Genomic DNA, 144,179 nt, shown 5'->3' with positions numbered 1-144,179 from the left:
ATTAAGCCAAATACAGAACAAACCTCTACCTCTGGTGATGGTGCCACTCTCCTCCCGGCTCTACTTATCAGCTCAGTTATTTTTGACTCTTTCTGTTCATCCAGAGCTGTTTGCTCACACATTGCCATCTCCTTCTCACTGATGAGTTTTTGTTCTTCCATTTTTTTTCTACTTCTCCCACCACTCATCTCCTCCTTGTCTTCATTGGAACACTTGTAGTGGAATAGCGTGGTGATAGAGAATGTGGGGTTTGAAGTCATGTTGAGCTTTCGAATTCTGTCTGTGGCAACTTATGCAAATAATTTATCCTCTCTGTCCCTCAGCCTCCAATTTTACAAATAGGGATGATGGTACGTACCTACCTCATAGGACTGTTGTGAGGAGTACATGTGTTACTTTCTGTAATGCACTATTAAAATAGTGCCCAGCACACAGTGAGCACTTGACCAATATTGCTATTGTTCTTACTACAGGAGGAGCTCCCTCAACGTTTTCTCTGCTTTCAGGCTCTCAACCCACACACAAGAATAACTATAGTGACCTCTGTTGCCAGCTAAGTGCCTCTTATGTGCCAACTTTGATCTGAGCTCAATACATGTTTTATTTTTATTCCTTACAACATTCTGCCCACTAGATATTATGCTCCATTTTACAGATGGGAAAACAGACTTGAAAAAAATTACAGTCCATCTTTTACAATTTCATTAAAAAACTGCAACATCCATTTTAGTCACATGATTTATTTGTTCAAATGTCCCTAAGATATTCTATTAACTGCACACACCCCTCTCACCCACCTTACTTCAGCTTTCCAATCACAGATATTGGGTTAGTGTCTGTTAACTCATTCTCAGTGCAACACAACGTAGCCATTCCAAGTCTCTCTCTCTGCCTTCTCAGCTCCAGTCCTGAGGTTCCTTTTTATTTCGCTCATGCTCCTTCCTTTCCTTGTTACCATTTTTTATCATAAGAAAAGATTTCAATCTTCACCTTCTTCTAGAAAGGCAGTGAAATACTCTATTCTTGTACTTCTGGGAGTACTTCACTCGCATTGAACGCCCCTAATTTAACTATGGACATCTTTTTAAAAATGAATGCATGCAGTCAAAGATTAAATTATTGGTATATGTTGGTGGAATTTTGGAACAAGACATTGTGATTTTAAGATTTTTCCAGCCACTGACAGAGAAGCATAATTTAGATGGCTGAGGTGGTCAAGCTGGCAGTGATGGTTTAGAGCTTCTGAGACTTCAGTGTGCACTGCAATCACTTAGGGAACTGGTTAAAATCACTTAGGGACTGCTTAAAATCGCTCAGGGAACTGCTCAAAATACAGATTCTGATTCTGCAGGCCTAGAGTGGAGCCTGATGTTCTGCATATCTGATAAAGTCTCAGGTAATGTTGATACTGTTGTTTCTTGAGTAGCAAAGGTTGAGGAGACATTCTCAAGGAAAAAATGGAAAAACTAATTGAGAACCGTAGAAAAATACTAACTAATAAAGAGATAAAAAGCAAAAGTAACCTACAAATGACAAATATTTGCCAAGGAATAGAAAGACCCAAAGTTTTAAGGGATTTCAGGAATAAATTTGACTAGATGTACTTTTCATCTTTTATATTAACTTTAGATCCAAATTCTGCACGCCTCTCGTGCACCTCTCTGTCACATAGGATTTATCATCTGCACCCTCTCCTAGCACTTTCTGGTCACTCCTGCATTCCATGTCCACTAGCACTTTAGAATAATGTTTAAACGCCTCTAGAAGTCAGCACCTTTTACAGGTAAATGTGCAAAGCATTTAGGAAGTTGCAATGGGTTGAAGAGGGAGGAAAAGAACAAGATCAGGAGTTAGAATTAGAGATTCTTGGAAGCAGGGTGATGTTCTAGAGAAACATCTTCAAACAAAATCTGGGACCAATAGATTTGGCTATTCACAGTAGAATAGCCAAAGTGAGCACAGATCATATATTTGAAAATTTGAAGCATGGGACATATAGTCAAAACACATATAGAAAATAGTTGAGGACACTAGAAGTACTTATGCTGAGGAAGAGGGAAAAAAGACAGATTGGCAGGGAAGGAGAGGGGGAGGGCATGGCAGAGAGAATACATGAGAAGCTACCGCAAATATCTGGAGTATCTGTCATCTCATGAAATAACTGTTTATTTCCAGCCCAAGGGGCTGGAAGACCATTTATCAGGAAGTGATTATAGAAAATTATCATATGGAGAAATATATTATGAAGAAAATTCCAGCATCCCAGCTTGGATTGCTGTCTTTCTATGATGGTTTCAAGATCTGGCCACTTATTCAGCTGACACCTGCATTGCCACTGGTAAGTCTAGTCTTTTCAGGGACTTTGCAAGCTTCCTGAGAGGTTCAACCCCACAAGTAAATCTCTTTCTCCTTCTTCTTCTTTTTTTTTTTTTTTTTTTGACAGAGTCTCGCTCTGTCGCCCAGGCTGGAATGCAGTGTTGTGATCTCAGCTCACCGCAACCTCTGCCTCCTGGGTTCAAGCGATTCTCATGTCTCAGTCTTCTGAGTAGCTGGGATTACAGGTGCCTGCCACTGTGCCTAGCTAATTTTCATGTTTTTGTTAGAGACAGGGTTTCGCCATGTTGACCAGGCTTGTCTGGAACTCCTGACTTCAAGTGATCCGCCTGCCTCAGCCTCAAAATGCTGGGATTACAGGTCTGAGCCACCGCATCCCGCCCTCCTTCCTCTTTTTAGTGTGTCCTCTGCCCCACTTCTCCTTTTCTCCACCTAAAAAAGTGAAAGTTTCTTGTGGAACAGAAGTCAAAGAGACTGACTAGATGTCTGGTGATAACATTTTTAAGGCAAATATAAGAAGCCCTGCTTTGACTTATGATTTAGTAACAGAGCCCACTGTTGATGTGGGTTGTGTCTCCCAAACTCAGCATATATAACCCCAGCCCCACCAGAGGAGTTGCAGGTAGAGTCGGAATGGTTTCCCTGCTCCACTTGCGGCAGGCTGTCACCACAATGGGGACAGGTATTGAAGAAAAGCGGAAGGACTGGAGGCAGGGAAGCAATGAAGCAAGCATTGCTCCTTCCTCCTCGAAAAAAGGAAAAGTTCCCCTATGAGGTTTCCTAGTTGAATTTATCAGCAAATACCTTAATCAAAGTTCATACTTTAGCAAGGACTCTTCTGAAATTCACTGGATCCAGGGAATGGACATAGGGGAGGCCCTGGGGTGGCAGTGGAGGGTGGGAGTGGCACAAGGAAGGAAAGAGGCTGATAAGGGAGGTAAGGAGGGCACTGGGATACTCTGTCCAGAGGTGGCTGTGCCACAGGTTGCCCTTTCCTCTTCTGTTATCTTGCCCATAGATTCCGTACAGGAGTTATCTCCCTTTCTCAAATAAAGAGCTGAGGTGGAGAGTATTTTAGTTGGAGAGTAGTGCTTTGATGGTTTCCCTAGAGAAGGAACTGCAGCCAATTGGACTATGTGTAACGTGTGTATGTGTATGTGTGTGTGTATGTGTGTGTGTGTATACATACTAATGTGTGCATGTGTGCCTGACAGCTTGTGTGTTTTGCAACTTCAACTGATCAGAGGAGCACATATCTTTAACGACCCAAGTAGTAATGATAATGATGATGGCTAGGATTCACTTGGCTCTTTCTATGTGGTGCTATTCTAGAGGATTTACGTACATTAATTCACTTAATTTTCACAAGAACATTATGAGCAGGAGCTATTATAATCTGCACTTTACAGGCAAGGAAATTGATCGACAACATGGTAAAGTAACTTGCCCAAGGTCATACAGCCAGCACGGGGCAGAGCCTGGGTTTGAACCCAGACTGCCTGATTCGAATCTGCTTTTTTTATTTAAAAAAATTTTAATTGATACATAAGAATTGTACTTATTATGGGGTACATGTGATATTTGGATACATCCATACAATGTATAATGATCAAATCAGAGTATTCAGGATATACATCATCTCCAACATTTATCATTGCTTTGTGTAGGGAACATAGAAAATCTCTTCTAGCTATTTTGAAATATACAATAAATTGTGAATTATAGGAACCCAACTGTACTATTGAACACCAGAACTTACTCATTCTATCAAACTAATGTTGATTACCCATTAATCAACCTCTCTTCATCCCCCTACCTTGACCCTTCCCAACCTGTGGTAACCATCATTCTACTCTTTACTTCCATGAGATCAACTGTTTTAGCTCCCACATATGAGTGAGAACATCTGTTATTTGTCTTTCTGTGCCTGTGACTTCCAGCTCCATTTATGTCGCAGCAAATGGCAGGATTTCTGTTTTTATGTCTGAATAGTATTCCATTATGTTTATATACCACATTTTCCTTATTTATTAATCTGTTGATGGACACTTAGGTTGATTCCATATCTTAAGTACTGTGAATAGTGCTACAATCAACATAGTGTGCAGGTGTTCTTTTGATATACTGATTTCCTTTCTTTTGAATAAATACCCATTAGTGGGATTGCTGGATCATATGGTAGCTCTATTTTCAGTTTTCTGAGAAACCACCTTACTATTTTCCATAATGGCTGTACTAATTTACATTCCCACCAACAGTGAGTAACTTCTCTTTTCCACATCCTTGCCAGAATTTGTTAATAATTTTTATAATAGCCATTCTAACTGGGGTGGGGTGATACATCATTGTAGTTTAATTTGTATTTCCTTGATGATTAGTTATGTTGTTTTTGTTTTTGTTTTTGTTTTTGAGATGGAGTCTCGGTCTGTTGCCAGGCTAGAGTGCAGTGGTACAATCTCAGCTCACTGCAACCTCCACCCCCCAGGTTCAAGCAATTCTCCTGCCTCAGCCTCCCAAGTAACTGGGATTACAGGTGCACACCACCATACCCAGCTAATTTTTGTATTTTTAGTAGAGATGGAGTTTCACCATGTTGGCCAGGATGGTCTAAATCTCCTGACCTTGTGATCCACCCACCTCGGCCTCCCAAAGTGCTGGGATTACAGGTGTGAGCCACTTGTATGTCTTCTTTTGAGAAATATCTATTTATATCCTTTGCTCATGTTTTGATATTATATTTTTTCACTGTTAAATTGAATTCCTGTATATTCTGGATATTAGTTCCTTGTCAGATAAATACTTTGCAACTATTTTCTCTCATTCTGCAGGTGTCTCTTCACTCTGTTGATTGTTGCCTTTGCTTTGCAGAAGATTTTCAGTTTAATATAGTCCTATTTATCTTGTTTTGTTTTTATTGTCTGTGCTTTTGAGGTCTTAGCCACAAAGTCTTTGCTTATACCAATGTCCTGAAGCATTTCCCTTATATTTTCTTCTAGTAGTGTTATAGTTTTGAGTCATACACTCAAGTCTGTAATTCATTTTGATTTTTTATATGGTGAGAGACAGGAAATTCATTTCTTTTTTTGGTATATCGTTGTCCAGTTTCCCCAACACCTTTTATTGAAGAGGGTGTCCTTTCCCCAATGTACGTTCTTGTCTTTGTCAAAAATCAGTTGGAACCTGGTCAACAAAGGGAGACTCCATCTATGCAAATAATTAAAAAATTTAGCTGGGCGTAGTGGTCCATGCCTGTGATCCCAGCTACTTGGGAGTCTGTGGTAGAAGTACCACCTGAGTTTGGAAAGTCAAGGCTACAGTGAGCTGTGATTGTGCCACTGCACTTCAGCCTGGACAAGAGAGTGAGACCTGGTCTCAAAAATAAATAAATAAATAAGTAAATAAATAAATAAATAAGTTGGCTGTTGATATGGTTTAGCTGTGTCCCCACCCAACTCTCATCTTGAATTGTAGCTCCCTCATTCCCATGTGTTGTGGGAGGGACCCGGTGGGAGGTAACTGAATCATGAGGGCAGATCTTTCCCCACCCTTCGTGATTCAATTTGGAGGGAAAAGTTTGGAGGGCTCAGAAGAAGACAGGAAAATGTGGGAACATTTGGAACTTTCTGGAGACTTGTTGAATGACTTTGCCCAAAATGCTGGTTGTGATATGATAATTAAAGTCCAGGCTGAGGTGGTCTCAGATGGAAATGAGGAACCTTTTGGGAACTGGAGCAAAGGTGACCCTTGTTATGTTTTAGCAAAAAGACTGGTGGCATTTTGCTCCTGCCCTAGAGATTTGTGGAACTTTGATTTTGAGAGAGATGATTTAGGATATCTGGTAGAAAAATCTCTAAGCAGCAAAGCACTCAAGAGGTGACTTGGGTTTTGTTAAAGGCATTCAGTTTAATAAGGGAAGGAGTGCATAAAAATTCAGAAAATTTGCAGCTTGACAATGTGATAGGAAAGAAAATCCCATTTTCTGAGGAGAAATTCAAGCCACTGCAGAAATGTGCATAAGTAATGAGAAGCCAAATGTTAATCCCCAAGACAATGGGGAAAATATCTCCATTGCATGTCAGAGGTCTTCATGGCAGCCCCTTCCATCACAGGCCTGGAGGCCTAGGAGAAAAAAGTGGTTTCATGGGCTGAGAAGGGTCCCCATGCTGTGTACAGTCTAGGGACTTGGTGCCCCATGTTCCAGCTTCTCCAGCCATGACTAAAAGGGGCCAAAGTACACCTCAGGCTGTGACTTCAGAGGATGCAAGCCCCAGGCCTTGGCAGGTTCCATGTGGTGTTGAGCCTGCTAATGCACAGAAGTAAAGAATTGGGGTTTGGGAAACTCTGTCTAGATTTCAGAGAATGTGTGGAAATGTCTGGATGCCCAGGCAAAAGTTTGCTGCAGGGTCTGGGCCCTCATGGAGAACCTCTCCTAGAGCAGTGCAGAAGGGAAATTTTGGAGCCCCTACACAGAGTCCCTACTGGGGCACCACCTAGTGGAGCTGTGAGAAGAGGGCCACTGTCCTCCAGAACCCAGAATGGTAGATCCGCTGACAGTTTGCACTGTTCACCTGGAAAAGCTGCGGACACTCAGTGCTAGCCTGTGAAAGCAGCCTGGAGGGAAGCTCTACTGTGCAAAGCCACAGGGGCAGAGCTGCCCAAGACTATGGGATCCCACCTCTTTCATCAGCGTGACCTGGATGTGAGACATGGAGTCAAAGGAGATCATTCTGGAGCTTTAAGATTTGACTGCCCTGCTGGAATTCAGACTTGCATGGGGCCTATAGCCCCTTTGTTTTAGCCAATTTCTCCCATTTGGAATGGTTGTATTTACCCAATACTTGTACCTCCATTGTTTCTAGAAAATAACCACCTTACTTTTGATTTTATAGGATTATAGGCGGAAGGGACTTGCCTTGTCTCAGATGAGACTTTGGATTGTGGGCTTTTGTGTTAATGCTGAAATGAGTTAAGATTTTGGGGGACTGTTGGGAAGGCATGATTGGTTTTGAAATGTGAGGACATGAGATTTGGGAGGAGCCTGGGGCGGGATCAAATGGTTTGGCTGTGTCCCTATCCAGCTCTCATCTTGAATTGTAGCTCCCACAATTCCTATATGTTGTTGGAGGGACCTGGTGGGAGATAATTGAATCATGGGGGTGGGTCTTTCCCCTGTTGTTCTTGTGATAGTGAATAAGTCTCAGTCACAAGATCTGATGGTTTCATAAGGGGGAGTTTCCCTGCACAAGCTCTCTCTTTGCCTGCTGCCATCCATGTAAGAGTGATGTTCTCCTCTTTGTTTTCTCCCATGATTGTGAGGCCTCCCCAGCCATGTGAAACTGTAAGTTCATTAAACCTATTTTTCTTCCCAGTCTCGGGTATGTCTTTATCAGCAGCATGAAAACAGACTAATAGAGCTGTCAAAAACATGTGTATTTACGTCTGGGTTCTCCATTCTGGGTTCACACATTTATTGATTTGTGTATGTTGAATCATCCTTGCATCCATGAGATGAATCCTACTTGATCACGGTGTATTATCTTTTTGATGTGCTGTTGGAGTTGGTTGGCTAGTATTTGGTCGAAGATGTTTGCATCTATTCTCATTAGGAATGTTAGCCTGTAGTTTTCTTTTTTTATTGTATCCTTGTATGGTTTTGGTATCAGAGTAATGCTGGCCCTTAGAATGAGTTAAGAAGAGCTGCCTCTTTAGTTTTTTGTAACACTTTGAGAAGAATTGGCATTAATTCTTCTTAAAAAGTTATGTAAAATTCATCAGTGGAGTCTTCAGTATTGGGCTTTTATTTATTAGAAGACTTATCATTACTGATTCAATCTCATTACTCATTATTGTTCTGTGCATATTTTCTATTTCTTCCTGATTCACCCTTGTTAAATTATATATATTCAGTAATACATCCATTTCCTCTGAGTTTTCAAGTTTGTTAGCATATAGTTGTTCATAATAGTCTCTGATGATATTTTGTATTTCTCTGGTATCAGTTGTAATGTCTCTTCTTTCATTTCTGATTTTATTTATTGGTGTTCTCTCCTTTCTTGGTTAGTTTAGCTATCAGTTTATCAATTTTGTTTATATTTTCAGAAAACCAACATCAAGTTTTCTTAATCTTTTTATCATTGTTTTTCAGTCTCTATTTCATTAAGTTCTGCTTTGCCATTTATTATTTATTTTCTTCTACTAATTTTAAGCTTGGATATTCTTGCTTTTCTGGTTCCTTGGTGTGGATTGTTAGGTTGCTTATTTGAATCTTTCTATATTTTTGATGTAGGTGCCATAAAATTATAGCAATAAGCTCTTAGCTGTGTTTTCAGTGGTTATTCAGGAACATGTTGTTTAATTTCTATGTATATGCACAGTTTTCAAAGTTCCTCTTGTTCTTGATTTTTAGCTCTATTTCATTGTAGTCTGAGGAGACACTTGACATAATTTTATTTTTAAAAATGTGTTCAGACTTGTTTCATGTTCTAACATATGGTCTATCCTGGAGAATGCTTTATGCACTGATGAGAAGATATGTATTCTGCAACTGTTGGATAAAGTGTTCTATAAATGTTTGTTAGGTCCATTTTTTTTAACTTCAGAGGTACATGTGCAGGATGTGCAGGTTTGTTACATGGGTAAATGTGGTTTGCTGCACAGATCATCCCATCACCTAGTTATTAAGCCCAGTGTCCATTAGCTATTATTCCTGATGCTCTCCCTTCCCCCACCCACCCATCCAACAGGGCCCAGTGTGTGTTGTTTCCCCACAGTATGTCCATGTGCTCTCATCATTCAGTTCTCACTTATAAGTGAGAACCTGTGGTGTCTGGTTTTCTGTTCCTGTGTTAGTTGGCTGAGGATAATGGCTTCCAGCACCATTCATGGGTCCATTTGGTTTAAAGTGCAGTTTAAATCCAAAGTTGCTTTGTTGATTTCCTGTCTAAATGATCTGTCAAATGCTAACAGTGGGATATTCAAGTCCCCAACTATTATTGTATTGGAGCCTATCTCCCTTTTGAACTAATAATATTTGCCTTATATATCTTGGTGCTCTAGTGTTGGGTGCATATATATTTAGAATTTTTGTATCCTTTTGCTAGTTGGTCTATTTAACACCATATTATGAAACTCTTTGTCACTTTTTATTGTTTTTTACTTAAAACCTGTTTTATCTGATGTAAATATATCTACTGCTTGCTTTTGGTTTCCGTTTGTGTGAAGTATTTTTATCCATTCCTTTTACATTCAGTCTATGTATGTCCTTACACCTAAAGCAAGTTTCTTGTAAGCAGCATGTAGTCAAGTTTTTTTTTTAATCCATTCAAACAATTTATCTCTTTTAAGTGGGGAATTCAATTCATTTTCATTTGGTTACTAGTTATAAGTGAGGGCTTATTTCTGTCATTTTATTAATTGTTTTCTGGTTGTTTTGTATATCATTTTTCCCTTTATGTCTCTTGTGTTGTTTATCATTGAAGTTTGGTGATTTTCTGTAGTGGTAACATTTGAATTCTTTCTTTGTCTCATTTGTATCTCTGTGAGTTTTACACTGCTAGTGAGTTCTATATTTGTGTATGTTTTCATGAATGTAGATATTGTCCTTTTGCTTTCAGATGTAGGACTCCCTTAACCATTTCTTGCACGATCATTCTAGTGGTGAATAAATTCCCTCAGTTTTTGCTTATCTGGTATAGATTTTATTTCTCCTTCATTTTGGAAGGATAGCTTTGTTGTCATCACTGGCAGGCTTTTTTTTTTTCCTTTGGGACTTTTATTTATTTATTTATTTATATTATACTTTAAGTTCTAGGGTACATGTGCACAATGTGCAGGTTTGTTACATAGGTATACATGTGCCATGTTGGTTTGCTGCACCCATTAACTCATCATTTACTTTAGGTATTTCTCCTAATGCTGTCCCTCCCACAGTCCCCCACCCTACATCAGGTCGCAGTGTGTGATGTTCCCCATCCTGTGTCCAAGTGCCCCCACCCTACATCAGGTCGCAGTGTGTGATGTTCCCCTCCTGTGTCCAAGTGTTCTCATTGTTCAATTCCCACTTATGAGTGAGAACATGCAGTGTTTGGTTTTCTGTCCTTGTCATAGTTTGCTGAGAATGATGGTTTCCAACTTCATCCATTTCCCTTCAAAGGACATGAACTCATCCTTTTTTATGACTGCATAGTATTCCACAGTGTATATGTGCCACATTTTCTTAATCCAGTCTATCACTGATGGACATTTGGGTTGGTTCCAAGTCTTTGCTATTGTGAATAGTGTTGCAATAAACATACCTGCGCATGTGTCTTTATAGTAGCATGATTTATAATCTTTTGGGTATATACCCAGTAATAGGATCACTGGGTCAAATGGTATTTCTAGTTCTAGATCCTTGAGGAATCGCCATACTGTTTTCCATAATGGTTGAACTAATTTACACTCCCACCAACCGTGTAAAAGTGTTCCTATTTCTCCATATCCTCTCCAGCACCTGTTGTTTCCTGACTTTTTAATGATCGCCATTCTAACTGGTGTGAGATGGTATCTCATTGTGATTTTGATTTGCATTTCTCTGATGGCCAGTGATGATGAGCATTTTTTCATGTGTCTATTGGCTGCATAATGTCTTCTTTTAAGAAGTGTTGGTTCATATGCTTTGCCCACTTTTTGATGGGGTTGTTTGCTTTTTTCTTGTAAATTTGTTTGAGTTATTTGTAGGTTCTGGATATTAGCCCTTTGTCAGATGAGTAGATTGCAAAAATTTTCTCCCATTCTGTAGGTTACCTGTTCACTCTGATGGTAGTTTATTTTGCTGTGCAGAAGCTCTTTAGTTTAATGAGATCCCATTTGTCTATTTTGGCTTTTGTTGCCATTGCTTTTGGTGTTTTAGACATGAAGTCCTTGCCCATGCCTATGTCCTGAATGGTATTACCTAGGTTTTCTTCTAGGGATTTTATGGTTTTAGGTCTAACATTTAAATCTCTAATCCATCTTGAATTAATTTTCATATAAGGAGTAAGGAAAGGATCCAGTTTCAGCTTTCTACTTATGGCTAGCCAATTTTCCCAGCACCACTTATTAAACAGGGAATCCTTTCCCCATTTCTTGTTTCTCTCAGGTTTGTCAAAGATCAGATGGCTGTAGACGTGTGGTGTTATTTCTGAGGGCTCTGTTCTATTCCATTGGTCTATATCTCTGTTTTGGTACCAGTACCATGCTGTTTTGGTTACTGTAGCCTTGTAGTATAGTTTGAAGTCAGGTAGCGTGATGCCTCCCGCTTTGTTCTTTTGGCTTAGGATTATCTTGGCAATGCGGGGTCTTTTTTGGTTCCATATGAACTTTAAAGCAGTTTTTCCCAATTCTGTGAAGAAAGTCATTGGTAGCTTAATGAGGATGGCATTGAATCTATAAATTACCTTGGGCAGTATGGCCATTTTCACAATATTGATTCTTCCTATCCATGATCATGGAATGTTCTTCCATTTGTTTGTGTCCTCTTTCAGTTCATTGAGCAATGGTTTGTAGTTCTCCTTGAAGAGGTCCTTTACATCCCTTGTAAGTTGGATTCCTAGGTATTTTATTCTCTTTGTAGCAATCGTGAGCAGGAGTTCACTCCTGATTTGGCTTTCTGTTTGTCTGTTTTTGGCGTATATGAATGGTTGTGGTTTTTGCACATTGATTTTGTATCCTGAAACTTTGCTGAAGTTGCTTATCAGCTTAAGGAGATTTTGGGCTGAGATGATAGGGGTTTTCTAAGTATACAATCATGTCATATGCAAACAGGGACAATTTGACTTCCTATTTTCCTAATTGAATACCCTTTATTCATTTCTTTTGCCTGATTGCCCTAGCCAGAATTTCCAACACTATGTTGAATAGGAGTGGTGATAGAGGGCATCCCTGTCTTGTACCAGTTTTCAAATGGAATGATTTCAGTTTTTGTCCATTCAATATGCTATTGGCTGTAGGTTTGTCATAAGTAGCTCTTACTGTTTTGAGATAAGTTCCATCAATACCTAGTTTATTCAGAGTTTTTAACATGAAGGGATGTTGAATTTGTTGAAGGTCTTTTCTGCATCTATTGAGATAACCATGTGATTTTTGTCATTGGTTCTGTTTATGTGATGGATTACATTTACTGATTTGCATATGTTGAACCAGGCTTGCATCCCAGAGACATAGTCAACTTGATTGTGGTGAATAAGCTTTGTGATGTGCTGCTGGATTCAGTTTGCCAGTATTTTATTCAGGATTTTTGCATCGATGTTCTTCAGGGATATTGGTCTAAAATTCTCTTTGTTTGTTGTGTCTCTACCATGCTTTGGTATCATGATGATGCTGGCCTCATAAAGTGAATTAGGGAGGATTCCCTCTTTTTCTATTGATTGGAATATTTTCTGAAGGAATGGTACCAGCTCCTGTTTGTACCTCTGGTAGAATTCAGCTGTGAATCCATCTGGTCTTGGACTTTTTTTGGTTGGTAGGCTATTGATTATTGCCTCAATTTCAGAGCCTGTTATTGGTCTATTCAGAGATTTCACTTCTTCCTGGTTTAGTCTTGGGAGGGTGTATGTGTCCAGGAATTTATTAATTTCTTCTAGATTTTCTAGTATATTTATGTAGAGGTGTTTATAGTATTCTCTGATGGTAGTTTGTATTTCTGTGGGATCGGTGGTGATATCCCCTTTATCATTTTTTATTGCATCTGTTTGATTCTTCTCTCTTTTCTTTGTTAGTCTTGCTAGTGGTCTATCAATTTTGATGATCTTTAAAAAAAAAAAAAAAGCAGCTCCTGGATTCATTGATTTTTTTGTAGGGTTTTTTGTTTCTATCTCCCTCAGTTCTGCTCTGATCTTAGTTATTTCTTGCCTTCTGCCAGCTTTTGAATGTGTTTGCTCTTGTTTCTCTAGTTCTTTTCATTGTGATGTTAGGGTGTCGATTTTAGATCTTTCCTGTTCCTCTTGTGGGCATTTAGTGCTATAAATTTCCCTCTACCCACTGCTTTAAATGTGTCTCAGAGATTCTGGTACGTTGTGTCTTTGTTCTCATTGGTTTCAAAGAACGTCTTTATTTCTGCCTTCATTTCATTACCTACCCAGTAGTCATTCAGGAGCACGTTGTTCAGTTTCCATGTAGTTGTGCAGTTTTGAGTGAGTTTCTGAATCCTGAGTTCTAATTTGATTGCACTGTGGTCTGAGAGACAGTTTGTTGTGATTTCTGTTTTTTTACATTTGCTGAGGAGTGCTTTACTTCCAACTATGTGGTCAGTTTTGGAATAAGTACAATGTGGTGCTGAGAATAATATATATTCTGTTGATTTGCTGGGGAGAGTTCTGTAGATGTCTATTAGGTCTGCTTGGTGCAGAGCTGAGTTTAAGTACTGGATATCACTGTCAACCTTATGTCTCATTGATCTGTCTAATATTGACAGCGGGGTGTTAAAGTCTCCCATTATTATTGTATGGGAGTCTAAGTCTCTTTGTAGGTCTCTAAGGACTTGCTTTATGAATTTGGGTGCTCCTGTATATTTAGGATATATATATATATATATTTAGGGTGCATATAAATTTAGGATAATTAGTTCATCTTGATGAATTGATCCCTTTAACATTATGTAATGGTCTTCTTTGTCTCTTTTGATCTTCGTTGGTTTAAAGTCTGTTTTATCAGAGACTAGGATTGCAACCTCTGCATTTTTTTGCTTTCCATTTGATTGGTAGATCTTCCTCCATCCCTTTATTTTGACCTTATGTGTGTCTCTTCATGTGAGAAGGGTCTCCTGAATACAGCACACTGATGGGTCTTGACTCTTTATCCAATTTGCCAGTCTGTGTCTTTTAATTGGGGCATTTAGCCCATTTACATGTAAGGTTAATATTGTTATGTGTGAATTTGATCCTGTCATTATGATGTTAACTGGTTATTTTGACCATTAGTTGATGCAGTTTCTTCACAGCATTGATGGTCTTAAAATTTGGCATGTTTTTGCAGTGGCTGGTACTGGTTTTCCTTTCAACATTTAGTGCTTCTTTCAGGAGCTCTTGTAAGGCAGGCCTGGTGGTAAAAAAAATCTCTCAGCATGTGCTTGTCTGTTAAGGATTTTATTTTTCCTTCACTTACGAAACTTAGTTTGACTGGATATAAAATTCTGGGTTGAAATTCTTTTTTTAAGAATGTTGAATATTGGCCTCCATTCTCTTCTGGTTGTAGATTTTCTGCCAAGAGATCTACTGTTAGTCTGATGGGCTTCCTTTTGTGGGTAACCATGCCTTTCTCTCTGGTTGCCCTTAACATTTTTTCCTTCATTGCAACCTTAGTGAATCTGACAATTATGTGTCTTGGGGTTGCTCTTCTCGAGGACTATCTTTGTGGTGTTCTCTGTATTTCCTGAATTTGAATGTTGGCCTGCCTTGCTATGTTGGGGAAGTTCTCCTGAATAATATCCTGATGAGTGTTTTCCAATTTGGTTCCATTCTCCCCATCACTTTCAGGTACACCAATCAAACGTAGATTTGGTCTTTTCACATAGTCCCATATTTCTTGGAGGCTTTGTTCATTTCCTTTTACTCTTTTTTCTCTAAACATCTCTTCTCATTTTATTTCATTAATTTGATCTTCAATCACTGATACCCTTTCTTCCACTTGATCGAATTAGCTATTGAAAATTGTGCATGTGTCACGCAGTTCTCGTGCCATGGTTTTCAGCTCCATCAGGTCATTTAAGGTCTTCTCTATGCTGTTTATTCTAGTTAGCCATTCGTCTAATTTTTTCAAGGCTTTTAGCTTCCTTGTGATGGATTTGAACATCCTCCTTCAGCTCGGAGTAGTTTGTTATTACTGAACTTCTGAAGCCTACTTCTGCCATCTTGTCAAACTCATTCTCCATCCAGCTTTGTTCCCTTGCTGGCGAGGAGCTGTGATCATTTGGAGGAGAAAAGGCATGCTGGTTTTTTAGAATTTTTAGCTTTTCTGCTCTGGTTTCTCCCCATCTTTGTGGTTTTGTTTACCTTTGGTCTTTGATGTTGGTGACCTATAGATGGGGTTTTTGTATGGATGTCCTTTTTGTTGATGTTGATGCTATTACTTTCTGTTTGTTAGTTCTCTTTCTAACAGTCAGGTCCCTCAGCTTCAGGCCTGTTGGAGTTTGCTGGAGGTTCTCTCCAGACCCTGTTTGACTGGATATCAACAGCGGAGGCTGCAGAAGAGCAAATATTGCAGAACAGCAAATATTGCTGCCTGATCCTTCCTCTGGAAGCTTCGTCCCAGAGGGGCACCCACCTGTATGAGGTGTCAGTCAGCCCCTACTGGGAGGTGTCTCCCAATTAGGCTACACAGGCGTCAGGGACCCACTTGAGGAGGCAGTCTGTCTGTTCTCAAAGCTCAAACACCATGCTGGGAGAATCCGTGCTCTCTTCAGAGCTGTCAGACAGGGACATTTTAGTCTGCAGAAGTTTCGGCTGCCTTTTGTTCAGCTATGCCCTGTCCTCACAGGTGGAGTCAACAGAGGCAGCAGGCCTTGCTGAGTTGCGGTGGGCTCCACCCAGTTCGAGCTTCCTCGGCTGCTTTGTTTACCTACTCAAGCCTCAGCAGTGGTGGATGCCCTTCCCCCTGCCAGGCCGCTGCCTTGCAGGTTGATCTCAGACTGCTGTGTTAGCAGTGAGCAAGTCTCCATGTGTGTGGGACCCGCCGAGCCAGGCGCAGCACATAATCTCCTGGTGTGCAGTTTGCTAAGACCATTGGCAAAACTCAATATTTGATGGGAATATCCCATTTTTCCATGTACAGTCTGTCATGGTTTCCCTTGACTGGGAAAGGGAAATCCCCTGACCCCTTGTGCTTCCTAGGTGAGGTGATGCCCCACCCTGCTTTGGCTCCCTCTCTGTGGGCTGCACCTACTATACAACCAGTCCCAATGAGATGAATCAAGTACCTTGGTTGGAAGTGCAGAAATCACCTGTCTTCTGAATCGATCACACTGGGAACTGCAGACTGGAGCTCTTTCTATTTGACCATCTGGGAATGGCCTTCCCTTGGCACTTTTAATATATCATCCCATACACTCTTGGCCTGTAAAGTTTCTGCTGAGAATTTGCTGTTAGTCTGATGGGTATTCCCTTTTCTGTGATTTGACACTTTTCTCTTGCTGTTTTTAAGAGTTCTGTCTTTGTCTTCGACTTTCAACAGTTTGACTATAGTGTGCATTGGAGAAGACCTTTTTGAGTTCAGTCTGTTTGAGGTTCTTTGACTTTGTTGTGTCTAGATGTTTATATCTCTGCAAGACTTTGGAATTTTTCACCTATGATTTTGTTAAATAGGTTTTCTGTGCCTTTGTCCATCTCTTTTTCTTATGGAACATTACAATTTGATTATTTGGTCACTTTATGGTATCCCACATGTCACAAAGGGTGTCTATGATTTTCCACTCTTTTTCTCTCTTCCTTTCTTCTTTCTTTTGTTTTGTCTGACTGAGTTATTTCAAAAGATTTGTCTTTAAGTTCAGAAAGTCTTTCTTCAGCTTAATCTAGTCTATTGTTGAGGTTATCAATTATATTTTTTATTTTATTTATTGAATTCTTTAGTTCCAGGATTTCTAAATTCTTTAGTTCCAGGTTTTTTGTTTTTCTTTTTTCCATGACATTTATCTCTTTGGTGAACTGCTTATTCACATAATGAATTGTTTTTCTACTTTCTTCATATTATTTATCTGTGTTCTCTGGTATCTCACTGAGCTTCTTTATTATTTTAAATTCTTTTTCAGGCATTGCATAAATTTTTTGTTGGAACCTGCTACTGGAGAATTATTGTGTTTCTCTGAATTTATCATGTTTTGTTGCTTTTCTTTTTCTTTTTTCTTTTTTTTTTTTTGTACTTACATTGATATCTACTCATCTGTTATAACAGTTACCTCTTCTAATTTTTTGGTCTGGCTTTCATAGGTAAGGATTTTTTCCTGCAGATGTATCTGTGGTGTTGGTTGGGTAAGGCACTTTAGCTTTGATTCTGGGTGGATGCAGCAGTGTAATCTCTGTATGATTTCTTTGGCTGTAGACAGCATCATGTGATTTCCTCAGTGGCTTAGGCTACAGTTGTTAGCGGAGGCTGTCATGAGGCTTTGCTGGGGAGGGGGATACCAAATGGACCTGTCCTAAGGCCCCAGTAGTGGTGGAAGTAGGCCAACATGCCTTTCCTTGAGCTCTTGGGTACAGTTTTAGCTGGTTCTGGGGGGACACTTATTGGGCCTCCAGGTTGCTTTTCTGTGTACCAGCAATGACAGTGGTAAGTTGGGTGTATGGGCAGGTTCTTGGGCCCTTGGACAGTATGCATGGCATCAGCAATTTCAGTAGTGGCGGCAAGCCAATCCTTAGGCTCCCAGTCAGCACACATTAGCTTCAATGGTGGCAGCAATGGGTTGAATGGGCCAGTTCTCAGCCTTTGTGGGATGGTGCAGGTGGGTGTTGGTGGTGGTGGTGGCAACATGCTGTGCAGGGCCATCCTCAGACTCCTGGGATGTGTGCATGTGTTTGTGTGTGTGTGTATGTAGTGGTGGTAGGCAGGACGTGACAATCCCCATCCCTCTGGACAACATGCTTGGGCAGTGGGGGTTTGAGTGGTACCCATGGGGTCGGCTTGTCCTAAGGGCCTGATAATGTGCTCAGGCACGGTCTGTGATGGGCAGAGTGGAGTGATTTCTAGGCCCCTCGGATAGCATGCTTGGGTGCTGGCAGCAGGCAGTCTGGGCCTGTTATGAGGCCCCTTGATGGTGTAGGCACATATCAGAAGTGGCGGGTAGGGTAGGTTGATCCCCAGGCCCCCAGATGCCACACTCAGGGAGTGCAGGGAGCTATGTCAGATAAAATCGGCCTGTCCTCAGGTCCCTCAATGGTGCACACAGGGGCAACTGTGGTGGCTGGGTTTGGGCATTCTTCAGGCTCCTGTATGGCATTGCATGCTTGGATGCTGGCAGCAGGCAGTGTGGGCCTGTGTTAGGCCCCCAGATGTTACACGCATGTGTCAGATATGGCAGGCAGGACAGGTTGATCCCTAGGGTCCTGAACACTCAGGCACTGTAGAGGGTAGCACAGGGCAGGGTAAGCCTGTTCTCAGGTACCCCGATGGTGCACATGGGCCAGGCTGTGGTGGGCAGAGCAAGGCAATCCTTAGGCACCTAGTGGTGGTGGCAGTGAGCAGGGTAAGCCTGTCTTCAGGCCCCAGGATGGCATTTGGGCAGGTCAGTCCTCAGGCCCACTGCAGGCATGTGCTGGTGCATGGCAGCCCCACTACTGAAGGTGTGGGAGAGCAGAGTTGCTGTCAGTGGCCATGGCCTCAAACTCTGGGGAGTGCACACTTTTGCTCTTTTTGTCCTGGTGGCATCTTCTCTGGTGTGCTATACTGCCCATTTTTTGGGTGTAGGACACTGTGGGCTAAAGTACTAGGGACCTGGCCACACTGCTGGGTCCAGCCAGCATTGTGCCACTGCAGCCCTCCAGGCAGACTTGGGAGGGGGTCAGTAGGGCTCCATGAATGTGGAAATACAGGGATTATTGGGTTCCAGGGCAGGATGCAGTCTGTTGGGGGCTGGGATCTCAAAATGGCATGGTGCTGCAGCTGCTTGGGGTGTTTTGGTTTTTGTTTTTGAGACAAAGTCTTGCTCTGTTTTAAGGCTGGAGTGCAGTGGTGCAATCATGGCTCACTGCAGCTTCGACCTCCCGGGCTCAAGCAATCCTCCCACCTCAGCTTTCCAAATAGCTGGGATTACAGGTGCACACCACTACATATGGCTAATTTTTGTATTTTTTGCAGAGATGGGGTTTCTCCATGTTGCCCACGCTATTCTCAAACTCCTGGGGTCAACAATCCACCCACCTCAGCCTCTCAAAGTGCTGGAATTACAGGCATGAGCCACTGTGCCTGGCCAGCTGCTTGGGTTTTGAGGGATGTGTGGGACCCAGCACAAACTATCTGTCTGGAACAATGCTGTGGTATGGACCTCAGGCAGTTCCCTACACTAGTCTCAGGGCCTGTGAGGGCTGAGGGGCTTTCCTATGGCTAGCACTGTAGGAGTCCATGGTGGGAATGTGGACCACTAGGAGTCTCTCACTTACCCTTTTGCTGCACCAAGGAGCATCTCCTGGCTCCCAGTTGATGCCAGCTGGACCAGCTGCCTTGCTTCTCTTTCCTTCCATGCCTCAGATGTTCCCTGTCACTTTCCTGATGAATTCCAGTGTTCTTTCGCAGACACTCTGTTTGAGGTGTGATCACTTGCTGTTTAGGTCCTTCCTTTGGGAGGAAGTGAGTACCTGGTACTTCTATCAGCCATCTTGAAGCCACTCCTCCCGTATCAGGTATTTTTAAATGTTGCTCTTTTAACCCTGTAATTCTACTTCCAGAAATTTATCTTATGGACATAATCAGAGATTGGGACAAAGTATTATACGTACTTACACAAAATGAAAATCTGAAATTAATAACTATTATAAAACTATATGGTAGAATATTTTGTAGTTAATAAAATTTAGGTTTTTGAAAAATTTTAATGATATAATAAAATGATCATAATTTAATGTCATATACAAATATGAAATTGGACATGATTCTGAATGTAAAAAATACATGCATACAAACAAAACGAACTAAAAATCAATAATGGTAACCGCAGTATATAAATTTATAGATGGTTTTGATTTTCTTCTTTACATTTTGCTGCATTTTCCAAGTTTTCTACAGTGAGAATAAATTAATTTTGTGAGTTGATATGGGTATTTAAAGAGTGAGTGGGAAATAAAAGTTTTGAAATTTATTAACCATTCTTTCAAAAATCTTGGCTCTTAAATAGAAGAAATATGAGAGCCATAGAAAGAGAAAAATGTAAATTCAAAGGATATTTCTTCTCTTTCTATTCCTGTCTCCCCTTTCCTCTCTTCTCCCCATCTCTTTCTTTCTTTTTTAATGAGAGAGGCTTGACTACTTTACAGTCAATACAAACGAGGATGAAAATATAAAAGCAAAAAATAAATTAAGGAGGAAGTTTCCAGAGGAGACAAGAATCAGATAAAGAGTGCTGCAAAAGGAATTAGCTTGGAATATATTCATTGAATAAATGAATAAATAAACAAGTGAAAACAATGCCAAGCTGTAAGATGGTTTTCTACCATTCTATTCCTTTTCATCACTGAAAAGGAAAGATCAGTGCAGTTCTTTTTTGAGCTAAGTAACAAGATTGAATAAAGAAAAATAATTGTTGACTCCATTATTAAGCTGATTTTGTGAAATGGTTCATATCTGAACCACAATGCTTTTCCAAAATACTAATTGTTATAAAAATAGCAACAAGAAACAACAGAACAAATTAACCTGTAACTCTTCTTTTAAAGTACAAAATTTAATTAGACTTCATTTACAAATGTTCATTTCTTTTTCTTTTTCTTTTTCTTTTTTTTTTTTGAGATGGAATCTCGTTCTGTCACCAGGCTGCAGTGCAGTGGCGCAATCTCGGCTCACTGCAACCTCTGCCTCCCGGGCTCAAGCGATTCTCCTGCCTCAGCCTCCCAAGTAGCTGAGATTACAGGCACACGTCACCATGCCCGGCTAATTTTTGCGTTTTTAGTAGAGAGAGGTTTCACCATGTTGGCCAGGATGGTCTCGATCTCTTGACCTCATGATCCACCTGCCTCGACCTTCTGAAGTGCTGGAATTCAAGACATGAGCCACCGCGCCTGGCCACAAATGTTCATTTCATACCAAGAAAGTGACTTGGAGAATGCTGGCACTTATCCAGATGATTCTGGAAGCAAAAACCACACTTACTCTTAAGGAAGATAATTTTTAGGTGATTGGGGTTCTGAATTCTCCAGATAATTTGCATAAATTAGAAAACTGTTAAATGAAGTATGTTACTTTTTAAATACAGACTGTTTCTTTTTTCCTTTAAAAATGACATTCAATAGGCACTTAGTGTTGATGTTTTAAAATTATAATTTATTCACACAAGATTCCAAAAATAGTTACAGTTCCAAATATTGCTATTCATTCGATTTGTGCATATAGCCTACTAAACTTTAAAAATTTAGCTAAATGTATATTTGATATTTCATATTTTTTCAATTTTTCCTCCTTTAAGGACTTGAAATTTAAAGTAAATATAAAATAATTAAAGGTATTTAACTGTAAAAATATTCTGTTTACTCATTTATCCATTCAACAAATATTTATTGAGCCTCTGTTATGTGCTATGTGCTGGGAAACCATTAAGAACATGGCATCTACCTTTGTGAAACTTGCAGATTAGTGGGGAAGGCAGCTTCTGAATAATTTCAATGTAGGGTAACACATAAACTGGGGGTTTCAGAAATGGCCTTCTGTGAAAGTAATTTCTAATCTGTAGTAGAGACATTAGGTGCCCAGGGGTGGATGGAGGGATTCCAGTTAGGAGACTCTTGTGGAAGGCTAAGAAAGGGTTACAAAGTGGACTGCAGGGTGAAAATATTGGAACTTCTGTTCAGGTTACTAGATTGATGGTGGCCCCGTTAGCCCATGCATCAAATGGCTCCCTGTCACTTACAGTACTCAAGGTATCTCGAAGAAGACACAAAGGAATACAGTGATGCCCTCACTAACTTGTTCTCTTTGGCAGATTTCAATGTATTATAGTTCTGTGCACTTAGTTGAGGGAATTTATAAATTACATTATCTAGTTTAGCTTGTCTTCCCAAATAGACAAGTAGAGTTAGAAGATTCCTCTAAACTTCAGATTTTAAAAATAATAATAACATGAGAATAAAGAAGCAAGAAAAAGTAGAGCTGACACTTCTAGTCCTATTAAGACCTCTTTTGTCAGCCACAATGTCAGGTATAGCAATGGCCCTCTAACCGACTGTGGAAAAGAATCTGTCAAAACAAATTCAGAATTATGAAGTAGGCTTCATGGGTTCACATTCATAATTATTAAGAATGACTCTCATTTTAGTGTCCATTTGCAGGCTAACAATGAAAAATAAGCAAGTCTTTGTAAATTAGTGAACGGGATTGAGAAATGAATGGCTTGATTTGGGAAGTATAGCCAATAGGGCACTGCCCCCACTGGGTCTCTGTGAGGTCCCTTTTCAGCTATGACAGCCATTACATGAAAGAATCAAATTTGAAAGCCAGATTTGAAAGTACACTTGTGAACTGCTGTATCACAGAGTATTAAACTAAGATTTAAAAAATGATATTGTATAGTGAAGCAAATTTCTCTAACATGAAAGTATCTTAATGACAATTAGGAATATATGTTTAGTAATAGAATAAAGTATTGTTATCAAATAAATAAATGTAAAATCTTACCATTTGAATTTTTAATTTTTTGTGAATGCTTTTAATGTACATAATAAATAGGATAGTAATACATATATATTATTGTCCAATACATACATGAACATATTATGTTGGGGAGGTATATGTGGTATAGTTTTAATGAGATGTGTTATCAGTGCCCTATGAGGGAAACTTCCCCCACAGTGAGCTGATGGAGGCCCATACCAGTGAAGGTTGTGAGGATGGAGGAAAGCGAACAGATGTCAGAAATATTTAGGAGGTAAAGTAATAGGACTCATGATATTCCTCTAAAAATGTACACTGGATCATGTCCATCACCTGCTCCTTATTAAAATCCTTAGCATAAACAGAATAGAGTCCAAACAAGGGTCACGTCCTCAGGGAAGTCTTCCTTGATTCCTAGGTCAGAACATGGTCCTCTGTTCCTCTCACAGAGCCATACTCCTTTCTGCAGAGCACTTATCTCCACCTGTAACTTGTACATTCACTGGCAAGATCATTTGAGTAATATTGATCTCTCACTCTAACTCCAAGCTTCAGGAAAGACTAGCAGAAGGCCTGGCATTTAGTAAATGTTACTCAGAAGAGTGAATTAATTAGATGTGAAGAGTGAAGGGGATGAGCCAAAATACCCCCATCCTTCTAGCTTGAGCAACTATGCCCATGGTGGTGCCATTTCCCAATATGGGGTTTATGGGAAGAGAAGAGGGTTCGAGTTGGAAACACACACACACATACACAATGATTTCAATTCTGGACATGTTACTTTTGAATCCAAAACTTTGAACATTTTATTTTAGGAACACATAAATATGTGTATAAATAACTATAAATATATGTCAACAGAAGCCTATCAATTCTAAATCTCATTAAATTAGCCCCTTTGTGATTATGAAATAGCTTCATATGCCTAAAATATAACCAAATAAAGAGCCCTTCAAAATCAAGCACAGTGAATATTATGTGGTGTTTCTTATTTTAAGAACAATCATGGGCCAGGCGTGGTGGCTTATGCCTGTAATCCCAGCACTTTGGGAGGCCACAGCGGTTGGATCACCTGAGGTCAGGAGTTCGACACCAGCCTGACCAATATGGTGAAACCCCGCCTGTACTAAAATTACAAAAATTAGCTGGGTGTGGTGGTGTACTCCTGTATTCCCAGCTACTCAGGAGGCTGAGGCAGGAGAATCACTCAAACACAGGAGGCGGAGGTTGCAGTGAGCTGAGATCACGCCACTGCACTCCAGCCTGGACAACAGAGCAAGTCTCTGTCAAAAACAACAACAACAACAAAAAAAAAACAAAACAAAACAAAAACAAAAAAAGAACACAATCATTTAGAATGGAAGCTTATTTTAGTAAAGCATGTTACTCTACTCAAGTAATAAATAGAATTCGTCCTCTGAAATACTGCCAGCAGAAAAAAAAATTTTTTAAATGCTTCTTCCCAAAGGCACCTTTTCTTTTCTTTTTTTTTCTTTTCTTTTTTTTGAGATGGAGTTTTGTTCTTGTTGCCCAGGCTAGAGTGCAACGGCATGATCTCAGCTCATCACAACTTCCGCCTCCTGAGTTCAAGCGATTCTCCTGCTTCAGCCTCACGAGTAACTGGGATTACAGGCATGTGCCACCACACCCGGCTAATTTTGTATTTTTAGTGGAGAAGGTGTTTCTCCATGTTGGTCAGTCTGGTCTTGAACTCCCTACCTCAGGTGATCCGCCCACCTCGGCCTTCCAAAGTGCTGGGATTACGGGGGTGAGCTACTGCGCCCGGCTCACTTTTACTTCTTAATTAACACATTCTTATAGGTTCAAAACTTATCTTTCTCACCTTAAAGTTAAGATTGAGAGTTGAATTGGAGGCCTAACTCTTCTTTAATACCTTCTTTCTCCTCATTCCCACTGTACGAGAAATGGGAGTGGAGGTGTGGGCTTAACAGCTGTTTCAGCATGAAGTGAACACAATGGAATACTTTGTGCCTATAAACTTGGACTTTGAAACTCCATTGCCCCATTTTTATTTCTGCAAAGTGTGCAAAATAATAACAGGTACCATTTATTGGACACTTATTATATACCCAGCACTGTGCTTAGGTACTCTGTAGACTTTGAGTCATTTGATCACCAGATGGGCATCTGTATTAGTCCATTCTTGCATTGCTATAAAGAAACACCTGAAACTGGATGATTTATAAAGAAAAGAGGTTTAATTGGCTCACAGATCTGCAGACTGTACAGGAAACATGGGAGCATCTGCTTCTGGGGAGGCCTCAGGGAGCTTTTACTCTTAGCAGAAGCCAAAGCAGGAGCAGGCACTTCACATGGTGAAAGCAGGAGCCGGAGAGTGAGAACAACTAGATCTCTGGAGAACTCACTCACTATCATGAGAAAAGCACACAAGGGGATGGTGCTAAACCATGCGTCAGAAATCTGCCCCCACGATCCAATCACCTCCCAACAGGCCCTACCTCCAACATTAGAAATTACATTTTGATATGAGATTTGGGTAGGGACACACATCCAAACTATATCCGTATCATTTTCCCCATTTTGCAACAAGCTAGGGAACTGCACTCACAGTTGATCTGCAGAATGTTGCATATCAGACAAGTTAGATATTAAACTTCCAGGACTGATTATTTGGTCCTGGGTCTTTAGTTAACTTGAATAAATGTCACAGTATTGCCACACAGTTGTAATTCCTAATAAACTCCACTTCCACTTCCCCTAACAGATAAAAAATAAATAAGTGACCTTACAAATATGACTCAGGCCAAAATCAGAGACAGTAGACATTTTTAAAGCGTCTCGAGTCGGGTATGGTGGTTCAGGCCTGTAATCCTAGCATTTTTGGGAGGCCGAGGCAGGAGGGTGGCTTGAGGCCATAAAGTTGAAACCAGACTGGACAACAAAGTGACAATCTGTTTCTACAATAATAATAATAAAGAATAACCAGCCATAGTGGCACACACCTATAGTCCCAGCTACTCAGGAAGCTGAGGCAGGAGGATCCCCTGGTTCCATCTGAGGCTGCGGTGAGCTATTATGATTGAACTACTGCACTCCAACCTGGGCAACAGAATGATACCTTGTCTCTAAAATTAATTAACTAATAAGATAATAAAAGATAGTTTTGTTCTGGGATTTTAATTTAACTTCAGTTTAGAGTAAGTGGGGGTATTTGACCTCTTGCCAGAATTGGTTATCCATCTGGTGAGGTAGAATGTTCATTTCAATGATGGAAGAGGTAACAATAGCCCCTGACGCAGTGCTACCCACCAAGGAATGTTAGGGCACACAGTGCCATGTATCTGCAGAAGGCTGGCCAACACAATTTGGGAGCTCTTTTAATTGCAAATGTGCTTTTTCCTATCGCTGCTTTACTAACTTCTAGTGTCAAAATATTGTCATCTATGGATGAGATCCAAAGAACATCAAGTATGATAAAAAGAGTTAATCAGGCAAAAGAAAGTGAAAGTCAAGGAAAACCAATCACCTTAAAGACCATTTGTTGTTTAGGGTAGACCCTATAAATAGGAATAAAAGACTGCAGAATAAACAATTTATTTTCCAATGAGATTGGATTTGTTCATCTAATGGCTGCAGTGTTTCTGTTACAAGTAGAAGACATGCAGGACACTTGTTCTGAGATAATCTTACCAGCTGAATTTCCTACTTTTTCATCATCATTAAAAATCAGATTTTCCACTGGTAGTCCTTCACAGATTTTTAAAAACACTATATTCAGAAAATAGTTTTGATCTTATTACCCAAAACTTCTTATACAAGAAGACTGCTGGTATCAAACCAGATGTATTTGGAAAGCTTTGAAAACCAGTGCAGGAAAGCACATATTCTCTGTAAGTGCACAGCTGGTGGTGGCCCCTTCTGCAGCTGTCCTACTGGGCAACCCAGGTAGGGAGCAAGTGCAACCTGGGTGAGTACAGGGTGAAGCTGGGATAAGAGCAGATGTGGCTTAAGTTCAGGCTGAATCCTCTTTGGGGTATAATTGATTTTTCTTCACAAAGCTGACCCACCTTCCTGGAGCCATACCAAAAAGAGCTATGGGGGCTACAAGAAAACTCTCAGGCCACCTAAAGTTACCCAATTCTCCTTTCATAGTACAAATTCCTTCCCTAACCTCACTTCCAGAGCAGATACAGAATTTTCTCAGTTCCATAGGGCAGCCTACAATCAAACCTGGTAATGTGTCCTGAATACCTTAATAACATTGGAAATCTGCTCAAATGGGAAAGGTCCACAAATAACATTAGATACTATCCACAAGGCTCTTGAATCTCACAACCCTATTACTGAGATAACTCCCTGAAAACTCCTGTTACTGAAAAAAAATCCCTGGACTCTACTAAAATAGGGCAGTGGTTCCTATTCAGAGGGAGAGTGGCCTGAGACCCTTTCCACCCACTAGCCCTCCAAAGATGGTTATTCCAGAATCAGGGAACATTTTAGATCCAGCCACAGAAAACTGGCTTAGCAGTCAGCTCTGGATGTAAGATTTGGATGTGCCACTTAGGGCTATGTGGACTTGGGATAAATTCCCTAACCTTTGAGTCAGGGATTAGGATAGGCTGCCCTATTAGGAATGTCATGAGAATTAAATGAGAGACCATCTGTGAAGTGTTTAACCTGCTGTTTGTCTCTCAGTAAGCACACAGTGAATAGAGGAATCATCCAGACATCTCTGGCCTCAATTTGAGACCACAGCAGCCTCCATGTTGTTGTTTACTCTGGTTCTAGGTTGTCAACTAAAATCCAGAGGAGGGGTGAAGATCCTTCAAACTCTAGGCCCAAGAATGTCTGATTGCAAATGGTTGTAGTACCACTGTGAAGACTGAGCACGGATTTTGAATTCGGACCTGAATGGGAATCACTTCCCCTTCACTAATTACTGTCTTAGGTGAACATGGCTAATTCAACTTTGTATTTGTTTTCCTGTTTATACAATGAGGATAATATCCAATTGAGGGATTGAAAGCTTTAAATGAGATATTTACATGTAAAGTCCTTAGAACAATAGCTGCCATATCATAGGAGCTCAATTCATAACTATTGAATCCAATTCAAAAAGTGCTAAATAACTGCAGTCATTTTGGTATATAGAAACTAGCCAGTAAGTTAAAATTGGAACCAAAAGATAAGCTTGGTTCAGATAATCTTCAAACACTGATGAATACACATTCTGCCTTTAATAAGGTAAATATTCCAACAGGCCTATTAAGCTATAACTCATAGTTCATCTACTTTACCTATTCAGATTTCTTACCTTATTGATAAGAATTATTTGTGCCAGGAAAGGTGCATACTACTTAAAATCATTAATTTCACACTAAATTAGCTTCCTTTAGTAAGGTAGAAAGAACCAACTTTTTGATGACCTATAGAATATTGCTATGTTGTGTGTACTCTTCTCCCCTTTTTTACAAATTTAGAAAACAGGATTAGTACAAAAGTTAAGCAGATGAGGGAAGCAGTAAGCGTCAGAGGAAGAAATTGAATGCAGGTCTGTCTGAGCTAGCCTGCCCATGTGTTTGCCCTTTCTGTTTGCTCTGAACTTTCCATTTCTCAGTATTTCTCAAGAGCATGCCTTCTAAACAGGATTCTCAGGAAGCCGCTATTGAATTAATAAAGGCCATTTACAGCCATTCGAAGGGAATAAGAAGTTTAGTCGGTGACGAGTTACAAATTTGGTTATCATCTCGCTTTTCCAGAGGTGATGAAAAAGCAAAAATCACTCAAATACAATGACTACTGTCTGCTTGAAACGCTCCAGGTAATTTTTGAATTATGATTCACCTTGCCCTTCCTGTTTTGATGAGCCATGAACAGGAGACTGAACCATCCCTGTCAATAAAAAGCTCGCATTTCCACCCTGCAAATTCGCGCTATAATGACAGTGTAATTGGCTGAGGCGCAGGTGGGATTTCCTGTCGCCATTTTAAGACACAACTCTTCTGCAAGGAAGTGCCCAGCCAGTAAAAGGGGGCTGTGTCTGAAACAAAGAGTAAGCGGAGAAAAAAGGGAACCAGGCCCAGTTGCCCCTGTTCCCCTCCATCGCGCTCCCTTGTCCCTAGGACTTGGAGCGCCCCAGCTCAGTTAACCTGGACGCACCAGGTCCTTCGGTCGGAACCACATGGGGTCTCCAGGCCCTCTAAGAGCTGGCCCCCGCCTCTTGCGCCTAGGCCGGTGCTTTCTTGGCGCTCAGCAAATCCTTCTGGTTGCCTCACACCCAGTCCCCAAAGCAGAGCTCCACAGGGCAGATCTCAGGAAGGGCTTGCCAGGTCTGCGGATGCTGGATCCGGAAGAAGGGAGGTGCCTCCCGCTTCAGGATAGGGACAAAGGGTTTCTAAAGGTGCCCGAGCTCCCCGCTCCCCCTGTCGCTTCGTTCCCCTTCCCGCCAACCCGGGCCATCTGCGGGCTGTACCCAGGGCCAACCCTCCGCTCCAACGCTGCTCGTAGTCCCAGGCGCTCCCCGCTGCTCTCCGGGCTGGGCTCGGACCGGCCACTCCCGCAGCCATCCTCATGCTGCGCCCTTCCCACAATGCAACTCCCTCGCTCCTTCGGCCCCGGCGGGGCTCTGGCGTACCCAAAATGCAGGCCCCAGCGGAACGCACAGCCCTCCTGTCCTCCTCCGGTGCCCCTTTAGCCACCCCACCCCCATCTCTAAGGGCTCTCATTCTCCAGCTGCCGCCGCAGCTGGGTTCCGAACACGCCGCCGGGCCCCGGGAGGGAGAGGGGCAGGTGCCAGGGCGGTGCGCAGCCTCCGCTCCCGGTGCCACCTTCAGTGCGGCGGGCACACGCGCGCCCCGCAACCCCTCCCTCACCCTTTCCCCGTTGCTCAATCTCCGCCAGCCGCGGTCGCTGCATCGTCAGAGAGCTGCAAGAGGGAGGCAGCAAGGCGCGGCCGCCAGCAGTGACACCATGTGACCGGCACGGCTCAGTGACACGCAGCTTTTGGTTAAAGAGCGGGCGCACAGGAGGGGAGGAGACGGCGCGCGGGACAGGGAGGAATGTCCTGTCCCCCTTAAACCATCACAAGCCATGGTTGCGGAAGGGCCACGCGCCTCCCAGTAGGAGAATGACTCCGATTCGTGACCCTCAGCGCGGGTGCATGTGGATGTAAGTGCGAGGCCGGCGAGCAGAGTGTGAGTGGGGGTTGGTGGTGAGGGGAGATTCTGATGCAATCGGCCCGGAAAGGAGGAGGAGAGACAGGCGAGCGCGGACTGGGGCAGCCACGCCACTCCGCCTGAAGGTCGCCAGGAGCCTCCGCCCTTCACCTTCCTCGGAAATCCGCCAGGCCACGCCAAGCTCCCTGCCCAGCCCTGACTGACGGGAGCCACCTTTTCCCGGCCTTCGCAGCCAGACCTTGACACAAAGGACATCAAACTGCCGAGGGTAAAAACCCCGGAAGGGCGGACACATCCACGTCGCCTTTCGCCACCTTTCCCTTTATCTGCGGAGGTAAGGTGATTATCCGTTCCCTGGGAGGGCTGGGCAAGCGGCAAGGGGATGTTTAGATGTGGGAGGAGGCGGTAACGTAGAAATCATCTCTGCTGGCGTGAAAGCAGAGAGAGCTAGGCTGTGCCGGATGCTTTCGGATGTTGCTTTTAGGAGAGGAAAAGTCCAGGTCTCCTGTGCTTCCCGAACGCATGCGGCAGAGCGAGGAAGCGCCAGGGCCCCCGAGTTCACCTTTGCGTGGGCTGTGGCTTACTTTTTGGTTTGTTTTCCTGTGGCTTTGGTGTGTTTTCCTGTGGCTGTGGCGGAGTGTGGTACCAGATCTGGTTCCATTTTTACGAGGGCCGGGAACGACGCAGGTCTGGAGGGAGAGCGCATCTGACCCGAGGGCGCGACCCTGTTATAGGAGTGTTTGAATCCCCGACCTTTGGGGAAAATTTCCTGTGTCCCCAAGGCCCAGGGGAGATCGTGTGATGTCCTGGGGTGCTGCGTGTGGCCGGCTGGGTAGCCGCGGCGGACCACCAGTAAACCGGGGCACGTTTGCCGTCCTTCCTGGTGCTCTGCCCCTCTGTAACGCGGGGAAGTAGGAGGGCGCGAGGAGAAATTACTAAAGGATGTTTGCAAGTGACTCACTGTCCTTTCCTGCCCTGAAGAGGTTTTTCTAAAATGCAGAGGGTGGCGGGGGACAGGGATAGTGTTTTTTCGAGAGTCGGGATGTGCTGGAGCCAGCGAACAAAAGGCCACCTCTTGCGCGGTCTTGGGCGCTGACTGCTCTCGCTTCCAGTCCTACCTCCTTCCCAACCCCCGACAGCAAGCTCGCGTCCCTAAACATTGCCACAGAGGCCTTTAAATGCGTGGATCGGTGCCGGGAGGAGAGCGCACCTTCGCCCTTGTGCGAGCCCTTTGCCCCCTAAATTACCCACCTCCCGGAGCATGGGGCTCCTCAGTACCGTTGGGATCCGGTAGGTTACCCGGTTGCCTGGGCGCCGATTCCCTGCCAAATCGCCCGCCCGAGGTTTTTGCTGAACTGTAGTCAGTGAAGGCACAAGTGCATATGGCAGCAAAAGGAATTTCGCGGTAACCGCGTCACGCCGCTCCCAGTGCCTTTCACAGGCTGCCTTGGACTGGGGAAGGTGGTGCTACAATTCAGAGTCCTTTGTCTTGCTCTGCGGCGCGGACCCGAGGCTTATACAAACCCTCGTTCTCTGTTAGAAACTAACTGCCGCCAGGATTCGTTTACTTTCTCAGACGAATCCACGGTGATGTATGTAGTAACAGTGAAAAAAGACGCCTCTGCTAGAAAACGGTATTCATTTGCGTTTGGAAGGGGTTTTGACCTCTCTGCAGTGGGTTTTTACATTTTTAAATACAAGGGGGAGGAGGAAAATACATTTATGGTTTGCAGAATGCAGGGCCCAGCGAGGGTGTAATTTGTCACCTTGATAAAAGAAACTGTGCAGCAACTCGTGCTTTTTCTGACGTCAGAAGGACAACGGAAATAAAACCTGAGCTCGGTGCATGGCTGGCCTCGTTGTCAGATACCTCATGCTAGTTTGGTCCTCCCGAAATCTTGCAAAACAGCCAATTCCGGGGTACTGACCTGGTGTGGACCCCCTGGATTTTGGTTCGACCCCAGCCTCAAAATGGCTTTTCTCTTGAGAGTCACTTGAGTTCTCAGTATGTTGCCGCAAGCAATTGGAAACTGGCCTAGTTTGGTTTGAGGTCTTAATCTTGAGATTTATTCGCTTTTTTAAAAAATGTGGCCAATAAACATTTTCTACAGAGGGTTTACTGTGCGACTGGTAGCAACTAACAAGATTTGTTTCACCTTCTATGAAGCTTCCGTTCTCAGGGGGAAACAGACTATATAAATGTAGGCATATACATTTCGGGTATTCTTAGTGCAATGAAGAAGTAAAACAGGATCATGTGATGGGGGAGGATGCTTGAAATAGAGTGACTCACCGGGAGGGCCAGTGTGAGGGTATAACATTTGTCCTCAGACCCGAATGATGAAAAGGGACCAGCTATTTCTATAATTGAGGGAAGAAGGCCAGCAGAAGGAACAGGAAGAAGGAACAGCAAGTACTTACTGCACTCTTCTTTGACTGTAATATAATTGAACAGAGAGATGAATAGATTTTAAAGGTGTTTTGGATCTTTAAACCTATATGTATGTTGTTTATGTATTTTTTTTATGATGCTCCATGAATTAAGGCCGTTTAATGAAAGGAGCACCATGTTTAGGAGTCCTGACATCGGACGGTTGCTACTCTTTTCTTTACTCTGGGTGATGCTTGTGGACAAAAACCGATTTTGCTCATTGTTCCTCTAATGTCTAGCACATAGTACCTGCTTAATAAATACTTGTTGGATTGAGACGTTGGTCGAGCCATTTGTTCATCTCTTTGTGATGTTATTGACCATCCCTTCCTTTCTATATCTCATCTGTTCCCCTTCTCCTAAGTTTGAAAATTACAGTCTTTTTCTTCTCTGCTTCTCCTTCTCTTACTGCCCTCCCCACTTTGAGCAGTGACCAGGCCCTTGAAAATACCCCTCACACTTGTCCTCTTGTCTCCATTTCCACTGCCCAAGTTCAGGTCCCTGTCACCTGACCTAGACTTGGAGACATATGAAACAGATATAGAGGTGCCTTGAACAATCTCGGGGAAGTGGGAGTGGGCGGTGGAGAAAAATGCAAGCACAACACATGGTTAAGAGTGAAACAGCCAGTTACTGAGGTGCAACAGCTTTCCTGTTGGTCTCCTCCATACCAAATTATGCTCCCCTAATTAAATCGCCATTCTTTCATGAGATTTATATTTCTAAAATTCAGTTCACATTTTGTTAAAGGACCTTGCTTTTAAAAACTTCCGTGGGTTTCCATTGCACACAAATACAGTCTAAATTCCTTAGTCATGCACTTAGGACCCTTTGCAATCTGCCTCCTCATCTCTTTCCAACTTTTTCTCTTGACATTTTCTTTCTCACAGTTCACCCTATTCCCTCCCTATTACTTTTCTGCTTCAATATCTGTGTGGATTGGATTCCAGTCCAGAATGCCTACTGAAATCCTGCTTGTGATGGCCTATCCCTGATGCCACTTTTCCACCTCTTGGGAGAAGTGTTCACTGATCGCCTCATTGGCGTTTTCATAAAGATTTGTTTATCTTTCACGTTTTGCACTATTGTTACTCCAGATGATAGAAGGTGGTGAATAGGGGTTTAAGCTCTGAGTCAAATGTAAATATCAGGCCTCAATTTACTCACCCAGGAACTTTGGGCAAGGTGTATGGCATCTCTAAGCCTCAGTTTTTTCATTTGCTTAATGGGAATGATGATGGTGGTGGTAGTGTTGGTGGTACTTTATTTGAGTTATGGTAAGAATTTAATTAAGATAATGAATGTGAAATATTTGGTATAGTATTAGCATTCCATATGTATTGAATTAAACCAGACTCTCATCTATCAGAGGAGGGAGAGAAAGTTGATCAGTAAAGTTCACTTTACCTCTGAAATTCTATGACTATGTAATCTTTTAAAAATACTTTTCTGAAAATAATATCTTAGTGGAAACTACCTGGATCTTTTTAGTGTCTGGGAGAATATACATCTATGAAAGGTGGTGAGGAGATGGGAGAAGAACGTGTGCAGAAGTACTTTGAAAACCTGTGATAGACTTAGAAAAAGACATCTTGTATGCACACAGAGTAATATAATGGACTGTGGAGACTCAGAATCCAGAGGTTGGAAGGGAGGATGCAAGATAAAAAGCTACATATTGGGTACAATGTATACTACTTAGATGACAAGTGTGCTAAAGTCTCAGATTTCATCACTTTCATTTGTATAACCACCAAAAATCACTGATACCCCAAAAGCTATTGAAATAAAAACATTTTAAGTAAAATTAAAAGATTAGCTTCAATAACCTACAAAAAGACACTGACCCTAAATTTAAAGTAAAATTTTAAATTTAAAAATATTGTTGTACTTATTTCTGAATATTGATCACATTTGTTTTCTAGTGATAACCTTACTAACAGCAGAGGAGTTCCCCTAACCTTGTTACCTTCCCAATCACTGAATTCCTCTAGTATTAGTAAGTAACTCTGTTTTAAGTGAGGTTACAATGTGTCTTTGCCAATAACTAGCTGGGTACCCTTGAGCAACTCATTTCACGTTTTTATGCCTCATTTTCTCATCTGTCCAATGCTAATAATAGTATCAGAGCTGCCTACCTCAGAGTTGTGAAGATACAATGAGAACAGAGCTGAGAAAGTCCTTGAACAATTCAAGATGATAGTTGTCTGGCATTAAGCACACTGCTGATCTTCCGGGTCAGGTGATGGTTTTAGATTAGTGAGTCTCAGAGCAGACTTCACATTAGACTCATCTAGGGTGTTTTAAAAGCTATCAATATCACGACTTCATCTCCAGAGATTCAGATTTAATTGGCCTGGGATGGAGCCCAAATATGGGAGCTTAAAAAATATCAGGGGTGATTTTGATATGCATTGGTTTAGATTTAAAGCAAGGAAAACAAAACAAAATCAGAAATTAAATGAGGACCTCCATATGTTGCTTAACAAAGTCTTAGTCTTAGTAGTGTGAAATTATGAGCTTGACTGATTTTCCCCCTGATTTTACTAAACCAACCATTTGTTGACATCATGGAGCCACAGCCTCAGGTTACAGTTTATAACCTGAATTTTCCCAGGCATAGAAGCCTGTCCAGTGATACAGCCAGAGCCACATGAAGATTTAATGTGTGGATCTCAGTTTCCATCTCTTAGGAGTGATGAAGTTGGAAAAGAAAAAGACAATGGAAAGGAAAAAGAAAGGGATAGGCTATGGACCAAGGTATAGAAGAAAGAGGCTCTGGGCAGGAGACAGACAGGGCAGAGCACAAAGAAAACATTGTGCTTGATTTATTGAACCAGTTTTGTTTAGGTTGCAAACTGGTGGCTAGAGATCCAAATTAAGCTTGTGAGCATATTTTATGTGACTTACACTTTCTTTTAAAATTAGTTGAAATTAGTTGCCAACTCTTAAATATCAGAATTTCACTTAAAATTTTGATTTCTGGCATTTATTGAAAAAAAAAAAAAAAGACTAGGCTCATTCTTCCCACTGGTTGGAGGGAAATAGATGGGACACGTGTTCTCCAGTTCCTTATGTCCAGTCTGCTTTGCCCATTTATCTTGCCTACCTGAGCACTAGCTGCTTTTGTTTTAACTTTTATTCTAAATCTGGGGATCTTAACACTGGCTGCACATAAGAATGCTCTCCCCTGTACAGCATTTAAAATAACCATGCTTGGATCCTGTCCTATACCAACTAAGTCAGAGACTGTTGCCTGTGTAGTGTCCCCTTATCACTTTTTTTTTTTTTAAAGCTCCCCAGTTTGTTCCAGTGTCCTGTTAGACCTGAGGCCTACTGGCCTACCAAGGCAAATATTCAAGAGATTTGTCTACAAGTCCACCTTCTTATCTTTGAAAGTGATCCATTAAGAAATAGTGTATAGAATCATTAATTCAGAGAACTGGGAGAGGTCTTTGAGAGAGCAGCCATTAATCCAATCTTCTTATTTTAAGGTGAGGAGACAGAGACCCAGAGAGGAGAAAGGAATTTTTCTGAAACTATAACAGTCATCTGGTATTGAATTATATAGTGTCTTTTATTACATTTTCTCTTTTCAAATAAAAGTCTATTTTTAAAGTTTCTTTTTATAAATGATCCTCTTTATATGCACCACTTTGAGAAACTTTAAAGTTCTCATTATTTCTGTTTTTCCTTGAGTATTTTGTTAGGAGTCATAACTTAGCTAGGGCTTAAAAACAAACACACAAAACTGTATCCATCTTTTTTTGTACAATAGCTATCCTTGATCAGAAATATCTTTAGAACAAAAAACATATATGTGCAAAGAAAGGGATTTTTCTCAAGGGCTGAAATATTCCAGGCTGTTTTCAGCTACATGAGTTTTTAGTAATTATTTAAATCCATTAATTTTCAATTGATGAGAAATATTTTTATTTTTGTTGGTATTCACACTACTCATATCTACTCACTGTTCTAATTAATTAAGATTCAATTCTTTTGGTGTTTTTTTAAAAAGGAATATACAGTCTGTCCTCCTATATCCAGTTACAGGTAGACCTCATTAACTTTAGAGTTTATTGATATTTTCTGTCTTAAATAAATTGGAATAGTTTCAAAATTTCTGAAATATAGATAAGTTAGTTACCAACATCATAAGCTGGTCACGTTGATAATGGGCATTTAAAAGGTCATATGGGAACTTGAAGACAAGAGGAATTATGGAGCGATTAAGAGCAGGTGTTGGGATCCTGTTAAGATAGGATGCAGTGGGCAATTTGTCCAAGGAAGTTAGCGGTTCATCTCCATGCCCCACAAAGAGAGGGTCCATACTCACCCCCTGTGAGCTTCCTTTAACACAGGGCTTCTTGTCCTTCACACTACTGACATTTGGTGCCAGACAACTCTTTGTTGTGTATGGCTGTCTTGTGCACTGTATGATGTTTAGCAGCATCCCTGGTCTTTCTCAACTAGATGTCTGCAGCACCCCCTCACTTATTGCAACCCAAAATGTCTCCAGGCATTGCCAAATACCTCCTGGGGGCAGGGAGAGGGACATAATTGTCCCCAGTTGAGAACCATTTCTTTAATACAACTCATTCTCTGGACTTTTAGAAATCATGCCAAGAATTCTTAAACATTCCAGGCATAGTGGCCGGGACAGTAATGATAAATACCTTCCATTTATATGGTACCTTACAATATTAAATGTATTTTTACATAAGTCCCACATGCCCAGATCAAATGTAAAGGAAATTATATGGTAAACTTAATGAAAACTGTGAGTTAGGGTTATCCACATTGCTTCATGTTCCCATTTTTGTTCTGTTTTCCATGGGGAGATGGCATTTGTGATGCTCACTGAATATATTGTCTGCAGGCAGGGGATCATAGCTTTCTTTTTAAATTTAGTCCTCATTTTTATGTTAACACGTGTTTACTGTCACCATGTACTAGACCTTTGAGGTGTATGGTCCTTGTCCCCAAGGAATTGAAATAAAAAGATTACTAAAATATGAGAGCCCTTGCCTTAAGCCAGTGAGTACACAAAACTGCTGTAAGAATTCATCACAGGTAAACAGTCAAGCAGGTTCTCAACTGGGGCAATTATGTCCCTCTCCCTGCCCCCAGGAGGTATTTGGCAATGCCTGGGTTGGTCATTGGAGAAAGGCATCACAGAAGAGTCAGCTTGAATTTTTTAAAAAAGCAAGTAAGTTGGGCTTTGAAGGAAAGTCATACTTAAGTTAGCATAGGCTTCACGGGAAGGTAGAAAGAGTGTGTCCAGGACCAGGGGGATGGTGTGAACAAAGCAGAAAACTGCGTAAGAGTAGACCCATTGCACGAATGGAAAGTCAGAAGGAATGTAGTGGGAGCATAAGTTAAAGAGAAAGCTGTCTGAGATTCTAGATATTAGACCTCATCCTGTAGAGGGAACAGTTATGATTGGCAAGGCAGAAAGAGGAATGTGCAAGACCGTGTTTTCAGGAAGAATCTGCCTCTCTAGGTGGGAGAGGGCAAGAAGCAGGAGGTAGCATGGCGGAGAGTGACTGTGGCAAAGTTCAAGCTGTGAAACTGTAAGGAATAAGGGAAAGGAAAGGGACTTTGTGAAGGAATGTTGGCAGGACTTGGCAACTGATTAGATATGAGGCTGTATGAAAGCCATACCCAAGTTTCAAGTCTGAGTGACAAGGAGAATGCGCATTATATCTTTAACAGAAATAGAATGCTGGCATGTGAGGTCAGGTAATGCGTTCTGCTTTAGGCATGTGGAGTCTGAGGTAATGACAGACATCCTAATGGAGTAGTCCAGAAGGCAGCGGGAGTCTGAAAAGAATTTGTGGAAATGTTTCTGAGAAGGAAAGAACCTGAGAGATGACCTCTCCCTCCTGCCCTCTCATTTTACAGATGAAGAAACATGTGACTTGTTAAGTGGCATGATCATGATCAAGTTGTATTTATGAGGGAGATCCTATTTCATAATGCAAAGGAATTCTAGTTTTATAAAGTGAAAAAGACTGGGAAGAAAGATCTGAAAGATGCTTTTGTAGAATGAAAGTTGACACTACAGCCCTGAAGCCCTAAAAAGGAAAGAATTTGGAATGCGTGGAGCAAGAAGAGTGGAGGCCCAAAGAGCTACTTCTACACAGAAAGTTGAGAGGAGGAGGGATCTGGCAGAGGAGACCAAGAAGCAGCTCTTGGGAGGATGCAATGTGGAGTTATTTGGGAGAAGTCAGAAAACAGGAACAGTGGTTACAGTAACTTACAGGACCCGGGCCAGACACTGTTCTAAGTGCCGCACATGTACCAAGTCATGGAATCTTTATGACTGTATCAGACGGGTATTTCTTTAAGTCCATTTTACAGATGAGGAAACTGAGGCAAAGAGAAGTTAACCTTCTTGCCTGGGGTTACACAGCTCCTAAGTGGTGGAGCCAGAATTTACTAATCAGGCATGATTTCAGAGGAGTGGTGGCAGTAGTAAGTAGTTTAGAGACTGCTAGCAGTAAAGAAAGGGGTGTAGTGATAGTTCAAGGTTCTAGACAGAGTTATATTCCAGATAAAGAGCTCTGAGAATGATGGCTGTCAAGAAGTCAGGGAAGGCAGAGAGGAATTAGAGAAACAAGATCCTAGTGGAGGAGCCGGGATCTTAAGCACAGGTTAAACCGATAGTCTTGGGCAAAAAGAGACTAAAACTACTTATTTTTCTGAGACCATTTACTAGTTTCCCAGGTTTTTCACTACCAAAGGCCATTTTTATTATTCCCCACCTTTCAAGAGGCCCAGATTTTCAAAGATTTTGATGATCAGCTTTAATTTTTTATTTTAATTAAAGTACAAATTATATGCAATGCAGGGTCCAGATATTAAGTATGCTGTTTAATGAGTTTTGAGTGTTGACTTTAATATATTAATTCATTTCCTATTTTTATTACTCAAAGGTATATAAAATTCCCAATCAAAATTTAGGATTATCACATCAAGTTAATGCAGTCTTGCTAACAGTATGGATACCTGACCATTTAGTTAACTTGTTTAGCCTGTTTGAGGCCTTTTGAAATATAGGTACATATTAGTTCTTAGATCCTTATCACTATCATCTATGAACGCTGAGAATCCAAGAACCCCAAGTGGGTAAACAAACACAGTCAGTTATGGGACTAGCTGGCCCGGAATTATAGGACCATTGTTGACCTTAGGCTTAACCCTTTCTTTCTCCGCTTTAAAAATTATGTGTATTTAAGGTGTGCAACATGACGTTTTGGTATACATATGCATGGTAAAATGGTTACTAGAGTCAAGAAAATTAATATATCCATCATCTCACATGGTCACTTCTTTTTTGTGGCAAGTGCACCTAAAATCCACTCTTCTAGCAAAAATCCCAAATATACAATACAGTATTACAGATATATACAGATATAACATTCCTAATCCAAAAATCCAAAACCCTGGCTGGGCACAGTGGCTCACGCCTATAATCCCAGCACTTTGGGAGGCTGAGTTAGGTGGATCATCTGAGGTTAGAAGTTCAAGACCAGCATGGCCAATATGGTGAAACCCCATCTCCACTGAAAATACAAAAATTAGCTGGGCATGATAGCATGTGCCTGTAATTCCAGGTACTCGGGAGGCTGAAGCAGGAGATTCTCTTGAACCTGGGAGGCAGAGGTTGCAGTGAGCGGAGATCTCATCACTGCACTCCAGCCTAGGTGACACAGCAGGATTTCATCTCAATAAATACATACATAAATAAATAGGTAAACACATTCTAAAAAGTCCAAAACCCACAACGTTCCAAAACCTAAAACTCTCTGAGCACTGACATGATGCCCAAGTACAACATGTTACATCTAACCTCCTGTGATAGGTCACTGTCAAAATGCAGTGAAAACTTTGTCTTATGCACAAAATTATTAAAAATATTATATAAAATGCCTTCAAGGTATATTTGTAAAGTGTATACGAAACAAATGAATTTCAAGTTTGGACTTGGGTCTCATCCCAGTGTATCTTATAATATGTATGCAAATATTCCAAAATCCAAAAAATCCAAAATCTGAACTATTTCTGTCAGAGGCATGTGAACCAGAGCAACTCCATCTTAAATAGGAGCTGGGTAAAATGAGGCTGAGACGTACTGGGCTGCATTCCCAGATGGTTAAGGCATTCTAAGTCACAGAATGAGATAGGAGGTCAGCACAAAATACAGGTCATAAAGACCCTGCTGATAAAACAGTCTGCAGTAAAGAAGATGGCTAAAACCCACCAAAATCAAGATGATGATGAGAATGACCTCTGGTCCTCCTCACTGCTACACTCCCACCAGCACCATGACAGCTTACAAATGCCATGGCAATGTCAGGAACCCTATATGGTCTATAAATGGGAATCATGAATAACTCATCCCTTGTTTAGCAAATCATCAAGAAATAACCATAATCAGCAACCAGCAGCCCTTGGAGCTGCTCTGTCTATGGAGTAGCCATTCTTTTATTCTTTTACTTTCTTAATAAACTTGCTTTCACTTTACTCTATGGACTCATCCTGAATTCTTTCTTATGCGAGATCTAAGAACCTCCTCTTTTGGGGTCTGGATTGGCACCCTTTTCCTGTAACATCTTTCTGGCAACGACGAAGGGGCTATAGTGCAGAAACCCCCAGTAAGTGTTGGGGTCTTGTAACATCTTTCTGGAGACCGTGGAAGCGAATATTGTGAGGAAACCTCTGGTCCAAAGGCTAGCTTTGGGTAAGTGGTGCGGTCCTATAACATCTTTCTGGCCACCGCAGAAGCAACTAGTGAGGGAACCACCCAACCCAAAAGCTAACTTTTTTGAGTAGTAAGTGGTGGGGTCTGGTAACATTTTTCTGCCAAACCCTGAAGGTACAATACTGAAGAAGCCTCCCAACTCAAAGGCAATAGACTGATCAGCCGACTTTGGGTAAGTGATGGGGTACCTGGGTAAAGAATGGGATTGGGTTAGAGGCCCAACTTAGGAGAGTTAGAGTTTCTCTTAAGACAGAGATGGTTAAAGGGTCCTCTTGATAAAAAAGCAAGGACACTTGACCATAATGGGTTAGAGGCCCAAATTTGGAGGGTTAGAAATCCTTCCAAGATTTAGGGTGTTAGAAGTCCCTCTCAGTAAAGTCCTTCTCGGCTAAGAATGGGCTTGGTACTATGGCCTGTTAACTGCTATTCTCTTTGGATTAATCTGCTTGGCAGTCTCTGCTGGTGGCTGTGGGTGACAGGACTAGGCATGTACAGAATCTTGGGACATGGAGTGCTTTTTCCTCCCTAAAAGGGGAAACTTGAGAGCTGATGGGACTGCTGGAAAAGATCACTTCTTGACTGACAAGTGACCATCTGAACTTTTCAGTAGTGCTGCAATGGGTGGGTCTTTCTCTGGCCTCCCTGAGCATTTCGCCTTCTCTACCCTGCCACGGGCAACGTTTTTCTCTCTCTCCTTTCCCTTTCTTATCTTTTCTATTACTCAGGGTGACCATCTTACCCCAGACCACATGTTGAAACTCTTGGTTGGAGGTTGGGTTAACAATGATGGGGGCAAGTTTGAGCCTTGCCAGTTTGATATTGGGTGTTAAGCAGAGTGGCTAGTGTCTATGTTTTGTCACACATATTTTGTTCTGGCCAGATGGAAAAAGATGATTTTCCTTTGTGTTGCAGCTTGGCCCCCAGGGCAGTGATGCAGCCAGCCAGGTCTCAGGGAGAGGGAACCCAGAAGCCTGGCATGCTGGCAAAAGGGTAAGAATTTCTTACCAGCCAGACTTCTGGTCTCTCTCTGTGTGTGTGTGTGTGTGTGTGTGTGTGTGTGTGTATTTTGTGTATGTGTGTGTGTGCAAACTGGATGAGGTTTCCTTCTGGTCAGTCCTTGGGAGCTTGACCTTGCAACCACGTGGCAGTACTTTCTCTTGTTCTCTGCCATTACAATGGCAGCCCGGGTTCGGGATTGAATTCCCAGCTTAAGGGATCATCCTTTGTCTTCTATTTGTCTATGTATTTATATGTATTATGTGTGTGTAATATAAAAGAACTTTAATTAATTGGTTTAATAATAATGAGTTTAAATCAAATATTTGTCACATAAGTAAAAAGTGTAATGCCTTTTAGTTCATGTGACTTAAGTAATCTTTGGGAAATAAAAACAGTTTTAAAGATTATTGGTAAAATGAAGACATTTGGTCTAAATTATGAAGGTCAGATATTAAGTTTGCTAAATGCCTTAAGGTTGTAAACTGCCGCTTTGACTCTTTTTTTGAGACGGAGCCTCACTCTGTTGCCCAGACTGGAGTGCAGTGGTGCAATCTCGGCTCACTGCAAGCTCTGCCTCCCAGGTTCACGCCATTCTCCTGCCTCAGCCTCCCGAGTAGCTGGGACTACAGGCGCCTGCCACCACACATGGCTAAGTTTTTGTAATTTTAGTAGAGACGGAGTTTCACCATGTTAGCCAGGATGGTCTCGATCTCCTGACCTCGTGACCCACCCGCCTCGGCCTCCCAAAGTGCTGGGATTACAGACTTGAGCCACCACACCTGGCCCTTTGACTTTTGAAAATTGTTCAATTTACCTACTTTGGCTACTTTGGAGCATTAGATTCTAGATAAGGCAAGGGACATGTGGAGTTAGCCACACACCGTAGCTATGCTGGAAAAAGTCAGTCCTTATCTGCATTTCTGTGTGTTATCCTAGGCTGCACACCTAGTACATAATTAAAATCCCAAACTTACCAAAGTTTTCATCAAAAGTAAAAGAGTTAGCATTGTAACATATAATTAAGACTACTGAAAAAACAGTTCTACATGCAAAGTGTGTAAGAAAAGTGAAATGTGTTTTTGGTGAAAGATTATAAGAACGTATGGGAATGTGGATTTTTCTTGCCCAAATTAAAGGATTAAAGAATTGTTTTAAGTTAGATAGAATAAAGCCAAAGGTTTAAGCAAGTTATGGAAAGTGTGTAAAAAACGAATCTTGTAAAAAAAGATTCTGTATGTGGACATTGGCTAAAACTAAAGGGGTATTATTATTCAGTTTTTCCATAAGTTAAACATTGGAATAAAAGCACAACAGGTTTTTCTTAGAGGAAAAACCTTCTCATGCTCTGCTCTTTAACAAAAATTTGTAAAGGCTTATAAAAGGTTTATGAAAATCTTACCTTATGGTCAAACTGATCAAGATTAAATACTTTATCTATAAGGTTTCATTAGGAATTAGGTTTGACATCAATGATGCACTAATGCAACAGAGACATTTGGCTTTTTTGGTATAAGAGTTATGTAGGAAGCATTATCAAATATAAAATGGTGTTTGGTTTTCTTTGGGCTATATTCATATAAATATGTTACTGGTATGTGTTCCAAAATAATGGGAAACTCCTACAATTCTGATACAACTTAGTGTATGTTATTAATAATTATAATTGTTACATAAAATTATTGCATGCACAGAGGTAACCCAAATTTCCTAGTCAATCGTGGCTTTAATAGTGGCTGTTCTAAAAGATTTTTTCATCCACAGACAATCGTTTTCTTGTTTTAATCCTCTTTAAAAGGTGGTTTTATAATCAACAATAGGACTTTGACAGATGTCCTAAAATGCAAGCTACTGATAACTTTGGAAATTGTGACATTAGAATAGAAGAAAACTTTTTCAGAACTCTCATAGAGAGGTGAAATGTTCATGAATATCAAGCAGAACAGGAATTAACTAAATTAACCAAAACAATAGAAGACTAAAGTAATCTTTTGACTTTGCTTAAAATGTTGCTGACCCTTTGTTTTGTTTTTCAGAGTCAAGGAAACTTTTCTTTTGAGCTATTTACAGCTTGTAGCAATTATGTAAAGTATATTCCTCTGAACAAAATTTGGAGCATGTTTGTTTCTCTCTACCTGATTTCTCCAGAATCTGGAAACTATCTGTGAGTATTCTTAACTTTTAACAATATAGTTATTTGCATAAGTGCAGTAAGAATCTGTTTTCTATTGTAACAGAACGCGATTGGAGAAACTGGTTATTTTACCAAGGCTTTGACTGGAATAGCATGCTTTCCTTTGAGGAATCAAACTTGACTTGTAAAGCCAATAAAATCCCTTTGGGGAACTGGCCTCATATTTGCCTACACAGTCCCTGTACAGGGTTTCTAACCTGTTGTAAGAATGTCACTTTCTAATAGGTCCAGGAGTCCCAAGTTATCTTGGGACCTCAAAAGGAGAGAAATTTACCCAACTCATAGATGTTTCAGGGTTCAAACTCATTGCAAGGCTTGGTTCTAAAAAAGTCTTATCTGAGATTCCTTCTATGGAGCAGAGTTCCATCAAAGTCAAATTACAAAAGGCTTATGTGAAAAATAATTATTCTTGCTGCACTTCATACAAAAAATCAGGCCAAGTATAATAAAGCAAGTCAGTGTTACTATGACTTGTCTTTAGTAAAAAATGGGAAACTGGAGAGAGAAACTGTGTTTCAAGAGCTATGCTACACTTGTTATTAAATTCTAGTCTCATCAGTTGCTTTTAAGTTAGTTCCTGCAATTTAGGCTAACCCTGCTTATTCCTGTGAACCAACCAGTGATCTCTAGCTGTTGCTCAGAAGAAACAAGACGGATGAGTAATGTAAAAATCTAGATCAATATTCTAATTCTGGACATAATGGAATCATCTAGCAATGTCATATCAGCTTGGTTCCATCAGTTGCCCTTATAATTTGGAAAGCCTTATAATTTAGTTTACTTGAGATAATTTTACTTATTTTGCTTTACTCTTGTGGAATACACTGCTATTGCACTCTGTATAGGAATAAGGATAAGCTTACTCAACGTTTTCTTAAATTGAACACTTATTAATCTTCCAAATATCACTTTTTGTCAGAACTTAAGAGTCATGAATGTCCCTCACCATACTGATGCTTTCTGACTGAGCTCCTCTCTACCCTGAACACAAGATATTTCATAGTTAGGCAGGAATACCATCACTCCTATTCAGCCCGAAGAAGTTACTAGAGATGGATCTTCATCCCTTTGCAACCCTTAGGATTAAGGGTTCTGTTATAAAAGGAAGGGGGGAAATGTCAGAGGCGTGTGAACCAGAGCAACTCCATCTTAAATAGGAGCTGAGTAAAATGAGACTGAGAGCCACTGAGCTGCATTTCCAGATGGTTAAAGCATTCTAAGTCACAGAATGTGATAGGACGTTAGCACAAAGTACAGGTCGTAAAGACCTTAATGATAAAACAGGTTGCAGTAAAAAAGCTGGCTAAAACCCACCAAAACCGAGATGGTGATGAGAGTGACCTCTGGTCGTCCTCACTGCTCCACTCCCACCAGTGCCATGACAGTTTATAAATGCCGTGGCAACATCTGGAAGTTGCCCTGTATGGTCTAAAAAGGGGAGGCATGAACAATCCACTCTTTGTTTAGCATATCATCAAGAAATAACCATAAAAATGGGCAACCAGCAGCCCTTGGAGCTGCTCTGTCTATGGAGTAGCCATTCTTTTATTTCTTTACTTTCTTAATAATCTTGCTTTTGCTGCCGGCTGGGCGCGGTGACTCACGCCTGTAATCCCAGCACTTTGGGAGGCGGAGGCCGGCGGATCACAAGGTCAGGAGATTGAGACCACGGTGAAACCCCGCCTCTACTAAAAATACAAAAAATTAGCCGGGCCTCTCTAGTCCCAGCTACTCAGGAGGCTGAGGCAGGAGAATGGCATGATCCCGGGAGACGGAGCTTGCAGTGAGCCGAGATCGCGCCACTGCACTCCAGCCAGGGGGACAAAGCGAGACTCTGTCTCAAAAAAAAAAAAAAAAAACATCTTGCTTTTGCTTTGCACTGTGGGCTTGCCCTGAATTCTTTCTTGCGTGAGATCCAAGAACCCTTTTATGGGGTCCAGATCAGGACCCCTTTCTTGTAACACCTCTGGTCTCAAACATTTTTGATAAGGAATACTCAAACTGTATTAACTACAGTCCTCGTGTTGTTCATTTGCTCCCTAGACTTATTCATCTTACATATCTGCAAATTTATATCCTTTGACCTACATTTCCACATTTCCTCCCCAAACTCTTTGTAACACCTGTTTTATTCTCTATGTCTATGTATTACTTTTTTTTTTTTTTTCAAAAAAAGATACCATGTATACATGAGATCCTGCAGTATTTTTCTTTCTGTTTCTGGCTTACTTTACATACCGTTATGTCCTACAGATTCATCCATGTTGTGGCAAATGAAAGGATCCCCTTCTTTTTTAAGGTTGAATAACATTCTATTTTATATATGCCTGTGTTTCTTATCCATTCACATCCATGGGCACTTAGATTGTTTCCGTATCTTGGCTATTGTGAATAATGCTGCAATGCACATGCAAATAACATTTCTATGTGCATAGAAAAAGCATGGAAGACCATACAACAATATATATACAGTGATCGTCTCTGCTTGCTGAGATAACAGGTGAACTGTTTTCTTTCTGCTTGTATTATTCCATTTGAAAAATTGTATTTTCTAACTTTTCTACCAAATCTATATTAGTTAATTCATTCATGTATTCATTTTTAATAAATAAATTAGCAAGAATGAATATATATATTATACTTTAAGTTCTAGGGTACATGTGCACAACATGCAGGTTTGTTACATAAGTATACATGTGCCATGTTGGTTTGCTGCACCCATTAACTCATCATTTACATTGGGTATTTCTCCTAATGCTATCCCTCCCCCAGGCCCCCACCCCATGATAGGCCCTGGTGTGTGATGTTCCCCTCCCTGTGTCCAAGTGTTCTCATTGTTCAGTTCCCACCTATGAGTGAGAACATGCAGTGTTTGGTTTTCTGTCCTTGTGATAGTTTGCTCAGAATGATGGTTTCCAGCTTCATCCATTTCCCTTCAAAGGACATGAACTTATCCTTTTTTATGGCTGCATACTATTCCATGGTGTATATGTGCCACAGTTTCTTAATCCAGTCTATCATTGATGGACATTTGGGTTGGTTCCAAGTCTTTCCTGTTGTGAATAGTGCCGCAATAAACATACGTGTGCATATGTCTTTATAGTAGCATGATTTATAATCCTTTGGGTATATACCAAGTAACAGGATTGCTAGGTCAAATAGTATTTCTAGTTCTAGATCCTTGAGGAATCGTCACACTGTCTTCCACAATGGTTGAACTAATTTACACTCCCACCAACAGTGTAAAAGCGTTCTTATTTCTCCACATCCTCTCCAGCATCTGTGATTTCCTGACTTTTTAATGATTGCCATTCTAACTGGCGTGAGATGGTATCTCATTGTGGTTTTGATTTGCATTTCTCTGATGACCAATGATAATGAGCATTTTTTTCATGTGTCAGTTGGCTCCATAAATGTCTTCTTTTGAGAAGTGTCTGTTCATATCCTTTGCCTACTTTTTGTTGGGGTTGTTTGTTTTTTTCTTGAAAATTTATTTACATTCTTTGTAGATTCTGGATATGAGCCCTTTGTCAGATGGGTAGATTGCAAAGATTTTCTCTCATTCTGTAGGTTGCCTGTTCATTCTGATGGTAGTTTCTTTGGCTGTACAGAAGCTCTTTAGTTTAATGAGATCCCATTTGTCTATTTTGGCTTTTGTTGCCATTGCTTTTGGTGTTTTAGTCATGAAGTCCTTGCCTGTGCATATGTCCTGAATGGTATTACCTAGGTTTTCTTCTAGGGTTTTTATGGTTTCAGGTCTAACATTTAGGTCTTTAATCCATCTTGAATTAATTTTTGTATAACGTGTAAGGAAGGGATCCAGATTCAGCTTTCTACATATGGCTAGCCAGTTTTCCTAGCACCATTTATTAAATAGGGAATCCTTTTCCCATTGATTGTTTTGTCAGGTTTGTCAAAGATCAGATGGTTATAGATGTGTGGTGTTAATTCTGAGGCCTCTGTTCTGTTCCATTGATCCATATATCTGTTTTGGTACCAGTCTCATGCTGTTTTGTTTACTGTAGCCTTGTAGTATAGTTTGAAGTCAGGTAGCATGATGCCTCCAGCTTTGTTCTTTTTTTCTTAGGATTATCCTGGCAATAAGGGCTCTTTTATGGTTCCATATGAACTTTAAAATAGTTTTTTTTTTTTTTTCCAATTCTGTGAAGAAAGTCATTGGTAGTTTGATGGGGATGCATTGAATTTATACATTACCTTGGGCAGTATGGCCATTTTCACAATATTGATTCTTCCTATCCATGAGCATGGAATGTTCTTCCATTTGTTTGTGTCCTCTTTTATTTCAGTAAGCAGTGGTTTGTAGTTCTCCTTGAAGAGGTCCTTCACATCCCTTGTAAGTTGGATTCCTAGGTATTTTATTCTCTTTATAGCAATTGTGAACGGGAGTTCACTCATGATTTGGCTCTGTTTGCTGTTACTAGTGTATGGGAATGGTTGTGACTTTTGCACATTGATTTTGTATCCTGAGACTTTGCTGAAGTTGCTTATCAGCTTAAGGAGATTTTGGGCTGAGATGATAGGGTTTTCTAAATACACAATCATCTCATCTGCAAACAGGGACAGTTTGACTTCCTCTTTTCTAATTGAGTACCCTTTATTTCTTTCTCTTGCCTGATTGCCCTAGCCAGAACTTCAACACTATGTTGAATAGGAGTGGTGAGAGAGGGCATCCCTGTCTTGTGCCAGTTTTTAAAGGGAATGCTTCCAGTTTTTGCCCATTCAGTATGATATTGGCTGTGGGTTTGTCATAAATAGCTCTTATTATTTTGATAAACGTTCCATCAATGCCCAGTTTATTGAGAGTTTTTAGCCTGAAGCACTTTTGAATTTTGTCAGAATCCTTTTCTGCATCTGTTGAGGTAATCATGTGGTTTTTGTCATTGGTTCTGTTTATGTGATGGATTAGGTTTATTGATTTGCAAATGTTGAACCATCCTTGCATCCCAGAGATGAAGTCAACTTAATCGTGGTGGATAAACTTTTTGATGTGCTGCTGGATTCGGTTTGCCAGTATTTTATATTTGCATCAGTGTTCCTCAGGGATATTGGCCTAAAATTCTCTGTTTTTTGTTGTGTCTCTGCCAGGCTGTGGTATCGTGATGATGCTGGCCTCATCATCATGAGTTAGAGTGGCTTCCCTCTTTTTCCATTAATTGGAATAATTTCAGAAGGAATGGTACCAGCTCCTCCTTGTACTTCTGGTAGAATTCAACTGTGAATCCATCTGGTCCTAGACTTCTTTTACTTGGTAGGCTGTTAATTATCGCCTCAATTTCAGAGCCTGTTATTGGTGCATTCAGAGATTCAACTTCTTCCTGGTTTAGTGTTGGGAGGGTGTGTGTGTCCAGGAATTCATCCATTTTTTCTAGATTTTCTAGTTTATTTGTGTAGAAGTATTTATAGTATTCTCTGATGGTAGTTTGTACTTCTGTGGGATTGGTGGGGATATCCCCTTTATCATTTTTTATTGCATCTATTTGATTCTTCTCTCTTTTCTTCTTTATTAGTCTTGCTAGTGGTCTATCAATTTTGATGATCTTTTCAAAAAGCAGCTCCTGGATTCATTGATTTTTTTGAAGGGTTTTCTGTGTCTGTCTCCTTCAGTTCTGCTCTGATCTTAGTTATTTCTTGCCTTCTGCTAACTTTTGAATTTGTTTGCTCTTGCTTCTCTAGTTCTTTTAATTGTGATGTTAGGGTGTCAATTTTAGATCTTTCCTGCTTTCTCTTGTGGGCATTTAGTGCTATAAATTTAAAGACACTGCTTTAAATGTGTCTCAGAGATTCTGGTACGTTGTGTCTTTGTTCTAATTGGCTTCAAAGAACGTATTTATTTCTGCCTTCATTTTGTTATTTACCTAGTAGTCATTCAGGAGCAGGTTGTTCAGTTTCCATGTAGTTGTCTGGTTTTGAATGAGTTTCATAATTCTGAGTTCTAATTTGATTGCACTGTGGTCTGAGAGACAGTTTGTTGTGATTTCTGTTCTTTTACATTTGCTGAGGAGTGCTTTACTTCCAACTATGTGGTCAATTTTGGAATAAGTGCAATGTGGTGCTGAGAAGAATGTATATTCTGTTGATTTGGAGTGGAGAGTTCTGTAGATGCTGTTAGGTCCACTTGATGCAGAGCTGAGTTCAAGTCCTGGATATCCTTGATAACCTTCGTTCTCATTGATCTGTCTATTGTTGACAGTGGGTGTTAAAGCTTCCCATTATGATTGTGTGAGAGTCTAAGTCTCTTTGTAGGTCTCTAAGGACTTGCTTCATGAATTTTCGTGCTCCTGTATTGGGTGCATATGTATTTAGGATAGTTAGCTCTTCTTGGTGAATTGATCCCTTTACCATTATGTAATGCCCTTCTTTGTCTTTTTTGTTCTTTGTTGGTTTAAAGTCTGTTTTATCAGAGACGAGGATTATAACCCCTGGTTTTTTTTGTTTGTTTGTTTGTTTTTTGCTTTCCAATTGCTTGGTAGATCTTCCTCCATCCCTTTATTTTGAGCTTATGTGTGTCTTTGCATGTGAGATGGGTCTCCTGAATACAGCACACTGATGGGTCTTGACTCTATCCAATTTGCCAGTCTTTGTCTTTTAATTGGGGCATTTAGCACATTTACATGTAACGTTAATATTGTTATGTGTGAATTTGATCCTGTCATTATGATGTTAGTTGGTTATTTTGCTCATTAATTGATGCAGTTTCTTCACAGCATTGATGGTCTTTACAATTTGGCATATTTTTGTGGCAGCTGGTACTTGTTGTTCCTTTCCATGTTTAGTGCTTCCTTCGGGAGCTCTTGTAAGGCAGGCCTGGTGGTGACAAAATCTCTCAGCATTTGCTTGTCTGTAAAGGATTTTATTTCTCCTTCACTTATGAAGCTTAGTTTGGCTGGATATGAAATTTTGGGTTGAAAATTCTTTTCTTTCAGAATGTTGAATATTGGCCCCCACTCTTTTCTGGACTGTAGAGTTTCTGCTGAGAGATCTGCTGTTAGTCAGATGGGCTTCCCTTTGTGGGTAACCTGACCTTTCTCTCTGGTTGCCCTTAACATATTTTCCTTCATTTCAACTTTGGTGAATCTGATAATTATGTGTCTTGGGGTTGCTCTTCTCTAGGAGTATCTTTGTGGTGGTCTCTGTATTTCCTAAATCTGAATGTTGGCCTGCCATGCAAGGTTGGGTAAGTTCTCTTGGATAATATCCTAAAGAGTGTTTTCTGACTTTGTTTCATTTTCCCCATCACTTTCACATATACCAGTCAAATGTGGATTTGATCTCTTCACATAGTTCCATATTTGTTGGAGGATTTGTTCATTGCCTTTTACTCTTTTTTCTCTAAACTTCTCTTCTCACTTTGTTTCATTAATTTGATCTTCAGTCACTGATACCCTTTCTTCCACTTGATCGAATCGGCTATTGAAGCTTGTGCATATGTCACGTAGTTCTTGTGCCATGATTTTCAGCTCCATCAGGTCATTTAAGGTCTTTTCTACACTGTTTATTCTAGTTAGCCATTTGTCTAATGTTTTTTCAAGGTTTTTATCTTCCTTGTGATGGCTTCAAACATCCTCCTTTAGCTCAGAGAAGTTTGTTATTACCAACCTTCTGAAGCCTAGTTCTGCCATCTTGTCAACCTCATTCTCCATCCAGCTTTGTTCCATTGCTGGTGAGGAGCTGCAATCCTTTGGAGGAGAAGAGGAGCTCTGGTTTTTAGAATTTTCAGCTTTTCTGCTCTGGTTTCTCCCCATCTTTGTGGTTTTATCTACCTTTGCTCTTTGATGTTGGTGACCTACAGATGGGATTTTGGTGTGGATGTCCTTTTTGTTGATGTTGATGCTATTCCCCTTTGTTTGTTAGTTTTCCTTCTAACAGTCAGGTCCCTCAGCTGCAGGTTTGTTGGAGTTTGCTGGAGGTCCACTCCAGACCCTGTTTGCCCAGATATCAACAGCGGAGGCTGCAGAACAGCAAATAGTGCAGAACAGGAAATATTACTGCCTGATCCTTCCTCTGGAAGCTTCGTCCCAGAGAGTCACCTGCTTGTATGAGGTGTCAGTCAGCCCCTACTGGGAGGTGTCTCCCAGTTAGGCTACACAGGGGTCAGAGACTCACTTGAGGAGGCAGTCTGTCTGTTATCAGAGCTCTAACATTGTTGGAGATCCACTGCTGTCTTCAGAGCTGTCAGACAGGGATGTTTAAGTCTGCAGAAGTTTCTGCTGCCTTTTCCTCAGCTATGCCCTGTCCCCAGAGGTGGGGTCTATAAAGATAGCAAGCCTTGCTCCACTGTGGTGGGCTCCACCCAGTTTGAGCTTCCTCGGCTGCTTTGTTTACCTACTCAAGCCTCAGAAATGGTGGACGCCCCTCCTGCTGCCAGGCTGCTGCCTGGCTGCTGGCTGGCAGGTCAATCTCAGACTGCTGTGCTAGCAGTGAGCAAGGGTCTGTGGGCGTGGGACCTGTTGATCCAGGTGCAGGATACAATCTTCTGGTGTGCTGTTTGCTGAGACCTTTGGAAAAGCACTGTATTTGAGTGGGGGTGTCCTCCTAGTACAGTCAGTCATGGCTTCCCTTGGCCTGGAAAGGGAAATTGCCAGACCCCTTGCGCTTCCTGTGTGAGGCAACACCCCGCCCTGCTTTGGCTCACCCTCCGTGGGCTGCATCCACTGTTCAACCAGTCCCAATGAGATGAACCAGTTACCTCAGTTGGAAATGCAGAAATCACCCATCTTCTACTTTGTTCACGCTGGGAGCTACAGAATGGAGCTGTTCGTATTTGGCCGTCTTTGAACGGAACACAACAGAGATCAAGAAATAATATTTTTTAAAAGAACCATTTCGGTTCTTCAAAATGCTTACAATATAATACTCAATGAAAAAAGTAGGCTAAAAACAATCTAAAATCACCAGTGCTAAATTAAGGAAGAGAAGGAAGAGGAACTAGAGCTAGAGAAAGGAAATAAATAGAAAAAAGGAAGAAAAAAAGGAAGAAAAATCTTAACAGTGGCCCATTTGCGGGTGGCAAATTTCTTTTACAATATCTGTTCTGAAGATTCTACAGTGAGTATGTGTTACTTTATTTATTTTTTGAGACAGGGTTTCACTCTCAGGCTGAGCACAGTGACATGATCACAGCTCAGTGGAGTGTCGACCTCTCCAGGCTCAGTGCACATGTCTTTATGAGGTGGTAATTTCATTTTCTTTGGGAATATATCCAGAAGTGAGATTACTGTGTCATATAAACCAATAAAGTTCTACTTTTAATTTTGTTAGGAACTTCCATACTGTTTTCTATAATGGCTCACCAAATTACCTTCCCTCCAACAGTGTACAAAGATTTCCTTTTCTCCATACCGTTGCCAACACTTGTTATCTTTTGGCTTTTGATAATGGCTGTCCTAAGAGCTGTGACGTGATAGCTCATTGCAGTGTGGATTTGCATTTCCCTGATGATTGATAATGTTAAGCACCTTTTCACATACTTGTTGGCCATTTTTATGTCTTCTTTGGAGAAATGTCTATTAATACTTTCTAAAAATCACTGACCTAGCTTTTATAATTGATTCTTAGGAGTTGAGCTAGGAGAGGTCTGATTATATTAGTTCTTCACAATAAGAAACCAATGATGATTCATAACAAGTTTTAGAATTAATTGTATGTGGCAAGATATGTAGTGCTACCCAATTTTTGTCATTATTTAACTTTGATAGTGATGCAGTGGTATTGTTTAAGAAGGGGCTTCTTGCCTTTTAGAAATTCATGCTGAGATATTTACAGATGATATGATATCAAGGACCTGCTGCAAAATAATTCCAGGTGATGGTGGGCATAAAAAATCCAACAAGACAGGCCTGAATTGATGATTGAAGTTGGTATATGGGAGTTCAGTATACCATTGTCTTCTTTTACACATGTTTAAAATTTCCAGTAATAAAAACAATTTTTTAAGGGAAAAATAAAATTAAGGATGGATATCAGTCAGGGTTTAGTTTCATTTAACAGAGATCTGTTTATGCTGAGGAAAACAGATTTAATACAGGGAATTCAGTGTCTAAAAATTTGTTAAAATTACTAGCAGTGCACTCTCTAGGCTGGGCCTCTAGGAGTAATTAGCATAACAACACATGCAACTGGCTTGCTAAGGTTAAATGCTATCTGTGCCTCCTTCAGGAAGTCTGGAAATCAGGAAGCCATTATCTCAAGTGCATGCTCCAGGAACACATCACTTAAGCCAGATCTGATGATCAGGAATCATAGCCACAACTGTTGGCGCCAGGGCTACCAGCTGCTGCTGCACCTGCTAGAATGGTACCAGCAAAGTGGATGCCTTGCTCTGGCCACCACCACTCTCCCATTGGTGGAATCTAAATTATATCTAGAACCCTAGCTGCAAGGGAGTGTGGGAAATGTAGTTTTCAACTTTGTATCCTTTATAGAACTGGGCTAAAAAGAGGTGGCAACAAATATTGAGTGGACCAATCCACCACAAAGTGTTAGCAATTAGGCTGTCAGTACTGTTCCCAGTACAAGGAAAGTCTTCCCTCTCCTCCAATCAAATATTACCTATTGTTAGACACAGTTCAGGTCCTATTTCTATTAAATTAAGCCTTACCTGATCTCTCCTGGCCTCATTGATTTCTCCACCGTTCTACTTTCCTTTCTTCTTTCCTTCCTTGTTTCCTTCCCTCCTTCATGCATGTATGCACTGTGTAGGTGTGTGTGTCTCTGAACTGGGCTTATTCTTCATTCTGCCATGTAGTTTAGTCTATATCATGCAAATGTTTTGAGGTACAGTGTCATTTTAGATAGGTTAGTCTCGCTTGGTTAAATAGGCTCTAGGTGACTTAAGGCCAGATAAATTTCTTTGTGTATCCTTTCCTTTGATGTATAACACCATGTAGTATAAATAGCAAGATTATGTATTTTACATTGGCACTATTAATAAATTGTACCAATAAGCATACCAAGAAATTGATGCCTTCCTTAAGTACCTCACAAGATTGTGGTAAGGATCAGAAATGTTCTGTGCTAAATAAATTTTAATTTGTAACCTATTATAAATGTTGACAGATAGTAATTATGATTGTGTTAACACCAAGATCTTCATATGATGACCCTAGTCTGCCTTTTAATTAATCATATAGCTTGATGATTATTTCTATCTTTCAGTGAAACTATAGTTCTTTGTTTCTTGAACTCAATCTGCACTTCCCACTTCTGTGCTGTTGACCATGTTCTCCCTCCACTGAGAAGTCTCAGCTCGGGCCCCATCTCCATCTGTCAATCTCCTCTCCACCAACCAGTCTGAATGTCCAGCAATAACCGGTTAGATATCAATTTCTGGCAGAGTTAACCAAGTATCAACAGTAGTGATATAGATCTGTGCTTACTGACATAACTCAGGATAGGAAATGATATCTTAAGAGAAAAAAATGTTTTAAAAACTCAATGTTTGGTATAATTTCCATTTTTGTAAATGTGTATATATTTTTTATTTGTACTCATTCTTTCATTTGACAGATATTTATTGAGTGTCTACTGTGTGCCAGGCACTATATCTATGTGCATAGAAAAACCCTGGAAGGCCATACAACAATATATATAGAGAGTGATCGTCTCTGCTTGCTGAGATAACAGGTGAACTTTTTTCTTTTTGCTCATTTTATGCCATTTGAAAAATTGTATTTTCTAACTTTTCTACCAAACCTGTATTAATTCATTCATTCATTCATTTATTCATTTATTTTTAATAAATAAATTAGTATTTATTAATAAATAATATTTTTAAAAGAATCACCTCTGTTCTTCAAAATGCTTATAATGTAATACTCAATGAAAAAAAGTAGGCTAAAAACAATCTAAAATCACCAATGCTAAACTTAAAAAAGAGAAGGAAGAAGAGCTAGAGCTAGAGAAAGGAAAGGAAAAGAAAAAAGGAAGAAAAAAAGGAAGAAAAATCTTAACAGTGGCCCATTTAGGGGTGGTAGAATTTCTTTTACAGTATCTGTTCTGAAGATTTTACAGTGAGTATGTGTTACTTTTATTTATTTTTTGAGACAGGGTCTCACTCTGTTGCCCAGGCGGGAGCACAGTGGCATAATCACATCTCAGTGGAGCTTTGACCTCCCTAGGTTCAGGTGATCCTCCCACCATAGCCTCCCAAGTAGCTGGGACAACAGGCACGTGCTACACACCCAGTTAATATTTTGTTTTGTTTTTTTTGTTGTTGTTTTGTTTTGTTTTTGTTGTTTGTTTTTTGTAGAGATGGGGTTTTGCCATGTTGTCTCAAAATCTTGGGCTTAAGTGATCCACCTGCCTTGGCATCCCAAAGTGTTGGGATTACAAATGTGAGCCACCATGCCCAGTCATTGTATTCCTTTTAGAAGTAGGAAAAAAAAAATTTCAAGGTCCAATCCAAATGTGACTTTTCTATGAAGCTGCCTGAGATCCCTGCATTTAACATTTTTCAAGCTTTTTCAATCCCTTCATCACTTAGTACTCAATAAATATATGATAAGTTGAATTTATACTATTTTTTCAAGTGTGGCCTTGGTGAGAGGTGTCATTAATTTTGTTAATTTTTCCCTTCAATTTCTATTTTGATTTTCAAGAACAAGTTAGGTTTCAGAGAGGTTATTTAATAATAATAAAAAATTATTCTTTGTGATTAATTTGTACTAGCATTTGCATAATATTGACCTAATTTTAGTGGCCAGGACTTCATCTGTTGTTTTCATTCTTTTGCCTTCTTCTCTATTTCTTACTAGTTTTACACACACAGGCATGTGTGTGTGTGATATGCATACACGCACTCACATATATATACATACATATGTATTTTTATATGAAAATTTAAACAGTAGACTCAAGATCTATTATTAGTCAATCCTTTCTCACTGCAGACAATTTTTATCTAGTGCCCTATTTCCTTCCATTTTGTGGAGAGAAAAGTCTCCTTAACCCAGATTGGAAATGCCATCCACTGAATTAACTTTCTATCAGCCCTGTAATATCACTTCAGTAGCCTGGGATGTAGTCACACAGGAGGGAGTCAATGTGGCAAGACTTTTAGAAATTACCCAGTCTAGCCCATTTGGACAGCTTTCATCAAAGAGGGGCAAGGGGTAAGAATGGGGCTCAACCATTTTAAATTCATTTCAGCTTTTGCAAAATAAGGCAGATGGTAAAACATCACCACTGCATGATGGTACCAGAAACAATCAGAGATGGGCCAGTCTCTAGCACCACCACTCTGGTTAGATGAATCAGCCTCAGACCAGGAGTCATGGGGCTCAAATCTCCCTGTCCTGGCTCTCTTCCTTCTTGAGGAGGTGCCCTGCCCTGAAGACAAGACGAGGCTCCTGGAACCTGAGATGTTATAAACATGTGTGTATTATGGCACATTACAGGATCCTGAAACCAGGGAAGTTTTATTCTAGATAGGAGACTGTGTGAATGAAAAGAATAATGTGTGGCCTGGTTATGGAAAGAGGAAAAGAGGGGGGTACCTGGAAAAGTTATCATTCTAGGGCACTTTCTGTGGATCTTCAAAATAATAGAAATTAATAAGATGCTTCTTGAAATACTACTTAGTTGGGCACATTGGGGTTTGACCCTTAACTAGGCTACAGCCATCTTATGGAATTTAGGATCAGACAAAGTTCAAAGCATTGTCCAAGGGAATTTGCTAATGACATTAAAAAAAAACCAAAAAAACAAAAAAAACACCTCATTGACATTCTCCTTCATTCCATGGTCCCCAGCACTTTGCTGAGAGTATCACAGCGAGGCTCCCCATGCATTATAGGCCTTGCTTTTGAAGTTGCATTTGCCTCTGTGGCCATCTGCTTTTTAGACAAGATTGGGCACATTCAGGGTGGCATGGCCATAGACAAGCCATCTGCTTTTTAATTCGTGAAGCTGCTGTGCCCCCAAAATTCTTTTTCTCCCTCCCTACTTACTATGGGTGATCCCACAGAAACTTAAACCACAGTCATCCATATGGGAGAAAATGTGAACTCTGGAAGTTTTTCATTTCTGATGAGTAATATAGTAGCAGATGGATTAAACCAAATCCTTTGAGTATGAGTTTTTAATTCCCTAATTCCCTGACATAAAGTGATTTCATTGAAGAGATTGATTTAATCTCTTGCAGTTGATGGATACACTACTTGCAAAATTTCAAAACATAAATTTGTTGTTTACTGGTTGACTACCAGGTTGGGTACTTGATCCCAGGATTTGCATTTTTTTTTTAAGCTGGGATTGCTAAACTGAAGGTGCTTTTGTGTCTGTGCAGTCTGTACCCAGCTATATGTGTGCTCTGTGATCTGACACATTAAAATAACTGAATCACTTTCATTTTAAAAACACTGCTTCAGGCCAGGCGCGGTGGCTCATGTCTGTAATCTGAACACTTTGGGAGGCCGAGGAGGGGGGATCACCTGAGGTCAGGAGTTCGAGAACAGCCTGACCAACATGGAGAAACCCTGTCTCTACTAAAAATACAGAAATTAGCTGGCCATAGTGGCACACGCCTGTAATCACAGCTACTTGGGAGGCTGAGGCAGGAGAATTGCTTGAACCAGGGAGGCAGAGGTTGCAGTGAGCTGAGACTGTGCCATTGCACTCCAGCCTGGCAACAAGAGCGAAACTCCATCTCAAAAAACAACAATGACAACAACAACCCTGCTTCATATCATAAAAGGGAGTCTCTGTTACCTACAACTAACATGATGTTCTTATAAACCTGATCAGTAAGATTATGGGACATGATTCACTGTATAGTTTAAAGTGGAAGGAAATTTATAAAAGGCATAAAATCTAGATACACCTCCATAACTTGATAGACAAAGATTGCTTTAATGCATCTAATAGCAACATGTAAAAGTTGTATAATCAGTAAATTAACTACTTGTTTATTTGTGGTAATTTATTTTTAATCAGTAGTGTTTTCATATGTTTAGTTATTTTTTTATTTTGCTATATTTTAGGGGTGTCAAGCTTCCATTTTTGGTATCTACTTCTAAATACACTCAGAACAGGAGAAATTTGGACTAATTTTCAAACTACAGATACTTTCTAACCATGATGCATTTCAAAAGTGGACTCGAATTAACTGAGTTGCAAAACATGACAGTGCCTGAAGATGATAACATTAGCAATGATTCCAATGATTTCACTGAAGTAGAAAATGGTCAGATAAATAGGTGAGTATTTTTCCACTAACACTTCCTACCTAGTGAAAGAAATGGCTCGTGGCTCACATCTGTAATCCCAGCCCTTTGGGAGGCTGAGGTGGGTGGATCATTTGAGGTCAGGGGTTCGAGACCAGCCTGACCAACATGGTGAAACCCTGTCTCTACTAAAAACACAAAAAATTAGTCAGGCTTGGTGGTTCATGCCTGTATTCCCAGCTACTTAGGAGGCTGAGGCAGGAGAATCGCTTGAACCTGGGAGGTGGAGGTTGCAGTGAGCCGAGATCATGCTGCTGCACTACAGCCTGGGCGACAGAGTGAAACTCTGTCTCGGAAAAAAAAAAAAAAAAAAAAAAAAAAAAAAGGTAAAGAAAAAGAAACGGCTATAAAAATTATTCTGGTTTTTAGTTATTCTGTTGAATTATTCATTACTAAAGTTATGTTCCATTTGAAGATGCAATTTGAATTTCTTATGTGACATCTGTTGGGCATAGTCTGCAATAGCAGATGAAGCAAATAGGAAAGTAATTTATTCATCTTTTAAAATCTTTCAATTGAGACTAATAAAAATGTATGAATACACTGAACCCCAACCAAGCTCTGTATTATGAATTAAACAGACTACTGGAATTTCACTGCATCCCATATTCAAACGTGTACTACAGTCATCTGTACATATTTTAATCAAGAAATGGTCAAAGTTGCATTTGCTAATGAATCTGTGTTAAACTACAAGTGTATCATCCTTATAAGCATCATTTGTAGTATGGATTTTAAATAATAATAATGGTTGAACCCAAATGACTCTATGAGGAACTATAATAGAGACATAGTACATAAAAGAGAAAGAGAAGGAAAGCGACCACGACTGAGGGGAGAAGCAATGGGGAAGAAGTAGAGGGTCAGGGTAGGAAGAGTGCTGGCCCGGAAGCTCCCAGCCACTAGCTGTGTCCTCAGGCAAGTCCTTCCAACCCTTGGGTCTTTATTGCTTACGTTACAAGAGTAGAACCAAATGTCTTTTTAAAAAAATGATTTGGGGCATTCTTAGACCCACTGATTGTCTAACTGGCTTAGCAGGAAGCCCTCCAGCTTGGGAGTTAGCGGCACAGCCTCCTAAAAGATTAGGAAAAGAGAGTGGCATATGCAGGACTGTTAGAACACCTATAATGTTATACTTTAGGAGGGTCAAAAGGAAATTGGGATGGGAAAGGATAAGAATATTATGCCAACTAACCAGGCATCTTTGTAGGAATCATTTCTGATAGTCTACATTCTGATAAAATGTGTGATTAAAAGTCCAGCATAGGATTTTCAGAAGTTCCAGCCTTGTCTCTCCTTTTTTCCTCCTTTAAATGTTCTTAGAGGTTAAGTTCTCAACTCAAACACTCTTCCTCATTATTATCCAAGTACTGTCAACTGTGCTAGGTGATGTTTCTTACTATGGGACTCAAGTGTACTTACTTCTTTCACCTTTTTTGAGTAATTATTAATAATAATACCCATTTCTTAAGTGCCAGAGATTTTACATATGCTACCACAGATCCTTATAACTGCCATGCAAAGCAGGTATTCTTCTGCAAATAAGAAAAATGTAAAATTTCCGTTTACAAATAAGGAAACTAAGGTTCAGAGAAAGAAAATAACTTATCCAAGGGTACACAAAGGTCTGTCTAAAATTTGTGTATTTTTACTCTACCCTCCTCCCTCTGGTTATAATGCTTGGGCATTGGTAAAAAGCTAGTCTTTAATAGTTCTATTAAATGCTACCAGGGCCGTTTTATGTGCTGTACTCCTGGAAGGTTCAGTAGTCCCTACTGACCTCCACTGAACAGTGGAAGGAATTCTCACAAGTAGGACATTGTGGTTTTATAAAATTATCAAAGCAATCCATTATCAAAGCAATCCAAACCCCAAGGGCCTTAAAGGTGGGAGTCATTTATAATAGTCAGTTTAGAATCTCAACTTGATTTTTAAAAGTGTCACTTACTAAAAATGTCAAGGTTTTAGATGATCACCACTTATGGTAGATGGGAGAAACATCCATTCTCACCCGCGACTTAGGCACCTTGCCCGGATGAGCTCACTTCCCTATAGTCTCCGACCAGGGCAAACGTTGGTACAGAGGGAGGTCTGTTGGCTTTTGGTTCCTGTATTGCAAATGCAGTGTGATGAGTTTTTTTTTTTCCCCTCCTTCTCTGACTCAGTTCATGACTCTTGTTTCATTTCTGGCTCCAAGACAATTAAAAGCAACATGTTATAGCACGAAGCTAATAAAGAAAAAGACCCTTGCCAGTTTTATTGAAGGTCCCTATTGGGTTATCTGGCTTACTGTATTGGCATATTTTAGTAGTCCATGATTCCTACAAAAACTGCACCTAAATACCCCTCATTCTTCCTATGGCTTTCTCAAATTTGTGAGAGGAGGGTAGGTCCAATTATATGAATCTAAGAAAACCACTTCTCCCCAAACAGTGAACTTTTAGGAAGCTGGAGAAAATGTTGAAAACAAACATTGATGTTGTGTTACTTGGCATCTAGCTGATAGCTCTGCCTGGAAACTTCGCAACTGGATACAATAAGAATTATTCTTTTAAGTATGGTTGAAAATAAGAGTAGTGTCATTTGAACATTCAGACATCTGCCCTTATTCCAGTTCAGTTGTTTTATTTCATGCCTAAATTTTGGGGCTGTAGTCATAGAAACCTGTACCTGGAATGATAATACCTTTTAAAATATCCATTAGACCCGTGCTGCCAACTGGTGTTTTAATGTGTATATGAAACACTTGGAAACCTTGTTAAATGCATGTTCTGATTCAGTAAGCCTGGGGTGGGGCCTGCGATTCTGATTTCTAGCAAATTCCCAGGTGACGCCCATAACTGCTGGTCCATGAGCCAAACTTTGAGTAGAAAGCTCTAGACTCTACCTCTAAGTGTGAACTTCTTTTGAGAAGGGACTGTCTTAATCATCTTTATATCCCTTCTGCCTATCCTAGTGTCTAGGCAGGGTGGACTGCCTATCCTAGTGTCTAGGTAATGTCTACAGGGTAGACATGTATTGGCTGAGAGAGAGGCAGAGAGAGAGAGTAAAGTACATGGCTTTGGATTTAGACTTGCGTTGAATTCTGGCTCTATCATAGATCTTATTGATCTTATGCTCTGAGCTTCAATCCCATCCCTTTAAGATGGGGATAATAATAATACCTTACCTCATGGGATTGTTGGGGAATGTTTAATGCACTATTATCTGTAGGTTAAGAACATAGGCTCTCCACTTAGCCTGCTTACGTTCAAACCCTGCCACAACAGGTTACTTAGCCTATTTATTCCTAGTGTTCCATTATTGGAACGCTAAGCTTGTGGGACTTATTTATATCCTACTGCTCAAGGTCATTGTCAAGGCCTAATTTTTCACACACAAAAAATGCAACCTCCAGTATAAATGGGTTAATAGTAATGTAACTTTGGTCAAGTTACTTAATTTTCCCAAACTGGGGCTAAAAATAGTACCAACCACATATAATTATTGTGAAAATAAATGAGGAAATCCATGTAAAGTACTTGGCACAGTATCTGGCAATAGTAAGCCTCTTAGTATGAGAAAAGTCTGTCAGTAAAAATGCAGTCCCCCTTCTTTGGCAAGCACTTCTTTCTTCTCCACCTCAAGAAGCAATAACATTGCTCTAGGTTTTGGATGATTGCTAGTTTTGCTTCTTAAATTTGGTGAAACATTAGTAGATTATTCTAAGTATACCCAAACAAATATGCACGTATTTTAATATTTATCTGCTATTGCTCTTTCTGTATAGTTATTACTATTATGACCCAGGAACTATTTAACAAAATTTGATATTATTTCATTAAGATTTGTTTTTAAAAGAATTTGAGGCAACTCTTATAACTACACCCTGAATCCACTTGTCTTTATATATCTTTTGGAGTTTGTGGGCTAAATTTTTATCACTTGAGAGGACCCTTGAAAAGTTCTCCCTCTTCTTCTTCTGTGTTTTCTATACCTTAGGGAAGAAGATTCCATAACTTCTCCTTGTATTCAATTTTCATGTCAGGAAATTCTTCTCTTGTTTTCATTTCTCCTGTTGCAATTAAAGTCTTTTTTTTTTCTATTTTCAGTGGAATTTGTCCATCAAATAAGGCTTTGCTTACCTCTCAGTCTTCTCTTCTCTTTAGGTTCCTGTTTCTTTAATTCCCCCTTTTCATATTTTCCAATCTCTTTGTTACTTGCTTCTTCCCTTTCATTTTTTTCTCTTTTTTAATACAATGTTAGCGTTTCAGGGAAAGGAGTGGGAAAGGGCATTTAAGTTCAACCACTCATCTCTTATATGTTATGACTTCTCAGATAAAACATTATAATCTAGTAAGAACCTGATGGGTAGGAGATTAAAATAGGAAGATTATCTTTCTGTTGTACAACTCATCCTTAATTAGATTGTTACTGTTGATTTGTTTCTGGTTTTAAATAACAGCTTTCTGCTGCTTGGCTCTCTTCACAATGTACCTGAGTATAATAGCTTATATCATTTTTAAGGCTTTGTCTGTTCAGGGTCATCCAATCACCCATTGTAGAGTTTGTTTTGTTTTGTTTGTTCACAGAGCAATTGGCTACCTAATGGTTAATTAGATTCTGTTTTATGGGTACAGACACAGTGAGAACTCTTTTTTAATAATACTTTATATCATCCTGAGATCACATGTCAAAGGCACCTTCATCCATAGCATATTTTAAGTCAATAAAGAGAAATATTACATCAATTATATTGCCAGAGGTCGTGCTTTGTAACAAGCAAGCGCATCTTTTAAATGGTGAGATAACAGAAACTTGTGAGAAGCTGCTTGACCTAGTTATTTTGAATGGAATTTTCCATTACAAAAAGTTGGTTTTATATATTTTTTAAATGTATAGAAATACAAAGCAAAGATGTAAAGACTTAAAGAGAAGAAAAAGTTGAAACACCATATAGAGAATAGGGAGGCTTTAAGTACTTCATTCTTATTGAGCTAAATTTCCCTCCAGCCTAAGCTACTCCCTAATTTCTAAACAGAAGATGCCTATTCAGCTTATGGAGAGCTCCTCTGAGTTGTTAATGTATGGGTAGGTACATATTAGAAGGAGCTGAGAGACGGCACTGGACAATCACAATTCAAGATGAGTGCAGTGTTGACAGTGCGGTACAGATAAAGTAGTAAGTAGGTCACAGTCCAAACATTCCAAACCAGAGTGTGGAAGACTTGTGGATGATGAGGGTTTTGAACTGATAGGGAAAGATTGGCTGAGAGGAAGAAAGAGGACCTCCTCAAGGGAAAGTGAATTCCTACTGCCGTCTTGCTTTTCATTCTCTGCTCTCAGAATGTGCTGGTCTTATCTCAGCCCTCAGCCCTCTTAGGAGGAGCAGGGGAAGCTAAGATTGGAACATTGAGGCAAAATCAAATTAAGCAGTACCTGGAATTGCAGGGCGAGGAATTTGTGCTTGAGGCTTATTCACTGGGGGAGCCAGTGGAGATTTTTGGGAAAAACTATTAAGTCTTGTTGCAGAAAGTGGACTGAAAGAGACAGAATCAAGGAGGCACTCTACAAATAGTGTGTTTTAATGTACTATTTAATGGTTACTTATTAAAACAGCTCTGTCAGTCAGTATCATTATTCTCATTCTGCAGAAGTTCTGCAGGAAACAGCTGGCAGTCACACAGGGACTTACTCTTTATCCGCTTCAGCTGCACAATGTTTGACCTGGCTGAATGCGCCTTCATGTCACAGTGCCTGGATCTCTTTCTTCTCTGCTCACCTATGCTTTGCTGTCAACACAGGGGAGTGTTACCAGGCCTGGAATTTAGATCTTCCGTAACAGGCAGTTTATTGGTGTTTTGTTTGGTTTGTTTGAAAATGTTTAGGCTTTTCTATTAATTTAAATATAATGGAAATTATCTCTGGAAAACAAGTTCCTCCACAAGAAAGACAGAGGGAAATTGCTGGATAGACTTAGTAGACTTGAGTTGGTTATGAAAATTACCCAGATTAGGTCAAGCACAGTGGTTCACACTTGTAATCCCAGTGCTTTGGGAAGGCAAGATTGGAAGAATCACTTGAGCCCAGGAGTCCGAGACCAGCCTGGTCAACATAGCAAGACTCCATCCATACACAAGTTTTTTAAAAAATTAGCCGGGCGTGGTGGTGTGTGCCCGTAGTCCCAGCTACTTGAGAGGCTGAGGCAGGAGGATTGCTTGGGCCTAGGAGCTCCAGGTTACAGTGAGCTATGATTGTGTCACTGCACTCCAGCTTGGGCAACAAAGCAAGAACTTGTCTCTAAAATAATAATAATAATAATAATAAAATTAGCCTGACGAAATACAGTTGGCTGCCCATATCCTTGGGTTCTGCAACTACAGATTCCACTGAGGACTGAAAATCTTTGAAAAAACAAACACAAATTGACAATTTTAAAATGCAAATTTTAAAATATACTATAACAACTATTTACCTAGCATTCGTATTGGGTATTATAAGTAGTCTAGAGATGACTTAAAGTATACAGGAGGATATGCGTAGGTTATATGCAAATTCTATAGCTACTTTATGTTACGGACTTGATTTTAGTATCTTCAGAAGAGAGAGGGATATCCTAGAACCAATGCCCTAAAAATACCAAGGGACACTGTACGGTCTTTTGACAACAACACTTAAATATTTTGAGTCAATTTCATTTTGGAAAGTCCAGTGCCCACGTTTCTTAGGGCTGCCTGTGTGAAAGGAAAGGCTGCTTTCCCCTGACATTCTGCAGCCAGATCTGTAAATCTTAGTTCTGTGGAAGATTCAGAACTTTAAAGACAAAAGAAAAACCAAACCAGTCATTAGCAGCAATGCTATATACAACCACCAGAGTTTGCCTGCAAAGATATTGCTTTTATCATGTCAATCTCTTGCTAAGAACATTCTATATTATTTCTTAGGCTTTTGTCTTTTAGTTTCCTCTGGCTAATCCCAGTCTATGCTGTTTTTTTCCTTTTCTGGACTCCTTACCTCATCTTAATCTGCACAGCCTGACGTTCTTATACTGGTATTAGCTGGTATGGTCACTCCTTGGCCGGAATGTCAGCTCCTGTGTTTCAGGAGACCAAAGTTTTTCTTCCACATCCTTTTGATCCCCAGTAGGTCCTAGCCAAAAGCAGTGTCCGCAGATTGTATATCTTATACCAAGTAATGATCCCAGCATAAGTTTGTAATAAGTGTATTGCCTAACTTTGGTATATCCTGGTGAAATAACACAAACTTGGAGAAATAATGCCTAAAAGAACGAGATCCCTTGGATAAAGATGAAAAACATCGATGAATAAAATCAACATCAATAATACATATGTTTCATTTAAAAACATTTTATTGTGATATACAGCATCGTTGAAAAAAGTGTATTAGAACGGGTGCAGTGACTCATGCCTGTAATCCCAACACTTTGGGAGGCCAAAGTTCAAGACCAGCCTGGCTGTCATAGCAAAACTATGTATCTACTAAAAATACAAAAATTAGCGGGGCGTGGTGGTGCACATTTGTAATCCCAGCTACTTGGGAGGCTGAGGCACTAGAATCACTTGAGCCTGGGAAGTGGAGATTGAACATCTGCACTGCAGCCTTGGTGACTGATTGAGACTCTGTCTCAGAAAAAAGTATATGAAAATCTAATGTACAGTTTAAATAGTCATGCTTCATTAAACTAGTCCAGTTCAAGTGGTTTTATATTTATTAATGAAAAATTCACTGTCGTTAGTTCTAACCATGATCAGGTAATTGAATTTCCAAACTAGAAGAGCCAAAAAGCATCCCTAACATATCTTACTAATATATGCAGCAGTTTGCCTATGCATGGACTTTTAATTTTATTTAATTTTTTATTTTTATGGATTTAGGAGGTACAAGTCCAGTTGTGTTACAAAAATATAGTACGTAGTGGTGAAGTTTGGGCTTTTAAAATAGTAAACATTGTACCCAAGTGGGTAGTGTTTCATCCCTTGCCGCCTCCCACCTTCCCCTTTTTTGGAGTCTCCAGTGTCTATTATTTCACTCTCTCTGTCCACGTGGACCCATTGTTTAGCTCCCACTTATAAGTAAGAACATTCAGGTTTTGACTTTCTGTTTCTGAGTCATTTCATATAGACTTTCAGCTCTATCCACGTTGCTGCAAAAGACATGTTTTATTAATTTTTTGGTGACATAGTATTCCGTGGTATACATCTACACTATATTTTCTTTATCCAGTCATCTGTTGATGGACACTTAGGTTGATTTCATGACTTTGCTATGGTGAATAGTACCGTGATAAATATATGAATGCAGGTATTTTTTGATTTAATAGTTTCCTTTCCTTTGGGTAGATACTCAGTAGTGGGATTGCCAGATTGAATGGTATTCTATTTTTAGTTCCTTGAGGAATATTCATACTGTTTCCCGTAGAGACTGTATTAATTTAAGTTCCCACCAATGGTGTATAAGCATTCCTTTTATTTCCACATCCTCACCAACATCTGTTGTTGGACTTTTCTTTGACAAAATCATTTGTTTTCTAATCGAGAATTTTTTTAAATTAGAAATTTAGGCTATAAAGTTTTGATATTCGCCCCGAATATATTTGATGATTCTCAAAGCATTTTAAATTCTTACTTCTGTATATTTGTACATCATTTACTCCATTTAGCCTGGCTGAATTGTTCCCATCTCAAGTCCCATTTCCCCCATGGAGAGAACTGTCTAACACCTATTGCTGTTACTATGTGCCAAGGGCTGGACTGATGTTTAACATGTGCTCTCTCATTTAATTCTCCCAATAACTTGATAAGATAATATAATAGTGTTAACTTCTGTTTCTCAGATGAGGAAACAAAGGTAGCATGCTCAGGCCCTCAGAGATAGTGAGGATTTGAACTCAAGTTCTAAGTCCTTTGCTTTCTTAAAGCCCTGGCTCTGACCCTCACCATGGACCATATGCCCTGCCTCCCCACCATAATTTCCTAGTCTGAACTCCCATAGCCTCCTGTTTGCATCACTTATTACATACCCCCATGTCTCCCCAGTGCCTGTTCCAGTGACTTGCATATAGCAGGTGCTGAAGGAATGTTTAATAGTGAAACAGTTGTTTTCTTTTCTGCAAGGGAGAGGGAATTTCTATTTAACGATTTTGTAGTCCAAGAACCTGAGCTCAAAAGAAAACCTGCCTTTAGTATCCCTTTAAATACCAGATTTATAGTAGTCTTGATATTATCTAATTTTCCACTTAGAGAAAAAAACTATACAAAAATTAATTTGTTGTATATAGTGTTTAAATGTATTATTAAAATGATTCAAAATGTATAGCTGTTTTTGACTTACGGTTGTCTTTCATTTCATCTCAAGATGAACATCTGTTATTGGCATTGTTTTGTACTAGGTAGAGTGCAGGATATAAAAATGAATGAGGCAAAGTGCCTGCCCTTGGGGCACTTATAGTTTATGTGGTAAAACGAGAATATAGACAACACATACTGGCAAAAAAAAAAAAAAATTGGGAGGAGTTGGTGGTTGAATAGGGCTGTAAACTCTTAGAGAGCTGATTGGTAACTGCTCATGTATGTTTTGGTGAGTAATAAATCATTTAGTCAAGATGTCAAACTTAAAATCATTATCATAAGGTTAAATATATTACGCCTGTCTTTACAGCAAGTTTATTTCTGATCGTGAAAGTAGAAGAAGTCTCACAAACAGCCATTTGGAAAAAAAGAAATGTGATGACTATGTAAGTATCTTTAGAATGAAGTATTTTTTTTAATCATATAAATTGGGACAAATCTTTTTAATTCAAGTAGCATAATACCAAAAGCAAAACTACCTGTATTCACCAGGATATTCCTCATACCTTATGTATTTTCTCTTGAAGTCCATTCAAGGAAATAACTAGACAACTAAGAATGGATTTTCTTGAATTTTATTTCCATATTGGTTCCTGAGAGTGCCTTAAAGGCTTTGGTTTGATGAACTTTCTTGGGGATTATTTTGCTTAGTGTCAATGTTTGTTTCTTTGTTCAGATTCCAGGTACAACCTCCTTAGGCATGTCTGTTTTTAACCTAAGCAACGCCATTATGGGCAGTGGGATTTTGGGACTCGCCTTTGCCCTCGCAAACACTGGAATCCTACTTTTTCTGTGAGTACTGACGTGCCGGTACTTTCCATTTTAAAACTGAACTTTTTGTATGTTTCTGTTATTACATAGAAGAAATGTGAAATATTTATAAATAGTTTTTTAAATTAACTTGGCTAAGTTACAAGTACATACTTTGATATTTATTGCTTGAGTGATTTTCCAAAATGTACCTAATGCTTACAACAAAGAGGAAGGAGAAAATCGTTTTATTAATCAAAAATACTGAAATAAGCATTTGTGAAAAGGATTAAAACATTTGAAAAAAACTTTTTTTGGTATTTTTGGAGTCTACCTGTGACTTTAAATCTCAGTTAAAATATTAAGAGGTGTTTAACCCCAGCCAGTCACCACTTTGGCATTTGGATTGCTATGAAGCATGTACTACATCAAAGGGCAATTACAACTTTGTTTGTAATAAATATTCAAGAAGCATAGAAATTTTCAGTGTTTTGAAGATGAGAAATTAGCATGTACTTTCCCGCTGAGATTCAATGAAAACAAAATGGGCAATCTTCTTTTAAATAACTTTATCTCAAACTGTTGAATGGGACTTTCTGCAAATGTATGGAGGGCTTATTTTTGGTTGGAACAAGATTAAGTGAGATGATAGAATTTGTACTAAGAAAATTCTCGCCCAGCCTGATTCCCTCTCAAATGTCACATGAGTGTCAGTGGTGAGGTGAGAGAGAAAGCACTTCTCCCAGGATCTTGCCTGTTGTTTCCTGACTTGAAACTCATACTCTTCATTGGCCTGGCTAGATAGTCCTTGTTGCCATGTCTTTTGACAGGAGCATCATTTCTTTAGAAGCAGTGACTGAAATGGTTACTAATTCTACAAAGTGTGGATATCCTTTAAAAACACAGGCCGGGCGCGGTGGCTCAAGCCTGTAATCCCAGCACTTTGGGAGGCCGAGACGGGTGGATCACGAGGTCAGGAGATCGAGACCATCCTGGCTATCCCGGTGAAACCCCGTCTCTACTAAAAAATACAAAAAAAAAAACTAGCCGGGCGAGGTGGCGGGCGCCTGTAGTCCCAGCTACTCGGGAGGCTGAGGCAGGAGAATGGCGGGAACCCGGGAGGCGGAGCTTGCAGTGAGCCGAGATCCGGCCACTGCACTCCAGCCGGGGTGACAGAGCGAGACTCTGCCTCAAAAAAAAAAAAAAAAAAAAAAAAAAAAAAAACACATCAAAAACTGAGATAAAAGAATATTACTGCCCATTCCGTTACTCCAGGAACAGAAATGCCCATCCATGTTACCCTGTATTAGGCATTAATATTTTTGTGTGTGTAAACTAATGCATCCTTTCTAAAATTAAAAGACTGTGTAAGATGGTGAATTTGATACATTGTCTTCCATATCGTCAACCTAATTCAGTGAACCTAACTCTAGCCTCCTCTCTTGATCATCCTGAATGCATCTTTCTAAGTTGTTTTTCTGCTTGAGCTGAGTGCCAGGTTTTAGGGTAATATGGCAGAATTAGACAACATATTTCTATGGTGATTTTGGGGGGTATATGTGAAATTCTGACTCTCTGAGTATAGTAGACAGCTTGAGGAGCTACACTTCTGGTTTTCAGTGCATTTACATGAGACACCTGAGTGCTACTCCCAACTCCTCTTCTAAATGGCTATGTAGTTTTAAGCAAGTTTCTTAGCCACTCTGAGCTTCAGTTCCTTCCTCTTCAAAACAAGGAAGTTGTGCAAGAAAAATTTCAGAACCAGGCCAGCCTCCAAAACACTAGGGTTCTGTGACTATTTTCAGTCATTCCAAAGCTGGGAATATGTTCAGTTCAGAATGTGTATTACATTGATTTCTTTTTTTAAAGTTATTGCAACATATCAAGTTATAAATTAACCTAGTGTAAAAAGTCAATTCTTTGATGATTGTAACAACAGTAACTCTTGTATCTCTACAAGAGATATAAGTAGTACCTAGTAGTGCCAGTCACTACTCCAAGTGTTTTATGCAGAATCCTTACAATAACTCTATGAAGTGGCTGCTATCATTAATTTCCTGCTTCACAGACAAGGAAAGCACTGAGGCATAAAGGATAACTTTACTTTTGGAATCTCTCTTGATCACCCTTCTGGGGATTTCCTCTACCTCTCTTCTTTGCTAGATCCATTGTTTTCTATATTCCATTTATTCTTCTTTCTGGATTTACTTACGTGCTGTTATTGTTCAGAAAAGGTGACTGAAAATAAAGTTTTTTAGACCTTTATTTCTGAAAAATATTTTTATTCGACTTTTACCTTTGATTGGTAGTTTAGTTGGATATTGAACTTTATACTAGCAATAATTTTTCTTCAGAATTTTGAAGGTATTGCTCTATTTCCTTCTAGCTTTCTTCTGTTATGAATTCCTATATGCTTCTGATTCCTGATCTTTTATATATATCCAAGTTTTGTTAGTTTTTTTTTTCTGTTGTGAAGTCCTATATGCTTCTGATTCCTGATCTTTTATATATATCTAAGTTTTGTTAGTTTTTTTTTTTTTTTTTTTGGAAACTTGTCAAATCTCTTAGTTCCCAGTATCCTGCAGTTTCACATGACGTGCCTTGAGGTGGGCCTGTTTTCATCAGTTGTGTCGGGCATTGGGCACAGTCTTTTCTTTTAGATATCCATGGCCTTGGCTGGGCTCAGTGGCTCATGCCTGTAATCCCAGGACTTTGGGAGGCTGAGGCGGTTGGATCACCTGGGAGTTTGAGACCAGCCTGGCCAGCCTTGCCAACATGGTGAAACCCCGTCTCTACTGAAAATACAAAACATTAGCTGGGCGTGGGGATGGGCACCTGTAATCCCAGCTACTCAGGAGGCTGAGGCAGGAGAATCACTTGAACCCAGGAGGCAGAGGTTGCAGTGAGCCGAGATCGCACCACTGCACTCCAGCCTGGGTGACAGAGCAAGATTCCGTTAAAAAAAAAAAAAAGAAAGAAAGAAAGAAAGAAAGAAAGAAAGAAAGAAAGAAAGAAAGAAAGAAAGAAAGAAAGAAAGAAAGAAAAAGAAAGAAAGAAAGAAAGAAAAGAAAGAAAGAAAGAAAGAAAGAAAGAAAAAAAGAAAGAAAGAAAGAAAGAAAGAAAGAAAGAAATCAGAAATCCATGGCCTTCAGTTTGGGGAATTTTTGTGTTGATGAATTCCTATTACCCCCCGGATTTTGGACCTTCTAGACTAGCCCTCAATTTTTTTAATCTTTCCTTTATTTTCATTTCTATAATGTTTCACTGTAATTTTGGGGATATGTCCTCAATTTTTCCCCTCTTTATTGAATGTTTTATTTCTGTTACTATTTTTTATTTATAGGAGCTTAAAAACTCTAAGAATGTTTCTTTTTAATATTATTTTGGTTCTGTTTCATGATTTCAATATCTTCTCTGAGGATTCTAATGATAGTTTTTTTCTGCATTATGAAAAATTTAAAACGTAAAGTAAAGAGAATAGTAGAAAAAGATTTTTATGTTTGCTTCCTTCTATGGATGGTTGTTTTAGTCAATCCCCCACCAAGATTGTCTTGAAGCAAATCTCAGCTATTTTATTATTTCATCACTAAATATTTTAGTATATATCGCTAAAATATAAGAACTCTTTTAACTCAATATGTCATACCTAGAAACAAGTCGACAACAGTTCCCTAATATCATCAAATACACAATCAGTATTTAAATTGCTTTGATTATGTTATGTTTTAAAACATTTGAGTTGTTCAAATCAATACTCAAATAAGGTTCATACAGTGCAATTGGTTGATATGTGTGTTTTAAGACTTTTAATTTATATTTTCCCATTTCTCTCCTTCTATTCTGTGCCATTTATTTAAGAAACTGGGCCATTTGTGTAGTTTTCCACAATCTGGATTTTGCTGTTTGTGTCCCTGAGGTACAAGCTGATTTTTGTTTGTTTTGGGGTCTTTCACCTTAGACTCTTCGCTGAGATGTCAGATAATTCCTCTTTATCTGCTATCTTCAAGAATGGGGGAAAAACAAGGCTGATTTGAGCCTGGGACACATGAGTGGGGCTTGTTCGCAATAGCTTCACTTAAGATGCTCTCGAGCCCTTTAGTTGGGAACCACCAGGGTCAGTTTGTCTAGGACCCTCTTCTTTGGCTGTTCAGATCACCCAGAGAACAGCTCCCAATCCCCTGTTCTGGGGGCCTGGACCTCACCACCATCTTTCTGGGAACCAAGTAGGGGGAAAGGGCTGGAATGATTATCCCAACAGGCATGTGTTCACTCAGTTCCCAATTTTCATTAGAGTATGCCTCTTCCCCACAAATTGTGCCTTGTCTCTCACCTAGAAACATATATTGTATACTTTCCAGAGAACATATATTCAGATTGTTGTCAAGATGGGAGAGGACCAACCACTCGGCTTTATGGAATAGAACCTGGTCTGGGGAATCTAGCTATTTCTTGAAAAAAGTTCAACAGATCCTCACTATTTTAGCTCACCCCTTTCATTATCCTCAACTTTCAATCATGCCAGCAGTGCCTTTTAGAGATTCTGAGAGGTAAACTGAGTTGGTCTTGGCTTTTTCCACTGCCAATTTATGGTTCAGGTCTTTCTGCTTTCCAGCTTTCAAAATTTCATTATTGTCTACTGTCATATTTTATCCTAGCAGCTTTATGCCTTAAAAAATCTTTTTACTGGATATCAAGGGAGAGGGAGTAAGTTCTTGTATTCAATCTACTATTCCTAGAATTCAATTGATTTTTAACTATACTGACTGAGGGATAATTGATCCCCTATCTCATGACACTTTAGTGTCTGATTAAAGCAGGGAATTGTAAAAATTTGCTTTTGTAGTTGAAGGAAGATGTTTCCTGGATGAAACTATTATAGATCATTTAGTTATTTGTAAGATGCATGGATAACAAGCGCAACACACCAAGTCTTCAGGCTAAATCTCATGAAGGTAGTTGTACAGAGACTCAAACGTTAAGTTTCTCACTAAACTTAGAACTCTCCTACCTCAGAACAAGGACTCACTCTGTGACTGTTGTAAAACCAGCTGCTCCTACAGCTGCTCAAAGCCAAGAAGCAGTTGGCAGGATCAAGATATTTCATCTGGTACAGGGCTCCATTCCAGACTCACATTGGCCAACACAGGAAAGGAGTCCAAGACTGTCCAGGCTTCTTTGGACCAGCAGCTGGGAAGGCTCCTTGGTGTCTCCGTGAGGCTGGGTGTGGAGCCTTCTCTGCAGTCATCTGGAAACTTGTTGGTGCGATTTCTTTTTCTTGGATGAGTCTGCGGCTCATTTTTTTTTAAAACCTATCCATAATGGCTGTCATCCCTGTTTAACACACTCTAATTCAGTTAGATTCAGTGAGTCCTGTCCTGTTGTAAGAGTGGTGCTGGATTTTGCATTTTTCTGAATTCTGAGGATGCTGGTGAGGACTCTCAATTTATCATAGCTCTGCAGGCATATACCCTCTATGGGGAACCAAGTGGGGCTGGACCTTGAGGCTGCCAGTCAGGGATGTACTGAGACACAAGTACCTCAGGGTAAACAGTACCTATTGAGCTGTTTTCCTAGCAGTGAGGACCCAAATGAAAGGCAATAGATGCTAAAGGAATTTCCTGCCACCGTAACTTCCTCTTTATCTGAGTCTTACCCATAACTCCATCATAGCAGAAGTAGGGATTAAAAATCAATATTGACATGGAAGAATGGTAGGTTTTGTTTTATTACATTTTGTTACATTTTCTAGAGATTTCTATTAAAGGCATACATTTTATAGGAAATTAATCTCTAGAACACATCTCATAGTACTAAGTAAGTGTGACGTTTATTACACTACACAGAATCTGATAAAGCAATAAATGCTTTTTATTTTTCTATAACTTCTTAGCATGTATTATCATTTTTTTATTTTAATAATGTAGACCTTAAGTTGAAAACCATGAAAAACGAAAGTAGAATTCACGACACTTCTGAGATATCAGTTTATTATTAACACTGAGTTTGTGAACAATCTCTTTGAAATGTTAATTGTGAAACAAAAGTACAATGTGTGTAAAACAATAGTTTAAATTTTATTTGGTTGATTATAATACCAGACCTTTTGGATTCTTGTTTTCCATTTTCCAACTTATTTGTGCTGTGGTTGTGGGAATGAAAAAGATAATTTGTCTAAAAACAGACTTTGAAAAGTGGTATGCAAGAAGACTTTTATTAGTACCAAGGCATAAAACTGCTAGGAGGAATAAATGCGTGGTGTGTGTGTGTGTGTGTGTGTGTGTGTGTGAATGTGAGAGAGAAAGATGGAGAGAGTGATAGTAGAGTGTGGTGCATAGTACACACTGTAGGTATTTGTTAAAATATTATAGTTAGTATTAGGTAGTCACTAAATAATGGCTAACATTTATTGAACAGTATCTATATATGCTACACTATCTTAATCCCTACCAACAACATTATGAGGTAGGTATTAGCCCCATTTTACAGATAAAGTAACTGAGTCTTAATAACTTACCTGTGATCACACATTAGAAAGCAGGGGAGTCAGCATCCCATCCAGACTTGCTTGACTCCAGAGCCAGCATGATCTAAAACACCATATCGCCTTTGGTGATGCCTTCTTCAGACACCAAAGTTGCATTATTACTCTACAACTTGAGAAAAACGTTATTCTTATCAATGGATGCTTGTAAGTTAGTACTTACCTTTTATTTTCCAATATAATGTACTTTTAAAGTCACCTTATAAAATCAGCCAGTGTTCCTGAATTATCTTGCTAGTGTTCCACCAATAACCACCCCCTTTATTGTCATGAAAACAGCTTGGCAATATCAAGTGTACCAAACTGTAGACTGAGAATGTCAGGTTCCTGTTCACAAGTAAAATGTATGCCTAAGGTATATTGCGAAACCAATAAATCTCTCAGCTGCTTCATATTTGTCATGTGGGTTCCTGCATGTGCAATTTAAGATTTCCCATTGCTTTCAGGAGTCCTTGAACTCCTGAAAGAGGTAACTAAACATTTTCTAATTCAGAATTAAACACCAAGTAATAGCAAAATCAAATAATACCAAGTCTAACTCTAGGAAACTTGTTAAATACTCATGGTACTTTCATAAAATAGAGTATTAGACTACTACTTAAAAGAGTAAAATAGACTTACATGGGCAGGTGAGGAAAAATCTCCTAGGTTGTAACTGGGAACATAGTGTGTAACACTATGTTACTGTGTAGCATGGTATTATTAATACCATGTAACATAGTACTATTACATGATTACAAACTGAATATTGGGTGGAAGTGAGCATAGAAGGAGGGTGTGTTTATATGTACACATTATATTGCCCAGAATATTTGGGGAAGGTACACAAGATAACTGTTGACAGTGGTTACTTCTGGAGAGTGAGAAAGGGTCTAGAGGTGGAGTGGAGATGGAAAGTTTAGAGTCTTTAAATTTATTTTTAACATGCTTTTAGAGGAAAAAAAGCTAGTTGAAAAAATTGGTTTTTTGAAGAACTTAACACCAGTGCAATAAGATTTTTTCCTTTTCCTCTTACCTACTAAAAACTTGAGAGAGAAAATATATTTTTGATGTAGATAGTTAGCCCATGAAGCTAGAATGAGGACTCTGTCAATGCTGTGCCACTTGTTCCAGACTGTATTTTCAATCTCTTCTCCCTTCAGATGACCTCGGCTTCTGCCACACTAACCTTCCTTTTTCTGTACAGGCTGCCTGCCTTGAAACCCTTACTTCGGTCTTTCCACCAGCCCACCCCTACCTTATCTCATTTCTGTCTTCTGAATCCTCATGGTCCTGGAAGACCTAGATCGGATGTTATCTCCTCCAAAACTGGTTGTCTGATCCTCCCAGGTGGAAGGCAGGTCTCTCTTCCTTTCCTTTTCAGTGTAATTTGTATTTTTCTAATAGCAAGTATCACTTCCATTATTTAGGCATACATTTTACCTTCCCTATTGAACGCTGAGCCCTACAAGGGCAGGATTAATGCCAAATTCTTCCTTGTTGAAATCATCCTCCTCCCCCTAACAAGTTCTAGAACAGCGTTTGCATGTAGCTGCTTCTCAGCAAAGTTTTACTGAAATGAGTGAATGGATATGTAAGAATTAGATTTTGCAAAACCAGAAACAAGGCTTTAGGACAAAACAGTGGCTCTCATTATTGTTACGAATTTATCAGAGAGGAAAAACATCAACTGAAAGATTTAGTTCACCCTCAAAATTTTAGTAGGCTGTGGAGATGTGCTGATAATAATCACAAAGTCAGCATGGGACTGGCTGCTCATTGTCTACTTTCCTAGGAATGCCTCCTTCATTTGAAAATTCAAAATAGTTCTGAGACTGCTAAGAAATACTGAGGTTGGTATTGCAAAAGGGCATTTGTTGTTAAATTACTATTTGGGAAAAGGACAGTAATTGTCACTGTCAGTTACAGCAATTACCTTCACTTTGGTGGATTGTTTACTTAATTGTAGGTGAATTCTCTGGCCCTCTCTCCCTCCCTGTCTCTCTGTCTATCTCTCAATATTTGCCTTTGTGGGCCGTTTGTAATTATCCTACCAGCAAAACAATGCACCATTGTATTGTCAATGATCCATGTTTACAAACAAACTAGTAAGTACCCCTTCCAGTAAGGATAAGTCTAAAAATATAAGGGTCTGTGTAAACTGAGATCAGACTACCAGGTTCCTTCTCTCTTTAAATTTAGTGTTTTACAATTGAGCCTACATAAGGAGCAAATAGAAATAGAATTAGAACTATAGATCCATCAGCACAATGCCCTAAGTCCTTGCTCATATATTATAGGAATTTGATCTTTATTATCCCATCGCAAAAAACAGTCTTCTCATTCTATCAGAAAAATCATATTCTTAACCAACTGCACCAGCATCACTTTCTGATGTCTCTAAATATTTTTCAGCAAATTCTACTAAGTTGCAGTGAGATTGCAGCATACCTTTATACAAACTGGGCCTATTCTTAAGCTATCATTGCTTTATTACTTTATACATATGCCAAACAGTTTGAACGACACCTACCAAGATAATAATTTTGCTCTCAGTGGCAACGAAGATGGTCTGTGTGCTATTTATCAAGTTATTCCTTATAAATGGTAAGTCCTCTCCTCTGTGCATTCCTAAGTGAGCAGTTCTTTGCCTCCTTAGGAAATACCAAACCAGACCTTGTGATCTAAAGACAGAGCAGTTAAGAGGAAGTCAATAAGGAAACCCTGCTCTTCCGGATGATCCTAGGAGGTCCATGGGGCTAGTCACATTCATCTTTCCTCTTGCCAATCAGTTTCTTGTTTTTAGAATTCTTTGAGTTATAGTCACGGTTCCTTAGAAATGATTTGAAGAGAAAATTGTCCTTTGGCTGGCAACAAAAATCATTGGCCTCAGAGTCTGTTGTTTGGGAGTAATAACCCGGGAGAGGGAGAAATGGCACATTCAGGCTTGCCAACATTTGAAATAATGGAAAAGGGACAGTGGCAGTGCCATTGAACTCTATTGAAATCCACTGGATTAAGAAGCTTTTCAGAAATAGGGAAATGGGAAAGTGGTTAGTGTTGCGCTAACAATGAGTGCCTATTTTGTAAACAGAAATAGTTGGCATGCGTAGATGCGTAGGAGATGAGTCCCACCCATTGTTTTTAGAAGTTGAGCAGCTATTGCTAGTTTATGAGTCATCTGTGATGCATCGGATAAGGGGCTTCCAAGAATTCAATTCTCTTGGCCCCAGAAAAGTAGGGGTGTGTGCGTGTGTGTGCACGCACACATGTGCACGCACAAGAGCGTACACCCTGAGTTCACTCAATCCTATTTATGCTGAGTTGCATCAGGTGCCTTGGTCCTATCCAGGGACAACAGTGTGACCTCTGTTTTGGTACAGTGTATTTTTCTTAGCCTGCAACAGACAACTTAACTATACTGGCTATGGTTTGACAGCATTATTCACCTCATGATTTGTAGAATGCCTTCACTCGTCTGGTTTACAGTAGGCCAGGTGTGTGTTAGCACAGTAGAGCAGGTTAAGTATGGTGCACAGAGTTGGATTTTCAAGGTTAGCTTGAACTTTTATTACTCACGGAGTGGTAGTTGGTTTAATTGGAAAACTGCTCCTTTGTGGGCCAGTTAGTTTTGCTTTGTTCTCTGGCCACAGACTTTACCTTATGTCAGGCACATGATATCAAAGATCTACATCTATATCAGGGGTCAGCAAGGGACAGCCTGCAGACCAAAGTCACCCGCAGCCTCCTTTTGTGTGGCTGGCTAGGTAAGATTGATGACTTTAAATTTTATAAAGGACTTTAAAAAAGAAAAGATAGTTATAAAGTGTACACTGTTCCATCAGATCTTTATAACAACCCTGTTAATCACCCCCATTTTATAGATAAAGAAACTGAAACCGCCTTTGCAAAATCATAACTGAGGAAATTATGACAGTGAAAGAAATCAGTCCTAACCGACTCTATCTTGCTTTAACCCTTAAGCTGCCCCTGTTCATTCCTGGGCATAGGCCGAACTAACTTTGGGAAGGAATTCAGTTCATGGCTTGACTCTGAAACAAAATTGGTAACAGCCCTTTTCCAAAAAGACCCCCTTCTTGCCTGAGGTCCAGTCTGCCTTTGCAGGACTAACAAATTAACTACACGGTTAGAAATTACAGTTTAGGAGTCATGCAGCCTCTGGCTCCAAGAGTCTGAACCGCCCCAAATTGCTTCTGGGGGTAACATCACTATTGTGAAACCTAAGCTCAGTGCTTGAGAGATTTTGCAGAGCTGTGCTCAGTGGATCAGCTGACACCACCCAGACTGGTAATCTGGCCCAACCAGTTCTGCCATCGCACCTAGGAACAGAAGACAGCAAGAAAATTTCCCTTCAACCCCCTATGATTTCACATCCAACCTAACCAATCATCACTCCCCACTTCCCAAGCCCCTAGCCGCCAAATTATCTTTAAGAACTCTGATCTGCGAATGCTCTGGGAGACTGATTTGAGTAACAATAAAACTCCAGTCTCCCGCACAGCCGGCTCTGTGTGAATTACTCTTTCTCCATTGCAATTCCCCTCTCTCGATAAATTGGTTCTGTCTAGGCAGCGGCCAAGGTGAACCCATTTGGCGATTACAAAACTAAAATTAACAGAGAGGCTGAGTAACTTGTCCAAGATGACTGATATCTGTGGGGAGAAGAGCAACAAGTCTATTGGGTGCTCCTCTTAAGCCTCCTGTTTCTCCTTAAATGTGCTTTGTTACCACAAAAGCAGAAAGGGAAAATATGAACGAAGCCCCCAATCCACCTTTCTACTGGAACAAAAGTCCCATCGAGAACAGTATATTCCTTTATTTCAAGTCACATGGGGTTTTTCTGTCACTCAAGAGTTAACGTCTTTAGAGTATGATAAAGAGTAAGGATTTAGGTTTGAGGAGAAGGGAAACGACTTGTCCTTGTGGAATGGGAAAAGAGGAACGAGGACACATCAAAAGTGTCAAGAGTTATAAATGGAGCACCCACAAAACCCACAACCCTCTACCCACTACAGGTTAAAAACAGGAAGTGGTAGTGGTACATGGCTCTCTTTCTTACTGGTACAACATCCTCATTTAAGCTCAGAGCTCTCTTTAACTTTTTTACAAAGAACCAACTAAACTAAAATTCTATTTTTACCAGCATACTTCTTTTAGATTCCTCTTTCTTTTTAGGATTATAGTAGATACTATTTGAATTGGCCATCAGCAATGCATATTTCTTTTTCTAGACAAAACAAAATACCTAACTGACAGTGAGGCTAGTTTAAGAGAAGCTTTGCGCCACAAAACTTAGATTTACCTACAAGGAGAGAAATGGAATGAACTGTACAAATAATTGGTCTCCACCTGTTTCCTGCCTGGCCTTTTAAAACCACCCATTTAATTCTCTAATCTAATTTGTAAGCATTATACACGATCACATGCTACAAGGTCACTGTGTGCTGGTCTTCTGACCCTCAGAATTTTGAAATTTGATCAGAATTTAGTGACTAAGAAGTCCACTTTGGGACTGAATAATTATAGTTTCTACTCTTTTCTGTAAGTGTTTTGTGATCTCCTTAATCAAACAGGGACTATATTAATGATCTTGGGACTTAACCAAATGCAACTCTCCCCTAAAAACGGGTTAAAATAATAATACGATCACTTGAAAAGTTCTTTATATTTTTATTGTAAAACTAAGATAATCATTAAACCATTTTGAAAATGCATAAAATAAATGAAATAAAGTATAAAGAAATCACTCAAAGTCTCTCTGTTCAGGGTGTTCAGGCTCACCTTAGACAAGCTCTATTAACATTTCAATGTATTTCATTCTAAGATTTTTGTTTTGTGCTTAGGTCTTATTTTTTACAGTGTTATTCCTCTCTGGATGTTTGACTTTAACAGACAATGCAACATGATGGGTAGGGACTTTGGAGTCATACTACCAGGGTTTGAGTGCTCTGACACTAGCTGTGTGACCTTAGACAAAATATGTAACCTCCCTGGTTACCTTATTTACCTTATCTGTAAAATAAGGATAGTAATAGTACTACTCATAAGTGAAGCATTTTAAAAAGTGCGTAGAATGGGCCTGACATATAGTGAATACCCCAACATTTGATATTATTAATGATCAGTAAAGTGTTTTATTAATTATATTGAATACCTTAAGGTAAATTAAAGAGCTTGACAAAACCCATTTTCATATCAAAGATCCTTTTGAATTTTTCAAACTATTTAACATTTTCATATGAATTTAGGGACTCAGAACACCTTGTCCCTCTCTCTTCGCTTTTGGGGCTGCCTCTTTCCTTCTGAGCTCTCATTAAACAAAAGATTTTTTTTTTTTTTTTGAGATGGTGTCTCACTCTGTCACCCAAGCTGCAGTGCAGTGACATGATCTCAGCTCACTGCAACCTCCGCCTCCCAGGTTCATGCCATTCTCCTGCCTCAGCCTCCCAAGTAGCTGGGACTACAGGCGCAGGCCGCCAAACCCGGCTCATTTTTTGTATTTTAGTAGATACGTAGATACGGGGTTTCACCATGTTATCCAAGCTGGTCGCGAACTCCTGAGCTCAGGCAATCCACCCGCCTCGGCCTCCCAAAGTACTGGAATTACAGGTGTGAGCCACCACGCCCAGCCAGGATTCTTCTTCTGCGTCTCTTTCCTCACCCCTTAAGTCTCCCATTGGCATTGCTTCCCTGGGCCAGAAACCACTATTCCTGTCCTTGAGCCTCACTGAGAGCCTCTGGTCCCTCACTTAAACCTTCTACTCATGCCCTACTTCCTGTTTCCACTGGCTGGCTGTCACACTGGCCTGGAAAACCCCTGAAGCTGAGCTTTCCAACCGCATAGACAGGGCGACACCAAATTCTTGGTCTCCATTCTCAGTTGGGTCCTCCCCACTGTCCAACCCCTCCATCATTTTCAGCTAGTGTTCTAGTCTCTTCAACAGTGTTTTCAAATCTTTATACAGGTATTTCCCCTAGAATAATTGGGGGTGGGATGGAGAAGCAGGGAGAGTTGGTGGAGTTGAAAGATGAACAGGAAAGTGCAGGGTGAAGATGCAGGAGGGTTGAGACCCTTGAGAAAGGTAGACAGGAAGTAAGAGGTAGAAGAGGGTGAGGGAGAGGCCAGCAACAGCAGAGAGGAGTGGAGAAAGATAGTTAAACTAGCCCAGAACTGATGCATTTCCTATGGTTTGTCTAAGTTCCTTGTCCCGGATTCTAAATTTTTCCTTGTAAATACTCCGCCTCAACCAGCAGCATGTCTGAAAGTTTTGGATTGAGGGCTGTGGGTTAATAGAAGACAGTGATAGATCAAAGGAGGACTAGTAATAAAGACCACTTTTACCCCAGCTCAAGGAGTTTTTATATGTACTAGCCTGCTTGTTTAATTGAGGATAGTAAAAGTTTTATGCTTCTAGCTGGATTTAGAAGAGGAAGAAATACATATTTTAGTAAGCCTCAGATCCCTTTTGGAAGGAGTGAAACATGGGGGAGGGGAGGTTGAAAATAATATTTAAATATATTTCCTGCTGAAGCAAATAATGCTTGAGGTGGGCGGATCACCTGAGGTCAGGAGTTCGAGATCATCCTGGCCAATATGGTGAAACCCGTCTCTACTAAAAAAATACAAAAATTAGCCGGGTGTGGTGGCATGTACCTGTAATCCCAGCTACTCAGGAGACTGAGGAAGAATTGCTTGAACCTGGGAGGCAGAGGTTGCAGTGAGCCAATATTGCACCACTGCACTCCAGCCTGGGTGACAGAGCGAGACTCTGTCTCAAGGGGGAAAAAAAAAAGTAATGCTTGAGGAAGTCAGCCAAACGAAGTAGACGAGACCTTACTTTTCATACTGGAAGCTAGTCAGCATTGCACAGCAATGAGAATGATTCAGCTGTAAGTGATTTCTTCACTGCCACCTTACCTGGGTAGCCGTGGGGTCTGTGTTTACAGGTAACTGAGCTGCAGTGTTGGCACAGCACCTCACCACAGACAGTGTGGCAGATGATGCACACAGCACAGTGGACTGAGAAACAGAAAGAACTGGGATGTATATGCCACATGGCCAGAACTCAGCGCTTTCAGCCTTGCTGCTTCCAGGGAGGTCCATGGACCAGTAGCAGCAGCAGCATCTGGCAGCTTGTTAGAAATGCTGAATCTCAGGTCCTGACCCATGACTTGATCCATTTTAACAAGATCCTAATTCGCACACACCTTAAAGTTTGAGAATAGCTGCTTTCAACTTTGCAAGGGAGAGTCATGCTAGGAAGGGCTGCTGGTAACGGTTCCCTCTTCTTTGGGGGAGGAATGGGTCCTGGAGGAGTTGAAAGCACTCAGCTGCACAGCAGCCCCAAACACCCCCATCCTGAGCTATTTCTGGATCTGAAGCAGTGACGGCTGCTTTACCTCCACCCCTACCAAAGGCTCTGATGCTGTGTTGGGAGGATGTCATATGATTTGTTGCTGTGTAGCTAGGCTTTTAAAATACAGTCTTGTCTCCCTTAAAGTGTCCTGAGGTTGGTTTTTGTTTGTTGGTTGGTTTTTTGTTTGTTTGTTTGGGGATATACTTTATATACAATAAAATTCCCCAATTTAAAGGGTGAGATTTGTTAAGTTTACCCAAATACAGTTGTGAAATCACCACCACAATCACGGTATAAAACATTTCAATCACATTAAATGTTTTGGTTTTATTTGTTGTCATAGCTTTCCACTTTATTAGCACATGGTACTTTTAAATATGAAAATACTAACAACATTATTCATACAATCTTTGGGTAAATTATGGAAGACCAAGTAATTACAATTCTGTTAATATGATTCAAAACATTGATAAATAACGTTTTTTCAATAGATGTTTAGATGTTCGTTGTTTAAAAGATGAGTCAAAATTTTCTTGCAGCAAAAAGAGTAAATACGTCTAGGACCACTGTCAGAAATCTTTTTCTTTTTTTCCTCATGCCACTTTGTCTAAGACACTATCAGAAATCTTTTTAAAAATCATAGAAAGCAAGAGTATCCCCAGAGGATTAGAAATAGGCTAATTTAATCCCAACTTTCAAAAATGGCAAAAAGTAGATGCCAGGAAATAGTGTAGAGAAAATTATTAAATGGCTTGTTTATGTGCAATGACTGAAGAAAAGATTGCTCTGTAGAGACCAACAGAGTTTTTCTAAATAGTCACTAAACTAATATCATCTTTTGAGATAAGGTGAGCTAAGTAGATCACAGAACTATCTTCATAGAGGGAGACTTGATTTTAGTTAAGATATTTGGCATAGTCTCATATAACTTGCCAATGAGGTTCTAATGTTTGTAAATTCACTGATTCTCAGTGAAGACTCTGTTATGTGTGTGTTTGATGTTGAATGTAAATAGGTAAATAGGTGAATTAAACTGTCATGGTCTGTCTTACAGTCTAGTGATGGAGACACATAATAACACAATAAAATAAAAAGATTACTCTGGCTGCTGGGTGGAAGATGGATGTGAGGAGACAAGTAAAGGGAGACAAGTAAAGATGATCACAGTTATCCGGAAATTAAAGATGATGGCTCACACTAGAGTGGAGATGGGAACAAAAATCCACACTAGAGTGGATTTGGGATAAATTTTGGAGGTAGAAATGATAGGGCACTTGCCAATGACTAGATATAAAGGATGAGGGAATGGGTGAGAGATAAGGTCGACTTCCAGGCTTCAAGCAGTTGACTGGACAATGGGTCATTTCCAGATGGTCTTGTTCTATTCAAAGTTGATGCCAGTGACTTGGATGAAGGTACACTGAAGATATGAAGTTAGATGCAGTGGTTAATATATAAGTAAAAAGGATCAACAATTTAAGAAGAGATCATGAGACTTGAAAGATAAAATGTAATGGAGACAAATATAGGTCTTGCACTTAGCTTCAAAAACAAACAAAAAAAGTACACAAGATAGAATTAGGAAGACAGTCTAGTAGCATTCACACCAGAAGCTCAAAAAGAATGAAAACTGTGTGGTTGCCATAAAAATGAATTCCAAAATAGATCATCTTGAAAGAAGAAAGATGTCCGACTCAAAGAATTTAAAAATCCTATCATGCTTTGCACTGTTTGGACCAAATCTGATGTTATAGCATTGTGTTCATCTCAGCACATAGCCTTTAAAAAGGATGGTTGAGGAACTGGACCATCGCTGAGATGTAAACAGCCCAAACACTTCATCACAAGATGAACAGTTCAAAGAATTAAAGATGTTTGAGTTAAAGAGCACAATCTTAAAATGAGCACCCTCAGGACTGTTAGGTAGGAGAGGTGTTAGATTTCAAGTAGATTCAAATAGGTCCAGAAGGTAAAATGAGGACCCAAGGATAGAAGTAGCAACAGTGATTTCAGCTGAGCCTCAGTTCCAGGCACAGAACTTTTCAGAAACAGAATGGGTTGCATAATATGTCCCCTTTTAAAAGACACTTTGTAGACCTGGATGCCTGTGTGTTGGCATGGAGTATAAGGGTTTCCTGTCCTGGGGAAAATGCTGTGCCAGACTAGGTCCTCTCTGAAAGTCTCTCCCCGCTTTAGGAGTCTAAAATTCTAAGTTTCTTCTCAGGAGACTCAAAAATCTACTAGAATGTCCTGCACCACATCTTTCATAATGTTGCTGACACAAAGACTCTTGAAGGTTCCTGACCACATTCTTCACAATTCTAACTGTCTTGCCACCCCTTCCCCATGACCCATGTACAGTTATATGCTCTAGATCTTCCCCTCAAAGATGAACATAAGTCTGAAATATCAACACCTTGGCAGCCCTATTATCAATCACTGAGCTGTAGTCCCCATGTAAGTACACCTTTTTTAGCAACCGGTTTTTGTCCCAGCCGTATTAATACTTGTGGTCTGTGGTTAACAATGTTGAAGCTTAAATTACATCCAGATGAAATTTTTAAAAGGAATCACTTGTGTTCCTCTGTGTTAGCACAGGAATCCCAGCATGTGTTTCTCTTCCAGGAAACCATAATTATATGTACAGATATCTACCTGGACAATTAGGGGCATAATCATGCTCTAAACAGAAGTGTTCAAACAAGTCAATACGTTCTGTCCAGTTATTCCTCTTTCGTCTTTCTCTTAGGTGTCATGGTTTCTGTGTCTCAAGACATCTATGATTTGATTTTTCTAACCCTTTCTAGAATCTATTAGAGTCAACTAGACAACATAGTCCTTCTTTCTAAGAATCTGAACAAGGAGGCAAACTTTCTAAATTTTAATCCTATTAATGCCAGATTCTGGTATAGGCTAAAGTATTCTTAGAATTTTACTTTTACACTTTGCCTCTTAGTGATCTGATAGAAAAGGGGGTTTTGCTTTATAGTAGTTTTCAGTCTTTGAAGAGAAGATCTACATTTGGGAAAGGACTAAGAAGAGAGTCTTTGCAGATCAGACAGTTAAAGGCAAAACTGTCAGACTCTGAGTACTCTGAGGTGCAATGTTATGTCTCTTAAACATGGGAGGGGGTTGTTTGCATCACTGTGGGAGTACCTCATTCTGTTGTGTTTAAGTGGGGTGAGGAAGATAAGTGAACACTTCTAAACTCTTCCCTAATCAATACTTTTCTCCCACTTGAAAAGGGGGTATAGCAGTTTATGGTGCTTAAAGGGCCAGATGCCACAAGCATCATCTATAAAGAGATTCAACACATAGATTGTGTTAAGACACAGCCATGTGCAAGAACCATGTGGTTGCCGGGGCTACTGACTGAGGGAACACAGCAAATGTTTCCTTAGAATACTTCTTTTGCTAATAAATACGGAGTTCTCCAGGGTGAGGGCCTTTTGTAAATCATTAGGTAAATATTCATAATTATCCCCTCCTGCTAGGCACATAGATAGTTCCTACAAGGTCATACTCTTTATACATTAGCCTTGGGCCCATGGGAAAATCCCTTTGGTCACCTTTGGTCCCAGCAGAGTAGACCCAGTAGGGCACATGGTCACTCTCGAATAGCATCTGGCTCATCCTAAGATGTCACTCATTTTATCCCCGCTAGGAAGCCTGCGCTCTTCTGTGCCACACGGAAATCCTCTAGGGCCTGTCACATGTTCATGTAGAAGTGGCTACTTAGTGTTGTGTCCCTGAAAACACAAATGAACTCTGCAAGAAACCCAAAGCTTGCTTCTTTGACATAAATATTGCTTATCTTACTTGATGGAAAAAAAAAAATCATGCCACAATTAGGTCCTGTATCTTACTCTGTGACAGAGCATATCAAATCCTGTTCCATTATGTATCTCAGAACTACTAGGTTGGTTAATAAATGCTTGCTCTCCATTTCTCACATCCCTCAACCTGAAAAGATAATAAGTGACCTAGCCTCTTAATCAGTGTATTAGTCAATTTTCATGCTCCTGATAAAGACATTCCTGAGACTGGGTAATTTATAAAGAAAAAGAAGTTTAACAGACTCATACAGTTCCACGTGGCTGGGCAGGCCTCACAATTATGGCAGAAGGCTAACGGCACATCTTACTTGCCCACAGATGAGAAAGAATTGAGAGGCAAGCAAAAGGGGTTTCCCCTTATTAAAAAAAAAAAAAAAACCATCAGATCTTGTGAGACTTATTCACTACCACAAGAACAGTATGGGGGAACTGCCCCCATGATTCAATCATCTTTCACCGGGAATTATGGGAGCTACAATTCAAGATGAGATTTGGGTGGGGACACAGCCAAACCATATCAATCAGCCTCCTCACTCAAGGATTTTAGGGAAATAAGTCCAGATCTGAATGCACTTCCTTACCAATCATATCTTAACTTAAATTCCCCTTTATTGGCAGATCAGCTGGGCCTTTACCCAAAGTGTTAGGTCTTTTGTTCTTTTTCCTAGTGCTTGTTTTGCCTCTGCTGAGCTCTGCCCCTCATTTGCTTGCTGGCCAGTTTCTGGCAGTTCATCTGTTCTGCTGCTGACCATTCTGTACACCTGGTTTATCTCCTCACGGCTGCCTCGTATGTGGGAGAAACAAAATACAGTAGGATCATAGACAGCTGAGGAGCAGTCATTCTGCCTGGGGCCAGGGAAGGCGACTGAGGGGTTGGCATATGAGCTGGGGCCTAGAGCAGCCTTCAACAGGTGTGCTGGGAGGGGGAAGGGCCAGGTGGAAGCAGCCCACGCAGAGCGAACAGCGTGATGTGCCAAGTGCCTCTCAACAGCACTTGGTGGAAAAATAATTGCTTTTAATGACTCAAACGTAGAGTCAATTGCAGTAATGTATTGTTCTAGGGATATATTTTCCCACATCAGGAAGTGAGTGGTTTCATTTGGGGACTGGATTTTTTTTCTTCTTTTTTAATAAATAGGCTTTATTTTCAATTATCATGTCTGTTTTAACCAAATGTTTCAGAAATCATCTATATAATCTCACACATCATTTTAACTGCACTTTTTCTTGAGAAGCGTTTGATAATGAGCCAGATGTACTAAAACAAAAACATGAGTTCATCATTCAAAAAAGTCTTTTCATTATACTTGATTGTCAAATTTTCCCACTAGTTAGCAAGGGGTGCTTATTCATCTAAGAGGAACCAGGTGCAAAAAAAGTAAATTACATTATTAGCCCAATATATAGATGTTAAAATAGCCATGAAGTAATAGATGAACAGAACCCGAGACATCATTTGGCTTGTATCTTTATATTATGGGCAAGGAATCCAGAGATGGGAAATGTTAAGCAAGTTGCCCAAAGTCAGGTGGTCATTCTCCTAAGGTCACTGCCAGCCTTTCCCTTTGCTCCTCCCACCCCCCATTCTCACACTTTCTCACCCGGATGTAACAGAGAGTGCAACATAGACTACAAAAGCTTTCTTTCATAATGTTGTTTTAAAGTCATCTCAACTGAAATGCTCCCAGAGAGCTGTTTGGGCTTTGAATTACATGAAGAATTTGAACTGTTACTCAGATTCTAATGAGCACTTCTTTATTTGGTAGGACATTTTTATTGAGGATTTTAAAACAGGGATGACTAATAGGTTCCAAAATTTGGATACTATTAACAAATTGTGTTAACCATACAAATAAATCTTTGCCCTTCTAAACTGTAATGTCAGAATATATTCTTTTCTAGTTATTACAACAAGATTTATTTTCTTTGCCTTAGGGTTCTTTTGACTTCAGTGACATTGCTGTCTATATATTCAATAAACCTCCTACTGATCTGTTCAAAAGAAACAGGTAAGCTGAGGACATGTTTGATTTTGTTAAAACCAGGGTGAATTATTTTTATGGTGACATTATGGAGCAAATGATCTTCTCTCTCTGTACAGCAATTTGATTATTAAAAAGAACGACTACTTTGACCTAGAGTGATTAGAAGACCTATGGGAGTATTTATCTAGACAAACAGTTGCAGCAAAATATAAATTAAATTGTCATGGACAATGAGGAAATAATGTTGTCACTTAAAAAGTGAACCCTCAATTATATACCTGTTTTTCTAGTTTAAAATGACTTCATTTTAAAAGCTTCAGTTTTTCCTTAGGTCTTTATAAATCCAGAACAAAGATTCCATGTTTTTATATTATAGCTTCCAAGGTTTTAAAAGTAAGCAGACCTTTCATTCTCTTGTGCATATTCCAAGCAGAAAATTTTACTCCTGAGGCAATGTGGGAGTGAGCAAGCTATGAAGAGACTTCAAGTACTCTGGGCAGTGTAATACCTGAAGTGTTTATTTTCTATTTCTGGGACACTGAATTATGTTTGTAATTCTTTGACTTTTACATTAGCTAAAACCACACTGGCCAGCTATTATTATATATACATGACTCCATTTAACTGGAACATTTTATAACAAATTGAGGAGCTAACCATTGTCTAGTTTAAACACCAGTCTTATGAGAAATTAAACAAAGGTTTAATTATAGCCTGCCCCATATTGCTCTCCATGGACCTTTTGAAAATATGAACTGAACAGTTATAAAGAAATAAAACACTTTTTAAAAAGTGAATACTTTCGAATTTTAGTATTTATTGAGATGAGCTAGTTGAACATCTTCAAATTTTGCTACAGACAAATTATGCTTTTGACAGATTAGTCTTCCACTCTCTTTTATGAGTTGCACGTATTTGAACTGCATTTTATGAATGATTAGATTTTGTATGTAATGGTTATTAAAATGTGTCTAAGCTTGTTATTACATTTAGAACACGGAGGCATTGATGGGATGTTATTAAGATAATTCCTTATTAGCTTAATCAGTCATTAATTCAAAAGGAATCTTTTGTTTCAACTATTAGGATCTTTTAAAATCAAATATGTGTTTTAATGGTATGTACCAGACCTGAAGACAAAGATCACAGAAGGAATTTCCCCTTTGTAAGGTAGAGGTAGTTAAAAATAAGCCTTATGACCTAATAGGTTAATTGTAATGCTCTGGTAGCCAACTTGAAAAAGGAGAAATGATGGTTGCGTCTCACATTTTAAAATGTCAAGAGTTTGTTTTGTAATGAGGATACCTTAAACCCTGCAAAGCCAAAATGACTATTTGTGTGAGTTTGAGAAAGGCACACATAACTTGGGGAACTGTCGGTAGAATGACAAAATCTTGACTATTTTAGCTTTCTGAACCCTGTCATTTCTTGTGTTCTCAAATTTGATTTTTAAATAGGCTGCATGGTGTATGAAAAGCTCGGGGAACAAGTCTTTGGCACCACCGGGAAGTTCGTAATCTTTGGAGCCACCTCTCTACAGAACACTGGAGGTAAAAAGAACATGCTTTTCTATACATAACTTGAAACTAATTCTGGTGGCTAAGCGGCCGCATGAATTTTAACAGAATTCAAGCAGTTATCATCCTCATTGCTAAAATGGCACAGGGAAAGTAAAGCAGACAGCAGTCACTTATTTAAAGCCACAAATCCTGCTAGAGTAGCTGAAGTTGCCTTTGTGTCTTATTGACGGTTGGTCTAAGAACGGGTTGATAACTTTTTATATAGCTTGCAACGTAAGCCTTCGTATCTTCTTTCTAAAAATGTTCTCATTTGCCTTCAGCAATGCTGAGCTACCTCTTCATCGTAAAAAATGAACTACCCTCTGCCATAAAGTTTCTCATGGGAAAGGAAGAGACATTTTCGTAAGTTATAGACCATTTTTTAAATGATATAACTAAAATGTTTTTAATTTAAATATGGGCAAATCAAAATTCTTGCTTTATGAATATTGCAGAAAGTTTTTCCTAGGCTGGTTTTTGTTTGTTTGTTGTTTCAACAATAAATTTCTTTGGGGCTACATAAATGAAAAAAGTAGGAGATTCTTTTGAATATGAACATTTGAAAAGTAGATTTGTCTGTCATGCTGTGAGTGGTAGATACTGCATTTTCCCAAGAGCTTGAAATCTATATCTAGTTTTGGTGAAATAGAACACATATGGAATATTTTTAACACAAAAGTGGAACGTGAAAAAAAAATTAAGACCCTAGCCTCTTGTTTAAAGAAGGGACATAGTATTTTGGAAGCAAAATTTACATGAGCCAACCTCACTAAAGATATAGATAACCCTGGAAAATGTTGCAGCTACATTTGGCACAATTGTGTTTTGACTCCCTCTTGTTTAACAGTTCTTGTCAGTCTTAGTTTCTCTGTTTTCTTTCAAGGGAGAATCATAGAAGCCAGAGTTTCTAGTGTTCTCAGGATTCAAGGTCAAATCCAAGGGATCAGGGAGAGAGAAATGCCTACCTGTGGTGACTTGTTTCTCGCTGATACTAGCCCAGCAAAACAAAAAGGAGCTTTCTCTTTAAATAATTGGTAGGACAAGTTGTAATCTGACAGAATACAATGTATGCATTCAGTTTTGAAACCATGTAAATAATTCAAAAGAATGCCACATTTAGCCATGGGAAAGAAAAAACAACAACAATATTCCTTCTTCCATTACATGGCAGTGAAGCTGTAGTAAATAAGTAGTGGTTGGGGTTAAAGTTTGGATAAGATCTGAATAATGATTTTAAAAATTAATGGATATAGTAAAAATTAATAAAAATATATATCATGAAATTTTACACTGGAGGGGGAAAAATGTCACTTTCTAAAAAAATATAACCTAACCCCTGAAATGCCTTTCAGAGCCTGGTACGTGGATGGCCGAGTTCTGGTGGTGATAGTTACCTTTGGCATAATTCTCCCTCTGTGTCTCTTGAAGAACTTAGGTAAGGACAGATTTTGTTTTTATCATATTCTGCAGTGCCCCAGTGAATCAGAAACTGAGTAAACATGGACAGCATTGCCCTCTGCTTCCCCTCTGCATGCGCTCAAAGATTAAGTGCATGATAAATTGCAAGTATTAATCGGTCCCAACTTTAATATGGGATAAAAACAATAGTCAGTATGTGACCTCCTAAACAATCCCTCTACTGAGCTGTGGAGGGGAGAAGGGAGGTTCTGGGGCCATGACAGACAGGGCTATTTTCAAAAGTACAACTTATATGCTACTCTGGGAAAAGTCCAAAAAATGGAATTCTCTTCATACGAAGTCTTAACTACCATCATTATTTAGATAAATATATTTTCAAATCTAATATGAAGACAGAAAGCTGCCTAGATTTATACCCACAAGTATTATAAATTTAGAGGGTCTAGCCAGCCTCAATTATTTCTCTTCGAAGTGGGAGAGATAAATCAAAAGTCAGAAATGGTGGATAATCCCCAAGTCATATCCATTTGGCTTTGATCTACCACTTGTTTTTATGCTTGTATTTGAAGACAAGGATGCCTGATGTTAGGGGAATTTCATACATTGAATAATGTGGCCAGACTGCCATCCAGTCAAAAACCTGTAAAATGTATTTACTTTAATTCTGGGCTAATTCAAACAAAAGTTTGGATAAAAGTTCTTCGAACAACAATTATGAGCCTCAGTTTTTTGTTTTGTTTTGGATCAAAATATCAGACCTCTGTAGCTGTTCCGTGAGGTTTATAAATAGATTTTTTTTTTAACTACTTAATTTTCCGGTTTCTGCATCTGAGTTTTCCATACCTATAGAGGTAGCTCTTTTCAGTTAAGTAGAGAAAAGGTCTTCCCCAGGGTTGAAAATAATGCAGTCCTGAGAGGCTACTTAACTCTACCTTTCTGGAGGTCATGGTGGCAATTGGAGATCGCCTAGGCATTCTACAGGGAGCTAGCTAAAGATCCCCAGGTACTCAATTTACCACTGGAAATTCGCTTCATCTACTTTCTCTCATCTGGGGAGAAAAGTATTATAACTGACATTCAGTATGCACACAATAAGTGCATAATAAAGAGCTATTGAGGGGATCAAGGAGTAAATGGGTTTGCCCGTAGAAGTCCATCAGAGTCCACCAATACAGACTTACAACAAAAATTGGAAGGCTCTTTTCGGCTGGATTCTGGGAGTCTGTGTTCTCTAGTGTGCAGGGAGAGTTGGAATCAAAACACATAATATAATGTTTTTATTCAGAGCCCCATTTTTTTGCCAAATAAAGTAGCACTGTCAAATAATAAATCTTGTATTCGCTTGGGCATGTATGTTTATTATTGGAGCTCTAAAATATGCTTGAAATAATGCATTGAAATAAATGAGGTGATGAATTTTGAAGTAATAACAGTTTATGATGGGTAGCTCCAAAATTTTTAAAAATGGAAAAAAAGAAATAATTTATTTTTTACTTTTTTTAAAGGGTATCTTGGCTATACTAGTGGATTTTCCTTGAGCTGTATGGTTTTTTTCCTAATAGTGGTAAGTGCTGATTGAAATGGCTGGTTTGGTTTTGTGACAGTACAATGGCATGTAATAATTATTCATTATTTGGCTTTACTAAAGTCCATACTGCTTCTACTATACTTCTTAATACCAGGTTATTTACAAGAAATTTCAAATTCCCTGCATTGTTCCAGAGCTAAATTCAACAATAAGTGCTAATTCAACAAATGCTGACATGTGTACGCCAAAATATGTTACCATCAATTCAAAGGTAAGTTTCCTGATCTTTTGCAGATGAAACGAGCATTTTTATTAAGGGCATTCTATTTCTCATACTTGTAATTGCACTGTTTTGAATGTATTAGTTCTCAAAAGAACACATGGTACCATTGCTTCTAGATTACACATCTATGGAGAGATCCTTGAGAAATATACAAATATTGTATTTTACACTCTCTCTTACCGTTAAGCATTCCCTGTCAAAATCTCATTCTGGATAATTGTCTCAGCTTTTCCTGTGTAGAGTGCTAGGTGATGCTTCAAAAACAGATTAGGAACATCCTTTGCCCCCTGGTTCTGGTGATGACAGAAAGGAATACTGCAGACTTCCTCAGCTTGCACAGTTGAAATGTAGATGCCACCACAAACTGACACTTAAAAGACTCTCATACTATTAAAATATTGTTGATACCGATGAGAAACAGAGGATTATAGAGTCAGTCAGGCTTGGATTTGAATCCTCAGGCAAGTCACCCAACCTCTTGAGTAAAAATAAGGATTCTATTCTGTATCTTACAAGGTTTTGTTAGAATACGCCTGGCATAGTGCATCAGCAGAGTTAGGGCATAAGATGGGCTAGTTTTCACTTCTTTTTGCATAGGAAGTTAGATTGAGTTTGAGAGTTTCAAAGAGCCTTATCTAAGAAAACTAAATAGATTGGATTATCTCTCTTTCTCTCTAATTGTAAGCATATAGCCAAAGTAGTACAATATGAAACAGATTTTCTTTTCAGAGGATATCTTTTAAGTCTGATTCCATGCACCTGATGTAGAGCAAAGAGCAGTAAACTAGAGGTGGGAGTGCTGGGCCAGTCACCTGACCTGTTGGAGGGAGCCAGGAGAATAGCCATAGTCTGCCTATTGCTTGGGATTGCTGTGGGGACCCAGTGAGCTATCCTAGGAAGAGTGCCATGTAACTGGCTCATGCTGTATAAACAGGGGTGTTGTATACCTGGAGTATATAAAATACGACATAGATGAGCCAAATCCAAAGTCCCTCTGTGACAAGTGGCTAATGGCTCTAGCTAGATAAGCTCTCTTAGAAAAGCTGCTTCTATTTTGGAGATCAAAACCCTCCTAATAACCGAATAATCCAGGGATTCTGAAGAGCTGTCAGATGAAAAGAGCTCAGAAATACTGGAGCTGTGTCATTTTTATGGTAAAAGTGTTTTTCCTAATGTCTGTTCTTTTCTCTCAAATAGACCGTGTATGCTTTACCAACCATTGCATTTGCATTTGTCTGCCACCCATCAGTCCTGCCAATTTACAGTGAGCTTAAAGAGTAAGAAATTTGTTTAATTTTTTAATCTTAATCGTTTTACATCTCCTCATTAATAGGCAAGTGTGGAATTAAAATAAACAGACTTGTCTAATGAACGTAGGTGGATTCGTCACCTAGCTTCAACATTTACTCACATCCTGCCATTCTTAAACAAGCATTGTATTTTAAGAATCAAGAAAGCAAGAAAAATCAGAAACTTGCAGCATTTGGGGGGGTCATAAACATAAAAAGTAGCCAACCATGTGGGCTTTTTCATTAGTTGGTTTTTCGAATATTGTATCACCGAGGACAGTTTAAGTATTTGTGTTGCTTTCCATTATGTATGCGTATTTTACAAGTGGGTGATAATCTTCAGATTCATCTGTAAACTGCTAAATACATTGTCTCTGATTGCCTGTTGGTTTGGGTGAAAAGGCTAGTAAATCAGACAATAAGACATCAATGTTAAGGCCACAAACTAGGAAAAGAGAATATTGTTGTTCATTTTTAACTATTAAGAAAATTCTGGCCGGGCGCGGTGGCTCAAGCCTGTAATCCCAGCACTTTGGGAGGCCGAGACGGGCGGATCACGAGGTCAGGAGATCGAGACCATCCTGGCTAACACGGTGAAACCCCGTCTCTGCTAAAAAATACAAAAAACTAGCCGGGCGCGGTGGCGGGCGCCTGTAGTCCCAACTACTCGGGAGGCTGAGGCAGGAGAATGGCGTGAACCCGGGAGGCGGAGCTTGCAGTGAGCTGAGATCCGGCCACTGCACTCCAGCCTGGGCGGCAGAGCCAGACTCTGTCTCAAAAAAAAAAAAAAAAAAAAAAAAAAAAAAAAAAGAAAATTCTATGGATTTATTGATTTATTTTTGATTGCTGGTTTTGAGAAAATTAAGGCCTGCTTATAAACTTCTTCATGTGTTCTCTTTTTAGCCTACGGTTATCAAACATAAACAAAAATAGTCACCATAGCATAATCTTAAAAACTTAGAAAAGATAGATAATATTGGTATTTATTTCCATTTTGAAACAAAGTTGATGTCATTTAGAATTGAATCCACTCTTTTTTTCATATTTAATTGATACATGGCTAAATTTTAAACCATCTACATCTATGTATATATACATCACTCCTAGTTTGTGATCCTCTATTTGGAGAATTTAAATATATCTTTGGCATCTTTTTTTTTCCTGCCACAATATTTTTAATTATGTACAAAGGTCTGATATGTCACCCAGGGACCCATTTCACCCACTGCTCTGTTTGGCTGCCAGTCTTTTGTCTGTCTCTTCAGCAATGGTGAGGCGGATACCCTTTCCTCGGGGAAGAGAAATCCATGATTTGTTGCCCTTGTCTTTGGCATCTTTTAATAGTTCAGCTTTTCGTTTTAGTTTTTAATTTTCTCAAGTGTATACTTCTCAATTTTTCTTTACTTTTTTTTTTTTTTTGAGACAGAGTCTCACTCTGTCACCCAGACTATAGTGCTATAGTATGATCTCAGCTCACTGCAGTCTTAACTTCCCAGGGTCAAGCAATCCTCCCACCTCAGCCTCTCAGGTAGCTGGAACTACAGGCACATGCCCGCACGCCCAACTAACTTTTGTATTTTCTGTAGACACAGAGTTTCACCATGTTGCCCAGGCTGGTCTTGAGCTCCTGAGCTCAGATGATCCGCCCGCCTCGTCCTCCCAAAGTGCTGGGATTACAGGCGTGAGCCGCCGTGCCCAGACTACTTCTCAATTTTTCTTGTTTTCCATACTCCCATGGCATCCCAGATTCCTTGTTATGACATAATCAAATGTTATGACTATCTGTGGTCTGTTATTTATTGAATACCAGTCTTGCAGATTAATTGTTTGGGCAGTTAAAGAAACTTAGAGGGTCATCCCAACCCCAGAGTGAACTTGACCTGAGAGATGGAGCCCTTCATCATTCCAGCTGTGATCTCTTGGGCGCTTGGTGCACTGGAGACCTGCAGACTTCCAGGTGCATCCCTGAGGCCACCCAATGGGAAAATCAGAACCTAAAACAGCAGCTTTAGAGACAGAACACCTTAGGTCAAGTTCCAGCTCTGCCGCTAATCTCTGGAGCTAGGAGAACAGCACTGATTTTTTTCTGCATGTTTTCCTTTGTCCAGCTAGTGTGGAGATAATATCAAGGCCAAATATTTAAAAAATGCTGTCTGCCCTTCCGATGAGAACTTGATATTCTTTTAAAAGAATGGGGAAGAACACTTACGGGAGTGTAGTTCCATGAATCTCCGTGGATCAATACCAATTCGGTGTAAGACAGGTTATTTTCAACTGGCATAACTGCCAGGGGTAATTTCAGCTGTTCAGATCTTCCCCAACCTGATAGAGGCAAAGTTAAATTAGTATTCTTCAATGTTAACACTGGCGCTTAAATTCAGTGATATGATTTTTAATTTTTAACATGTATTTGTTTTTAGCCGATCACAGAAAAAAATGCAGATGGTTTCAAACATCTCCTTTTTCGCCATGTTTGTTATGTACTTCCTGACTGCCATTTTTGGCTACTTGACATTCTATGGTAAGTAATTTCTACTGGTACATAAATATAAGTATTTGTAAACAAATTAGTAAAAATCAATGTTGAAATAACTTTTAACATGAAAGGCAAAGAAAGCAACAAAGCTATCCATTGTTTTTTCTAGTTTTTTCTTCTACTTAAAGCAATGGTGATCTTTACATGTTCATGCAGACTGCAGAATAAAATATTTACTAAAACAATATTTATAATTTTTTTCTCCTAACAGTGTCCTTAAAAGAAATTGCATTTTAGAAGCATGCTAACTTTACTGAGGAAGGTTTAAAACTACATCAGACAAGGCTTTCCTAATTGACACTGCAAATTGGGTCAGATTCCATTAATAGAATGGAGAGACAGAGACAGATGCTGAAAGTGAGAAAGAGCAGAGTGCTACACTCATGACACTCTGAGTTAATTAAAAATGAAACTCCTAATTGTTCACTGGAAGTCGGAGCCTTGCAAAGATCTGAAGGAATGATATAGAAAATTTTAAAAAATGAAATCTGAAAAAGGGAACAAGGTTTCATATGTAACCTTTACTGACCCTGAATGAACAGTTTACTGGCTTTTACTGCTTCTTCATCCTCTCCTATTCAAATTATCCTGAAACTTTATTTAATACCTTTCATTATCTTTATAATTGGGGATCTAATTTAAATATATATATATGTGTTTATATATGTGTATGTGTGTACCTATATATATATGTATATCTGTATGTATTTCACAATCTTCTCTACTAAATAATAATGCTTTGGAACTTTTTATCATAAACACAAATGTCTCAAAATTAAGCACATTTAAAAATTATTAATTCAGCCTGGAGAAAAAGGCTGCTCTGATTATACAGATGATGTTATTATCATTTTCACTAGCAATAGAGAATAGCATTGTCTAATGAATTCATAAATACCATATTTAATTTTTACATAAAAATGGTGTTGCTAAGGTGCCTACAGAGTTTCAGGGCTGCAGTGGGTATAGGGAGAGAGAGGCGGAGAACTTAATGTTAGTTGAAGTCTCACCGTTGTCTTGTTCAAGCTATAATTTTTCTTTGTAAATGCATTATTTTCACATAGAATAGAACACCAAACACTTTTATTACTCTTGGATTAAATAAAAAGGCTTAGCTATTTTTAAGTGGTTAGTTATTTTGAATTAAGGAAATTAGAACTAGTGAGATTCATATTATAACTTATGGTTCTGTTTTGGAAACTGAGACCAAGCTCTATGGTACAGATTAGCATTTGAATTCCATGCTGAGAACCTTGAGACTGGTGCAGTGAGAAGCCCTTGCAGGAGACAGGAAGGGAAATTATCTCTTGTCAAAAGAGTGAGCAGTTTCATACTCTATGTGACTGCCATTCTAGCTTCGTTAGTCTTTAAAATAACACTTTCTGAAGTTCTGAGTTGAGAAAAAGTTCAAAGTAGTACATAAGGCCAGGTGTGGTGGCTTGTACCTGTAATCCCAGCATCTTGGGAGGCCTAGGTAGGTGGATAGCTTGAGCCTAGGAGTTCGAGACCTACCTGGGCAACTTAATGAGACCCCCATCTCTACCAAAAAAATATATATATATATACAAAAATTAGCCACACATGGTGGCACACGCCTGTAGTCCCAGCTACTCAGGAGGCTGAGGCAGGAGAATTGCTTGTGGCCATGAAAGAGAGGTTGCAGTGAGCCAACATGGCACTACGGCAACCACACTGCAGCCCGGGTGAAAGAGCAAAACCCTGTCTTAACACACACACACACACACACACACACACACACACACACACAGTAGTACATAAACTAATTTTTTTTTTTACAAGAACAATATACATGGAAGAGTGGAATTATTTCCTGATGGTGAAATTTCAGCTAGTGCCTCTGCTGCTTGGCCACTTGAAGTTGACTTAACAAGAGAAGAGTTTGAAACAAGCTCCAAGGTGGCTTGTAGCACCCCCCACCCCACCCCCACCCTCCCTGAGCAAGCCTGTGGTCGTTTGGCATGGTTTGAAGAGTAGAGGGAAAGTCTAGATTAAGAGCAGCTTCGTGCTTCAACTGTATGTTTCATTTTCAAGCCCAGTGTACTCCTAGGTTTAATTTAGTCTAAATTAAGCATTCCCACCCCATGTAGCTTCTTCTAGTGATTATTTTAAATTCCTTTGCTAAGTTGCATATGCACAGTGGAGCATGTCTTACATAGAGATTTTTCTTTCCAACTTAATTGTTTTAATAGACATTTCAAAACATTACTTTACTTGCCCTTTAGTTTACAAATTCTTTGTTGTTCAGAAAAACTGATATACTTTATCTCCCTTCAAAACCCTCTTGCTTTTCCCTCATTTCAGACAACGTGCAGTCAGACCTCCTTCACAAGTATCAGAGTAAAGATGACATTCTTATCCTGACAGTGCGGCTGGCTGTCATTGTTGCTGTGATCCTCACAGTGCCGGTGTTATTTTTCACGGTGAGTAAGGGCCTCGGTGCAATATGAGAAAATCTGAGGTCTCAGCTTTCCTTCTGCCTGCAGGAGCCCGTTGCAGAGAAAGCCTGCCCCAGGTAACTTTCCTCGGTTATTGAATCTGCATCTGGGAAAGATCCCAAGACTCAGTTCAGGCTGTTTGAAAAGCAAGTGGCATTCAGTGCATCAGGGAGCCTCTGATGCAGTGAATCTTCATTCTAATTAATCTGACCCTGTTCTTTACAAAGAAATGACAATAGAATGTTCAAATCTCAGTCAGACATGAAGAGAGAATGTAAAAAATCAGAAATGAACACTCAAGTCTTAGATAAATCAAAGACAGAAATTACACCCCCCCACAAAAGAAAACTCTACTATTCTATACATAAAAATACTTTCCCTCTTAAGTCAAGCCCCAGAACTTCCAAAACTGTTAAACTATCTATAAATTCACTAGGCATTACAAAACATTGCATGAATTCATGTGCACCAATAAATCAGTTACTCTGTGGAGAAATGTCAGTGTTGGCATGCTGTAGGCATTTACAGAATCTTTGTTTTCTCTTCTTGCAGGTTCGTTCATCTTTATTTGAACTGGCTAAGAAAACAAAGTTTAATTTATGTCGTCATATCGTGGTTACCTGCATACTCTTGGTTGTTATCAACTTGTTGGTGATCTTCATACCCTCCATGAAGGATATTTTTGGAGTCGTAGGTATGGCTTCATGACTTTGTGCTTCTCATTCTACAGTAGCTGTTTGGAGGGAAAATTTCACAATAGCAATGCTAAATTTTCTCTTTTTTCTTATTTTATAGGAGTTACATCTGCTAACATGCTTATTTTCATTCTTCCTTCATCTCTTTATTTAAAAATCACAGACCAGGATGGAGATAAAGGAACTCAAAGAATTTGGGTATGTCTCTTGCCAGCCACTCTAACTTTTCTGATTAGTTTTCCATTTAAATTTACAAAATAAATAGTCCACCTTTCTATCAAGACTACTTTCAGTTGCCTTGAAAGGAGGCAGAAGCCCTGTAGCTTTGCTACTTGGGAGAGATTTAAAATATCATATCAGAATTTTCTCCCGTCCCTCCAAATATCTTTTCTGATTTTACTCTTTTTTTGTTTGAGACGGAGTCTCGCTCTGTCACCGAGGCTGGAGTGCAGTGGCATGATCTCAGCTCACTGTAAGTTCCACCTCCCAGGTTCACGCCATTCTCCTGCCTCAGCATCCTGAGTAGCTGGCAACCACCACCATGCCTGGCTAATTTTTTTTTTTTTTTTTTTTTTTTGTATTTTTTTGTAGAGACGGGGTTTCACCATGTTAGCCAGGATGGTCTGCATCTCCTGACCTCGTGATCCGCCCGCCTTGACCTCCCCCATGGTGGGATTATAGGCATGAGCCACCGTGCCTGGCCCTCTGGTTTTACTCTTATTGTTCCTCAGCTTTTGTTCTGATCCAGGGTATGGCCAGTCAGAAGAATGGACATTCATCCTCCTGTGTCTCTATAGGACAGTGTCTAGTCTTTAGCAAGAGAGGAATTGACGAGGGACTCACAGAGGTTATGCAGTCCACTGTTTCCATATGATTTCTACTCATGTAACTCCTCCCTACAGCCCAGGGAACATGCAATGCCTTAATTAAAATGTCTGAGTTAGCTTAAATAGTCTTTTTATTATTTGACAGATATGCTTTGGAACAACAGACCTGGATTCAAAAACTGCCTTTCTATGTTGGGATCCTTGTTTCCAGGTCTGATGAGGTTCAAGGGCATCTTGAAGGTGGTGCACTTGGAGACAGTGAGGGAAGCAGGGGTGAAGTGGCTGGTACCTGAGTGCCTTCTGGAGCTCCATTTTGCTTGGCCTCAGAGAAGGCTTCCTACTTGCCCTCCCAGCTGGTGAAAGCACTGCAATTGTACCTGTTACCTGAGTCAACAGATCCAGATGAGAAGTGTAGGCAGGAGGGTCATCCCTGTGCATTTAGGAAAAGCAGCACTGATGCTATTAGAGCATCCAGTTCTCCAACATGATCACCCCTGAAACCTTAATTCCCAAATCTTTCCAAGACTTACCTGTAGGGGCTTAATGAGGACAGAGAGGATGAAGCAGTCACTCTGGCACAATGGGAAAGTATATTCAGACTAAATCTGAAAATGGTGGAGGCCTGCTGTCCATGAATTCTGAGCTTCTCCAACCCTGGTCCCATAATAAAACGAGTAGTAGGGTCTGCCAAATGGCATTAGACAAGGGCTCCATCTGTGTAGGGATCACTGGGAGTTAGACTGAACCCAGGATGATATGCCATGTGCAGCCATCTCAACCCCCAATTCGCTCCTCTCCTTCCCTAGCTCTTTCTCCTCCTCCAGTTTCCAGTCCAGCCCTGTTGGCTCTCAGAATGCATCATCCTTCTCCCTGCAGCGCTCTCACTGAACATGCTCAAGCACAAGGAACATATAATCTTGTGTTCTCTGGATTCTGGATTTAGTAATCTGTATTAGTCTGTTCTCACACTGCTAATAAAGAAATACCCGAGATTGCTTCCAAGATAGCCAAATAGGAACAGCTCCAGTCTGCAGCTCCCAGCAAGATTGTAGAAGATGGGTGATTTCTGCATTTCCAACTGAGGTACCTGGTTCATCTCATTGGGACTGGTTGGACAGTGGGTACAGCCCACGGAGGGCAAACTGAAGCAGGGTGGGGCATCGCCTCACCCAGGAAGCACAAGGGGTCAGCGGATTTCCCTTTCTTAGCCAAGGGAAGCCATGACAGACTATACCTGGAGAAACGGTACACTCCTGACCAAATATTGCACTTTTCCCACAGTCTTAGCAACCAGCAGACCAGGAAATACCCTCCCATGTCTGGCTCAGTGGGTCCCATGCCAGTGGAGCCTTACTCACTGCTAGCGCAACAGTCTGAGATCAACCTGCGAGGCTGCAGCTTGATCCGGGGGGAATCCACCATTCCTGAGGCTTGAGTAGCTCACAGTGTAAACAAAGAGGCCGGGAAGCATGAGCTGGATGGAGCCCACTGCTGCTCATCAAGGCCTACTGCCTCTATAGAGTCCACCTCTGGAGACAGAGCAGAGCAGAAAAAAAGGCAGCAGACAGCTTCTGCAGACTTAAATGTCCCTGTCTGACAGCTCTGAAGAGAGCAGTGGTTCTCTCGGCACGGCATTTGAGCTCCAAGAACAGACAGACTGCTGCCGCAAGCAGGTACCTGACTGGGAAACACCTCCCAGCAGGGGCTGACTGACACCTCACACACACAGGTGCCCCGCTGGGACGAAGCTTCCAGAGGAAGGATCAGGCAGCAATATTTGCTGTTTTGCAGCCTTTGCTGGTGATACCCAGGCAAATAGGTTCTGGAGTGCACCTCCAGCAAACCCCAACAAATCTGCAGCTGAGGGGTCTATTAGAAGGAAAACTAACAAAGAGAAAGGAATAGCATCAACATCAACAAAAAGGTCATCCACACCAAAGCCCCATCTACAGGTCACCAACATCAAAGACCAAAGGTAGATAAAACCACAAAGTTGAAGAGAAACCAGAGCAGAAAAGCTGAAAATTCCAAAAAGCAGAGCACCTCTTCTCCTCCAAAGGATCGCAGTTCCTCACCAATAAGGGAACAATACTGAATGAAGAATGAGTTTGACGAGTTGACAGAAGTAGGCTTCAGAAAGTCGGTAATAACAAACTTCTCCGAGCTAAAGGAGGATGTTCTAACCCATTGCAAGGAAGCTAAAAACCATGAAAAAAGATTAGATCAATGGCTAACCAGAATAAACAGTGTCGAGAAGACCTCAGATGACCTGATGAAGCTTAAAACTACAGCACGAGAACATCATGACCCATGCACAAGCTTCAATAGCTGATTTGATCAGGTGGAAGAAAGGGTATCAGTGATTGAAGATCAAATTAATGAAATAAAGCTAGAAGAGAAGTTTAGAGAAAAAAGAGTGAAAAGAAATGAACAAACCCTCCAAGAAATATGGGACTATATGAAAAGACCAAATATACGTTTGATTGGTGTTCCTGAAAGTGACAGCGAGAATAGATCCAAGTTAGAAAACACTCTTCAGGATACTATCCAGGAGAACTTCCCCAACCTAGCAAGGCAGGCCAATATTCAAATTCAGGAAATACAGAAAACACCATGATACTCCTCGAGAAGAGCAACCCCAAGACACATAATTGTCAGATTCACCAAGGTTGAAATGAAGGAAAAAATGTTAAGGGCAGCCAGAGACAAAGGTCAGGTTACCCACAAAGGGAAGCCCATCAGACTAACAGCAGATCTCTCGGCAGAAACCCTACAAGCCAGAAGAGAGTGGGGGCCAATATTCAACATTCTTAAAGAAAAGAATTTTCAACCCAGAATCTCATATCCAGCCAAACTAAGCTTCATAGGTGAAGGAGAAATAAAATCCTTTACAGACAAGCAAATGCTGAGAGATTGTGTCACCACCAGGCCTGCCTTACAAAAGCTCCTGAAGGAAGCACTAAACATGGAAAGGAACAACCGGTACCAGCCACTGCAAAACCATGCCAAATGGTAAAGACTAGTGATGCTATGAAAAAACCACATCAACTAACGAGCAAAAAAACCAACTAACATCATAATGACAGGATCAAATTCAAACATAACAATATTAACCTTAAGTGTAAATGAGCTAAATACCCCAATTAAAAGACACAGATTGGCAAATTTGATAAAGAGTCAAGAACCATCAGTGTGCTGTATTGAGGAGACCCATCTCACATGCAAAGACGCACATAGGCTCAAAATAAATGGATGGAGGAAGATCGACCAAGCAAATAGAAAGCAAAAAAAAAAAAAAAAAAAGAAAAGAAAAAAGAAAAAAAATGGGAGTTGCCATCCTAGTCTCTGATAAACCAGACTTTAAACCAATAAAGATCAAAAGAGATAAAGAGGGCCACTACATAGTGGTAAAGGGATCAATTCACCAAGAAGAGCTAACTATTCTAAATATATATGCACTCAACACAGGAGCACCCAGATTCATATAGCAAGTCCTTAGAGACCTACAAAGAGACTTAGATACCCACACAATAATAATGGGAGACTTTAACACCCCACTGTCAATATTAGACAGATCAATGGCACAGAAGGTTATGGAGGATATCCAGGACTTGAACTCAGCTCTGCACCAAGCAGACCTAATAGACATCCACAGAACACTCCACCCCAAATCAACAGAATATATATTATTCTCAGCACTACATTGCACTTATTCTAAAATTGGCCACATAATTGGTAGTAAAATACTCAGCAAATTTTAAAGGAACAGAAATCACAAAAAAACTGTCTCTCAGACACAGTGCAATCAAATTAGAACTCAGGATTAAGAAACTCACTGAAAACCACACAACTACATGGAAACTGAACAACCTGCTCCTGAATGACTACTGGGTAAATAACGAAATGAAGGCATTAATAAAGATGTTCTTTGAAACCAAAGAGAACAAAGATACAACATACCAGAATCTCTGGGACATATTTAAAGCAGTGTGTACAGGCAAATTTATAGCACTAAATGCCCACAAGAGAAAGCAAGGAAGATCTAAAATCGACACCCTAACATCACAATTAAAAGAACTAGAGAAGCAAGAGCAAACACATTCAAAAGCTAGCAGAAGGTAAGAAATAACTTAGATCGGAGCAGAATTGAAGGAGATAGAGACACACACACACAAAAAAACCCTTCAAAACATCAGTTAATCCAGGGGCTGGTTTTTTGAAAAGATCAACAAAATAGATAGACTGCTAGCAAGACTAACAAAGAAGAAAAGAGAGAAGAATCAAATAGACACAATTAAAAATGATAAAGGGATATCACCACCGATCCCACAGAAACACAAACTACCATCAGAGAATACTATAAACACCTCTACTCAAATAAACTAGAAAATCCAGAAGAAATGTATAAATTCCTGGGCACATACACCCTCCCAAGATTAAACCAGGAAGAAGTTGAATATCTGAATAGATCAATAATGGGTTCTGAAGTGGAGGCAGTAAATAATAGCCTACCAACCAAAAAAAAGTCCAGGACCAGAAGGATTCACAGCCGAATTCTATTAGACATACAAAGAGGAGCTGGCACCATTCCTCCTGAAACTATTTCAATCAGTAGAAAAGAAAGAATCCTCCCTAACTCGTTTTATGAGGCTAGCATCATCCTGTTATCAAAGCCTGGTAGAGACACAACAAAAAAAGAGAATTTTAGGCCAATATCCCTCAGGAACATTGATGCAAAACTCTTCAATAAAATACTGGCCAACCAAATCCAGCAGCACATCAAAATGCTTATCCACCACGATCAAGTCAGCTTCATCCCTGGGATGCAAGACTGGTTCAACATATGCAAATCAATAAATGTAATCCATCACATAAAGAGAACCAATGACAAAAACCACATGATTATCTCAATAGATGCAGAAAAGGCCTTTGACAAAATTCAGCAGTCCTTCATGCTAAAAACTCTCAATAAGCTAGATATTGATGGAACATATCTCAAAATAATAAAGAGCTATTTATGACAAACCCACAGCCAATATCATACTGAATGGACACAAACTAGAAGCATTCCCTTTGAAAACCATCACAAGACAGGATGCCCTCTCTCACCACTCTTATTCAACATAGTGTTGGAACTTCTGGCTAGGGCAATCAGGCACAAGAAAGAAAAAAAGGGTATTCAATTAGGAAAAGAGGAAGTCAAATTGTCTCTGTTTGCAGATGACCTAATTGTATATTTACAAAACCCCATCATCTCAGCCCAAAATCTCCTTAAACTGATAAGGAACTTCAGCAAAGTCTCAGGATACAAAATGAAAGTGCAAAAATTACAAGCATTCCTATACACCAATAATAGACAAACAGCCAAATCATGAGTGAAATCCCATTCACATTTACTCTAAAGGGAATAAAATACCTAGAAATCCAACTTACAAGGGATGTGAAGGACCTCTTCAGGGAGAACTACAAACCACTGCTCAATGAAATAAAAGAGGACACAAACAAATGGAAGAACATTCCATGTTCATGAATAGGAAGAATTGATATCTTATAAAGGGCCATACTTCCTAAGGTAATTTATAGATTCAATGCTATCCTCACCAAGCTACCACTGACTTTCTTCATAGAATTGGAATAAACTACTTTAAAGTTCATATGGAACCAAAAAAGAGCTCACATAGTCAAGACAATCCTATGCAAAAAGAACAAGCTGGAGGCATCATGCTACCTGACTTCAAACTATACTACAAGGCAACAGTAACCAAAACAGCATGGTACTGGTACCAAAACAGATATATGGACCAATGGAACAGAACAGAGGCCTCAGAATTAATGCCACACATCTACAACCATCTGAGCTTTGACAAACCTAACAAAAACAAGCAATGGGGGAAGTGTTCCCTATTTAATAAATGGTGCTGGGAAAACTGGCTAGCCATTTGTAGAAAGCTGAAACTGGATCCCTTCCTTACACCTTATACAAAAAATTAATTCCAGATGGATTAAAGACTTAAATGTTAGACCTAAAACCATAAAAACCCTAGAAGAAAACCTAGGAAATACCATTCAGGACACAGACATGGGCAAAGACTTCATTGCTAAAACACAAAAAGCAATGGCAACAAAAGCCAAAATAGACAAATGGGATCTAATTAAACTAAAGAGCTTCTGCACAGCAAAAGAAACCACCATCAGAGTAAACGGGCAACCTACAGAATGGGAGAAAATCTTTGCAGTCTACCCACCTGACAAAGGGCTAATATCCAGAATCTACAAAGAACTTAAACAAATTTACAAGAAAAAAACAACCCCATCAAAAAGTGGGCAATGGATATGAACAGACACTTCTCAAAAGAAGATATTTATGCAGCCAACAGAGATATGAAAAAATGGTCATCATCACTGGTCGTCAGAGAAATGCAAATCAAAACCACAATGAGATACCATCTCACACCAGTTAGAATGGCGATCATTAAAAAATCAGGAGACAACAGAGGCTGGAGAGGATGTGGAGAAATAGGAACGCTTTTATGCTGTTGGTGGGAGTGTAAATTATTAGTTCAACCATTATGGAAGACAGTATGGTGATTCCTCAAGGATCCAGAACTAGAAATACCATTTGACCCAGCCATCCCATTACTGGGTATATACCCAAAGGATTATAAATCATGCTACTATAAAGGCACATGCACACGTATGTTTATTGTGGCACTATTCACAATAGCAAAGACTTGGAACCAACCCAGATGTCCATCAATGATAGATTGGATTAAGAAAATGTGACATATGTACACCATGGAATAGTACGCAGCCATAAAAAAAGGATGAGCTCATGTCCTTTGAAGGTACATGGATGAAGCTGGAAACCATCATTCTAAGCAAACTATCACAAGGACAGAAAACCAAACACTGCATGTTTTCACTCATAGGTGGGAGTTGAGCAACAAGAACACATGGACACAGGACAGGCAACATCACACACCGGGGCCTGTCATAGAGTGGGGGGCTTGGGGAGGGATGGCATTAGGAGAAATACCTAATGTAAATTACAAGTTGATGGGTGCAGCAAACCAACATGGCACATGTATACCTATGTAACAAACCTGCACGTTGTGCACATGTACCCTAGAAGTTGAAGTATAATTTAAAAAAATACCTGAGACAGGGTAATTTATAAAGGAAAGAGGTTTAATTGACTCACAATTCCACACGACTGGGGAGGCCTCACAATCATAGTGGAGGGCAAACAAGGAGCAAAGGCACATTTTACATGGTGGGAGGCGGAGAGCATGTTCAGGGGAACTCTCCTTTATAAAACCAACAGATCTCATGAGATGTATTCACTATCACGAGCACAGCATGGGAAAGATCTGCCCCCAGGACTCAATTACCTACCACCGGGTCACTCCTATGACGTGGGAATTATGGGAGCTAAAATTCAAGATGAGATTTGGGTAGGGACACACCAAACCATATCATCATCTGTCCACCTATGGCCTTCATCAGCCCTTCAGGTAACTTAGTTTTTGACACCTGTTTCCTATTTCACTTAAATCTATTTTGCTTTTGTATGTTTTTTTCCACTTTTTCATACAGAAATGTTTGCTTGCCAGTGATAAGCTAGGTTGGTAGGTAATGAATAACAAAATGACCTGGATATTTTCTAAGGCCTTTTTTTCCCCTTTGGTTGTAATATTAGTTTGAGAGAAGCCATAAGGATACCCAGTCATTTGTAGCATGGATACATACACTTGAAGTGACCATGAAGTCAAAGAATGGGACATAGAGGACTACTCTGCTTAGCTTGTTTTTTTTTTTTCTATTTTCCCATCCTTGCAGAATCAGATTCATACAATTTTAGAAAGATTCTCACAGTTCAGCCATGGTTGTGACAAACTCTGAATACCAGGGGACACAAAGGGAGAGGGAAAACCATTCTATTTTTTTTTCCCCAGGTACATGTGGAAAATTTTTGCTGCACTGAAAATAACCGTTGCCTTTCTCTTGCTCCAGGCTGCCCTTTTCTTGGGCCTGGGGGTGTTGTTCTCCTTGGTCAGCATTCCCTTGGTCATCTATGACTGGGCCTGCTCATCGAGTGGCGACGAAGGCCACTGAGACCCGCCAAGAAAAAGAAACAGCCCTGTTGTCTACTCAGTCAAGTCCCCACACATCAGCAATCTCTCACCACTTATTCTGCAAGTTTACAGAAGCAAACAGAAATGTACAGAATACTTAAAATGGAATAATACTTTGGTTGCAAAACAGAGACGTGTTTCTATAATGCTTCATGTCCCTCCAAGATTTGGGATCAATTTAGGGATTGTGAATTTTTTTTTCAGTTTTCATACAATCATATTTCCCAGTACTTTTCGCAGTCATTTTTTACCCGTCTAACTCTATGTTTTGTGGCTTCCCAGTCTCTTAGAACTTTGGAAACATGATATGCAATCATGTTTATTTATTATACATCCAGATTCTGAAATAATTTTCCTACTGATGTTCAGCTCACACTATCTGTACCTTTTTAGAAGAGAAAAGAATCTTGAATTGTATATATTTATTTTGCTTTACAGAAAAAAAATGGTTTCGTAAATAATTTGCCTATTTTGGTTAACATAGCACACAGAGATAATGATCTGAAAGTTATAGGGCACTGCCACTGCTGAATCAGAGCATGCCCAATATTTGAGGTGGCTCTGATCACCTGGCAGCTGAGCTCGGGTAGTCCAGTGGACTAGCTGGTACCACATCCATTCCCATCCAGAGACATTCTCTGGCAAGTGTTCTCAGCTGAAAAGTCATTGGGGATGATTCTTACCTTGGTAATTAAATGAAGCTACACATTTGGGTAATCTAGCAAATGAAGTATTGTTTCCCTCTTGGCAACTTGTGTCAGAGTTACTCTGGTCTGAGTCAACTTTCGCTGGGGAAAACCTATAGAACCTACTGCAAAATGATTGTCCAAAATGCCTAAGAAAATACTACTCTGATGCGTTTAGCCTTCAACCCTGTCTCGCTGAAGGGAGAAAAATGTTTTAGTACATTACAGGCCCAGCAGCTTTTATTCATGTCCACCAGCTAGTTGCACAGAGAATCATGTGTACCTAAGTAAGGATGATCTAGGATAAGTAACTCCTGTTTTATATTGAGTACTTTAGGGAAGTCTTTAAAAGACTTGTTTTATATCTATAAATCTAGGTTATTACAAATACAAGATTTTTGTACCTTAAATAAGCCTCATTTCCATTTCTTCTTCATTAATTCTCCATCTAGTCTTGTGGGAAAAAAAAACCCCTCAGAGAAAGTCTTTGTGAAGAGCTTCTGACAGAATCACTGAGTACCTTCCTTCCGCCAGATGAGGAAGACAAGGGGGTCTCAGTGTCTGTGCTGTCTCCTCTTCTCTTCCCCAACCAAGGACTGTGCCATTACTGCCCATCTCAACTGTCCATGCAGGAGGACAGAGTTGCCTGGTACTCTTACCCTAGTCCCTCTCCTAAAGGGAGCACGAGGAAACTGAAGAGGCTGAAAAAGAGGAGAGTTTGTAGCTGAAAAAGGAATAGGGATAGCAAGGAAACCCAGAACTGCATTCCCCTAAGTGGGGCCATGCCCTGTGACTGAATTGTCCGTAGCTTGCAGATGGTGAGAAATGTGCATGCTCCGTGAGCTGGCCTCTTGAAACAGGACTTATGTTTCCTCTATATTCTGGTTGAATTTTCCAAACACATAATTTCACTGAGCACAGATTTCTTATCCAGAGATAAGTAGAATCTAACTGCAGACTGTTTGCAGAGTTTCCAGGCACTTAGCCATGTTCTCTTCCTGACTCAAATCCCCAAAGGCCTTCACTCTCACTGAGAATCACACTAATGTCCCATAGATACGGCAGGCATTGAAGCACCTGTCGTGATCCTCTTGGGGGGAGAATGAAAGGTTATTTTCTGCATTGCATCATCATAGCTTTTAATATAATGCTACAGAATCATATCCACATTAGGTCAGAGTTCAGATATCTAGATATGAATACCTACCCTAGCCATATCTATGGTCATCTCTGTCCTTTTCAGCGATGTTTTCCATATTATATAAGCAGTGACAAACAGAACAAGCCAAGATTCAGTCGGTTCTTGGGAGCTTGTCTAGAGCACCAGTAATGAAATAGCCAGGTAGTGGGATGACCTTACCTTTAAAAATACATAATTTAGTTCACAAGCTATATTATGCTACTTTGTATTTTCCTTGTTACTTTATAGCAATTCATTTTACACTCACAAAGTCAATTTAGAACATTATCATTAACTGGGATGTGTAGGATATTTTTGGGCCTCTGGGTTTCACGTGTCAATACAAGGAATATTTATTTAAAATAGATTTGTTTAGAGGAGGCACACTGTTGTTGCTGTGTGTGATACCACACATATTTTTAAAAACCTTTGTATGTTTATCTAAATTTGTTGTTGACTGAATGTAATAGACCTACTGTGATTTGTCAAATATCACTGATTAGTTACATCCTTTGTGTGGGATTAGCTGTAAAGTGTACTGCTCTTATTCTTGTTCAGAATAGTGAATTGGTAGCCAAAAATACATGTATCACAGATGTTAGGTCGAATTTAAACAGCACAGTCAAGTGCTCTGGAAGTTTTTCTGCTAAATTAGTAGATTAAAGAATACTATACCTTAGCCATGGGAAGCAGCACGTTTTCCTTTGGTAGGTAGGATCTCTATACTAGTGAACAGTGCCAGTTTCACACTTTGGATTTAGAACTGTTCTCTAGTTATTGTAACACAGAATACTGTCAATCCCTAATTTACTTAATGTTACTTATTGGAAGTGGGGCTGTTGAAATACGCACAGGAGGGAAACCTACTCTGTTTAGGCACAGGGAGCCCCAATATATAAGGAGATCATATTCCAAAGGTTGTCAGTTGATCAGTTGATTGTTTGCAACCTGGAATGTATTTTCCTTTAGAGACCACGTTATCCACGGTGGTTAGGCCCCTAGAGCAGCTGGAAAAGATGATCAAACCCATAGTTTAGCTGAAATCGAATAATGTAATAGGTTTGCTAAAGAATCTAACCATCAAATATAATATTGTTTCCAGGGAGGGTGTTTGTTCAGAGTTGCCTGTTAGTAGAATCTGGACTGTCCATCCCAGCCACATCCCACCTACTGGACAGTGGGGGTAGAGATGCCACCAGACTACAGGTGACCAGAGTGGCCTGAAACATGGTGTCCAGCAAAAATGGGGAGGAATAAGTCCATAACTGCAGAGAGCCTGATGGTAGGAGGAGGGTGAAGGAGGGTGAAGGGGCCTCTCATGGGTCAGAAACCTCCAGGGACATCCGTCAGCTGCTACCTCTGCTGTTGTCTGGAAGGTTCAGGCATAGTCTGCCTTCTTCTGCTTGTCTGACTTTTGGCTCCTATGGCCCATATCCTGCCCTGCCCACCACAGAAAAGGATGCTGCTGCACAGCTTCCCCCATGTACCAGTCATTGAGGCCAGCGCACAGCACTTTTAATGTTTTTAGAGCTAGTAACCATGTTTGAACTCTCCAGGAATCAGCTGGGAGGTTAGAAAACAAGAAAAAAGAAAAAAAAAAAAAAAAAAGCTTTCCACCCACTTTCCTTTTTTACAGGTACAGACCCTGTTGAGAAAAAGAAGCACCCAGATGGGTGATGGTGATAGGGCTTATGGTGGACACAGGTTGTGGTAAGATTCCTCAGTGTTTCAGAGAGCACCTAAGACTGTTACCCTGAAACTGACTGCTTTTTGGAGCTTGATTCATGCCTCTAAGCCAGTGGTTCTCAAAGTGTGGCCCCTAGACCAGTAGCATCAGCATCATCAGGGACCTCATTAGAATGCAGATTCTCAGCCCCCTCCCAGACACGGTGAAGTCAGAAGCTCTCAGGGAGGGACTCAGCAGATGATTCTAAAGTGCATCAAGTTTGAGAATCACCCTACGTCAATGAGTCTCACTTTTACTTCCCATTCATCCTACCTCACAAGATGATTCCTAGGACTCATGGTGCAAGATACAGGAGAAAGGCTTTAGGGAGGGGAGGAAAGGAGCCTGGCGGCAGGGGTCTCTGCAATGGCAAGAAAGCGAGTGAATCCAGGGATGCCACCTGGTCATCCCCTTCTCGTTGAAAATACCAGTGCAGGTGCACATCCCTAAACACAAGCTGCTTGCACTCGGTGTTACCTCGGGCTGAGGCATGATAATATTTTATTTTTTAAAGCTGAGAGGAAATGAAAGTGAGGCTTTAGTGGGGGCTGGGCAGTTGTGAAAGAAATTAAAAGAAAAGACCCTTTGTAAATGCAGACTTAGAAGAAATACTAAATTTGCCAGAAGTAAGTTCTCCAGTGTTTGTGTTAATCGTGTGATGATAATCCTGTCCTCCTTTTAAAGCGAATTCTCTACTGAAAGGTCTGCTCTGCTTAAGGAGCTACAAACTGCTCTCAAAAGAATGAAATAGTGAATTCCAATTCAGTGGGGCACGGTGTTGGACTATGGCACATTTAGTTGGAGTCGGGGGGAGGTCAGGAATATGATCAGATATTGGATTTTATACCTTAGAGTGAAACTTGTTTGTCTCTCTCAGTTTATCAATTTAAATGGCTTTAGGCTTAGAGGGGGTGTAAACTTTAAGAATATAATTTAGGCTGAGAGGGGGTGTAAACTTTAAGAATATGATTCTCCCATTCAAATTCACAGCAAACATCTAGCCACCTTCAAAACGAAGATACAGACCATCATTTAGCAATACTAATACATGATTTTCCTTGGGGATGGCGGGTTTGAAAATTCTTTAGCAACAGGACATACTTCCCCTAAATTACAGTGAATTATTTATAACGAGATAAAGCTTTCAGGTACAAACTGAAGGCAGGGTGTCTAACAACTAACAACTATCACTAAATCTCAAAGAGAAAGTTCTTGCAAAATATGTAAAGTTCACAAGGTGCAGACATTTTCCTTCTTTAGGTTTTTATCTAAGGAAGGGCTATGAAACTGGGCCCATCTGTATACAGGCTCGAATTTACATTTTTAAAGGAAGAATCTATGCAGCTGAGGCTTATTGCAGGAAATACTTCATTTGTATGTAAATATTATTGTAAATAAATAGGAGGCTGTATATTTTTGCAGTTGTTGATCCACACTGAAATAGAAGTCTCTAGGATCTGCATATAAACAATAAATGTTTCCTAGATATTAGTGGTTTTGTTTGGGAATTAGAAAAATTTACATTCTCTCCCAGGTAACATAATTCTCTCAATGTAAACTTGGAACCTAAAACCCTACTTAATTGTTTAGAGAAAGAAATGTCTGAGAAATAGTTCCATTGATTTCTTGTGCTGGCATTAAGATCAATTATTTAACAGATAGTCCTCTGAGATACAAATAAGGAATATTTAGACACAAATCCTTGTCATATAGAAACAGATATACCCAAAATGACAAATTGTTTCTTCATAATGATCTTCCATTGTTAACACTGATACCACTACATAGTACATGTGAAAACAGAAGTTGGAGAGAAGAATGTTTTTTTCACAATTGAATTGCTGCATTTCTCAAACTTTGGGATCTATGAAAGCGGGGAGAGGGAACCTGAATATGAATTATGAGCACAAATTTGAAGAAAAGAAAACAAAGAACCATTATCTAATCACGCTTTGAAAGTCCTGCATGTTTGCCTTTTATTTTAGTGTTGACGCCAACATAGACTGTCTTAGGTAATTTCTTCCCCAAACACTTGAATCTTGGTCATTGGTATGTAATCCACTCTCTAGAGTCCAGTGTACTTTAGACTTCATCTGAGTCCGGTACGTGTAGCACACTACTGTTTTATTAATGTAAAAACCTTGTAAATGAATTTCAGATGGGTGATTTAAGTGAGTCACAAGTCACAAAACTTTGCTATTCATAGTTAATCAAATAGAATTGGGTTTTTTTCAGGGTGTGGTGTAAATAAAGAAATGTAAGAAGTTCTCTTCTATAACTGCTCTGTTAACATAGTTTTTAAACATTAAAAATGTGAACTAAAAATATTTACAAATTTTGTACTTGTTCTTTTGCAATGCAATACTAAACTGGGGCAGTTGAGTACTATATACACTATTCAGGATTTCTGGAGAAGGGTTGTACACATTTGTCAGTGTTCTAGATCATAGAAGGTTATATATTTAAGAACCCTAACATAAATATTTTTAAAAATACTTCTGAAAGAAATCTATCTGGCCTGAAATATATCCTACATTTCTCCATTCTTCATAATCAGAGTAGATTGACCATAATATTTTCTTTTTTAAGTCAAGTTTATGTTTATAAGTATAAATTTCTGCCCTATGTTGTAGGAAGGAGTTGAGTCTTCCTCTACCCACGTTGCTGCCACCTATAAAATAGGAAATTCTATCAACGCTTTCTTTTCTCAGTAACTATTGGGTCAAAGCTAGTGCAGCCTCTTGTCTTTTCTTTATCCATCATCAGCTCCTCTCCAGCATCTTAGAAAGGCTTTACCAGATCAGCAAGATGGCCAAAGTCTGCTATCCAAGTTCTTCTTGTGGACAGGGCTAGCACAGGAATAGCCTGGGTCTTTTACGGTGTGGCTGGGGATGAAGACCCCCTTGATGAACTCCTCTGGCCTGCCCAGGTGACAGCAGCGCATTCTGCGGGGCCTTGGTGGCACACATGCAAAACTCAAAGTAGAAACCTGGGGCACGGGAGTCCAAGTCATGTTCTCCAACCTAACTTCATTCAGAATAAAGCTGATATTTTTATCCTTACATGCCTCCTATGCCTACTTCTTAATTGATCAAAACCCCAAGGGCAAAGGGTGTGAGTAATTATCACTTTTAAACTCAAGCAGTGGTAAAAGTTAAAAGACTATTGAGAATCTGAGCAGATTTTGTTCCAAATCGAAAGGACCAGTCCTGCAGTGCCTTTGATAGTTCTGGCTTCTTCCTTCTACTCTCCCTCCACGAGTCTTTGCTAATACTGTTCTATTCCGTCCTTTTTTACACAGAATTGCCAGGGAAGAACTATTCTCCCCCTTTCCCATGGAATAAACTGTGGGCTTGTATTAGTCAGGGCTCTCCAGAGGGACAGAACTAATAGGATATATGTATATATGAAAGAGAGTTTATTAGGGAGAGTTGGCTCACACCATCACAAGGCGAAGTCTCACAATAGGCCATCTGTAAACTGGGGAAGAAAGAAGCCGGTAGTAGCTAAGTCCAAGTCCAAAAGCCTCAAAAGCAGGTAAGCTGACAGTGCAGCCTTCAGTCTGTGGCCAAAGGCCAGAGAGCCCCCGGCAAACCACTGGTGTAAGTCCCAGAATCCAAAAGCTGAAGAACCTGGAGTCTGATGTCCAAGGGCAGGAGGAATGGAAGGAGGCACCCAGCATGGGAGAAAGATGAAAGCCAGAAGACTAAGCAAGCCAGCTTAGCCCATCTTCTTCCGCCTGCTTTGTTCTAGCTGTGCTGGCAGCTTATTGGATGGTGCCCACCCACACTGAGGATGGGTCTTCCTCTCCCAGTCCACTGACTCAAATGTCAGTCTCCTCTGGCAACACCCTTGCAGACACGCCCAGAAACAATACTTTACCAGCATCCTTCAGTCCAATCAAGTTGACACTTAATATTAACCATCACGGGGCTTAATGATAACTTTGCAAATCAGATGTCCTGTTTTCTTACTTTCTAGATTTGTAATTGTGTTTTGCCTAGTTTGGAAAGGGTGGATGAGGCCCAAATAACTAGGCCAATTTTTGAATATCAATTTTTAAAAATCTTTTATTAGTTTACATGTTAGGCTAATCCAAGTTGGTAGAAAAATCTGCTCATTGGAAGAGTCAGTACAACATCAAAATAACCTGCCAAATTATCCAAATGTATTATAAAGCCATAGCACTTAAAACAGACTTGAACTGGGTGCAAATAAATAAATAGATCATAGTAGTGAATGCATAAATGACCCAAATAATACCAGAAAGGTGGTCTTTCAAATCAATGGGGAAAAATAAAGATTACTTAATAAATGATAGGAAAAAATACATAGTTTTTGAAGAAAATAAAACCAGATTTCTATATTACCCCTTATGTCTAAAGAGAACTTAGATATATTAAAGACTTTAAATAACACATGATAAATCTATCTATTTTTATAAGCATGAAATCATGAGTCAAATAAAGTATGTGTCAAAAGATTGAGTTAGCTTATTAATTAAGAAACAAGTAATTTGTTTAAAAATTGGTCCAAAGGAGAACTCAAAGAGCAAATACATATATCAGCAATCAGGAATGCTAAAATGAATTTGCTAGTAGATGCAAGACTGGCCTGTCCACAGAAGGAAATTAATTGCATCTTAATCAGACAGAATTATTCTGTATGTCTGGACAATAATCATTTCCATCTCTCAGTTTTCCACAATTTAGAGGGTTATAAAGTAGCTCAAAAACCAAAAAAAGGGGGTGCGAGGCAAAATTCTTATAGAATCAGATAACCCAGAAGCAGCATATAATATTTCGTTGAAAGTACACCTACCCAGTAATCTTTTTTGCTTCTTTTAAAGTCTTTCCAGTTTCCCTAATAACTTCCCCTTTGTGACTATAAAAATCTCAAAGATTATTCTTGGTCATAAAAAGAATGGTCTTATTAGGCTTGGCCTGATTATTTGCATGGGTGTGGCAAGAGTGTTAATTAACCACATAAGCTTCCTTGAGTTTGCTTTGCAAATCTACAGCTATGTACTATTGAACAGCTACTGGAACCATAGAACTGCACTTTTAAAAGTCTCTGTGGGGTAAGGGGGCAGTGGGTTGAGGGGGGACAAGTCTCCATCATTTGCTAGCTCAGGGCTAGGAAAGCAAGCCTGACACACTCCACCATATTCACCTATACCATCTGTAGATTTGGATGAATTCCTCTGGACTTGAGTTCCCTTAAATTTACTAAGGTTCATGACCTGCCAGGAAGTGCTCTTTGTCACCACCCTTCATAATAGGATCCTATAGACCAGTTTAGGTACTAGGCTATAGGTTACAACACTAGGAGGTTGGTACTAAGCCAGGATTTTGTAGGCATTGGCTACGGAAGTAAAATTAACCTTTGTTCCTTGGAGTTGTTTGACATACCTGTTAAATGACCATCATCCTCACATAACAATCTTCCAAGTAAGGCCATGGTGACATTCAATTTTGTCCAGTTATGTACCGGGAAAGCAAAAGACTCTTGTTGAACCTGTGCAAATAACTACATTGCTGTGAAAAAGGTAACTCAGTCACAGTGTTTAAACTCAGGGTGGGGGAGAGTTCAGTGAGAAGCAAAAAAAAAAAACAAACAAAATGTTTAGTTTCATTTTACAAAATCAGAGTCTACTGAATTGTTGTAGACTGAAGATAGCCTAAGAAGAAAGAGAAATGGCTTCCTTATATATCCAGCAAATATAGCCTTAAAACAACATCAATACAACCACAGTAAAAATTTTCCTCATCAGCTCATTCTGTCCTTTGTAATTTTGTTTTGCTGAATTTTGGATTAGCATTTCTGCATTCAGAAAGCTATGTGCTTCTGCATTGAAAAGACTCCTGTAAATTCATACTCATTACACAGGTACAGACTGAAAATTGTCTAAATACCATCAGCTCGGGGTTTGTACACAAGAGTCTATTCTTTGAATAGACTTCGATAGTTTTAAGTTTTAAGTGCAGTCTTTTTCCATGAGACTCAAGAACCAAATTTTGACTTGTAGTTAATAGCAGAGACTAAGGAAAGTTTCAGAAAGTAGAAACCTGTTTGATAATAAGACCAAAAGGTTGTAGTTAATTTACCTCAGTAACTAATAGTTACCCATCATATCTTAGGTATCCTTATCGATAACCTTGAAGGACCGTGTGGTATTCCACTGAAAGGTCACCTAATAATGTGTTTTGCCCATTTCAAAGTCCTTCGCAATTTTTCTGTTGCAATATGTATATATATATATCTTATATAGATAATACCTTGGAGTGCAGAAGACCTTTCTTGTTACAAAACATAGGAGCCACAGAGGAATTAATTGATCAGTAAATATTTTGAAACTCTGTATGACATATAATAGTGCTAACAAGTAAAAAAATCTGACAATCCAAATGGGATGCAAAACTAACATTTGCCACTCACATGTTGCAATGGATGGGACCTGCCTCTTTAGTTTGAGGTTCAAATTATTCAAAGTATTCCCCTGGCCAAATTGCCAGGATGCCTAACACCTCTTTCTTTCCCACTTCCAAATGGTGCAAGAACCCAGAGGTGTCTGCTTCCAAACTCCAGGCAGAGAGAGAACTGGTGAATGTAATCAGTTCACGGCAGGCTTCTTTCCCACCTCGGTCACTTCTGTCACTGTCACATGATGTCCCTGTTGAACACCGGCCCTGTGCAATGTTACATCTATGTCTGCTGCTGCAATCATGTCCTCACAGGTCCACAACTCAAGGAGGGCTGAAGCAGCAGAGGAAGGTTGACCCCAATCCACACAGTGCTATGGTAGCTGTCACTTTCGGAGCCCAAGCAAGGAATGGCTCCTCAGTTTGCCACCAGCTCGCTCCCAATCCATGGCCTCCATTCTGTCTGGCTCAGGAGGGACTTTTGTTTACAACCGCACACTGTGTTAAAACCAGCCTCTCACTTTCCCCCAACCCATGGGAGTTGAAACTTGATATTGATTCCAGGTTCTACTCCTGGTGTCCTCATGGTGAGTTCCCCTGTAGAGCTCTTAGGACTGTTTCCTGCTCCTTCCACGATTATCTTCATCCACAAGTGAAGTATAAAAAGTAGCAAAACCCAAAAGGGAAAAAATTGAGTAGGAGACAATATTATTTTCCCAGGAGCCATCCTGGTGCCTCTTCAACTTTGCCTGACTCAATAATCTTTGGTGCAGAAATGTCTGACTTGGGGCACTCATGTTAAACCACAGAAACACTGTCACATCCTTCCTTTGGAGTGATGCTTGCCTGATTAGCTCCTTTTTTAAAAATCCCCTTTTCAAGAAAATTTGGCTCCTACTGTCTCCTTTTTTAAAAATCCCCCTTTCAAGAAAATTTGGCTCCTATTCAGAATTTAAGGGCCATTCGACTTTTCTCTTGTTTAAAAGTGACTAATTGTCTTCACAAAGAAGCACCTAGAAGCTTCTTAAAGTTTCCCTAAGCAGCCCTTGGCTATGTAGCATAAAGCTAATCTCCTTAAAAAATCAAGAGCTTCTAAAAATCACTAAGAAGGAAAAAAATAAGCTGTAGAAATATAAAAAAGGAGCTACCAGAAAAAGAAATACAATAAACACTTGAGATGTGTTCAATCTAACACTCTAACTCTTAAATACATGCAAATTAGAATATCTGTATGATACCTTTTTATTTATTTTTCATATTGGCAAAGACCAAAGTGGTTGCTGTTATAGTTCTGGTAAGGATGTAAGAAACAGGCATTTGTGTATGCAGTCGGTGAGAATGTGAAATGTTGCAAGCTTTTTGGAGAGCAATTTGGCAATATCTATGAATATTGTAAATGCTCTTTACTTTTGTCCCATCAATTCTGTGTCCGTGAATTTTTCTAAACTCACAAGAAAGTATAAGAACACATGAACAATAGAATGTCGATTCTCATCTTGTCTCTTTACCTCAGTTCATATTCCAGCCTCTCTTCTTTTATGTTTCTGTAGTCCTCCTAACTGTTTCTTCACCACTTCTCTTTTTTCAATAAGCTCTTCAACAGTCCTTAATATTTATACTTCCCCCAACTAAACCCAGCCCCAGCCCTGTTTTCCATATTCAGGCTCCCAGTTAGCCCAGCTCCCTACCACAGATAGAAACTAGAGATGATATTTTACCATATGCATCAGAAAATATTAATTGGTAAATTCCTTTTCAACTCCAGTTTGTTTCCTCATAGCCAGTTTCAAAATGATAGTGGTAGTTTTTATGAAATTCATGAGTTTAGGACAGCTTTAAAAAATAATTATGCTAGGGCCCTACCTCAGACCAATTAAATCCTAATCTCTAGTGGTATAGTCAGAGATATTTTCAAAATCTTCCAGGGTGGAAAGTGGGAGGAGATAGAGGATCAGGAAAAATAACTAATGGCTTAATAGCTGGGTGTCAAAATAATCTGTACGACAAACCCACATGACACAACTTTACCTATGTAACAAACCTGCACGTGTACCCCGGAATTTAAAAGTTAAATTTAAAAAAATTATTTTAAAAAATTACTCCAAACTTAAGATGAAGAGAGGATATAATATGAAACTGGGAAATTGTTTACCAGTCCTAGCCAAGGATTATTTAATTATCTAGAGGAAGGTACTTTTGTTTGTTCAGATTTTTATCTGGTAGAGATGCAAATGATTTCTGCCCAGTAGAAAAATAACCTCAAAGATTTGTATCTAATTTGACAATTTTGTTATATTATTCTATTATTTCTATATGCCTGTAAACATCCAGTTCTTCAAAATACTCGGAGGTTTTTTTTCTTTGAGACAGGGTCTCACTGTCACCCAGGCTGGAGTGCAGTGGCTAGAACACAGCTAACTGTAGCCCTGACTTTCCGGGCTCAAGTTATCCTTCCACCTCAGCCTCCTCAGTAGTTGGGACAACAGACACCACTACCACACCTGGCTAATTTTTTTTTTTTTTTTTTTGTAAGGATGGGGTCTTACTAACTTACAAGAAGGTATAAGAACAAGCAATCCTTCTGCCTCTGTCTCCCAAAGTGCTGGAATTACAGGTGCAAACCACCACACTGAGCCTCAAAATGTTCTTTGAACCAGTTTTACCATCCTACTTCAGATTGCCTGTGTGTGGCCTTTGTCATATCATTTTTGTTAAGAATACTATCAGCCACGCACAGTGGCTCATGCTTGTAATATCGGCAGGCGGATCGCTTGAGCCCAGGAGTTTGAGACCTGCCTGGGCAACAAATTGAGACCCTGCCCCTACAAAACAATATATTTGTTAATTAGCCTGGCATGGTGGTATGCACCTGTGGTCCGAGCTACACGGGAGGCCAAGGCGGGAGGATGGCTTGAGCCCAGGAGGTTGAAGTTGCAGTGAGCTGTATTCACATCACTGCACTCCAGCTTGGGTGACAGAGCGAGACTCTGTCTCTTAAAAAAAGGAAAAAAAGAATACTATTCACAGGATGTGAAATTCTCATCTCTGTTGTGATATTTGATGTTGTCATACTTGCTGCCCCCATGGGATTTATTATCTTTGATCATCAGCTTTTTATTTTGTTCATGATATGGGTACCCTGGACATAGAGTAATTTTTTGATATATTCTTGATGGGCAAAAAATGTCTTATATGAAGATAAACATTGCAATTCCAATTTTTGAAAACAACAGGCAGGCCAAACAAAACGTGTCTGAGAGCAGCACAGGCCCCCTACCACCACCAGTTGGTGACTTTTTCTTCAGTCAGTCACACTGGAAGCAAACTAGATTTGTATGAACAGCGCAGCACTTGGAAATTGGGCATTAGAAAAAGTGTTATATATCATCCCTACCTTTTGAAAGGATAGCTCTTCTAAGTAGTTTAGAAGCATACCTTTCTGCCTGGGGAAGCCGCTTGCTTTTACTTTTCAAACATCAAAGTTTTTATTTGAGGTAAAGGTTTATTTTCCTGTGGAATTCGGATGGTTTGGAACAGCATGAAGGAAAATCTACTTTCCATTCAGAGTTTTCAAAGACCCTTTTGACAGTCAAACGATGTCCTTATTCCTGGATCTGTTCCCTAAGAGATTTTCAGTGGAGCCCACTCTGTGATGTACGTGCCGGGTATTTAGCATTTCCCCCCTTACTTAACCCGTGACTGACAGGCGTAAATGGCACAGCAGCCCCGCCACTGATGGGGACGGTGTGGAGATGTGTTTGCGTGTCTGCACTGCTCCCCCGTGAGATGGAGCCAGTTTCCCTTTCGGCTTTGCTGGATACTGCATCCTTCCTTGCATGGCTCCTTCCCTTCCCAGCCTCATTCCCTGACCCTCTGTGAATTCCTCTTGGGAACACTTCCTAATAAATCACTTTCACATACATTCTGTCTTGGGATTTGCTTCTGGGAAACCCAACCTAAGACGTTAAATGTGCCTCAGTCCACAGTACCTATAGGTTATATTTAAAATGATCATTTTCCCCCTATTGTTTTGAGCTTTCTTTTAAAAAAAAATCCTGATTATGGGTTTTGTTTGTTTGTTTGTTTGTTTTTTAGTGTGGGGTTGGTGCCGGCCTTAGCTAAGTCCTGTGGACCTTCTTCCCCTTGTTCAACATCAAACATATAGAAAATGCTCCTTTTGGAATAAAATTCCCCTACCAATATCCCAAGGTTCTTTCTCTGAATGACATAACCACGTAAACCATGTAAACAGCATATTCTGTCTGCAGTGTCTGTTCACCTGGGACCTAGCATGGGATTTCCAAACTGTTCTCAGGAATACCCCATAGTTCCCCTCTCAGACTTCTCTGAAAACTCTTGCAGACCACATCCTCTTTTCAAATAATGCTCTCAGGGGACACTCACTGCATTGTTTGTGTGTGCTGTGTGGAATGAATGGCAAATACTTTACTACCTTCACATTTGAAATGACCAACTAAATAATCAATTCTTCCAGTAGTAGGTCAGTAAGTCATATCATGTGATTGTACAATTCCTCCATGGCTCCATGACTTCCCATATCACTCAGAGAAAAAACTGAAGCTTTTCCCCAGATGGTCTTCCCGTGATCTCTTCCTCCCACACCCTGAAACCCCCCACCCCGGCCACCATCACCCAAACTGGCCTCGTTCCTGGAACATGCCAAGCAGACTCTGACCTCAGGGCCTGTGCACTTGCTGTTCCCTCTGCTGTCATCCTCTTCTCATGCTTATTTATGTATAATTTATTCTCACTGCCCTCAGGTCTCTTCTCAGATGTTACCTTCTCACTAAGACACTCTCAGAATATTTCATAACAAATAACAACTTACCTACACAGCCCACGCATACTTCACTCCCTACTCCCTATATCCTTTCTCTTGCTTTATTATTATTATTTTTTTAGTCAACTCAGGTCTTCATCTGAAATGCTTTAGTTTGCTTAGTTATTTGTTTATGGTCTATGCCTATCTAGAATGTAAACTCTGTGAGGAAAGGGTTTATTTTGTTCACTGCTATCTCTCAGCACCTGAAACAGGGTAGATGTTCAAATAAATATTTGAGTGAATAAATACAAGAAAGAGTTTACACTAAGTCACATTTCATCTTTAAAGTGGAATAATTAGACACAGGATTCAACATCATGTTTCCAGATTTATTTTTCTTTTCTCTTTACAATTGTTTAATTTAATTTAAAAATATATTTCTTCCCGGGGTTTCAAAAAATTATAGGTTCCTCCTTGCAATATGTCAAATATTACAGAGATATATTAAGAAATGACCAATAATCTCTCTCTTATTATCCCACCCACTGAAACAATCAAAATTAATACCCTCTTCCCCACTGCTCACACAGCAATACATATCTACCTAAAGACACATAGATGTAGGGCTGGATTTGTTTGGTTTGTCATTAGAATATTAGACTGATACTAAATATCAATAATATGATTTTCAGGGTAGTGGTTACACAAATGGATTCTAAAGTCAGACTGACTGGATTCAAATTTATTGGATTGGCAATCTTAGACATGTTATTTGATGCCTGGTTTTGCCTTTGTAAAACGGAAATAATAAGAGAAGCTTTCCATAAAATCGCTGTGAGAAGTAAATGACATTAATTAAAACAACAGCAACAAGTTAGAATGGTACACATCATGTTTAAGCATAAGTAAATTATCTGATTCTTTTCCCACTTAATAGATTTTGGATATACCTCTGAAACAGTACCTACAGATTTAATTCACTCTAGGAATACTTGCATAGCATTCCCTGATATGGATAAACCAGGGATATAATTTTTTTTAATCTCTCCTCTATTGAGAGACATACAGATTTTTATAGTTTTAACCAGTACACACAGTGCTGCAACAAATATCCTAACCATAGGTGCTTGTAAATTGCTGCATTGTTTCTCTAAATATCCCAAAGTAACTCATAAAATCCTAAAAGTGAGACTGTTTTTGGTATTCAAAAGGTCTGTGCTTATTTAACATTAATAGAAATTATCAAATTACTTTTTAAAACTATTAGTAATAATCCACAAATACACAAACAATAAATATTTGCCCCTTTTCTTGCACCCTCACCAACACTAAATGCTGAGACGCTTTTAAAGTTTTGCTTAGTGATGACAAAAACATGGAATCTTGTTTTCATTTTATTTTAAAATTGTAAACCATGACTGATCATTGCTTCATGTGTTTACTGGCAATTCTCATTTCCTTTCCTGTGAAATATCTCTTCATGTTCTTTATCCATGGTTTAGCAGGGTTGTCTTTTTTATTTTAAACTCAGTTTATATAAGAGGAACAAAGGAACACTTTTTTCTTGTTGTTTGTTTGAATTTTTGTTTATTGAGACAGGGTCTCACTCTGTCACCCAGGCTGATGTGCGGTGGAGCAATCGTAACTCACTGCAGCCTCAAGCTCCTGGGCTCAAGCGATCCTCTTGCCTCAGCCTCCTGAGTAGCTGGGACCACAGGCACATACCACCATTCCTGGCAAGAACATTTGTTTATGATTTGTGTTACGAAATATTTTTTCCCAGTCTACTGTGTTTGGTTTTAGACTTTGTAATATCTCTTGCATCCTTTTATTTTATGTTTTCACGTAGTCAAATTTATCTATCCTTATTTTAGGGTTTGGGGTTTTCTGTATTTCTTGTTTTCGTAAAGAAATTCTTAGTATCAAGTAATAAGAATATCTTCCTAAAATTTAATCTAATGAGTTTATTATCTTGTTTATAATATTTAAGATCTTCAAGCCATCTGAACAGTATTTTTGTATGTATATGAGGTGAGGGCATAACTTTTCTTATAGATGGATGGATAATTGAGTCAGCACCATTTATTATATAAGCCACTCTTTGCCTGTTTATTAATGAAGTTTTCAAGTATATTTTGATTTGTTTCTTGGCTTCCTCTTCTAGCCTTCTTACTAATCTTTCTAGTCCTGTGCTAACACTGTCTAGATTACAGTCATTTCATATTATGTTTCAATAATTGATATAGCAAAGCTCTCTCAACCCTTCTTTTAAAAAATTATTGGTCACTTTTAAATATATAATCTTCTTTCTTGGTGCGAAAATAATTTTGTGCAATCTTTTAAAGCCTGTTTGGATGCAGCTAGACATGGAAATAAATTAACCTTGTTTATTTGGGAAAAAGAGACATTTTTCTTATATTGAGTCTTCTTCCCATCTAAAACATGGCATGTCTCTCAATTTATGTAGATACTATTTTGTATCTTTCAGAAAGAATTTAGTCTGCTTCATATAGATACTATGCCTTTCTTTTAAGATTTATTCCTGAGAATTGTGTCATTTTTGTCACAATTATAAACTGAATATTTTTCTCCTTCTCCATTTCTAACTGATTACCAGCAGACTCGAGATCCTTTATGTTATTATGCCAGGTAGAAGCAGCATCTTACTTATTTCCAACCTTGTCAACTTATCACTGACATTCTTTTTTCCTTTAAAATTTGCCATTATTCCAGCTCTAAACACTTACAGTAAGTTTGAAAAGCTAGGTCTGCTTTATATTATGTGCTTTATATATAACTCAAGCGATTTTCCCTTGCAAGAAAGTTTAACAGAAGGCCGGGTGTAGTGGCTCACGTTTGCAATCCCAGCACTTTGGGAGGCCAAGGCAGGTGGATCACTTGAAGTCAGGAGTCTGAGACCAGTCTGGACAATGTGGCAAAACGTGGTCTCTACTAAAAAGTACAAAAATTAGCCAGGCATAGTGGCACATGCCTGTAATCCCAACTATTCGGGAGGCCGACGCACAAGAATAGCTTGAACCCAGGAGGCGGAGATTGCAGTGAGCCAGTTAGCAGAGATCACACCACTGCACTCCAGCCTGGGTGACAGAGCAAGACTCTGTCTCAAATAAATAAATAAATAAAAATTAACAGAGTATTTAGGTTTTATCTATGAACCAAAATGGTATGTTACAAATATTTATGAGAAGAAACTCTAAGAATGCAGGATTTGGAGTTGGACATAGGATTACTTTACATCACACAATGTGGTTAAAAAGACTATTATGTGACTAGCACCTGTCACTTTGCTGTGTCCATTTATAGATCCCCTTCAGTAGTATTTTCATAACTCAGCCCCCTAATTCAAGCCATAATGGCCTCAGCAGCAAGAGCAGATGGGAAGGGAAAGAGATTCAGCATGAGGATTGGTTCTTGGGGGTAGGCCATCCAGCTGTCAGTGGAGGGGAGGTTCAGGAGGCCCATAGGGACTGTCATACCAGCTTCAGGGGTGATGGCCTTCTGTTAGAGGTACTGATTCCAAAGGAAAGTGGCTAGGTTCCTTGTAGTGATGAAACTGCAACAGAAAGTCAGAAGCAACTCCTAGGTCAGGATGACCATAAGCATTGGCAAGGAAACTTTTCCAAAGACAGCGGGTCCACAGTCAACCATACTGAACCTCAGGGCAAGTCTCCAGTCCTAGAAGGGATGAGAGTAGTCAACAAGGTACTGATTGGAACTTAGAAACCGAGGCTGAGGCAAAAGCCAGTGCCACCAGCTGAGGCAGCAAACAGGTACAGCAATAGCAGGATCTGATAACAAGGTGGTCTGGGAGAAACTCTGGACACAAAGGCTGCCAGTACGCCATCAGACCCTGGGTCTGGCCTCTTAGTTCCTTGACCTCCTCTCCTTCAGTGACTTTGTACTCCATGCTAGTCACTCACTTGCGTATAATATCTAGACCTTGTCAACACCAACAATTGCAACTCCTCCATAATCTCAGTTCCATATATCCTACTTTCTGACCACCACTTCCCATCTGCATAGCTTATTCTTTCTGTTACCTGAATGCCAGTTCTCATTCATTTTTACCAGATGACACGTTCACTGCATTCTCACTGCCCGTTACACTTTTTATGCCCTTTTTACTTCTTTATCCAGCTTAAATTCCACAAACAATTATTATACAAGAGTATCTTGTTTTATTACACTTCCTTTTATTGCACTTAGCAGATAGTGCATTTTTTACGTATTGAAGATTTTTGGCAACTCTGCCTTGAACAAGGCTATCAGCACCATTTTTTCAAAAGCATGTGTTCACTTAGTGTCTCTGTCACATTTTGGTAATTCTTGTACTTTTCCAATATTATTACATCTGTTACCATGATCTCTGGTTACCGATCTTTAATGTTACTATTGTAATTGTTTTGGGACACCGCAAACTGCACCCTTATGAGACAGTGTACTTAATTGATTAATGTGTATGTTTTGACTGTTCTACCAACTAGCTGTTCCCATTTCTCTCCCTCTCCTCAGGCCTCCCTCTTCCCTGAGACCCAACAATATTGAAATTAGGCCAATTAGTAACCCAACCTCTAAGTGCTCAAGTCAAAAGAAGAGTTGTGTGTCTCTCCCTTCAACCCAGTTAGAATTGATTAAGCTCGGTGAGGAAGGCATGCTGACAGCCAAGATAGGCTGAAAGCTAGGCTTCTTGCACTGAACAGTCAGCCAAGTTGTGAATGCAAAGGAATAGTTCTTGAAGGAAATTTAAAGTGCTACTCCAGTGAACACACCAATGATAAGAAAGTGGAACAGCCTCATTGCTGATAGAGAGACAGTTTTAGTGGTCTGGATAGATCAAACCAGTCATCACATTCTCTTAAGCCAAAGCCTAATCCAGAGAAAAGCCCCAACTCTCTTCAATTCTATGAGGGCTGAGATAGGTGAGGAAGAAGTAGAAGAAAAGTCTGAAGGTATCAGAGGTTGGTTCACGAGGTTTAAGGGAAAAAGCCATCTCCCTACAATAAAAGAGCAAGGTGAAACAGCAACTGCTGATGGAGAAGCTGCAGCAAGTTGTCCAGAAGATCTAGTTAAGATCATTGATGAAAGTGGCTACACTAAAAACCCATTTGCAGTGTTGACCAAACAGCCTTCTATTGGAAGAAGATGCCATCTGAGACGTTCATAGCTAGAGAGGAGGAGTCAATGCCTGACTTCAAAGCTTCAAAGGACAGGCCGACTCTCTTGTTAGAGGCTAATGCAGCTGGTGACTTTAAGTTGAAGGCAATGTTCATTGACCGTTCTGAAAATCTGAGGGCCCTTAAGAATTATGCTGAATCTACTCTTCCTATGCTCTATAAATGGAACAACAAAGCCTGAATGACAGCACTTTTGTTTACAGCTTGGTTTACTGAATATTTTTTAGCCCACTGTTGAGACCTACTGTTTAAATGAAGACTCCTTTCAAAATAGTACTGTTTATTGCCACAGCACCTGGTTACTCAAGAGCTCTGAGGGAGATGTACAAGGAGATAAATGTTGTTGTTTTCATGTTGCTAACACACCATCCATTCTGCAGCCCATGGATCAAGAAGTCATTTTGACTTTCAAGTCTTCTGATTTAAGAAATACATTTCATAAAACTATAGCTTCCATAGATAGTGATTCCATGGATACATCTGGGCAAAGTAAATTGAAAACCTTCTGGAAAGGATGCACCATTCTAGATGTCATTTATAACATTGGTGATTCATGGGAGGAAGTTAAAATAATAACATTAGCAGGAGTTTGGAAGAAGTTGATTACAACCTTCATGGATGGCTTTGGGGGGCTTAAGACTTCAATGAAGGAAGTAACTGCAGATGTGGTGGAAAAGTAAGAGAAGTGGAGCCTGAAGATGTGACTAAATTGCTGCAACCTCATGATAAAATTCGAACAGATGAGGAGGTGCTTCATATGGATGTGCAAGGAAGTGGTTTCTCGATATAGAATCTATTCCTGGTGAAGGTGCCCTGAACATAGCTGAAATGACGACAAAGAATTTGGAGTATTTCATGAACTTAATTGATAAAGCAGTGGCAGGGTTTGAGAATATTAACTCTAATTTTGGAAGTTCTATGGTGGGGAAAATGTTATCAAACACTATCACATGCTACAGAGAATTTTTTTCTGAAAGGAAGAGTCAATCAGTGAGGCAAACCTTATTTTCGTCTTATTTTAAGACATTGCCACAGCCACCCTGATCTTCATCAATGACCACACTAATAAGTCAGCAGCCGTCAAGGTTGAGGCAAAATCTTCTACCAGCAAAAAGATTACAACTAGCTAAGATGATTGCTAGCATTATTTTTTACCAATAAAGTAATTTTCAATTAAGGTATGCACATTTTTAAGACATAATAATATCACACACTTCCTATACTACAGTATAGCGTAAGCTTTTACATGCACTGAAAAACAAAAAAATTCATATGACTCATTTACTGTGATATTTGCTTTATTGTGGTGGTCTGGAACCGAACCCACGATACCCCCGAGGTATGCCTCTAATCACTCTCTTGCATACTTGCATATAATTCCCTTGCCCCTCTTTCACTTCATTGTACTCATTTGGCAAAAGCACAACTCTTGTCAGACTGGATGTTCTTCTCTGTTCACTCCTCTAGATTCTCTCTCTATCCTTCTTTGCTCTGTGCCCTAGGAGGCTGCCTTTTATAGATGTCTTAACAAGATTCTCCCTCCTTTAGCTATTAGTTAGGTTCAGCCAATGAGAGGCACCACTAGGAGCATGGAGGGCAAGAGAAAGAGAGGTAGAGGTATTGATCTTCTGCTCTTCACAGTCAGGCTGAAGTTTCGCAATGGCTGAGTTTCTTTAAGGCCACAGATCTGAATGAGGGACCTTTCTCCTACAGGGTTCTGATAACTGCTCTTGCCCTTTTGGCCTTGTGGTGGAATGTCTCCCTGCTGTTGCTAACCCTGGAGTGTTTCATCATCCTTGTGGGATCCCCATATCACACTCCTTACCTTCAAGAATTGTCCCTTCATTAGATTCTCTTCCATTTTAACTCCTCTTGAAAGTGTCTTTTCTTTCCTCCTTGGGTTAACTCCAGTTTTCAGATACTCTGTGCCTGCTCCTGTGCATCCAAATATGGCTGGAGAAAAACTACAACCTCCTAATGAGTTGTAGTTAAAATTTATGACCAGGAACTATCACTGTGCCCCTAATGGCTACAGGTAATGATACCACATATGTCAAGTTCATTAATTCCCTTACTCTCTGTTTCATACCTTCTTCTCTTTTCTTAAACCCCAAAATTTCATCCCATCGTCACTCTTAACAGATGATTTTATTTCCTACTTTCCTGAGAAAATTGAAGCAATCAGAAGACAACCTCCCCAACTCACGCCATCTCATGTACCTAACAAGCAGCCTCATCTCCCACATACTCAGCTTTTCTCTCTGGTACCACAGATAATCTATTTGTACTCTGTATAAAGCTAGTCTCCAGACTTGTGGACTGAACTCCAACCCCTCTTATCAAATCAAGGACATTGCTCTAGCAATTTTCCTTTGTCTCTCCACATCAACAATCTTCTCTCTCTCCCTTCTTCTCTCTCTCTCTCTCTCTGATCATTGTCATCAGTCATATTAGCATTTATATTTCTCTCATTTAAACAACAACAATAACAACATCTCTCTTATTCCCTACTGTCCCATTTCTCTTCTTTTCCATTGGCAGCAAGATTCCTAGAAAGAGTTATCTATGTTTACTGTTTTCATTTGAACCCATTCCATGTTATTAACTATAACGCTCAAACTTGGGCCTTGACATATCAGCAGCTTTTGATGCTCTCCCTCTTCCATAATACTCTCCAAACGTACCACCTTCTTGGTTTTTGTCATACCTCTTGGGTTGCTTCTTCTTTCTTTTGCTGTTTGCTTCTCATAATTCATCCTCTTAATGTTGTAGTGCCCCAGGGCTCAGACTTGGACCTCTTTTTCATCTACATTTTGATAACCTCAAGCAATCCCATGTCCTTTAATAAATTCTATATGCTAATGATTGCCATTGTTATGAATCTGTTGAACTCCAAGCTCATATGCCCAAGTGCCTACTCAACATCTTCATATGAATGTCTGATATTTCCAAAACAAGCCTCTTGATTTCCCTGTTCCCTAAACTAGTTCCATCCATAGCCCTCCCTATCACAACTAATGCCAACTCCAATCTTCTAGTAGCAGACAAAAAGTTGTAGTTATTCTTGACTTTCCCCACCAGTGCCCCTTATTTTGTCTCCTATTATCCTCCTTGCTCAATTGGTTCCAGTTACACTGGCTTCTTGGCTGTTCTTTAAACATGCCAGGCATACCTCTGCCATAGAGACTTTTTTGTAACTTATCTCTCTGGGTAGAATGCTTTTTGGTGTGTGTGTGTGTGTGTGTGTGTGTGTGTGTGTGTGGTGTACATGTGTGTTTTGAGACAGTCTTGCTCCGTCACCCAGGCTGCAGTGCAGTGGCATGATCACAGATCACTGCCGCCTCAATCAAGTGGGCTCAAATAATCCTCCCACTTTAGCCTCCCAAATAGCTGGGACTATAGGCATCCACCACCATACCCAGCTGTTTTTTAAATGTTTTGTAGAGACAGGCCTTGCTATGTTGCCCAAGCTGGTCTCTAACTCCTGGGCTGAAGTGATCCCCCAGTGTCAGCCTCCCAAAGTGCTGGGATTAAAGGTGTGAGTCACTGCACCCAGCATAGAATAGAATGCTCTTTCCACAAATATCATCTGGCTACTTCCTATTATCCTTTTAATCCTTACACAGCTCTCACTTTCTCAATAAGACTTACCCTGACCATTCTATGTAATAATGCAACTTATGCATACAGAGACACACACACACACATACATATCCTTAGCTCTATTTTGTCATTTTCTCAGAGAACTTACCACCTTAATTATAAATATTGTTTGTTGTCTATCTCGTCTGCTGAAATATAAGCTCTACAAGGGGATGGGGGATCCTTCTGCTTTGTTCACTGATATATCCCAAGTTCCTGGAACAGTTCCTGGCACATAGTAGGCACTCAAATATTGAGTAGGCACAAAAATATTGTTGAAGGGATGGAAGGTAAATTAAATATTATTAAATCCTGCTGGTATGGAGGAGGAATCTAAGTCTGTTTGTATCCTGCTTATTTCAGATAAAATGGGATCAAGGACCAGGTCAGACCTTATATAGAGATTCTACCAGGATAGGTCTGGATAGGAGAGTCTAGCCGAGGTAGAGGTAGGTTTAGAGAAAGGGAAAAAAGGCCAGCAGATCTTTCCAATCTTGGAGCAGTGTAAGGCTCAGCTAAGAAGATCCTTTTTCATGCTGGTTGAAATTTGGAGAGTTCTGCAAGGTCCAAATGTGGAGAAAGTAATAGGTAATAAAGTACTAGGGTTTATTCACTGACATGACTAGAGAAAGCTTTTGCTAATGATAAGATACACAACTCAATGTGTGTTTGCCTAAGATATTCAGGAATACAGAAATCAGAGGGGGGTGTGTGTGTGTGTGTGCACATGTGTGTGTAGAGAGTGTTTTTGCTCCCACCTTTTCCTGAATGTAGCTTATATAATCTAGAAGGAATGAGACAATATGTAAGTCCTAGACGAAAGATGAGTTCCAGAGATTCTCTGTTCAGGCTTGTCTGCCCAACCCTTTATGACGTTCCACTCCCTGAGGAAATCCAGCCTGTTACACCAGCATGTACAGATATTAATCTATACTAGTATAGCTCAGTGTCTTTCAAAACATGGCCTGTGGATCACCTGAATCAGAATAGTTGGGTGTCTCTGACAAAAATGTAAATTCCTGAATCCTCCTCAGACCTATTAAATCATAGGATAGGGCCACGAATCTGCATACGCAAGAAGCTCCCTAGATAATTCTGGCACATAGGTTGAGAACCACTGCTACAGATGAAGAGATGTGCTTTGCCCTATTTTCATTGGTCTATACTATTTCATCTTTTATTCTATGTCTCATCCTTTTTTCATTTCACATTTTAAAAGCATAAAAGGAAGACTTTGTTCTGAAAATAATCCATTTTGGGGATTAATTGGGAAATTACAGGTAAAGTTTACTTGATTCAATGATTCCTGTGACTCATTTCCTCTCCTTCATGTACTTTTAGGTGGGTGATAAGAAGCACTAATCCATATCCTAACCAGGCACATAAATTCCCCTTTTTCTCCCAGTTAGAGTTTTGTTGAACTTTTAAATTGCCTTATCTTCAGCTCTAGACCAACAATTCCTTCTAAGTTAAGGACTGCTTTCCAGAGAAAGTGGAAAGTTTCACACCAAATACAGGAACTGAGCAGAATTTGAGGCTAAAATATCCCCTCTGAATGTCAATTAGCCCAAGGCTGAATTGTAGTAGACAGACTACCATCTGTAGCATCATCCGTGATTTAGAACAATGCAATCATGAACTGCAATCTGTGAGTATGCTTTCCTTGCAGAACAATCCACTGTCTGGTACCAAACAGGTAGAAAGTCATGTCTAAGAGGTTCCCCAAACAGTATAATCAGATGATCTTAAGATCTTCTAGATTATTTCTTAAACGGAAATTCAATAGAGGAAATTTAGCTAATAGAATACCTATCCTTCCAACTTCTCTCTAAAACAAAATGATTTGGCTTTTTTTTTTTTTTTGAGACGGAGTCTCGCTCTGTCGCCCAGGCTGGAGTGCACTGGCCGGATCTCAGCTCACTGCAAGCTCCGCCTCCCGGGTTTACGCCATTCTCCTGCCTCAGCCTCCCGAGTAGCTGGGACTACAGGCGCCCGCCACCTCGCCCGGCTAAGTTTTTGTATTTTTTTTAGTAGAGACGGGGTTTCACCGTGTCAGCCAGGATGGTCTCGATCTCCTGACCTCGTGATCCGCCCGTCTCGGCCTCCCAAAGTGCTGGGATTACAGGCTTGAGCCACCGCGCCCGGCCTGATTTGGCTTTTATCAAAGGAGACTTCAAAGCAAACTCTTTTTGCCCAGTTCACCTTCATTTTCACTGAAGCTAAAGAGAATTCAGCAGATATTAGGATAATTCCAAAAGACTATTTTTTGCTCTTGGGTTATCTTGCTTTCCATATGATATCCCAAATCCCCAACAATCAAGTGGAATTCCAGAACGATTTAAAAGCACAGGAAACTTTCAACACACCCTGTCTCTTCGGAACCCAGTTGCTTTTAGAAAGAAGAATTCTCTTTCTCAGTATTTTAGAAGGACATATAAAAATGCTTGTCATTTTGAAATTTCTGTTAATTTTGTATTACTTTTCTTACTTTTCAGTTCTCAAAATAATACTGTGAAAATGACTATTTTTTTCAATTTTCCCAACTTAGGCAGGGGAAGGGGAGGCATAAAATCCAAATTTATTAAATCTAGGCTAGGACCTCATAACACTATTTCCTAGAGAGGAATTTGGTAAGGAGGGTCTAACTTATATGGCAAGTGGGTGAAGAGAAGCGTTAATTGATGAAGGAGTCTGTCCTCATGGGGCAGTTTCACCTATAACCAGTGAGACAACACTGCCCACAAGCAAAGCCTTATATCAGACCTCCACAGAAAAATGGAAATAAGATGAGAAACAGGTCTTACATCCTGCCCAAAAAGGCATCCAGCATGCCCTGCCTTGCAGTGAACTGGCTTTGGTTCTTGTACTCCTTTGGAAAGTAGTCCTTAGGTAGGTAAGGTAGGAAGCAGAGCTCCATTTTTGGGGTGGAGGACCAGCCTGAACAAAACAGTATGTCAGGACCTCCCACGGCTGGACGAGGCTTCAGGAAGTGGGCTGTCTTTTACAGAGATTTGGTGTCCTAGGCAGGTAGAGATATCCCCAGTCAGCTCTATGAGCACTAGTCCCATGTCTGATGGGAAGCAAAGCTAGCCTCTGGAGTGTGTGTGTGTATGTCTGTGTGTCTCTCTCTGTGTGTGTATAATGCCTGTTCTTCTGTTCCAGGATTCCCTACAAGGCCCAAGAACAAGTGTATTATCTAGGAGAATTTGCAAGGATGTAGGAACATGGCTCTGGACTCAGACTGACCTTGGTTGGAATCCTGCCTCTGCTACTTAAAAGCTAACTGACATTGGGCAAGTTTTCTTAATCTCTTTCAGTCTCAGTTTCCACAACCAAAAGGTGGGAATAATGATAGTCATCCCATAGAAACGTAATCCAGCACATAAACAGAACCAAAGACAAAAACCACATGATTATCTCAGTAGATGTAGAAAAGGCCTTGGACAAAATTCAACAGCCCTTCATGTTAAAAACTCTCAATAAATTCTGTATTGATGGAATGTATCTCAAAATAATAAGAGGTATTTATGACAAACCCACAACCAATAACATACTGAATGGGCAAAAACTGGAAGCATTCCCTTTGAAAACTGGCACAAGACAGGGATGCCCTCTCTCACCACTCCTATTCAACTTAGTGTTGGAAGTTCTGGCTAGGGCAATCAGGCAAGAGAAAGAAATCAAGGGTACTCAGTTAGGAAAAGAAGAAGTCAAATTGTCCCTGTTTGCAGATGACATGATTGTATATTTAGAAAACCCCATCGTCTCAGCCCAAAATCTCCTTTAGCTGATAAGCAACTTCAGCAAAGTCTCAGGATACAAAATCAATGTGCAAAAATCACAAGCATTCTTATACACCAGTAACAGACAAACAGAAAGCCAAATCATGAACGAACTTCCATTCACAATAGCTTCAAAGAGAATAAAATACCTACGAATCCAACTTACAAGGGATGTAAAGGACCTCTTCAAGGAGAACTACAAACCACTGCTCAGTGAAATAAAAGAGGACACAAACAAATGGAAGAACATACCATGCTCATGGATAGGAAGAATCAATATTGTGAAAATGGCCATACTGCTCAAGGTAATTTATAGATTCAATGCCATCCCCATTAAGCTACCAATGACTTTCTTCACAGAATTGGAAAAAACTGCTTTAAAGTTCATATGGAAGCAAAAAAGACCTCGCATTGCCAAGACAATCCTAAGCCAAAAGAGCAAAGCTGGAGGCATCATGCTACCTGACTTCAAACTATACTACAAGGCTACAGTAACCAAAACAGCATGGTACTGGTACCAAAACAGAGATATAGACCAATGGAACAGAACAGAGCCCTCAGAAATAATACCACACATCTACAGCCATCTGATCTTTGACAAACCTGACAAAAACAAGAAATGGGGAAAGGATTCCCTATTTAATAAATGGTGCTGGGAAAATTGGCTAGCTGTAAGTAGAAAGCTGAAACTGGATCCTTTCCTTACTCCTTATATGAAAATTCATTCAAGATGGATTAGAGAATTAAATGTTAGACCTAAAACCATAAAAACCCTAGAAGAAAACCTAAGTAATACCATTCAGGACATAGGCATGGGCAAGGACTTCACGACTAAAACACCAAAAGCAATGGCAACAAAAGCCAAAATTGACAAATGGGATCTAATTAAACTAAAGAGCTTCTGCACAGCAAAAGAAACTACCATCAGAGTGAACAGCAACCTACAGAATGGGAGGAAATTTTTGCAATCTACTCATCTGACAAAGGGCTAATATCCAGAACCTAAAAAGAACTTAATCAAATTTACAAGAAAAAAACAAACAACCCCATCAAAAAGTGGGCAAAGGATATGAACAGACACTTCTCAAAAGAAGACATTCATACAGCCAACAGACACATGAAAAAATGCTCATCATCACTGGCCCTCAGAGAAATGCAAATCAAAACCACAATGAGATACCATCTCACACCAGTTAGAATGGCGATCATTAAAAAATCAGGAAACAACAGGTGCTGGAGAGGATGTGGAGAAATAGGAACACTTTTACACTGTTGGTGGGACTGTAAACTAATTCAACCATTGTGGAAAACAGTGTGGCGATTCTTCAAGGATCTAGAACTAGAAATACCATTTGACCCAGCCATCCCATTACTGGGTATATACCGAAAAGATTATAAATCATGCTGCTATAAAGACACATGCACACATATGTTTACTGCGGCACTATTCACAATAGCAAAGACTTGGAATCAACCCAAATGTCCATCAGTGACAGATTGGATTAAGAAAATGTGGCACATATACACCATGGAATACTATGCAGCCATAAAAAAGGATGAGTTTGTGTCCTTTGTAGGGACATGGATGCAGCTGGAAACCATCATTCTCAGCAAACTATCACAAGAACAGAAAACCAAATAACGCATATTCTCATTCATAGGTGGGAATTGAACAATGAGATCACTTCAACACAGGAAGAGGAGCATCACACACTGGGTCCTATTGTGGGGAGGGGGTGGGGGGAGCGATCATATTATTCCTAATGTAAATGATGGATAAATGACATTATCCCTAATGTAAATTTACCTAATGTAAATGATGAGTTAATGGGTGCAGCACACCAACATGGCACATGTATACATATGTAACAAACCTGCATGTTGAGCACATGTACCCTAGAACTTAAAGTATAATTAAAAAAAGAATGGTTGTAAGGAATAATTAGACCGAATAGCATATTGTAAATTGTCTAGCACAGTATCTGTCACATAGTACGCCCACAGTAAGTTCCCCTATTAACATTAAGATGATCTTATCTGTGCCATTTTCCATGCTTCCTTTGAATTCATGGAACAAAGTAGTGAAAAATTCAGCTTAGCAAGTACAAAATCATTGCTTAGACCAGATCTGAGGCCAGCATAAAAGCCAAAAGAATGTTGTAGCTAGAGAGTCCAAGTGCAACCCTAGCTCTTCTGAATTCCCTAAGGGACTACTCAAGGTAAAGCTGTCACAGAGAGTTTGTGATTAAACCATTGGATAAAAGCCAGACACATTGCATGCTTGAAAAAGGAGTTATTTTCACAAGGGTAATTGCCAGAGACCAATGCAGTCAAGAGTCAAAGCAGGGTAGATTCTCATCAGAAATGTGTGCCCACAGCAAAGACTCTTGGCAGAGGACATACAGCGTTAGGCTGTGACATCAGACTTTTGGACCACTGAGCTGCATAAGCAGGCCCAGCAGAGCGAAAACTCACCAGTAAGAATTAACGCTGGAGGAAGTTTAAGAATGCCAGGCCCCAAGAAGCTTGCAAAATCACATTGCTATGGAACAGCTGGTTCCTTCAGTGCCTGAGATCATTGCCAGATTCCATCTTTTTCCATAATAATATATTACCTCTATTAATTTACAGAATCCAGGGCAAGATTATATGAAAACTACTAGACGCTGTGCAAATGGCCCCTTATCCGTAACTAGAAATTATGTATGTTGTAATTAGTTTGCTATAACTAAAACTGCGAGCCCCAACATGAAGAATCTTGTACTTCATGACATAAGACACTTGAGCAGTTTTATTTTATTTTTTAACTGTCTTTGGCAGCTGTCCAATAATGCTTGGAGAGAAGCAGTCCCTTGCACCCCAGCTACCCCCTTGCTGCTCCATTTAGCCCCTTAGAAAAGCTTGTTGAGCAATTAAGGCGGGAACATTGAAACCTTACTCACCTTCAGTCAACCTTTCCTTAATTGGGCAATCAATTTACATACTTCCAGTCCTGACAAAAGAGAAATGCAGTTTTGGCTTTCCAGGAGTGAGCTATTAAGATTGTAAGCCATTTACCTGAGTACTGGCTTCTTAGTTACACACATAACACAAAAGAAAGATCTATGTGCTTGTTTTCATACTCCATCTTTCTTGATTTGGAAATGGAAGTTTAAAATCATTGGCTCAAAACACAAAATCACTCTTGATATTCCCATACTATCTTTTTACAATTCTCAGGGTCACTTAGATTTGTGATTGAAAAAAAAAACAAAAACAAAAAAACATAGCCCTCAAAATGGCTATTTGAATGATTATAATTGCACAAACACATCTTTTATTTGAAAGAATAGTGAACTGAAGTGAGGCATCATTGGTGACTTGTTCCAAACAATTGTTTACACAAGTGTATTTAAAAAGGAAAGCTTTTGTTCACTTTCATATTTTCACTTACAAGGTTCTTCTGAGATATCTGAAGTGAATTTGCAGATTGAAAAGTTACAGCCTACTTCATAGATTGGGAACAGTGGTTCTCAAACATCGGTGAGTGTCCAGTGCTTTCCCAGGATCTAGTTTTCACTGGCCAGGAAAAAAATGAGAAAATTGAGGATGTTGAAGTGAGGTGGTTTCTTTTTTCATATATTTGAAAGTATTCCATTTAAAGGACTGACCTTTACCTAAGATTTTTTGGCTTCTATCTCCACACTTCTTTTATTTTTAATTGTACTTGTCCGTGAAATAAAAATGTTGGGAACCACTGCTGGTATGTCTAGAAATATGAGAGCCTGTCGTCTGAGAATTGGCAGAGCTCACTAAATTCATATTGTGCAGGCCACAGAAAAGCTGTCAGCTTTAGGTCAATAACAAATTGGTTCAACTAGCTGAAAATAACCCCAAATGGTGTCCAGTCTCCTACCCTTTTCCTGGTCTAATTAAATCCACTTCCTCCCCAAATCCTGATCATCATGAACTGCCTCCATTTTAAAATATTGGAAACGTTGGACCAAACTCATTTATTTGAACCCAAGAAGAGTGAGTAGTAATTGCTGGGTAACCTATGCTGAATCCAAAGTGATGGAATAATCTCTGAAGAATGAAAATGGAGAGAAATAAATATTCTCACCTCTCTAATAAACAATAATGTTCACCCACATAAAGAATCTGTAGGCAGGCAGCAGCTCCATCTTGATTCAGCTAGATGGCTTCACACTAGTGAAGAAAACATTTTGGCAAAGAATTATTTTATCCAAAAGTAAAACACAGAATTCCAGGTACCTGGTGTAACCCAAGTGAAAACACATCCAAAGGAAATCTCTCCATACCCACTGCCTTGTAGCATTCCCACTCCTCATTTGACCTCTTAACATGAAGTCACAAAGTGAGTACATGTAACTACAGCACTTCTTGGCCTGAGGTGGCTGGGAAATTTTATTCCCCTAAGAAAGGAAGAGCATGAAAATCCTCTGAGGAAAGTGATCTTGCAAGGACTCTGGCTAGGACTCCAGCCCATGTGGATTTCACATCCTTTGAAGTGTTTATGGTTCTATCCAGTTTTTCATCACTGAGAGAGAGAGAGAGAAAAAAAAAACTACAAAGTCCTCTCTTTTATAGAAGATATTTTCAGATTCAGATTTTAGCTAGCTCCCAAAGTTCTTGTACACAGAGGGCAAGACACATATAAAACTGTCACTTTGATAAAGTTCTAGGGAAAAGTTAATGTAATTTTAGAATCCTGTCTACTTAAGTATCAGTAGCCATCCTTCATCCCCCATAACCACTTATCTACTCTGGTTGATGGGAACTTTCACAGTGAATCTTTTGGCTAGCTTTCATGCCATAAGAAAAACAAAATTCCCGGATCTGACATGCAGAAAATCTTGGTTTTAGGAATTCTAAAGAATAGAGAGCAAAGTTTATAAAACAAGAGTTCAGGACAAGAGCCTGGGCAATCTCCTTTTTCCTCATCTTGGGTACCTGAGTCTTTTCCTATATTTTCCTACTACCTACTTTATTCTCCCGCCAAAGGTCTGACTGAGGTATTATTTAGTGCCATAAATAAAAAATTGTTAGTGGCTCTTTGATAATCTCAAAGTACTTTCACTTTACTGTTATATTTCACCATCACAGAGCAGTAGGTTTTCTTACTATCATCAACTTATTGATGAAAAAATTGAGGTTCACAGATGAAGCACAACACCTGGAAAAGGGGGCAGAACTGGAACTCAAAAATCAGTTTTCCTAATTTCATAGCCTGTGTTTTAAAAAGCATTTGTGCTAAATAAGTTAGTAGTATAAAGCCTAAGTCAGAAATCTAATTTTTTTAAACATACTTTTTTTCTCAAAATTTGTAATTGTCTGAGTTCCTACACCATGCTTAAAAATGAAACAAAACAAAACTAAGAGTAGAGGGGGTCTCGCCACCCAATTCTTCCCTTCTCTCAGGAAATTGCAGCAGACAGCAGTAAGGGGCAGTGGGCAAGTCAAGTAAGGCACTGAAAGATACAGACAGGTAAAAAGCAGGACAAAAGTAGAAGTACTATTTACTACAGGCAAAATCAGTGAACCTGCATTCTGGGGCTGGAGAAGCAAGGCAAGAAACCAAGAAGAATGCCCTCTAGGAGGTGGAGAAGTTACACTAGGAAAAGACAAAAAGCACCAGTTCCAAGCTGAACAGCTAGCACCTCTCATCTCTCACACATAAACAGTGTTTAAACAGAGGAGACAAACTTACTACTTCTCAGATACAAGATGAACAAACAACTAAGAATTTGCAAACATTTGGAAAATACTAATACCTTGAAACAAAGGCAAAAACTCAACAA

The 144,179-nt window shown here is 39.8% G+C and overlaps 1 protein-coding gene across 3 annotated transcripts; it reads left to right on the top strand.

Moving 5' to 3' along the window:
* The first annotated feature begins 29,519 nt into the window (after window positions 1-29,519).
* SLC38A1 (solute carrier family 38 member 1) lies at window positions 29,520-116,878 on the top strand. 3 transcript variants are annotated; one of them, XM_050746912.1, is made up of 18 exons: window positions 29,689-30,123; window positions 44,020-44,147; window positions 55,704-55,820; window positions 59,177-59,392; window positions 69,077-69,152; window positions 69,443-69,558; window positions 90,186-90,259; window positions 91,693-91,785; window positions 92,076-92,157; window positions 93,147-93,229; window positions 94,719-94,777; window positions 94,896-95,012; window positions 96,222-96,301; window positions 98,734-98,834; window positions 101,172-101,290; window positions 101,858-101,999; window positions 102,101-102,198; window positions 110,841-116,878. In XM_050746912.1, the coding sequence occupies exons 4-18, from the start codon at window positions 59,271-59,273 to the stop codon at window positions 110,940-110,942; spliced, it is 1,464 nt and encodes a 487-aa protein (XP_050602869.1). In that variant the 5' UTR covers window positions 29,689-30,123; window positions 44,020-44,147; window positions 55,704-55,820; window positions 59,177-59,270; the 3' UTR covers window positions 110,943-116,878. The 3 variants fall into 3 exon arrangements, with proteins under 3 accessions (XP_050602871.1, XP_050602869.1, XP_050602868.1); XM_050746914.1 differs by lacking the exon at window positions 44,020-44,147 and having other exon boundaries at window positions 29,520-29,781; XM_050746911.1 differs by lacking the exon at window positions 44,020-44,147 and having other exon boundaries at window positions 30,027-30,123.
* Window positions 116,879-144,179: the final 27,301 nt, after the last annotated feature.

The sequence above is a fragment of the Macaca thibetana genome, chromosome 11 (assembly GCF_024542745.1).
Source record: "Macaca thibetana thibetana isolate TM-01 chromosome 11, ASM2454274v1, whole genome shotgun sequence".
Taxonomy (NCBI): Eukaryota; Metazoa; Chordata; class Mammalia; order Primates; family Cercopithecidae; genus Macaca; species Macaca thibetana.
The sequence above is the reverse complement of the archived record's forward strand: the minus strand, read 5'-3'. Positions and strand labels throughout refer to the sequence as shown.

Bases quoted from the DNA above. Each gene is read 5' to 3' on its own strand.
- SLC38A1 (XM_050746914.1), top strand. From the start codon at position 59,271: ATGATGCATTTCAAAAGTGGACTCGAATTAACTGAGTTGCAAAACATG. The intron at 69,153-69,442 runs GTAAGTATCTTT...TTCTTTGTTCAG, and splicing joins AAAAGAAATGTGATGACTAT to ATTCCAGGTACAACCTCCTT. The intron at 90,260-91,692 runs GTAAGCTGAGGA...ATTTTTAAATAG, and splicing joins GATCTGTTCAAAAGAAACAG to GCTGCATGGTGTATGAAAAG.